Genomic DNA, 142,374 nt, shown 5'->3' on the forward strand with positions numbered 1-142,374 from the left:
GTGAGGCAATTGGGGTTAAATGACTTACAGCTAGTAAGTGTGTAAAGTGAGGCCAGATTTGAACTCAGCTCCTCCCGAATCCAGGGCCGGTACTCTATCCACTGTACCACCTAGCTGCCCCTAGATTCCCTGCTCTTGATGACCCGCACACTCCTTTCTCTGTCATCACAGATCTCTGGGTGGGTCCCCTGCAACTGTGTTTTGTTTTGTTTTGTTTTTGCGGGGCAATGACAGTTAAGTGACTTGCCCAGGGTCACACAGCTAGGAAGTGTCAAGTGTCTGAGGCCGGATTTGAACTCAGGTCCTCCTGAATCCAAGGATGGGGCTTTATCCACTGCACCACCTAGCTGCCCCCCAGTTCTCCATTAACACTACTTATAGAAGGGTTTGATGGAGAGAATTCCCCTTGTAGCCTCAATTTGAGAGAAATATCACAACTTTGGGGGTCGTTCTTTGTCAGGGGCCATGCCCTTTTTACCCTCCAGAACTTCTGCCCGGGGCTCCTGCACTACTCATCAGCCCATTCCTTTATTCCTCCTTCTCACCAAACACCCTTATAAGCTTAACCCCCTCCTCAATACCTTAGGACCTCCCTGCTTCCAGAGGTACTAGGGAACTCAGTCGGGGAAGGCAGTAGCAGCAGGTGAGTGTTTGAGGTGGGGCATAGGATAGAAAAGGATCAGGAAAAATCTTCTGCTGAAGGTGATGTTTGAGATGAGACTCAGCAAAGGTTGGGAAACATGAACTCCAGGCCTGGGGGAAAAACCAGTGCAAAAACCTGGGGATGGAAGATGAAAGGTCCTGTCTGAGAAACCCTAAGACAAGTTTGGGCTGTAGACTGTGTTGAGGGGACTAGTGTGTCGGTAGAAGGTCGTGAAGAGCTTCAAATCCAAACACAGAACCTCAGAGTTAGAAGAGACTCTGGATTTTGCTGAATAGGGGTGACATGGTCAGCCCTGGGCTTCAGGAAAATCACTTGGGCACTCGTGTGGAGGACAAATTAAAAAGAAGAGACACAGGGGGACCGATGACCATAACTAGTCCAAGTGAGAAGTGGTGTCTGTATGAATCAAGAGAAGAGATGGGAGAGATGCTTCTGGTTTTGTTTTTCAAAGATGGAAAGATTTGACAAGGGGTCGCATGTGTTTGGGTAAGGAAGAGTGAGGGGGTCAGGGATGATCCCCACAGTGCAAACTTTGGTGATTGGGAGCACACTCCCTTGGTGATTGGGTGACACACCCCGAAGGATTAGAGGAGTTGGGAAGGGTGGTGGGTTTGAGGGAGAAATAGAACAAATCCTGTCTTGAACATAATGAGTCTGAGGTACCAGCGGGCATCCAGGTTGAATGATCCATTAGGTGGCACAGTGGATAAAGTACCAGCCTTGGAATCAGGAGAACCTGAGTTCAAATCTGGCCTCAGACACTTGACACTTACTAGCTGTGTGACCCTGGACAAGCCACTTAACCTCTCTCTGTCCCAATTTCCTTATCTGTAAAATGAGGAAAATGATGGCACCTACTTCCAAGGGCTATGAGGATTAAATAAGGTAATATTTGTAAAGTGCTTTGTAAACCTTCAGGCACTTTGTGTGTGTGTGTGTGTGTGTGTGTGTGTGTGTGTGTGTGAGTGTGTGAGGCAATCGGGGTTAAATGACTTGCCCAGGGTCCCACAGCTAGTAAGTGTTAAGTGTCTGAGGCTGGATTTGAACTCAGGTACTCCTGACTCCAGGGCCGGTGCTCTATCCACTGCACCACCTAGCTGCCCCCGGGGACTTTTTTATTATTGTCTAGTCATGTCCAACTCTCCATGACCCCATTGGGGATTTTCTTGGCAAAGATACTGCAGTGGTTTGCCATTTCCTTTTTCAGCTCATTTTTAGATGAGGAAAGTAAGGCAAATAAGGTTAAGTGACTTGCTCAGGGTCACATAGCTAATAAATGCCTGAGGCCAGATTTGAACTCAGGAGAATGAGTCTTCCTGACTCTAGGCCCAGCACTCTATCCATTGCATCACCTAGGGGCCCTAACATCTAAATGCTATTTATCATTACTATCTTCCTCCTCCTCCTCTTCCTTCTTACAATAAAAAGCCCAGTCAAGATCAAATAACCTAAATCAATAAAACCCCTACTCCAAAGGAATCTCTGGTAATAGCATATCTACACAACAAGTGGTCTTCTAGTCTGTGCTCGAACCTTTCCAATGAGGGGGAAGCCACGGACTCTTGTGGCAGCCTCTTCCATTGATGGACAGCTCTGGTTGCTAGAAGAACTTTTCTGACATCAAACTTAAGTCGACATCTTTGCAACTTCCACCCGTTGTCTCCAGTTCTGTCTCATGGAGCCCAACAGAACAAGGGATTCCTCTTCCACAGGACGGTCCTTTGGATACATGAAGACAGACAGCAAGGCAAGAAGTATTTATTAAACGCCTACTGTTTGCTAGGGATCAGATACTGAGAAAGGCAAAAGACAATCCCTTTCCTTGAGGAGCTCACAGTCTAATGAAGGAAATAACATGCAAATAGCAACTTTGTACAAACATTTAGACAGGCTAAATGGGAGATGATCAAGAGAGGGGAGGCACTAACATTAGCTTCCTGCTGCCTCTAAATCAGTCCATCAATATACATTTATCAAGTTCCTGCTATGAAAGAAGTATATATTTTGCAGGGCAATGAGGGTTAAGTGACTTGCCCAGGGTCACACAGCTAGTAAGTGTCAAGTGTCTGAGGTCAAATTTGAACTCAGGTCCTCCTGAATCTAGGGCCGGTGCTTTATCCACTGTGCCACCTAGCTGCCCCCAAAACTATATTTATATTTTTGTTTTGTTTTGTTTTGTTTTTGTTTTTGATTTTGATTTTTGGTGAGGCAATTGGGGTTAAGTGACTTGCCTAGGATCACACAGCTAGTAAGTGTTAAGTGTCTGAGGCTGGATTTGAACTCAGGTCCTCCTGACTCCAGGGTCGGCGCTCTATCCACTGAGCCACCTAGCTGCCCCAGAACTATGTATTTTTAAGTGTGAGAATGCAAAACATATATAGAACACTTCACGAATCTGCATATCATCCTTGTACAGAAAAGAAAAAAGTACAATAAGGATAAAAATCCAGGATGAGAACTAGCTTTAACTTAGCCTATTCATAATATTTCACCCAAACCCATCGTTTAAAAGACGCAAAGCCATCCAGTCACATTGGCACCCTAAGCCTATCAATATTGCGATTCATCTAGTCATTTATATCAGGATTATGAAGCTCATATACCTAATAAACAGTCCAATAGTGCCTAAATCTGGAGCCAACCAGCAAAATCTGGAAAGGATTGGGATAACCCAGTCCTGCAAGATAACCCGTTTACTCCTGCAAGCCACCAGCCAAACGTCTCCCTGCCCCCTGAGTCTTCTCCTGCCCAAGGTAACACGCTCAATTCTTTTGGTCTCAAGGCTCTTCTCCATGTGCTCCCAGAACACCGTAGAGTCTCCTAAATGTGATTCACAATTACTCAGAAGAGTCCAGCCTGACAATACACGCAAGAAAAACTAAGCAGATGAAGAAGGCTTATCTATGATCTGAAACCAGACACAGTCCATCCTCCCCTGCCTGGATTCTCCCTTCAACCAGCTGCAATATTCACTTTGGCCATAAGAGGGTGGTCAAATCCTGCAAACTACTCTGGCCCATTAGCGACTCTTAGAGCAAAAATTAACCTCATGTTTTTCAAGGTCCCAATCTGAAAATATTAAGATGTGAATTATAAAATACAGATTATATTGTATTCTAAATCCTCCCCCACCCCCCCAAATGGCTCCTTCTCTCAGTATCTCCCCTGACTACCTGTGGATCCACACACTCGGGATGTGATAACCGTCATTCCCTTATTTACAAGGGCCTTTCCCTAGGCAGTGAGATACTTATCTAACATGGGTTGGTTGTGTGGGTTCAGTCCTGGTGCTGTGATTTTACTACCCTTGCAGCCTTCATCAAGTCACCTCATACCTCCACGACTCAGTTTCCTCATTTGTAAAATGCAAGGCGGGGTGGGGGGGGGTGGACTAGACAAGCTATAAGGAGTCTCCCAGCTTAAAATCTATGCTCCTGGGAGCCTATCCACTGTTTCTGTCCCATCATGTCTTCTTCCCTCCCAGTGGATGGGAGAAGGTCCCAAGCACATGCACCCAGTGACTCGTCAAGGAATAAGGGAAGGGTCCGACGGCAAAATACAGGGAGCAGCCAACCCAGTATCCCCAGTCCAGTGGCAAACAGGCTCCTGAATAGCTGGCAGTCCTTGCTGACTCTGGGTGGAGACAGTGTTCTCCCTGAAGCCCAGATTGGTCCCTCGGCCACTCCAGTCTCCGTAGCCTAGGATGACCACTCCTCCAGGCAGTTGCCTGAACCTTCAGGCCCACCCCCTGCCTGCTCAACCCTGACTCCGGAAGGGAGAATGAGAGGAAGAGAGATTGTAAACATAGCCTGGGTCCCTTTTTTTTCCTCCTCTCTGTTTCAGAAAGATTAATAAAACCCTAGGAAATATCTCATTAGCAGCAGAGGACCATAGAACCTCCTCTATTTATCAGCCTCTGAATCATTCTGGGCCCAGATTCCAAGAGGTTTGAAAAATCACCAAGTTGAGACTGTGGGAAAAAGGACTGTTAGGAGAAGCCCCCTCTTTGTGCCCATGAACAAGAGCTGAGATTGGCTCCTTTTTAGCTCTTCCCTCGCTGGAGAGATACAGAAAGGTAGCAGAGCTAAAAGCCCCCTGGGGGTGCTGGGAAGCATTCCTATGGGCCTTGGAGCATGAGCACTGGGCACCTCCATTTGCTCCCCCAAGGCCCAGGAGAAGAGTCCCTGGCTGCCTTTTCCCTTTCTCCCTTTCTGAGCATGGATGTTCCCAGTCCAAGAGAAGGCAACAACAGCCATGGCAGTGGCGGAGTGGAAAAAACAGAGACATGTCCTGCCTTGGCAAGAAGAGGGGATTTATCCCTTTCTTTGCACATGGACAGCATTTCATTTATTTATTTATTTATCTATTTATCTAACTATCTATCTATCTATCTATTCATTCATTTATTTGTTTGTTTGTTTAATTAATTATTCATTCATTTATTTGTCTATTTATTCATTCATTCATTTGTTTATTTATTTATTCATTCATTCATTCATTTATTTATTTATTTGCAGGGCAATGAGGGTTAAGTGACTTGCTCAGGGTCACACAGCTAGTTAAGTGTCAAGTGTCTATGGCTGGATTTGAACTCAGGTCCTCCTGAATCCAAGGCCAGTGCTTTATCCACTTCGCCACCTAGCTTCCCCCCCACAGTATAATTTTTAATCCCCTGTCTCCTAGTTGGTGGAGGAAGTCTATCCAAAGCTGGGTTATGCCTAGTCAGAAAAGGGAACTTCCTCAGATAGTGTTAGCTCTGGGGGAATTACCTTGTGAGTAACCCTAAATTTGAGTGTTTGGAAATCTGGCCTTTTATAGATCTTCTAGAGAGAAAAGGGGTATTCCTGAGCTGCCTCCCTCTTGGACAAAGAAGGGAATCACCCAAGGAGACAGCTAGAGGATTGGAGAGGGACCAAAGCCACGACATAGGGGAGCAGAAGACCTCCACTCTGCTCCCGGCTATTACAGTGAGAAGTTTCACTGGGACAGGTCTGATGTGAAAGGGTTACCTGGGCAGCAGCCCCAGAGTATGTTTTCCCATCTGGGGGAAGTCCAAACCACAAGGTAACTTGATGAGTCTGGAGAACACTGCGTATGACACTATGGGAGGGAATTTCACCTGGAATGTCAGGATCTGCAGATAACTGCGAGGTCAGTTCATTTTTTTTCTTTTTTAATTAGATCCCAAACCATAGAGTGTCAGGCAGAAAGACTTTGATAAGCCTGGTGGAAAAGGAGGACCCATGGGATAGGGAAGAGAATTGTGTTGTTTGTGGCCTAGAAGTCAAAGGAAGTCAATTAGGCAGCTAGGGGATGCGGTGGACAGAGCACTGGGTCCAGAGTCATGCAGTCCTGAGTTCAAATCCAGTGTCAGATACTTACAAGCTGTGACTCTGGGCAGGTCACTTAACTGCTGTGTGCCTCAGTGTCCTCAACTGTAAAATGAGAATAGTAAAAGTGCTTAGCCCAGTGCCTGGCATGTAGTGGGTACTCAACCTATCCCTTCCCTTGTTCCCCTATTAATTGCCTACTATGTGTCAGATAGATAGTGGGGATACAAAGAAAAGCAAAATCCTAGTCCCTGTGTTCAGGGAGCTTGCATTCCAGTGGGTGGGGGAGACGACATGGAAACAGCTAGGTAGAGACAAGATATATGCAGAAGGCATTCCTTCGGGAGGGACTAGAAAAGGCCGTCAGGGGCGCATGGGTTTGGAGCTGAGCCTTGAAGGCAAATTGAGAGGTAGAGGTAAGGAGATGGAGCAGCCAGAGAGTGGAGAACAGCCAGTGCAAAGGTGCAGGGACTAGAGATTAGTGTCACAGTTGAGGAACTTCAGGTGGGCCTATGTTGTTGCACCATGGAGAAGGAGAGTCAGGAGTGAGAGGAAAGGTGGGAAGGGTCCTCCCTCTTTCCTGTCTGCCTACTGTGTGGTGCTGGGACCTCAGGCCTTGTCTCCCCCAGGGCTACCAGGAAGCCAGTGGGAGCATGGCCTCCGAGGCTAGCCCGGACCTCTCCTAACTGTGTCTTCTTTCCTTTGGAATGAACCTGGTGAGAGAGCTCTCAAAAGCTCAAAGTCTATGCCAGAGTTTGCTGGCAGCTAAGTTGGGTGAGATGCCATGCTGGCCCCCCAAAAGAGACCTCTAGGAGCCAATCCATCAGCACCCAAGGCACCAACGAAGCGACTCAAGAAGCGTCTGGCCAGCGGCCATGCTGCATCAGAAATGACCCTGGTGGAGTACGGGGCCTCTGCTTTGGGGAGGGGTCCAGGCCCACTTTTCTTCATACCCCTTCTGGCTCTGATTCTGATTGTTCAGGCTTTATCTCTCCCTGAAACTTCCTTAAGCATGCAGGGCCTTATCATGCTAGAACATTGCTCTGTCGAGTTGGCCCACTTCTCCTATTGGTGAGACCTTCCCAGGGCCTCCGCTTGGGAGAGAGTCAAAAGCTGTCCTTTGTCCATTCCCCTCTCAGTTCTGCCCCAGAGTAGGTACCACCCCCAGCCCCCACCTCCAGCATCCCCAACTCTCTCTTTCAACTCCCTTTATGTGTTGTCTTCCCCCACTAGAGTATAGGCTCTCTGAGGGCAGGAAACAGCTTTCTTTTGCTTGTATTTGTAACCCCAAGAACTAAACACCATGCCCAGCAAACAGAAAGTGCTTAATAAATGCTTGTTGCCTTACTTTGCCTGGTGGAAATCTCTTTACCTCTGAGTCCATTCTCTCCAAGTACTGAGGTAGTGGCTAAAAAGAAGAGTGTGCCCCAATTCGGGGGCGGGGTTTACTTCTGTTCTTGCTTTATATTCTCAGTAATTTCCCTTCAAAGAAGCTAATTGCTGTGATTCAAAATGATACCGAGTTTCTAATGGCTGAGCCAATCGATGACATTGAAGCGATAACTGGAGAGTGATATTAGGGAGAGCCACACTGGAATGGGGGCCCGAGACCACAGCATTAGGGAAAACCCAGGGGTACCCCAAGAATCCTAAGGGGGAAAGGTGTCTAGATGCCTTCTTGGGGACTGACTCAGCAGGCCAGCTAGAGGGGATTGGAAAGTGAATTGATGGTGGGGCTTAATATGAAATCATTCTTCGTGGCAGGGTTTGGATTTTAGTGTGGAGGCAATAGGGAGCCACTAGAAGACCTTAGAGTTGGGGCAGCTAGGTGACAAAGTGGATAGAGCACTGGCCCTGGATTCAGGAGGACCTGAGTTTAAATCTGGCCTCAGACACTTGACACTTACTAGCTGTGTGACCCTGGGCAAGTCACTTAACCCTCATTGCCCCGCCCAAAAAAATAAATAAATAAAAATAAAAAAGACCTTGGAGTCATATTCTCACATTCGTTGCTCTAAATGGCATTAAAGGATCACACAGAAGGGTTGGTGCCTTGCCTAGATCACATAGCTAGTGTTTGAGGCAGGATTTGAACCCTGGGCTAAATCCAGCACTCTCTTCCCCATGCCATCCTTGTCTGCTCATTCTGTGCCACTCAAAACTAAAAATGGGGGAGTGTAGAAGACTTACCAGTCACTGCCCCAGAGCACAGAGCCCACCCTCCCAAAGGCTACTGCCATAGCCACAAGGTCAAGACTGAGGGGTGGATGGCCAGCTAGGTGGCACAGTGGATAAAGCATTGGCCCTGGATTCAGGAGGTCCTGAGTTCAAATCCAGCCTCAGACACTTGACACTTACTAGTTGTGTGACCTTGGGCAAATAACTTAACCCTCATTGCCCAGAGAGAGAGAGAGAGAGAGAGAGAGAGAGAGAGAGAGAGAGAGAGAGGTGGGCATGCCGAGGTGGGCGAGTGGGGTGGGTAGAATTCCCCCATGGTATCTGCACGGGTGCTGCTATAGGTACCCAGAAGTGGTCGGGTTATAACTGCCCTGAGGGGCCAGGCTCATATTGGGAGAGGGAGAATTGAGGGGAGGGGGGAATAAAGGTGGGGGTGGTTGTGTTGGAGACAAGCTTGCTGGCAATGGGAAGGGAGAGTGGGATGTGACCCATCTTCTCAGCCTCTGATTGGTCAACCACACTCTCCTTGGGGTCAAGCCATGGCCCTCCCAGTGGCCCTGGCCCCACATTAAAAACCACTGCCTTAAGAGTCTATGACCCTCTTAGGTTCAACTCAACAGGCTTTATTCAGGACAGCTGCCCAAGAGAAGGGCTCCCTTGGGGAGGGCCTCAAGTAGTCTGGAGAGAACAATGCCAACAAGTCCCTGGCACCATAGCTCAAACTCCAGAGGGATGGGCAGGCAGCCTCTCCCCACCTTGCCCTTCCAAGTCAAAGTGACTTCTACCTGACTCTGAGACCCTAGAACCGCCTTCTGTGATGGCCAATGGGTGCCTCTCATGGGGAGGACCCCCACCCCACCCCAGGCTTGGACCTGTACCAATTAGACACATGCTAAAGGAGAAATACAGAGTGAAGGTCACTTGGAAAAGCTGACAGGCACCACCCACCACTTACTTAACTCAAGGAGGGGAGAAGCACAGCCTGAGCCAGGATTTTGTGAAAAAGCCAGTGGAGCCTGTAGACACAAGGCCTATCTCTGCCAAGGAAGGCCAGAACTTGGCTGCAGGAGGCATCATTGCCCCACTGCTACCAGGCATCTCCCATGTGGGATCGCCACTCGAGATTAGCAAGTATTCTGCAACTTTTTGTCAGGAGAGTTGCCTGGGATGCTGAGAGGTTAAGGAATTTGTGCCGAGTCACACAGCTAGAATGTGTAAGGAGGGAAGATTTGAACGTATGTCTTTTTTGGGGGGGGCAATTGGGGTTCAGCGACTTGCCCAGGGTCACACAGCTAGTAAGTGTTAAGTGTCTGAGGCCGGATTTGAACTCAGGTACTCCTGACTCCAGGGCCGGTGCTCTATCCACTGCAGTGCCACCTAGCTGTCTTTTTGACTAGGCCAACATTCTAGCCACTATATTTACTGCTGACCATCCACCTTGAAGACATTATGGCTAGGAAGTACAGGGGTTAGACTTGGATTTCAGATCCGGCCTCTGAAACTCCTTAGACAGGGGCAGCTAGGTGGCGCTGCAGTGGATAGAGCGCCAGTTCTGGATTCAGGAGGACCTGAGTTCAAATCTGGCCTCGGACACTTGAAACTGTGTGACCCTGGGCAAGTCACTTAACCCTCATTGCCCTGCAAAAAAAAAAAAAAAGGAAAAGAAAAAGAAATAGAAAAAGAAAAGAAATGAAGGTGAAACTCCTTAGACTAACTGTGGGATCATAGGCAAATCGCTTAGCCTCAGTTTCCTCACCTGTAAAATGAGGGTAACAATAGCACCTACCTTACAGGATCAAATGAGCTAACGGATGAAAAGTACTTTGCCAACCATAAAGAGATATAGAAATATTTGCTGTAAGTTTTGTTATCATTATTACATCAGAATAAAGGAAATCACACTAATTACAAAGGTCAGGAAGATCAGGATACAAATCTCTAAATCTCTTAGTAGGGGCAGCTAGGTGGCGCAGTAGATAAAGCACCGGCCCTGGATTCAGGAGGACCTGAGTTCATATCCGGCCTCAGACACTTAACACTTACTAGCTGTGTGACCCTGGGCAAGTCACTTAACCCCAATTGCCTCACCAAAAAAAAACCAACCACCCCCCCATCATCATGTATGCAAGTGTTTATAGCTGCTCTTTTTGTGATGACAAAGAATTGGAAATTGAAGGGATACCCATCAATTGGGGAATGGCTGAACAAGTTGTGGTCTATGAATGTAATTGAATATCTTTGTGCTGTATGAAATGATGAGCAGGCAGATTTCAGAAAAAGCTGGAAAGACTTACACAAGCTGATGATGAGTGAAGTGAGCAGAACCAGGAAAACATTTTACACAGTAACAGCAACATTGTGTGATGATCAGCTGTGATAGACTTGGCTCTTCTCAGGAATACAATGATCCAAGACTCATGATGGAAAATGCTATGCATCTCCAGAGAAAGAACTGATGGAGTCTGAATGTAGACTGAAACATTCTATTTTCACTGTTTTTTTTACATGGTTTTTTTTCCTTTTGTTCTGTTTTTCTTTTATAACATGACTAATGTGGAAATATGTTTAACATGATTGCACAAGCATAATCTATATCGAATTGCTTGCGGTCTTGGGGAGGAGAAAGGGAAGGGAAAGAACTTGGAACTGAAAATCTTATTTAAAAAATAAATGTTGGGGCAGCTAGGTGGCATAGTGGATAGAGCACCGGCCCTGGAGTCAGGAGGACCTGAGTTCAAATCCGGCCTCAGACACTTAATACTTACTAGCTGTGTGACCCTGGGCAAGTCACTTAACCCCAATTGCCTCACTAAAAAACAAAACAAAACAAAACAAAAATAAATGTTGTGGGGCATCTAGGTGGTACAGTGGATAAAGCACCGGCCCTGGATTCAGGAAGACGAGTTCAAATCCGGCCTCAGACACTTGGCAGTAGCTATGTGACCCTGGGCAAGTCACTTAACCCTTATTGCCCTGCCCCCAAAAAATGAATGTTGAAAATTGTCTTTATATGGAATTGGAAAAAGTAAAATTCTCTTTACATTTTAAAAAGAGAAAAAAGACGACTAGATTTTAAGTTAGAGAACCTAGATTGGCTAGTTACTACCTATGTGGCTTTAGAAAAGTCACTCACCTCAAAAGGCTTCAGACCAATATCTTTAAAATGGCCAAATTGGAAAAGTCATTTCCAGCTCTAAATTACAATACTGTGACTTTTTTTTTTTCGGGGCATTGAGGGTTAAGTGACTTGCACAGGGTCACACAGCTAGTAAGTGTCAAGTGTCTGAGGCCACATTTGAACTCAGGTCTTTCTGAATCTAGGGCCAGTGCTTTACCCACTGCACCACCTAGCTGCCCCCAGATCCTGTGACTTTTGATGCATTTGTATGTTTTCAGTGACCTGGGAATTTTCCTGTTAGTTCATGTGCTAGACAATCCTCGTTTAATATCTATGTCAAATAAATTTATATATTTTATGGGGGGAAACCCCATCATCATTATTCATTAAGGCCATGCCGTCTTTGCAGGCAATTTAACACAGAATATAATACCCTAGAATCATGCAAATCAATTACTTTATATACATTTTTTACTTACCTATCCACATTTTGTTTTCTTCTAGATAGAATGTAAGCTGCTTGCAGACAAGGAATGGTTTTTTTTCTTCTATGTATGCCTAGAAAGTTGCACAGGGTTGCAGCAGGTAACACCTGCTTAATAAATTCTTGTGAATGAAGAAATGAGTGAACAGATAAATATGTGAGTAGAATTAATGAGTGAATGATGAAAGAATGAGTGAAGATGCAATGGATCAATTAGTGAATGGAATGAATGAGTTGATTTGTAAATAAATGAGTAAATGAATGATATACTTGATGATATAACAAGTGATCAATGGGTGAATGAATAAATGAACAAATGGGAGGAATGTGAGTGAATTATCCAGCAAACCAGCGAATCAATCAGTGAATAAATGAATGAATAGCACAGGGAACGTGAGGGGCTTTCGAGCCATTTTTTGTTTTTTGTTTTTGCTGTAGTCCTACTCTTTGTGACCCCATTTGGGCTAATCTTCTTCAGCTCATTTTACAGATGAGGAAACAGGGTGAAGTGACTTGCCCAGTGAGTGTCTGAGGCCACTTTTCAACTCACAAAGAGAAGCCTTTCCTCACTTCAGCCTGGCACTCTATCCATAATGCCACCTCACTAACCTCTGAACCATAGGTCCTGAGTCTGAGTCTTAGCTCTGACACTTACCAGCCAGATGACCTTAGGCCAGTCCCTTTACCACTCATCAAGGTGGTACAGTGAACAGAATGCTGGACCTGGAATCAGGAAGACCAGAGTTCAAATCCTTCCTTTCCCCGCAGGCTGCACCATCATACCTCCCATCCCTCTTTTGATGCATCATCTTCCCCGATTACCTTGTGAGCTCCTTGAGCACAGAGACTGCGTTTTGCCTTCCTTTATTATTTTTTTTTGAGTTTCCATCACTTTATTTTGTAAAAATAGAAAACTCAGCAATATGCGATACAGCCGGAGGGAAGGGGGTTGTAACCAAAGGGGGGGGGAGGGGACAGCACCCAGCCCCGACCCAGAGAAAAAGGGGGGCCAGTGGGAATTTTATTTGGCAGCTAAATACAAACCAGGAGTTGGGAATCAGAAGGGGCCCTGGGCTCCACCCCCAGGACCCCCAGGGGGCTGGGGGGTAATTCCAGGGTGTAAACAGAAGCTAATAAATAAGAGGCTTCCTCTGGGTAGGGTCGGGATCAGCTAAGCAGCCCTGCCCTCCCTGGGCTGAGCTGCTCTGGGGTATTGTGGGGGGAATTTTCCCTTCCTTTTTACCCCCAGGGCTTAGCACAGTGCCTGGCACATAGTAGGCATTTAATAAATTCTTATTGACTGACTGAAATCCTACCTCAAACACTTACTAGCTGGGTGACCCTGGGCAAGTCACTTAACCTCTGTCTGCCTCAGTTTCTTCAACTGCAAAATGGGGATAAAAACAGCACCTCCCTCCCAGGATCAAATGAGACAATATTTGCAAAGTGCTCGGCACGTGGCTTAACAAATTTTCATTTCCTTCCTTTTTTTTTTTTTTTTTTTTAGTGAGGCGATTGGGGTTAAGTGACTTGCCCAAGGTCACACAGCTAGTAAGTATTAAGTGTCTGAGGCCGGATTTGAACTCAGGTACTCCTGACTCCAGGGCCGGCCCCCCATTTCCTTCCTAATAGAAACGTTTCAGTTTCCTATTTCCCATACTTGGCTGCTAACCTTACAGGGCTGTTGATTAAGCTTCTATAGAAAGGGGAGACACCAATAATATGAAATTAACGTGAGTGGATGATAAGCTGTGGGCACTTTCGCCGTGTGACTTTGGGCTAATCTTTTGCGCACCCCGAGCCTCAGATTCCCCCTCTGCATGCAGAGTGGAAGGGACCACCATGGAGTCTCTAAGGACGCTCCTAATATTGAGTCTCTCTGGGATCCTCGGGGGGCAGAGGGGACCTGCTCTGGCATAGTTGAACGCCAGGGGGCTCCCGCCTCCAGGGAAGGGGGAACTCGGCTCTAAGTTGTGTGTCTCCAGGGAAGAATGGGGAGGGGATGCTGGCGTGGGTGGGGAAGGTAGCCTTGAAGGAGGGAGAACGAGAGGGCGGAGCTGGGGACCGGGGCTGTCGCGGGCCTTAGAGCCCCAACTCTTAACGTCTCTTTGAATTCTACAGTCTCGTGCTGGTGTTCCCCGGCGTCCTTAGGGGGCTCCGCTAAAGTCCCACCCCCTGCCGGAAGGCTTCCCCATCTTCCAGAATCTTAGCGTCTTTCCTCTGAGAGTACCCCCTATTGATCCTGCACGCTGCTGTTAGCAAGTTGTGTCCCCAATTAGACTGAGCTTCTAGGGACCGTCTTTGCCTCTCTTTACATCCCTAGCGCCTAGCACGGCAGCTGATACACAGTAGGCAAGGCTTAATCAATGCTTGTTGACTCGACCCCGTGAGCCATGATGTCCGAGAGGGTCCTCGTTTTTGTTTTTGGATTGTGGGTCTCCCAATGTGTGCTCCGTGCCCAGTGGGGTACGGGGGTGTGCTCCGGGTTGAGGCACAGCCCCAGTACTGGGTGCTCTTCTGAGCCTGGGTGTGCCCTCTGTCTGTCTTTGGTGAGTCCGTGGCCCTCGGCTGTCTCTGTTTCATCTACCTGGGAGGCAGACACGTCCTTGCCATCTCACCGAATGTCTCACATAGCACCCCCCTCCTCCCATGACAGCCTGATTCTGCTCTCCGCACCTGGTTTCCATGTGAGCTGAGTGTGTGTGCGCCCCAACTCCATCCACTGCATATTACACACATGTATGTTTTATGTGAAAAAGTAAGACCTCACCCAGATCCTGGCCAGGCTAGGACACATGTGTTCTTCCATACACACGTACACACACGTATGTACACAATCAGCTTTGCCCACTTACCCAAAGCTGGGCTGGTGCCAGTTGGCCCAAGACCCTGGTCCCCACCAGGCTCTGTTCCCAGGCCCAGGGAGGGGAAAGGGGCCGGCCTGGGGGGTGGAGCCAGAGGGTCCCACAGGAGGGTGGAGGGCGGGAAGAGAATGTTAACTTTTCTTTGGAAAATATGTCCCAGCTGGCCGCAAGCCCAGGCCTGAGTCATTAGGGCCAGGCGGCCCCTCTGAGTCACCAGCACCCTTGGCACCCCCTCCCCCCACACAGGGAGGGCCAAGCCCGCCAAACTGTGAGAAGCGTTTTTATTATTGAACATCACACTCTCCTATTACATGTCTCAGAGGCTAGGGAACTGCCTCTCTCCCCAGGAGGTCTCATGGCCAGAGGGGGAGGCCAGGGAGCCATCCTCTCTCCTAGGCCGATCTCAGGGCTGGGACTCCAGGCTGGAGAACTCCCCCTCTCTTCCTTGCTGGCCTCTGGGCCTGAGAACTATATCTTTTTCCCCAACTGTTCTGAGGACCAGCAAAGAAGCCAAGAAACTGCCCTTCCCTTCCCATAGCAGTCTTGGGCCAGCAATGAAGGCCAGAGCACTGCTCTCTCTTCCTCAGGATGGGTAGGGAGTCCATGGGGGTATATAAACCCCCTACCCCTCATCCACCCAACCCCCCATGGTGGGGCTAGGCTTCACTTCAGGGGTCAGCCTTGCCACACACACCATAGCAACCTAGAGAGGAAACAGAATGTCCTCTGGGGATCTCTAAGCATGGGTGTATGGGCGTGTGTGTGTGTGTTTGTGTGTGTGTGTGTGTAGGTATGAGGGTGGGGTGCCTCACCTAGGGCCCCATGGTGATCAAGTGGGAGTGGGCCCTGAGCAAGGGGGATTTTGGTAGAAGGAAGGCCTGCACATTCCCCTAACTTCCATCTCAGGGTCCCCCAGGAGAGGAGAGGGAGCTAGAGTTGGTCCCTGTCCTTCCCAGGGAACACAACAAGTGATTGATCTCTATGGACCCCGGGCCCTGCTCTAAGAGAGGCAGCAGACTGAAGAATATTAGACTTCAAGTCGAGAAGGCCTGAGTTCAAATCCTGCCTTACACAAACCCTGGGCACGTCATGTAACCTCTCAGCCTCAGTCTCCTCAACCATAAAATGAAGAAGTTGGATGTGATGACATCTGAGGTCCCTTCCAGCTCTCAATCTATGATCCCAAGTTCCTGGAAGAGTCGGGTCAGAGTTGGGGAGGGAGGGTAGAAGAATAGCTACTGTCAAATACAGACTCACTCACCCACCATAGAAGTCTGTATATCTTAAATATGAACTGATGAACTTGGTGATGGATCCCCCTAGTCCTTTATGGACAGAGGTCTGTACACAACAAAAATAAAGACTCCCTCCCCAAATTCCATATGACAATGGGCCAATGAGCTTGTTTGGGGTACTGGCTCTTCCTCATTAAAATCTATAAATAGACTGGTGAAATGGGTTAGGATAAAGGTAAAGTCTTTAAATAGAGAAGGGAAGCGGACAGAACCCTGGGTGCCTAACTCTGTGCAGCGGGGACCGGACCTGACCACCCCAACTCCAGCCAGTCCCTGTTCAATCTCCAGTCCAGCCACCTCAGAGGGGCTGGGACAAGGACCAGAACTCCATTCTCTTTCGTCTCTAAATCACTTTCATCTCTAAATCACTTTCATCTTTAAATCACTCTCCCCGGGCTTAGCTTTGGGGCAATTGAATCCTCCCCAGTCTGACCTTGCCCATGACCCTTAGATCAATGACCTGAGTGGTTCACCTAAGAGAAATGCATGGGGAGGAGGGAAGGGGTAGGATTAAATCTCTCAATCTGGGTTCTCCTCAGTTCCTTCATTGGTCCCTACACCTTCTATGTGGACCCATGGGGCAGTCAACAAGCTGGGGGCTAGAAGGATTCCTTCCATTCCTTCCGTACAGCCAAGGGAGCAATCACTTGTGTATACTTAATGTATACACAATGTAACATGCTTAACGGATATACAATGTAACAACGTATACTTAAAACCTGACTCATTTCCCTCACCTTGATCCTTATAATATATCTACCAATTAACCAGGGTGTGTGTGTGTGTGTGTGTGTGTGTGTGTGTGCAAGCATGCACACACATACACAAACACACATGGAGGGGAGGTATTTATCTGTGTGTTGGGGGTGGGATACATGGAAGGGGCTCTTCTCCTCTCCCTCCAACTTCTTATTAAGTCTGAGGATTTGGTGTAAAGGTGGAAGTGGCAGGGGGAGGATGTATTTTAGTCCGTAGAGCTAAAATACAAGTAGGTCCCTTGGGTCTTTATACTGTCTCTATGAAGGGACTTCCCCAGGCAGGGCCAGGCAGGAAGAAAAGTGTAAGGATTCACATTTGGGGTAGGTGTGAGCAAGGTAGAGTCTGTTTGTTGAGGGAGAGTGAGGGATATGATGAGCCAGGAGTGGTGTGAGGCTAGTGGGAGACTTCTGGGGGAGTAGGGAGAAAGACTGGGTCTCACAATAGGGAAGATCTGGGGGCTCAGAGAGGAAGAGGCTGCAGGGGTTCAGAGGACAGAGAATGGCAGTATAGGTCAGGGGACTGGACAGTGACAGAAATGGGAGATTCAGTAGAATAGACAGGGAGGCAGGTTAGGAGTCAAGAGGGAGATCCTAGGAGACCAAGAAAGGGCAGACGTTAACACAAGTCAGAAGCTTGGAGAAAAATAAATGGGGGCTCTGAGTGAGACAGAGTTGGGGGCTCAGAGAGATGAGAGTTGGGGGGTTCAGAGATGGCCAGGCCAGTCACAGCGATTCACAGAAGACAGAGATGGCTCAGAGAGGAAAACAAGGTGGGAACTTGAGAGATGATAAAGTTGGAGATTCAGAGAAGACAGAGGTGGGAGCTCAGAAATTTCCAGACACAGGGACACCGATTGGGGGTTCAGAGAAGAATGAAGCTGTGGGGAACACAAGCTAAAAGTGGGCTCTGAGAGGAACAGAGGTGGGGAAACAGACTGTCAGAGGGCAGAGTTGGTGCAGGGGAGCTGGAGCCAGAGGCAGGCCCTGCTCTAGGCCCTCACTCAGCAGAGCCCTTATGACGGCGTTTGGAGGGTGGCACCAGGTGCCGGGGCAGGTCGGCGGGCAGCCCGTGGCCCTCCAGTTTGGCCTCGATGAGGTGACTAGCCAGGGCAAACTCTTCGTCATCTAACATGCCATCACGGTCCACGTCGCTCAGCTTCCAGATGCGACCCAGAACCGAGTTGGGTAACTTGGTGCCCACCATCCATGTCTTGGCCTTGGAGCCACTGAGCTTGCCATCGGCCGGTGCCAGGTTATAGAAGATCTCGTCGTATTTGGATTTGTCCTTGGTCACTACCCATTCAGCTTCATCATCCCCATCTTCCCCCCCTTCACCCAGGGCCTCTCCGGGACCCACCTCCACAAAGGGACCCATGTGGGTGCCCTCAAAGGCCCCGCCCTGCACGCCCACCTCCGGGCTCTCCAGCTCTTCCTGACGAAGCAGGGGCATCAGCTTGGCGATGTCCTGGGTCAGCATCTCATCCAAGGCCTCCAGTAGTTTGGGTTTCAGAGAGTGGAACTTGGTGAAATCGTGAACCATGAGGAGCTCCTGCCCAGAGAGACCAGGAGGGTCAGAGAGAATCAGCGTCCCATGGGCAGGGGAGGGAGAGGTAGGGAATAAGGATGGAGATGGGTCAGAGGAAAGACAGGGGAGGCAAGAGCTGGACATGAGAAAGGCAGAGGAGGGAAGGGACAAGGGATGGGAAACTGTGGGTCGCAACCCCAAATGGGGTTCTGTAACTGAATGTGGGGGTCGTGAAAAATTTGGCAGTAGCTGTTCGATTTGTAGACCCATTTTATATACCTATATACCTGGGGTTGTGTAAAAATTTCTCAGGATAAAAGGGGTCATGAGTGGAAAAAGTTTTCAAAAGCCCTGGACTAGAGAAAAGCAGGGATGAGTGACAGCAGAGGACAAGGAAAGAATGGAAATGGAATGGGAGAGGAACAGGGTAGGGTGTGGGAGAGGCAAAAGGAAAGAGGAGAGAATTCACTGGGGAAAAATGGGATAGAGGAAGACCAAGAAAAGACGGAGGAGAAACAGGAGAAGGACGAGGAGAGGAAGAGACAGAGGAAGTACAAGGGACAAGGAGATGGGTAGAAGAACCACCTGGCTGGGCCCACCGAACTGTCTCCTGGTCTTGGACCCTGGGCTGTGTCCCCGTCTCCAGGGACTGTTCCCCTGGACTTTGGCCTCTGTGTCTCCCCACAAACCACATACAACCCCCTCTGATACAGACAGAGGCTGGTCCCCTGAGAAGCCTGAAGCCTGGAGAGGTTGTCATCACACCCATCCCAAATGGAGTCCCCTGTCCCCTAGGAAAAGTCCCATGGTTTGAACCCATGCTGAGTGAAGCGAACAGAATCAGGAGAACATTGTACACAGTGACAGCAGAATTGTGTGATGATTAACTGTGATAGACTTGGCTCTCCTCAGCAACACAGTGATCCAAGACAATTCCAAAGGACTCATGATGGCAAATGCCCTCCACATCCAGGAAAAAGAACTGTGGAATCTGAACTCAGTCCAGAGGCAGACTACTTTCACTTTTTTGTGGGTTTTTTGGTTTGTTTCTTTTTCTCCTGGTTTTCCCCTTTTGTTCTGATTCTGCTTTCTCAACATGACTAATGTGGAAATAGGTTTAACTTGATTATTTTTTTTAAAGATCATTTTATTCTAACAGGAGTGTGTGTGTGAGAGTTGTCATTTTTTTTTTTTGCAGGGCAATGGGGGTTAAGTGACTTGCCCAGGGTCACACAGCTAGTGTCAAGTGTCTGAGGTCGGATTTGAACTCAGGTCCTCCTGAATCCAGGGCTGGTGCTCTATCCGCTGCGCCACCTAGCTGCCCCGGTTTAACATGATTATATATAACCTATATCAGATTGCTTCCTGTCTTGGGGAGGCGGGGTGGAGAGAGGGAGGGAGAAAAATTTGGAACTCAAAAAAGAATGGGGGGAGGCAGCTAGGTGGCGCAGTGGATAGAGCACCGACCCTGGAGTCAGGAGGACCTGAGTTCAAATTTGACCTCAGACACCTGACACTTACTAGCTGTGTAACCCTGGGCAAGTCACTTAACCCCAATTGCCTCACCAAAAAAAAAAAAAAAAAAAGAATATGGGGGGGGGGGGGCCACGAGGTGACAGAGTGGATAAAGCACTGGCCCTGGATTCAGGAGGACCTGAGTTCAAATCCGGCCTCAGACACTTGACACTTTCTAGCTGAGTGATCCTGGGCAAGTCACTTAACCTTCCATTATCCCGCAAAAAAAAAAAAAGAATATTGGAAACCATCTTAACATGTAATTGGGGGAAACAAAAAAAGAAAATTCCCATAGTTGCCTTCCCTGACACCAGCACCTTCTCTCCCACCTCCTCCAGGCTTCCCTCACTGATCTTCAAATGAGAAAGGGTGGGGGAGGGAAAAGACTGCCTGTGGATATCCCCTCCACCACAGATACACTAGACACAGCTACAAAGAAGGAAGAAGAGCATCTCTGGTAGCGAGAAATCCTCTACCTACAAAATCCAAGAAAAGAGCCAGGAGTAAACCCAACAGATTCATGTGTCTATCCACATATGCCCATAGTTTAGGCAACAACACAGACAACCTAGAAGTCCCAACCCAATGGGGAACAAAATCAGACATCCGAAGTAGGTATTACTAAGACTGGTACAGTAGAACTCACAAGTGGCCCATGGGACTCTGTATGGGGATACCTCATTCCAAAGAAACAGGATACTTGAAAGGTGAAGTATAATTGTGCATTAAGTTCTGTGAGGGGATCCAGGAACCAGAGGACAGGTTGGAGAAACATAAAGGAAGGTATCTAGGTGAAGGTCAGAAGAGGCAGAAATAGCCATGATTTTGCCATTGGCTTAGACTACAGACCACAAGGACAGCAAGGGGAAATAGATGAAGAGTTGGGGACATAGACTGCTTCTTCCTCCCTTTCTCCACCAAGAGCTAAATTACTTATTGAATTGCCTTTAATGATAATTTCAGCTTTCAAAAGGCGGAGGAACCGACAAAGGGAAATTCTTTTCTGGATCTTATTCTCCCTAACAGGGAGGAATTGTTGCAGGGGTGGAAATGAAGGGACCCCTGGGGGGAAGTGACCACTCCCTCCTAGAGTTGGTGATATAGTGGAGGAAATAGTCTGACATGCCCCCTAGACTGAGGGGAAAGCAGATTCCAAAGCGTTCAAAGGAAAGGTGGGTGAGATTCCATGACCTAAAATACGTCAGGGGAAGACCACCCAAGAGAGATAGGACATGCTCAAGGATGGAATTCTGAAGCCATGATGGGAAAATAAATCCATCAAAGAGAAAAAAATGGAATTTGTCTGAAATGGCCAGTAGGGATGCTCAGGGAAGTTTCTAACTTAGATTTTGAAAGAAACATAAAGAAAATGGAAGCAAGGCCAAGGAACAGAAGAAAATATAGTGTCATGGCGTGATCCTGTGAAAATATGATTGGGCAGTGGGGGGGGGGGCAGCTAGGTGGCACAGCTAGGTGGATAAAGCACCAGCCCTGGATTCAGGAGGACATGAGTTCAAATCTGACCTCAGACACTTGACACTTACTAGCTGTGTGACCCTGGGCAAGTCACTTAACCCTCATTGCCCTGCCCCCCCCCAAAAAAGTGGAAAGATTTGCAAGATCCAATGGGATTTTGAAAAGGGCCAAATCTGGTAAGATGAAATTTAACAGGGAGATAAGTGTTGTACTTGGGTAATAGAAATCAACTTAACAAGCTTAAGATGGGGGAGGCATGAAAAGAAAGCGGTTGTCCTGAAAAGAACCTGAGGGTTATAGTGATCCACAAGCTCAGTATAAGTCAGTCGTGAGACACCGCAGCCAGGAAAATGAACTAAAATCCAGGCGGGAGTAAGAGGGTCAGAGCTTCCAGGAATAGGGAGGTGACAGTCCCCCGGGACTCTGCCCTGCTCAGATCTCACCTGGAATCCTGGGCACCACGTTCTAAGAGGGACATTGACAAGCTGGAAAGTGTCAAGGGATGGACAACCAAGAAGATGAGGGGCCTTATTCAGTAATAGAATCAGCTGGAGGAACTAAGGGTGTTTCGTTTGAAGACAAGAAGACTGAGTCTTTGAAGGGCTGTGGCTGTTCAGGGGAGGGATACGGCTTGTTTAGCTTGGCTCCAAAGGGCGGAACCAGGAACAATGGGTTGCAAAGAAGCCAACTGAGTCTCAATATCAGAAAAGGCTTTCTAACAACAAGAGTTGTCCCAAGGGGGATGGGTGTGGGGCCCCCTCCTTGGTGGTCTTCAAGTAGAGGCTAGGTGACCTCTCAGTGGGTATATTTTCCTGGGTGCTCTTTTGGTGTATGGGGGTTGGACTGGATGGCTGTGGAGGTCCTGTCCAACTCTCGAGTTTGCCGACTTCTTCTCCAGGAAGCCCCCCCCCCCCCGCCCCCGCCCTGGCCCCCTGGCCACTCTTCCTCCAAGCACTCCTCCTCCCCACTCCATCCTCCCTCCCAAGGGCAGGCCTTGATGTGCCTTCTTTGTCCCATCCTTTTGCCCCACTGACCTGCATCTTCTCACAGTCGGGGAAGTCTCCAGGGGAGATGTGATGCTCCAGCTGGATCTTGGCGAAGATGACAGGAAGGTTAGTAATGAGTTGCTTCTTCTTGTTCTCCTTTCCAAACACAGAAGGCATCTCCTTCTTCAGGTAGCTGATGATGTAGGCATGCACCTGGGGGTAAGCAGGCAATAGGCTCACTTACCCACCCGCCCCACCCCCACTCCAGTTGCCATGAGATCATATTTGAAAAGCACCTGGCACACAGTAGGCCCTTAATAAGTGAGTGCTGCGCTCTTCTAGAACCCACCCCCATGGAGGCGGGGCCAGAGCAGAGAGTGGGGTCATGGAGCAGGATGGAAAGGGAGCAACCTCCTTTCCATCTCTAGGAAAAAAGGGGGGCAGGGACAAGTGTCTCTGCCTCCATCTCTGTAAGATAATAATAATTGTACCAGGAATGCAGAGGCATAGTACACCTGAGAGCCTACTGTGGAATCAGGAAGACACTGTCTTTGTGACCCTGGCCAATCATTTCACCACTCAGGGCTCAAGGAAACTCTCTAGGACCATAAATTGCAGAGAAAGGGCCCACACCTGAATTGGTGTACAGACTTTTCTCACATGGGAGTTCCCCACACCAACAAAGTCATAGGTAGGCTCTTAAGTAATAAAAGCATAGAGACCAGACCTGTGATTTCAGTGATGGAAGGAACTCCCAGGTGAAGAAACTCCCTCTACCTGTGAAGGGCAGCACTTTTGGTGAAATTCATGGTCTTAGAGAGTTGAGTTCGGAGCCACCAGCCAGTGAGCGTCACAGGCAGAATTCCCACCCAGATGTTCCCAGCTCCTAGGCCAGGTCACACTGCTCCTCCCATCATATATAATGATAATATCATTATTGCTATAATCACAAATAGCAAATCTTTCCATAAATATCTCAAAGGGATATCCTTTGAGCTAATGTAGAAGACTAATAGTATGAGAATCGTTAAGATTTACAAAGAGCTTTTTTGTTGTTCTGTTGTTTCAGTCGAGTCAGACTCTTCATGACTTCATTTAGGGTTTTCTTGGCAGAGATAGTGGAGTGGCTTGCCACTTCCTTCTCCAGTTTATTTTAGAGATGAGGCAACGGAGGCAAACAGGGTGAAGTGACTTGCCCACGGTCATCCAGCTAGCAAATGTCAGAGGCTGGATTTGAACTTGGGTCTTCCTGACTCCTACCTATTTGCCCTCTGAAGAGCTGTACAGGATCTTATCTGATCACCATATTCAGAGCTAGATGGGATCTTACCCATCTCATCTGGTGAGGCATCTTCATTTCACAGGTAGAAAACCTGAGGCTTGAAAGAGGGGAAGGGACTGGGCAAAGGTAGAGCTGTTCCAAATCCAAGGCTCCTTCCGCCCTTTCTATCAGTCTCTGTCTTAATGCTTCCTCACCTAGTCAGGGAGATGAGCTTCCCGACTCCACCTCCTCCCCCGAGGATCCAGTAAGAATCCTTTAGAGTCCCTGCTGCAGGAGGCAGCGTGGGTTCACTCTGCAGCTTTGGGGTGGGGTAGGAGGGAGAGGGTGCCCGGGTGGGTCTGGAGAACTTCCTGAGGCAGAGGGGGAGGATTGGGGAGGGGGGGAACCGTGGCTGCAGGGTAGGGGCTTGGCTTGGAGGGCAGGGATGTGGGGAGACAGGATTTAGGGGGGACTGGGGAAGGAGGGGAAGGAGGTCAAGCAAGCTTTCTCCTGAGATGGGGAGAAGGCAGAGAAATCTGGCAGTGAGCTGATGGGTGGGGAGAGGGGGACTGATGGCTTTCACAGGCAGGAAGGAGGGAAAGGTGCCGGGAAGAGATAAGGGGGGAGGGGGAGCTGGCGCCCGGACTCCGGGGTTTCCGGAGCCGCCTCCTGAGAGGGGAGGAGACCCAGGTGTCCAGGACGCCCAGCTAAGAGGCAGAAACAGAGACTCAGCCAGAGAGGCACACAGAGGGTAGTCTGACCTAAGCCTGCACTATGCATCCATCTGGACAGAACGTGGTGGTGGAGGGAGCCCTCCAGCCCACTGAGGGAAGAAAACATCTGTTGATTCCTTTTGGTCTTTGATCTGACACTCCCTCTTCCAAGCAGCCCTCCAGGTTCTCCCCCTGGGCCCCACTGACTCCCCACCTCAGGTCGCTCCTCTTCCAGGCAGCCCTCCGGGCTCTCCTCTCTCTGCACCCACCCAACTCCCATCATGAGAATCCAGGGCTCACCCTGACGAGGCGGGCCCGCTTGACGAGGTCATTGAGCCGTCGCAGGGCAGCATGACGGGGCAGGGCCTGGATGTCCCTGAAGAGGTCCTGCTCTTCTAGCTCAAAGAGGCGCCGGTTATCGGGCACGAGCAGAGGCTGGGCCCAGAAGCTGCCGATGTAGACTCGCAGGACCTCGGGGGCACCCACCACGCGGCCCAGGGCCCACATGAGTGCCCCGTACACACGCATCAGCTGCTGCGTCTCCACCAGGTCCGCCTTGTTGAGGACCACCCGGATCTTGTCCTCGTGGCCACGCAGGGCCCCGATGGCCTCAGAGAACTCATCGGAGATCTCCAGCTTGTGGGCGTCAAATAGCAGGATGATCAGATCCACACGCTCGGCAAACCAGCGCAGGACAGCCGGAAAGTCATAGCCTGGGAGGAGACAAGGGTTCATGATGGTCTGGCTGCTCCGCTACTGCCACTGCCGCCTCCGGGCAGCCCTCCTGGATTGCAGAAGCATCTCTGCTCTGACCTCCTAGGCTGACCCCAGAAGGCCTAGTGGGATTGTGGGAATATCCACCATCCCCCTCTTTTAGGGCCTCCTGTCCCCTCCCCTCCAGAGCCTGCCGGAGTTTTAGGGCAGGAATATCCATTGTTCTCTCTGGTAGCTATTAATGTTTCCTTCTGTGGTGAGTCTACAGTTTGGAAGGCTCCATCAGACCCCACCCCCTTCTCTGCACTCATTCTTATACAATCCCTGGACCGGTGTCCTGAAGGCAAACTTCAGGAGGGTCTCTCCTGATGCACAGAAGATGCCTGGATGGGTCCTGCCCATCGGCGCCCAGCCTAGCTGGCCCCCTCCTCCAGGGAGGCCCCCCTCCCCCAGATCTAGGGTGGGAGTATGGGAAGGGGCAGTATCTGGAAACCATTGTTCTGGGGAGGAGGAAGGGATCAAGTCATCAGGGACCCACCCCCCCATCTTTTCCCTGCCTTTCCTCCTCTAAGCACACATACACACACACACACACACACACACACACACACACACCTCCCGGCATAGTAACACAGTCTTGGAAAATGTGCCTCACAGGGTAAGGTAGGAGGGAACATTGAGGACTGAGTCAGGTCACACCAGTGACTGACCAAGGAACCAGGGAGACAGACACTGCCCAGGAAACGGAGCGAGTCAGACACGTAGACACACCCCGGGACACAAGAGCTGCCCTGAGCCCAGACACACGCACTCGGGTGGCCCTGGTAGCCACTTGCCCTTTCCCCATCTCTCTTATCTTCCCCTTTCTCTGGGCCCACCTGATCCCAAGCCCTGGTGGGCGTGGGGGGAGGATATAACAGGAATTCTCTCCCCCCACCCCACCTGGCAAGATCATCCCGATTTCTTCTCCAGATGCCTCCAGCCTTTGCCTCCCTCCCTCTCGGGACAGCCCGGGCTCAGGGCCAGGGACACATTAACCCTCCCTTGCCCTCCGCACCCCCCTCCCATCTTTAGGCCAACGGCCAGAAAATATGCGTCCCTCCTTCTCTCTGTTCCCTCTGCCCCAGACACCAACGCTCCCCCTTTCCCTCTAAGCAGCCCCGGCCAGGCCCAGGATCCCAGAAGGCCCAGAGGAGCAGGGCCAGGGAAACGGGACCTAGAGCAGCCTGCACTCCAGCCGTGGTGGGGCTGCCCACCCTGCTTCTCCCCAAGGTTCAGCTATAGTCTGATAATGTCTGCTAGAACCTCAGGAGAACGTGGAAATCGGGAGACCTGATGAAGAAATCAGAGCACTGGGGGAGACCCGGCTGGGCCAGCCCGGGTGAAGGAAAGAGGGGCTGGCCCATGGATGTTCCCACATTCCAGGCCCGCCTGCCCTGGCTCAGCCCAGGGCCTGGCTCCTCTTATGGTCTGAGAGGCCTTTGCAGGAATTCACCCCCCCCTCCAGCTGTTTATAAATTCCACCAAGGGCCTGGCCCCCACCCAGGACCCAAGTCAGCCCCGCCCAGCCAAAGGAGAGGGGAGCCCCACCCCCCACATCTGGGCCCCAGAGGGAACCAACCTCACCTCCCCCCCTTCCCCACCCCAACCTCCCACCAGCCTCTGCTCAGCTCTGGCTCCCCCCTTTCCCCTCCTCTCTCTCTCTCCCCCCCTCTCCTTCCCCCCTACCCTCTCCCTCCCCTTCTCCCTCCCTCTCCCTCTCTCTCTCTCTTTTTCTTTTTCCCTGTGTCTCTTTCTATCCCTCTGCCTCTGTCTCTCTCAGCTCTCCCCTAGTCTCCTTCACTCTTTCCATAGCTCTCTGTCTCGATGTCTCCCATTCTTTTCTCTCTCTGGGTTGGTCTATGGTCTTTTACCCACTCGCTGTCTCTGTTCTAGTGTCCTCTCTGTCTCCCTTCTTTCTGTCTCTATCTCTCCCTCTTCTACGTGTCTGTCTGTTTGTCCTCGTCTCCCCACCCCCACCCCCACAGGCTCTTTCTCTCACTCTCTCTGCCTAGGCCTGGACATGCTGTCTGGGCCCTGACTCTTCACACGTGTTCAGTCCCACCCCCCACCCCCCAGCTCTCCAGCAAGCAACATGCCCCAACACGGCATCCCATATTCCCTTGCGCTGCTCCCAGTTCCTGCCCTCCCTCCTCCGACTCACTCTGCCCTGGGCTGCTGAGAGACCAGGCTTGGACCCCTAATGTGCCCCAGGGCCACAGCAACTCCTTGAGAACCTGGGGGGGCCTCTTAGCATGGCCCCACTTGGAGAACATTGACATCCGGGGCTCAGCCCTCCCCCAGGAGGTACATCCGTGTCTGGGCCTGGGCCCTTCCCCTTTCCCTGCTCCCCAGACCCAGGTCTCTGGGCTCCCAGCTCTGCCCTCACCAGCCCTAGTCTTCACCTCATCTCCACCCCCACTTCCTTACCTCGGCTCACTCTCTGCTTCGCCCCCGAAAGGATGCCTGGGGTATCAATGATGCTGATGCTCTCCAGGACTTGGTTGGGGAGATGAGCGCACATGAACCTGGGACAAGGGAGAACACGAGCAGGACCAGGGTCAGGGGAAGGGAGGCAGACAGAAAAGGAAGGGTCTGGCAAGAAAGGGGACTCTGTGGAAGGAAGCATAGGGAAGAACTGAAAGGGAGAAGAGAGGAAGTCAGAGAAAGAAGGGGGAGGATGGAGGGGAAGGAACGAAAGTAGAGAAAGAACAGAATCAGGGTGGGGGAAAGAATTTGGGGAGAGGGAGAGAGAAGGGAGAGAAGATCTGTGGGAGAAACTGAGGAACAAAGGGCAAGTTGGGGAGAACTTGGGGACAGAAGAGGGGGTAAGAGTGGACTTGGGGGAAAAGCAGGAAAATCAATAATATGGGGGAGAAGTGGGGTGAGGAGCTGGGGGGAGAAGGGGAGCACCTGTTGAGGAAGGTATTCCCGAAGGGGTTGAGTTTGCGGAAAGGCTTGTCCGGGTCAACGACGAGGGCATTGCCAGGCACGGTGCCCTCGGTCTCACCATGCATGACAGCCACGAAGCAGTCAGTGGTGGGCTCAGGCCCCACTCGGGAGCCCGGAACCTCCTGCTCCAGCAGGTACTGAATGAAACTGGTCTTGCCCGTGCTATACTGGCCGGCCACAAGCACCATGGGTTTGCCCTCAAAATCAGCATCCTCCAGGGCTGGCGAGTGGAAGGACCCGAAGCGGTAATGTTCCTCCAGTGGCAGCAGCTTGGCCCGGTACAACTCCTTGAGCGCTGTGGTCACCGTGCGGATGGCCTCGGCCCGCTGGCCCCGGGCCACCCCACCTCCCCCGCGCTTCAGCCAGCTAAACATGGCTTCAGCTCCCACTGGAGGGTTGACCGTTGGAACCACAGACCCAAGAGTAGGCCCACAGATGGACGGATGGAAGACTCCCTGTAGGTGGACGGAAACAAGGATGAATGTGCTTCCCAGCTGTGTGATCTGAGCAAATCGCTCACCCTCTCCTAACGTCAGAAAAATGGGGTTACCTCCACACCTACCTCCCAGGGTTGTTGTCAGGATCAAATGAGATAATATTTGTAAAGGGCTTGGCAAAAATTAAGGCTCTATATAAATAATAATAAATATTGTAATAATTAATAATATGCTATAATTAATATAATTATAATTATTCATTGAGAAGTAGAATTGATGAATGGAAGATTCAGATCCCTCCACTCTGAATCAAAAAGTCAAGGGGCATTAAGAAGGGAGGGAGGGGATGGAGGCCATGTCCCCCACCTTGGCCAGATTACATCAGAAACACTGTGAGTGCCACGACTAAGGAGAGGGTTATCAGGATGGCAAAGGACCTGGAACTCATGCATCCCTCATGTAAACTGACTGAAAGCACTTGGAATGGTTAGAAGAGAACACTTAGGGGAAATGGGTGGAAGCTATGAGGAGGCTGATACAGGATATCAGGAAAAACTCACTAGTGATTAGAGCCCAGGGAAGTGGAAGTGTAATGTGGATAAGACTAAAGTCATTTCTCTTCTCCCAAGGTCATCAGTTTCCTCATCAGAAAAATGGGGATGATCATATTGACCCTGCTTGCCTCACAGGGTTCTCATGAACCCTAAAGCACTAGATAGGTTTGCATTATTATTATTACTTTTGTTATCTTGTTATATTTTTGGATGAGGTTCAGGAAGAAATGACTCGAGGACAAGTCAATGTCCTGCCATTATTCATCTTTGGTACTGAATGCTCTCCAGTCTTGCATGAGTGTAACTAAACAAGAGTCTTTAGGATGGCTGGTTATGACTCTCCTGGGTCTGAGATGCTGAAAAATCTATGATTATGACCAGGGGAGCACAGGAGAGTCAGGGGAAAATTGATGGAGGGATACATAGAGGAGTGAGGGGGAAGAGGAGGAGGAAGAGGAGAGAGACAGAGACAGAGAGACAGAGATAGAGAAGAGAGACAGAGAGAGGAGAGGAGAGACAGAGGAGAGAGAGAGAATGAGAGGAGAGAGAAGAGAAGAGAGAGAGGAGAGAGGGGAGACAGAGAGACAGAGAAGAGAAAGAGACAGAAGAGAAGAGAGGAGACAGAGAGACAGAGAGAGAGGGGGGGGGGGAGGGAGAGAGAGAGAGAGAGAGAGAGAGAGAGAGAGAGAGAGAGAGAGAGAGAGAGAGAGAGAGAGAGAGAGAGAGAGAGAGAGGATGGATAAGGTTTAAGGTTGCTGGGGGACAGGAAGAAGATGGATGGATGGATGGATGGCCAAAGGAAGAGGAAGGGGACAAGGAGAAGATGCATGAGTGATGGAGAGTGGTCTGGAGGAAGAGAAGGCGTACAGGGAACAGACAGCTGGAGGGCTACCGAGAGGATGGGTAGGTCAGGAAGAGAGTGGATGAAAGGCAGAGCTATAGCTAGCATAGAGTGAAGAGGCTTTTGCTTCAGTGTACCAGTCAGTCAACAAGCTATTAAGTGCCTACTATGTGCCAGACACTGTGCTAAGTGCAAGGGATTCAAAGAAAGGCCAAAAAAATAGTCCCTTGTCTCAAGGAGTGTGTGGGTCACACCTCCTCCAGGGGCTCTGCTTCTGATTTCTTCCCACCAGAGGGATTACCCATGCTCAGACCATCACCCACAGCACCCCTTTTCTTGGTCCTGCTTCCACTTCCTTTGAGAGTGAGGTGAAAGGGCTGCCTCTCTCTCTGGATGCTATTGCATCTCCCATTGAACTGTCCCCTGGACCCCACCCCATTCTTTGTTTTTGTCCCAGGTGCAAGAATTCCTTTGCTGGACAAGGAAGTGAACACACTGTACAGCAAAGATCCTCCTCTCACTCTAATCAGGAAGAGGAGCTGGGATGGGGATCGAACCTGAGATCTCATTGGTAGAAGGAGTAACCAGGCAAAGCAATGCCTTCATCCAATGTAAAATGTAGAATCTTTGCTTCTCCCCCAAGCCTCCCTTCTTGCCACCGGGCTCTGCCTGAGTCCCCCCTTCCCCCCTCCCTCCCCAGCATTTCTCATAGCCCCTCTCTTCATCTCACCCGCTTCTCTCCCAGATTTTTTTCTTCTCTGTCAGACTCTCACCCTACGGCTCCCCCAATTTCCCCTTCCCTCTTCCCTCTCCCCTCCTCACCGGCCTTCAGTTTTCTCATTTGTTCAGTGAAGGGACAGGGGGTGGATCTTATTCTCTCTAAGTTCTAGTCTGGTTTTAAATCCTAGAAGGGGTTGGGGAAAGCCCGTGGGGCTGGGGGAAAAAAGAGAGGACATAAGGGAGATAGAGGATATCGTGGTCAGAGAGGAGGCAGGGACAGAAGGAGAAGAAATAAGGGCAGAAGGCTATTTGGAGGGAAGGGTACGGGGAAACAACGGACTATACCGCTAAGATCCTCCTCTGACTAGACTCAGTCAGAGGAGTCGGCATGGGGGTTGGACCAGGAAGGAGCAGGCAAGGCGGAGAGGTGGGAGCTGATGGGGAAGGGGGGATTACCTGAGGAGGAGGAGGAAGGCAGAAGAAAGGAGAGGACGTACAAGGGCTGTCTGGACAAGGAGGGGGAAAGCAGGGAGAGAAGGGAGGATGGAGAGCGGGCCCCAAGGGCTGCCCGGAGGAGGAGAGAGAGGGCCAGGCGGAAGGGGGAGCGGGAGCTGGAAGCGATGTCAAGGGGCCGTGTGGTCCAACCCTCTCAATTTAACAGGTAGTAAAGTAACTGTCAGAAACAGGGTTTCAATCAGGTCCTCTAACTCCGGAGTTCCGGCTCTTTCCACAAGGAGTAGGAATGGGCCTAGGAGGAGGAAGAGGAGGCAAAGGAGGAGATGGTGAAGGGGGTACTTGGAAGTCGTGAAGACTTGGATTCAAATCCTGTGGCAGTCAGTCCCTAGCTGCGTTAACCACATCCAATGACTTAACTGTGCCACAGTTTTACATCTGTAAAAGGAAAGGGTTGAGCCCAGGCACTTCTAAGATCCCTTCCGGCTCTACCTGTGCGATCCTATGAAGATGGGGGCTCAGAGCAGAGTCCTGGGTCCTAGGAGCGGGGTTAAGGCCCGGCAGGGGCGTGTGGGGAGCCTGGGGGGAGGCAGAGAGGACTCGGGGAGCCTGGGGCGGGGGCTGAAGCCCTGGCAGGGACCAGGAGGGATGGGGGAGGTGGAGGGAAGATGGCATTGGGGGAAAGGGGAGAGTGAGAAATGCTGAGAGGAAAGTGGGGAGATTGAGGAATTGGGGGTGGGATGGAGAGGGCGGAGGAGGTACCCACCGAGCCGGGCGGCGCAGGCGGGAAGCCGAAAAGACCTGTCCTGTTCTGTCCTGTTCTGTCCTGTTCTGCCTTGTCCTGTCTTGTCTTATGAGGGTCCCCGCTGGACGAGGCTGGGCAGGGGGGCACTGGGCGCGGCTGCTGTTCGCTGTCCTGTCTCCGTCTGAGCCCGGGCAGGCGGGGCAGAGGGAAAGAGGGAAGGAGGGAGGGGCTGGGAGGGTCACCGCACCCTCCCCTCCCTATCCCGTCCTCCCCTCCCCAGCAGGCCCCCACCCCAGGCTCTGCCGCCCCCTGGTGGGCAGCTCAGTCTCTTTCCCGACTTTGCTACTTTGTGTCTGTCTCTGTTTCTATCCCTCTCTCTCCCTCCCTTCCTCGTGTTTCTCCCGTTGTCTTTCTCTGTCTTCTGAGGCAGCGTCGGAGAGTGGAGGGAGTACTTGAGAGCTGGGTGTGAAGCCCACCTTTCACACAGACCCGCGGTGTAACTCCTCGGCAAGTCAGATGATCTCTCTGAGCCTTAGTTTGCTCATCTGGAAAGTGGGGCTAGCAGGAGATGACAGTTTGGCCCAGGGGCTAGAGAGCAAGCCTTGTAGTCAGGAACACCAAGGTTCCAATCCTTCCTCTGACTCATGCACTGCCTAGGTGACCTTGGGCAAATCTCTTGACCTCTGATCTGGTATGGAAGGAAGGAAGGAAGCAAGGAAGGAAGGAAGGAAGGATGGAAAGATGGATGGATGGATGGATTTTTTCAGAGTTTATTATGTGTCAGGCTCTGTGCTAAGCTCACGGGATGCAAATGCTAGCCAAAAAAAAAAAAAGTGGTAGAGGTAGTTTCTTCACTGGGAGTTCTCTATGCCAATTAAATCATAGGTCTGGTTCAAAAAAAGTGGGGAAGTTACCTGTAACATAATTAGTATCTGTTACTGTGTGAATATAATGACCCAAAGCAAAAGGAGCCCAGAGATTCATGCAGCAATTCTCTATAGACGAAACTACCACCTCACTTCTAGGATTAAAGGGAGATAAAATTGTTTATGCCCAGCTGAAAGGGTGAGAGGCTCTTATCTCCCATTTATATTTTTATTCTGCAAATGGTGATATCATATTCTCTCTCTCCTCTTCTCTTTCTCCCTTCCTCTTTCCTCCTCTCCCATTTTCTCCCTCTCCCCTCTATGTACATATATATGCATATACATGTGTGTACACACGTACATATTTGTGTGTGTATAACCTTGCTCTATCATCCCTGTGTATCTTACAAGGCTAGATGAGGAGCAGGTGAGATCACACACATGTATGGATAGATATACTTATCTAGCTATAGATATACACAGAGAGCTTTTGGTAGCATTCTTATTATTCACATAAATAAAGTACTTTGTAAACCTCAAAGAAGTCCCACCCTTGGGTGAATTCAAGGTCCCCATTATCATGTGAGCTCTTCAAAGGCCCGGGGTTTCTCCCTGTCTCGGGGTCTCCAGAGCTCAGCACCAAGCTCCATCCATGCTGGATTTCTAATACTGTTTTTTGTTCTTGTTTGTGTGTGTGTGTGTGTGTGTGTGTGTGTGTGAGGCAATTGGGGTTAAGTGACTTACCCAGGGTCACGCAGCTAGTAAGTGTTAAGTGTCTGAGGCCAGATTTGAACTCAGGTTCTCCTGACTCCAGGGCCAGTGCTCTATCCACTGTGCCACCTAGCTGCCCCTCTATCCCTATCATTGTATTACCAATGGTCCATTAGGAATTTCAGAACAGATAAAGTACCACATTCAGAATCAGGAAGATCTGGGTTTAAATCCCACTTTATTACCTGTAGAAGTCATTTAATGAGTCCTAAGTTTCCCCAACTGTAAAACCAATGGGGTTGGACTCAGTGGTTTCTGAGTCCCTTCCAAGCTCAAAACCTGAGTCCTACATTCCTACATCTGATGGCCTAGAGCCGTAAGAGGTGGATGGGGCCTTTAGAAGTCATCTAGGACAGCTAGGTGGCGCAGTGGAGAAAGCACCGGCCCTGGATTCAGGAAGACCTGAGTTCAAATCCAGCCTCAGACACTTGACACTTACTAGCTGTGTGACCCTGGGTAAGTCACTTAACCTCCACTGCCCCACAAAACAAAACACACACAAAAAAGAAGTCATTTGGCCCAACCCCTTTATTTTACAGATGAAGAAACTGAGGCCTGTAGTGCCAAAATGACTCATCCCAGGTCAAACAGGTGATAAGTGGTACTGCTCAAATTTGAACCCAGATCATCCCTATGGCCGCTCAATTATCCAAGCCTCCCAAGGGGACAGGGGCGGGGCGCTCTTTGTGTGTGTGTCAAAGGGCAGCAGAGCATGAATCTCCTTCCTGCATACTCAGGGATCTATGCCTTCTAAGACTATCTTCAGGAAAAGCCAAGCGGGACAAGTGTGATCTCAGAGATGATCCTTCCCCGTTCTCTCTTCCCTGGGCCACTCTTGCCCAAAGAGAACACCACGGAATTTCTTAACTGTTCTGTAGCCATACTAACTCTTAAAATTCCTTAACGCCGGTGGTGGGAACCTTCCATTCCACCACGAATAACAACGGGCATTTTTTCTTGTGTTGTGATTACATTTTACAGACATTATTACCTTGAAAATTTTCAACCACCCTAGGAGGTATGACCCCCATTTTAGGGATGAGAATTCTGAACCCCCATCCGCAACCTCTCCTGGTGTTTTTCCTAAAGGATCTGTTCTCTTGTTTTCATCTTCCCCTGCCCTGCCCCTTCTCTTTATCACCCATAACTTTTTGAAAACCCAAACTAGTTGGGGAACTCCCTACACATACTCATCAACCTCTTTTTTTTTGGTGAAGCAATTGGGGTTGTGACTTGCCCAGGGTCACACAGCTAGTAAGTGTCAAGGGTCTGAGGCCAGATTTGAACTCAGGTCTTCTTGACTCCAGGACCAGTGCTCTATCCACTGCACCACTTAGCTGCCCTTCATCAACCTCTTCCAACGAACTCGATTTCTTCCTAATTGAGGTTGTCTAATTTCATATTCTATCTAAGAGAGCTTCCTGTCAAATTGCCCAAGAGAACTTTTAGACAGGGAATCCTTAGCCTTTCACCAAACTCCTTGCTGTCAGTCAGTCACATAGACTTGGAGTCGGAAGGGACCTTAATGGCCAGACCTCATTTTTTTCTTTTTTAGTGAGGCAATTGGGGTTAAGTGACTTGCCCAGGGTCACACAGCTAGTAAGTGTTAAGTGTCTGAGGCCGGATTTGAACTCAGGTACTCCTGACTCCAGGGCCGGTGCTCTATCCACTGCGACACCTAGCCGCCCCCCAGACCTCATTTTATATGAGAAAAGTGAGGTCCAAAGACACTTGCCCAGGCAGGGTTTGACCCCCCGCCCCCATCATCTGTCCACTCCATCCATGCTCCCAAAATCAAGAGCCTGGATTTCCCTACTTTCTCTGCCTCTCATTTCGAGGTCAGACGGCCACTTCCCCTTCTAAGGTTCCTCTCCATTTCTTTGATCCCACTTTTAGAGACTGCATTTTCCTATCTTGGCCAGGCTAGCAGTGCCTGGTCAAACTGCTGATTGGCGTGGGGGCTTTGACCTTCCTGAGGCAACCTGCTGACTACCACACCTGATTGGCCATCAGAACTGTAGGCCAGAACCCCTAAAGTCCAGGGGTCCAGCAGCCTCCCCCAGAAGCAGGGTGTATGATCACACCCACGATCCTGCTGCTGCAATGCACCCCTCCCTAATAGCTGGAATCAAGCACCTTCACCATTTTTATTTTCCAAAAGCAGTCAAGCTAACTGGTTAGCTCTTGGAGAGCAGCAGCTTCAGTTTTCAGGGTAACAAATCTCCCTCAATCTGCACCACCTCATATTTTTGATGTAAGCTTGGGATCTTCTCCCCCACCCAAAAACCCCCCTTTCTCTCTCTTTTTTTATTGGGCAATGAGGGTTAAGTGACTTGCCCAGGGTCACATAGCTAGTAAGTGTCAAGTGTCCGAGACTGGCTTTGAACTCAGGTCCTCCTGAATCCAGGGCCATTGCTTTATGCACTGCACCACTGAGAAGCCTCCCATCTCTCTCTTTCCAGGGAAAGAAGAGGGAATGATGGCTACCATGGCAGCTGGACACTGCATAGTTGTTTGCCCGGGTCAAGTGTATCTTCGGCTTTTGTTGAATTGCTCTGTGACTCTGGGCAAGTCATCCTAATCTCTAAACCCATTTCCTCCCCTGTAAAGCAGAGATATGAGATCATGTACAGATTAGGGCTCCTCTGATGGGGAGTGGGGCTCGGAATGCCACGGAAACATTCATAGCTTGCAATGCGATGGAAATGTCAGCCATGAGAATGATTTCCTGATCTTTCTCTGTTACCTCAAGTTTCCATCTCTTCGGGTCTGTCAGTCATCGATGCAAAGGAGAGGCCCTCCCCCTGCCCCCAACCATCCCTACCCCAACGTGGAAAGACCAGAAAGAAGGGAGTGGAGACAGGGCAGGGCACGGATCCCGGTTTAAAAAGAGGACTGGCTTTAATTTACAGGGGAATACTAAATGTACAGGATTCCTTAAAAAATCGTTATACACAATAAATACAGTACAAAATATGTTACAGTACTAGTTTGTCTCCGAGATCTGAAAGCCCGGCAATGGGGTGGGCAGAAGGGGTGGGGAGATAAAGAGTGGTCGGCTTCGACTTTGGGAGACTCTCTGATTTGGGGTGGGGGGGTGGGGTGGGGGCAGCACGCGCGCACACACACGCATAGACACGCATACACACAGGCAAGCACACACGCATGGACACACACATATAAGCACACACACACACACACACACACACACACGGAGCTCCTCTGAGGGCTATAAAAGACAGCCCCCTTCACGAAGAGACACAGTGGGAGGCACAGTGGTGCAAGTAATCTGGCAAGCTGGGGGACAGTTCTACTCCAAGGCTACACCTGACGTGCCGCTGTGTGACCTTGGACAAGTCCCTTCCCTATGATGGGGCACTGAAATAGATGGCTTCGAAGGTCCCTCGCAGCTCTAAATCCACTAATATGTGTAGAGCACTTTGCACAGTGCCTGGCACGTAGTAGGCTCTTGATAAATCCTTTTTCCTCTCTCTGGACTCCATGGTCCCCAAGGTCCCTCTCCCAACTCTTGACTTTCCCTGCTCTCTCACACACAGACACACGGACGTACACACAGTGGCAGTAATCAGCGTCCCCTCCTTTCCCCTCCCCCGGAGCTGGAGCAGAACCCGAACCCAAGGACCTACTAGGATCAAAAGTTGTGGGTGCTGGGGGCCCCCGAGGGCCTCCCAGAGCCCTTGCTTGCTCGCTCCACGGCCCCCCCACCTCCTTTCTTAGTGTTTTGGGGCTGGAGCCAGGTTGGGGGGGGCGGGGTATTGATAAATCGAATAACTTAGGAAAGAAATAGCAAGTTGTTTGGGGGAAGGAAGGGGGGGGTGAGCCCGGAGCTGACCCTCCCTGGGGGCAGCGGGCTAGTGATCTCCCCCAGTGTCCTCAGGGTTGTCTGCAGGGGGCCGCGGGCTGGGGTTGGGGGAGAAGGGAAGGGCAGGGGGAGGTGCTCTGCTGTTATCTATTCAACGTCCTGGCTCCCAGGCCCCCGTTGTGGCTGGGGCCCAGGTAGCCGTCGGGCCGGTGCAGGGGTGGGGAGGCAGCGGAGGAGGCAGGGTGGGGGTATGTGGGGCCACCCGCAGTCCGGCCCGAGGGCTGAGGGGCTGCCTGCTGGAGGTTGAGAATGCTGTCGATAGCACTCTGCAGGTGCTCCGTCAGAGAGTCATCCTGGGGGCTGTCGCTCGAGAAGCTGGCATTGTCCACATCCGGGGATTCTGACTTGCGCCTCTTGGCCGGTGGCAAGGGAGGCGCCTCCCAGGTGGGCTCCCCTCCCGGCCCGGTTCCGGCCCCGCCCCCAGGGGCCACCACCTCCAGCGGGGCAGCCTTCATTACCCTCTGGTACAGCTCATCCTCCACCTCGGACAGCTCCCGGATGAGGCCACTGGTGGTGTCGTCCGATTTTAGGAGGGGGGCCGGGGCTGGGCTCCCTGACGTGGCTGCCCGCGGGGCCCCGGCCCGGCAGCTGCTGAAGGCATCCACGTTCTCCCGGTAGGTCTTGCGGAGGGGCAGCCGGGGGCACTGAGACGCCGGTGGGGCTGGCTTCCGATCCGTGGGCGCAGGGGGGTGCTCCACCGTCCCGTTCATCTGACCTGAAGAGGCTGGGGCCTGAGGTGGCGGTGGGGCCGAGGGCTCGGTCCCCTTGGGTCCTGGGGAGGGGTGGTGGATGGGGTCCAAGGCCGTGTTGTGGACCACCTTGCTGAGTCCAGCCTCCTGCTTGATCTTCAGCTTGAGGCCTATTCGACTCCGGGCCTCATAGGTTTTGATGGGCGGGCGGCTCCGGGATGGCAGGGGTGTATCCTCATCTGCATCCAGTGAAGAAGCCGCAGAGGAGGAGGAGGAGGAAGAGGAGGAGGAGGAAGCCCGGGCCCAGGTCACGGAAGGAGAGCCGCCTGCCCCGCCATGCCGAATTACCAGCTTGGTGGGCGGGTGCGGGGGCAGCTGGGTCTGGGCCCCCGAGGAGGAAGAAGAGTGTGTGGGGTGGGCTGGGGTGCAGGAGAGCCGGTGGCCGCTGTGGGTCTCTGATCCCAAGACAGGAAGGCCATGGGGCCTGGAGGAAGACACGTACTCATCTGCAAGAGAGACAAATGGGGGTCATAGGGGGAGAAGCCTCTTCCCCAGCTCCAGGAGGAGGCTCTGCCTCCCCACCCCCTTTCTGAGTACCCCTCTCCCCGAGTTTCAGGGCAGCACGGGAATCCATCCCTGGGACAGTTTTTTTTTTGGTGAGGCAATTGGGGTTGTGACTTGCCCAGGGTCACACAGCTAGTAAGTGTTAAGTGTCTGAGATCAGATTTGAACTCAGGTCCTCCTGACTCTAGGGCTGGTGCTCTATCCACTGCGCCACCTAGCTGCCTCCCTGGGACTTTTTGAAAAGAGAAATAGGTCAACAGTCCCCAGGAACTACCCCAATGCTATCAGGTGTGCTCAGCATCTAACCTAGATCCCCTTCCTGGACCGTGAGCTACCTGAGGGCAGGTACTGTCTAGTCTAAGCCTCATGCCTCCTCCAGCATCAAGGCTTATTAACTGAAGAAGAACCTGCGGCCTGCGGTGGTTTTCTGGCCACCTGCCCCCCATCCCTTTGGATTGCAGGGAGGAAGAAAGAACAAGGAGGGTGGTGGAGGTGAGTGGGTGGCAGGAAGAGCAGGAGAGCCCTTCCTTTTCTCCAGAGGAGGTCATTTCCCACATGTTCTAGTGGGAAGTTGGGGAACAGATGGGCCTGTCAGGGAGCCCAGGTGGAGGCCCCCGGACAAGGAGCCATCCTCACCAGGTTTCTCCTTGGCCAGCTGCTTGTCCAGGGCTAGCGTGGTCTTCTCCTCTTGGATGAACATACGATCGATCATTACCATCTCTGCAGAAGGACTCACCCTCTAGGGGAGATAAGGGGGAGGGCGTCAGAGCCGGCCAAGGCTGAACTTACTGCCAAATGCCACTTCCCAGCAAAGCTGGGTCTCCCACCCCCAACCTGGTCTAGCTCTTAGGGATTCCTCCCTCTCCCCCCTCCCTGACAGGTAAGCAGCCAGATCCACTGTCAAGCCAACTGTCTGCCCCGCGCTGGCATGCGCAGGGTCAGCGCCGAGGTGGCCGAACTCTGGGCAAGACGAGAAGGGCTTATGGAACAGCGGAATCAAGGGATCCTCCATCCAGGGCTGCAAGGGCCCTCAGAGGCCAGCCAGGAGGAAGCTGAGGCCCCCGAGATTAATCAATTTGTCCACTGCCACAGAGGCAGGAAGCATCAGACTTGGGATTTGAACCCAGGTTCACTGGGACATGCGTCATTCTGAGTGTGGGGATTTCCTTGGGAAAATTTTCGCCTCTCAGGAGACTCGAATGCCAATGCCCACTCCAGTCCTGGTGGTTGTGGGGCTGGCGGGGAGAAGCTGGGGCAGGAGGGGGGGGGGGCGGGAAGCCTACCCGGGACTCCTCCAGGAGAAGCAGCCGGTACTTATTCAGCATGGCCTGAGTGCGTCGCAGCAGCTGCGTGGAAACAGTCTCGAACTCTTCATCCACTGCCGGAGAGAGGGGATGGGCATAGAAACAAGCTCGCTCTCTCCCTTTCACCTCATGTACAAGGTGAGGGAGAGATACTTGGGGTGGTCTCTTATGGGGGAGGGTCTGAAAAAGTGCCTTCAATCTCTTAGGATTCAGACCACTCCTCCCACCCCACTCCCAAGACCTCAGTAACACCACAGACACAGAGCACCAGGGACGAGGACCCTCAGAAGGGTCAGGAGAAGGAGCGCCGAGTCACAACCTCAGAAACCAACCAACCACCATTTAACAGATTAGGAAAAGTGAGGCCAAGAGAATTCAAGTGACTTACTTAAGGTCATGCAGGTAAGAAAGTGGTATAACAAGCCAAATTCACTCCTCTTTCCACCCCACCCTCAGCAGAACCCCAGAGTTCTTCCTCTTTTGGGAACCCACCCTAAGCTGTCTCCATTCCCATACAGTGAGAGGGCATGAGGCAGGGTTGCGGGCCTCTTGGGGCTCAGGTTCTCAAGCCTAAGACCAACTGGGGTGCTTCCATCACCCCTCTCTTGTGGGCTTCCCTACAGTGTTTCCAGAGGCCCCATTCCACCCAGCCCTCCCAAGCCTCATCTTTTTGTTTTGTTTTGTTTTTGTTTTTTTGCAGGGCAATGGGGGTTAAGTGACTTGCCCAGGGTCACACAGCTAGTAAGTGTCAAGTGTCTGAGGCCAGATTTAAACTCAGGTCCTCCTGAATCCAGGGCCAGTGCTTTATCCACTGTGCCACCTAGCCGCCCCTAGCCTCATCTTTTTGTGTCTGGGGCTGGGAGTGTCACTACCGAGGGGCTTTCATTCTTGTGAGTGGGCTGGGAGGCACGAGGGTCCTCACATCTATGGTGGACCCAGATCTCAAGTCAGAGGGATCACCAGAACCCAGCTCCTGAGCCACAAGGGGCCTCCCTCAACCTACAGACGAGGAAACAGAGGCCCAGGGAGACTAAGCGACTTAGGGACCCAGAGCTACAGCTGAAAGGGGTCCCAGAGCAAAATGCCTCTTTGACCCGTGGGAATCAGAGGTCCCGGACATGATGGTCCTGGCAGGCCCTTCCCCCGAGAGGGGTGGGAGGGAAGGGGCTGGGAGGGGGTGGCCCCAGCAGGTCCTCACCTCTCCGGTGGTCGTGAGGAGAGGGCAGGGCCCCCTGGTAGACGTGATAGGGCAGCAGGCGGCGCAGGGCATCCTCGAAGGAGGGGAAGGCTGTTTTGTAGTCAGGATGCAACACAGAGCCCTGATGTCTATGAAGATGCTCCAGAAAGCTGGAGACGAGAGGGTCAGGCCCGTGAGACAGGGAGAGAGGCACCCTCCACACCCCCCCAAAGGAGTCAGCTGTGCAAGTACAGAACGGGAGACAAAGGAGCTGCCCATCCACTGGGGAGCGAGGGAGTGAGCAGCTGGGCACAGGGCAATCCAACTGTCACCTCGTCAGCAGTAACCAAGGGAAAGAATTCTGAGAAGCTTGGGAAAGCTCGGATGAACAGAGACAAGGTGAAGCTGGCAGAACCAGCAGGACAAAACAGAGCCCTCTCCTCCATTAGAGGGCACTGACCCTCTCTTCCTTTCTTTTAGAGCCCCCCGTGCTTAGCCCAATGCCTGGTAATGACTGATAATCCCTCCCTACTTTGCAAAGGTGGGAGATCAGGGTGCGTGATACTGCATACACCATCAGCCATGGCAGCTATGCTGGTCAGTTTTGCTGCACTGGTTCCTTCTCTTTCATTTTAACATCCGTTAGAAGGAAGATTTACTGGGGAGGGGAGGACGAGGGATATATTTGGAAATGACAATAATAGCACGAGGCATTGACAAAAATAATTTGAAAAATAAAATGCTAGTGGGAACGTGTTCTAAAAGATGAGAAAGCGGGAGAGATGGTGGCCCGGAGGAGCTGAGGGCAGGCCTTCCACGTGCATCACCCGCCCCTGGGCCCCAGCCCCGGCCCCACTCACCAGGCCTCCTTGCTGGGTTGCACTGTAGCAGATTTCTTCAGGTTGCTTACTTTGCTCTCATACTTGGAGGGAAGGGGAGGGGAAAGAGAGGATGAGAGTCTATCCAGGGCAGCTCTGAGAGCTTCCCTGCTTCTTCCCCCTGACACTTCATCACTGCCCGTCACACCCCACTGGCTCGGTTTGGAACCCCAAGAGAAAGGCAGAGATGTGCTCCTGGCTTGGCAAGAGAGGGCAAAGGTCAGAAGGGACCACTGGGCTTTGAGATTCAGGCACCCAAGGAGAAGAAGGGAGTGGGGGTAGAGATGATCTCACCTGGGCAGGGGGGCTAGGCCCCAGCTGGGGGAGCCCCTTCCCCACCACTTGGATCTGCGGGGGCCCCTTGGGAAGGCCTGGGCTGGGCCCTGGGCTCGTGGCAACAACCTTAGGCTGGGAAGAATTGGGGGGTGGGGGGAATGGCAATGAGGGAGGCCCAGCTGGGCCAGGTGGGGCTCACCCCGTGTTGGTATCTCTACTTCTGCATCTATCTGTATAGCTGGGCCCACATCAATCTCCCTTGGTCTCTGCTTCTAGATGTGTCTCCGTGTGCCTGACCATCCATCTACTTTGCCTGTTTCTGAGGGGTGGGGGGGGGCTCATCTCTTGGGGACTCTAACAGAACCTGTAATCCAAGCTGCGCCTAAGCAGACACCTCGATAACGTCCACAATGGATCAATGTGCGAAGGCCTCCAACTGTGAAGGGGTTTCTCCATTCCTCAGAGTGGATACCCATTTTACTTTGGGGTCGCTCAACATGCTGAGAAATCTCCCCCTCAGACCAAGCATAACTGTTCTTCTTTGCAGTTTCTGACAAAACTCAGCTAACTCAATGGCAATTCTGTCCTCCCTCACTAAGAAATCTCTTCTCCAGGCTAAACACGCCTCGTTCCTCCATCAGAAAGGGATTTGGTGAGGTCTGTAGGCCTCACGACATTGTAGGGCATGGCTGGCCATGCCCTTAAAACTCCGGATGAGGTCTGGCTGGGGCAAAGGTCCAGGGATGATCGAACACCTCCTTATTAAGGCCTGAGACCCGGGCTTTTCCAGAAGCCCTTCTGGGCTCCATTCAAACCTTTCCTAGGGGGCCTGTGGCTGGCTGGGCCTCCTCCATCCTGGACCAGGCCCAAGGACTCTACCCATTAGGCCTCCTCCAGACTCCTATCCAATGTGTCAGGGGCCGATCTATCTCAGATTACTTCATGAGAAAGGTAAGCAGCCGTCGCAGCCTTCCTTGATCAATAAACACATCCTGCCCATCTCCTCTGACTCTACCAGGGCCTGTCTCCTTCATGTCCACTTGACTCTACGCCCGGGACTGTGGTCTCAAGCCATTGGCCAATGAGCCGATCCCTCAGCAGCTCTTACCTGCCCCGGAGATGGGCCAGACGTCTTTCCCTGCCCTGTGACCACTTTGGCCCCGCCCAAAGCAGGGACGCTGCTGCCGAACACTTTGCTGTCTGCAGAGATCAACGAAGGGACAGCTGAGGACCCAGGGACGGGCAGATGGACGCATGGGGACAGTCCCCAGCTGAGGCCTCCCTCCCTCCCTCCCTCTGCTCCCAGCATCGCCTCCGCTTCTGGCGAGAGACGCCACGGGTCTCCAAAGGGCAGGGGCACCCCCCAAGTCCCCCACCCCACCCCACCCTGGTCCAGACTTGAGGCTCCCTATGTGCTGGGTCATGTCTCTCCCCTCAGACCGAGGCTCCTGATAAGGGGAGGGGCCACATCGCCCCTTAGAGCAGGGCCTCCTTTTTTCTAACTTCTCTCCCCTGGCATCTGAGTGACACCAGACAGTTTCACCTCTTCCCCACTCTCCCCCCACCATGTACCTGTGCTGGCCGCCGGGGCAGGAGGGTGACTGGAAGTGGCCTGGGTTCCGGGTGGGGCCTGCCCACTGACCAGGATGGAGGAGGCCGGGCTGGCAAGGGGACCCAGGCTTGGGGGGGTCTGCTGGGTGGCCGGAGCGCCTGCAGCTTTACCCTGGAGAATGAGCCCAGATGGCACCTGGGGCACAAAGGGGAAGGGGTATAAGGACACAGAGAAGCGAGCAGGTCGGCCTTGGCACCGCATGAGAACAGGCTCTGGATCCTTGCATGGGAGGCTGGGGGGGGGGCACCTCCCAGGCTTCAGTTTTCTCCTTAGTGAAAGGAGGGGGCTGGCCCAAACGGCTTCTGATCCCGCAGTCACATGAGGAGGTGGGGGCAGGGTCCCTCCCTCGCCCCCCCCCACCCCCTGCCAATGCCCCCACCATCACCTGGTGGAATCTCTCCAGGAGGGGCTTGGCTTGGGCCGATGGGGTGGCCAGGGCCTGGAATGGGTTGGGCACCATTTGGAAGGTCCTCGGTGGTGGGGGAGCTGGAGGCTGAGGAGGGGGCTCTGGAGCAAGGTGGACTGCTGGGGTGGGGGTGGGGGGCTTGAGGGGCACTTGACTTGGCGCAAACTGAAGCTGGAAGTGGGGTGAATTTGAGTGAGGGGTATCAGGGGGTGCCGAGGCAGGCAGCCTGGAGGTGGTATCGGGGGTGGTGGTGGCTAACTGTGCCTGCAGGTGTGGAGGCGGGGGTGCAGGGCCCTCAGGTGGCTGAGAGGGGGGCCGCAGAGGGGGAGTAGGGGCTGTGGCAGGGGCTGGAGGAGGGGCACCGTGGGAGGAAGGGCCCAGGGGGTTCTGGATGACAAAGAGGCCTGGCAGGGGCTGAGGTGGTGGGCAGGGGTGCAGGGGGGGCTCTGAGGGCGGCCGGGACACACTCTGGGGCTGTGAGGGTGGGCGGGAGTGGGGCCGGGACGGGGGTCTGGAGGGGGGCCGGGCAGGGTGCGGGGAAGGCAGGTGAGGGCTATCGCCCAGTGGTGGTGGGTGAGGTAGCGATGGGGATGAAGAAGCCCCTGGGACCTTCTGCTGAGCGGCTGAGATCTGAACAAAGAAGGGGAAAAGCCAAGTCAGTCCTGGACTCCTCCTCTGCCCCATCCACCCAACAAAAAAATCTGGATTCCCTCCACAACAGGCAGAAATCACCCTTCTCTGTGTACACCCCCCAAAAGAGCCCACACCTGGGCCTTCCCTTGTCCCCTCCCAGCATCATCCCCAGAGCCCCACCCCTGCACCTCTAGCCAGACTGGGCCCCTCTCTTGCCTCCACCTCAGGCCAGCCCCTCCCCCACTTTCCTTCCCCTGTGCCCCTCTTATGCCCCCCCCCAACAGAAAGAACCCTGAAGCAGGGGTGGGTAGGGGGAGGAGAGGGGGCAGCAGCAACAGTAGAGGCCACAGGAGAAGGTGACAGCAGGGGGAAACAGATAGCAGCAGAGGGGTGGGGGTTAAGCTCCAGTAAGATCTTGGCCCCCTCCCCCTGCCATCCTAGCCAGGTCAAGGGGAGACATGGGACAGAGTAGCGGGTCTGAAAGTCTGATCAACATATGCTTCAGTGCCTGGAGATGGATGTGCACACCTGGAGGGTGTGATCTAGGAGATGGAGCTCATCCGCCTTGGCCAGTGTGTCTGTACCAAGGGGCTGCCCATTCACGTGTGTTTGTGTGTGTTCTGTCTTCAACCTCTCCTATGCCCATGTGCCTGACCCCTATACTTTGCCAACCCAAATGTGGCCACCAAGCACCATCCCCCAGCCTTATGGGACCATCGGATACACAACCAGAAGGTAGAATCTCCCCTCCCTAGTTTGCAGGTGAAGACATTAAGCCCCAGAGTCAGGGAGTGATTTGTCCAGTATCACATGAGGCATAGGCAGGATTTAAACCCGGGTCCAGAGCTCAAGTCTTCCCACTCCACCATCCTAACTTGGTTCCTGGGGAATTCTGGGTTTTATCTATCCAAGAAGGGCCCTTCCCTCTCAAGGAATGCACAGAGATCTGCCACCCAAGAGTGTAAGACAGGGACCCAGGTGGCCACTCAGAGCTGTGGCCTCAGGATGTGTCCCTAGAGGGGTTGCTGGGTTAGACTCACTGGGCTTTTAAAAAACCAAACCAAACAAAGCTGGCGATTCCCCTTGTAGCCACAAGGTGTGCGTGACTGGGTCTGGTAAGGGCGCATGCCCAGGCAGCAGGGGCTGTGCTCCTGGCCCATCACCATCCTGGGTGACCTCCTCAGGACATCCTCCCACTTACAAATCCTCCCTAAACTGTGGCACCCACAACAGAACCTAATTCCCCTGGTGTGTTGTGGCCTGCACAGGGCAGAGGCCAGAGAAGTCAATACCTGCTCCTGGCCGCTGGGGCTGCCCCACCACACCGCCCAACCCTCATTAGACCAAAATTCCCTCATCTCCTTCAGACAAACCAGCCCCTGACTGTACCCCTCTGGTCTTGTGCCTGTGAGTATGACTTTGGAACCCAGGAACTGGATTTGACATTGATCCCAATTAAATTTAATCTTATTAGAGTTAACACTTCCTAGCTGAGTCTCAGTGTTCTAATCTATAAACTGGGGAGAGGGCTAACACCCACCCTCAAGGAGTTGTAGTGAGGACCAAATGAGAAAATAGATGGGAAGCACTCTGAGGATGTCAGATATTATTATTAGTAGTAGTAGTAGTAATTGAATGGGTCAATGTACGGGTGTGAATCTATAGATCTGTTTTTATGGTCATGTATCCAAACACACTCATCTACACATGACTTTCTCTCTCTCTTTTTTTTTTGGTGAGACAATTGGGGTTAAGTGACTTGCCCAGGGTCACACAGCTAGTAAGTGTTAAGTGTCAAGTGTCTGAGGCCAGCTTTGAACTCAGGTCCTCCTGAATCCAGGGCCGATGCTTTATCCACTGCACCACCTAGCTGCCCCTACACATGACTTTCAACACACATTTATTGGCGAGTACCTGCTCACTATGTGCTCAGCACCGGGCAAGCTTGTGCGCCTGTGTAAACATGCACACTTGTGGCTGGGCATCTGTGTGGTTCCATTCACAAGGGTCACCAACAACTTCCTTTTAGACAAATTCAATGGACCTCTGCTGATTTTCTCCCATTTATACTGGATCTAGCTTGGCTGTCCATGGCTATTTGCATGTTGTCTCCCATTAGACTGGGAGCCCCTTGAGAGCAGGGACTGTTTTTTGACTGTCTTTGTACCCCTGGCACTTAGCACAGTGTCTGACATACTTCTTAATAAATGCTGGGTGACGGACTGACTTTTCTGGACACCCCATCTCTCCGCGCAGCAGCCTCTGTTTTGAGGGCTGCCACTGTACACTGTAGCTGCATAGTTAGCTTGTGGTCCACTAAGGTCTCCAGATCCCTGGGTCATGAGACTTGGACTAAGTCACTTCTCCCTTTGGGGCATCAGACTGAACATGTCTCAAACTGAAATCATCACCCCCCCCCCAAAACCTGCTGCCCCTTTTGATGCATCTGACCCTGCCCATGGAGACATTATTTCTCATGTATACATCATCTCCCCCATGTAGGCTCCCTGAGGGCAGGGGTGGGTCTTTTGGCCTTGCTTTACACCCTCAGAGCTTAGCACAGTACCTTGCACATAGCCGACACTTAATTAATTCTTGATACTGTAGAAGGCATTTTGTCTAGAACCCACAGTAACGGTCAAGGTGGAGGCTGAGCAGGGGAGTCCAACATTCCTCACAGCTGGAGGCCACAACTCTTGATGTGGCCTTGAGAAGGCTGCCGATTCTCACTAAACACCCCAAATCTTTTTCAAACAAATTGCTGTCTGGCTCTCTGTCTCCAAATATGAAAAGCCTATCGGCCACACCTCTGTTCACAAAATGACTTGAGGGGAAAAGGTCAGACTCCTTCACCTGGCCTTCTCCCATTCCTCTTCACATTGATTTTTTTGTGTGTGAGTGAGGCAATCGGGGTTAAGTGACTTGCCCAGGGTCACACAGCTAATAAGTGTCAAGTGTCTGAGGCCGGATTTGAACTCAGGTCCTCCTGACTCCAGGGCCGGTGCTCTATCTACTGCGCCACCTAGCTGCCCTCCTCCCATTCCTCTTCAACATCCCCTTAGAAAGCAAGCTTCCTGAGAGTAGGGACTGCTCCCTTCAATGTATATGCAGACAGTTCCTGACACACAGTAGGTGCTTAACAGAATCATGGGTAGATTCAACAAGCAATCTTACACCCAGCCAAGACAAGACATTCTATGGCCCTCTCAATCTGGCCTCTGCATACAGCAAGTGCTTCATAAATGCAGCCAGCACTGAACCCTTGGGCCTGTGCCTTAATTTTATGGCTGTTGGGTCAATCTCCTCCCAGCCAAACTGGGCTCCCCTGCACAGGTAGTATCCCCTCTGTCCCCATGCCCCCTGGCCTTCACGCCTACATTTCAGCCTCCTCTGGGCAGTCTTTCCTAACCCTTCCAGCTGAGAGCTCATTCCCTGCCTGCTCAAGGACACCATGTGACCTTCATTTTACTTATGAGGAAACTGAGGCACAGAGAGGTTAAAGTGGCTTGCCCAAATTCCCACAACTATTAAGTGGCAGGGCTAAGATTCGAACCCAGGCCATCTGACTCCCTATCCAGCAGCAGCAGTACCTGTATCATGCCTCTCTCCACATAGATTTCAGTATCGCCCTCACCCTGGTCTTTCTATCCCTTAAATGCCTTTCACGAATGTGAACTGAATTCAGTGAGTCTCCTCCTCCCCATATACCAAAGGTCTAACACAGAGCTGAGCACACAGTAGGTCCTCAGGAAATATGTGCTGAATGAGTGAACCAGTGCTTCTTCTCCCTTCCAAGCAAGCAACAGAGAGGTAGGTATGAGCAGCAAGAGAGCAGAGGGTCAAGCAGAAGGGAAAGGAGCGAGCAACCCCCCCAAACCCAACCAACCAACCAAGCAAAGCAAAGCCCACAAGAGAATGCACCTGCAGATGGGGGAGGGAGAGCTGAAGGGGGACTGGGGTCTACCTGGGGGGTCAGGGCCGGGGGAGTCTGGCTGGTGGGGAACTGAGGTATGAGGCCGGCTCCTTTGGTGTCGGGGGTGCCCGGAGCGGGGTCACGGGCCTGCGGCTGGCCCGCGCCACTGCTGACTATGACAGAGGCAGGAGCGCTGCTCGAGGTGCCGGGGGCCGAGACAGCGACGCTGTAGGCGGGCAGAGGCAGGGAGAGGTGGGCGCCCTCCATGGGCAGCGGGAGGTACGGGGGCTGCTGGCTCCTCTCCTTCTGAAACAGCCCCCAAAGGGTCAGAAATTCCTGCCTACAGCCAGGCTTCCCCAACCCCGGAGGCCCAGAGAGTGGGCAGAGAGCTGCCCAAGGGCTGTCCCACAGCATGTCCCCACCGAGAGTCGGCCCTCAGGTACCCCTCTCCGCCTGCCCGGGGTGGGGGTGGGAGGTGACCATGACCCACTTATTCTCCTTTCTGCTGCCACATTATCCAGACTCTGCTCACCCGTCCCTTCTCTCGCTCATCTCCCCAGGATCTTTACCAACCCCCTCCTCCCCTCTCCCCACCACATTCCCCCCCCCAACCCTTTTGGTTACCTGGGGCAGGAACATCTGCATCGACTCCTGAGTGATGACGGCTGTGGTGGTAGCCGGCTGTCCCAGGACAATCTTCTCAGGGCTGGATGCTAAGCTGGGGCTCGGCTGGGGAGTCGTGGGCTGTGTGGGGGCCGGAGCCTGGGGGGCTGGGGGTGGTGGCTGCTGTGGGAGGCCCAGTGGCAGCGGGGCTGCAGGAGGCACTGCGGCGGCAGCAGGAGGGACCTGGGGGGCCGCCTGCACGGTAAGGACGGGAGCTGCCTCGCTGCCAGCCGGGGCCGTTGCAGGCTGGACCAGGCCCTCAGCCGCGTTGAGCATGGCCACGGCACTTGGGGGCAGCGTCACCCCCTGGAGGACGGTGGCGGTGGCGGTTGGTCCGGCAGGAGCTGGCTGGCTCTGGGTGGGCAGGCTGCTGGCAGCCAGAGACACAGGCATCTGGAAGAGGGTGGGCTGGCCCACCTGGATAGGCGCAGCTGAGAGGATGTGGGCACCATGGCCGCCCGCATGGGGGGCTAACACGGAGCCCAGGCTGAGAGGCCCCGCCAGGTTCTGGTTGGTGAGGATCGGATTGGCAATGAGTTGGCCCCCAGTGTGGGGGGCAGCAGCCGCGGCAGCCAAAATCTGCCCTCCCACGTTGGCAGGTAAGGCCGAGATGGGCTGAGGGAGCTGGACGGTGGGGGCTCCGGGCAAAAGGAACTGGTTCTGGCCCTGGAGCATGTGCTGGGCAGGAATCACGATGCTGCTGCCCTGGTTGAGGAGGTGGACGCTCATGGGCTTGCTGAGGGTGCCAGGTGGGGGAGCTGCCGAGGTGCCTGGCGTGCTGCCCACTGTGGCTGGAGGGGGCTTGAAGACATTAGCCGGCAGTGTGGGTGGGAAGCCAGACAGCACCACATTCTGGCCCGCCTTGCCCGCAGCCATGAAGGTCAGGTTAGAGGGAGCCTTCGGGGGCTGGGGCAGACTGCCTGCCTCGCCCTGGATGGTGAGCGTAGCGCCAGCAGTGCCGAAAGGCTTGGGTGTGAGCTGGTAGAGCTTCGGGGGCAGGACGCCCGCCGGCTTGGGCTGGATGGGCGTTGGGGTACGGTGCAGGATCACGTTGGGTGCTGGCACCAGGGAAGAGGCTCCGAGGCCCGAGGCCACCGCCAGCGGCTGGCCCCCCGGGCCTGTGGCCCCGCCCGCAGCTGCTGTCCCAGGCACCCCACCTCCAGCAAACACTGAGTTCCCATTCAGGGTGGTGGCGACGGCGGCTGAAAGGTTCTTCTGAATGACCAGGCCGGCCCCCTGTGGGGAGACCCCAGCGGAGGCCAGTGTCACGGGGCCAGGTTCGGTCGGTGCTGCCGGGGCCAGATAACCTCCCACGGGCACTTGCTTGGCAAGGAGCTGGGGGGCCGGCGGGTTGAGGGCCATGACAGACTGCCCCACCACCTGGATGGGCGCCAGGCCCAGGGCAGCAGCTGCGGCGCCCCCGGGACTGCCGTTGGGCAAGCCCTGAAGGCCAGGAATGGGCTGCAGGGTCACGTTGCCCAGGCCGACGGGCTGCAGGAAGGGCTGGACGCTGAGGGCCTTGTTCACGTTCACCACATCGGGCGGCTGCACCAGGGCTTGATGCGTCAAGACTGCCGGCGGCTGGAGGCCAAGGAGGTCAGCGCCACCCGGGAACAGAGCCTGGGCGCCAGCGGCCGCACCCCCAGCCCCACCTGCCCCACCACCATCCGCCGGCTGCAGAGTGGGCAGCTGGAAGGGGCCCAGGTCCAGCTCGGCCTCGGCTTCCAGCGTCTGCTCTGTGATATTGGCCTCCTGGAGGCTCTGCTGAAGGATGTCGCACGGCTGCTCGGCGCCCCCCGAGCCCCCGCCTCCGCCGCCACCCCCGGCGGACGGAGAGCCCAGGATGTCATCCTCCAGGAAGTCCAGGTCCACGCTGGTTGCAGGCTGGCTGGGCTCTGGGTTCAAGTGGTTGCCTGGAGCTTCTTGAACATGGAGCTGAAGACAGAGCAGAGGCGACAGAGATGGGGAGGAAGAAAGAGTCGGGTTAGAACTCAAGTGCACCCCAGGGGCCATATCCACCAACTTTTTGGCTTAGGTCAGGAAGGACTGACCACCAGCATCACTGACATCCCAGGTCGCAGGCCACTCCTCAGCTCAAAATCCACTGATGGCTCCCTACTGCCCGCAGGCGCCTCCCTCCACCACCCACAAGCTCCTTCACACCCGGCATCAGGCCAGAGCCGGCCTCACCGCTGCTGTCATTTCTGCGCTGCGTCACTGCTCTGTGGAAATGCTGCTGATGTAGGGGGTAATTTTGTATCCTATTACTTAATCCCTGTCTCAAGCTTGTAAGAAAAAGTGAACAGGAAGCATTAAAAGACAAATGAACGTACCCTTGGGTGGCTTCTAAGTAAAACATGATGCCACCAGCAAAAAAAGCCTACGAAGCAGACCCCGGACTGGCTCCCCAGCCCTGGCCCAGCCTTGCACCCTCCAGGGCTTCTGTACAGTGGCTGAATTCCCACTCAGCTTATAAAGGAGGGCTCCAGGTTTGGGGAGATGGTAGGAAGTGGGGGGGGGGCAGTGATCAAACACCACCTCCCCCTTGAAGCCTCCCCTGATTTCCACAGTTGGTGTTGGTTTTTCCCCACACTGCATTTTGGGGGGAGGCACTCTAATAATGCACTTTTTTTTCTGGGGCAATGAGGGTTAAGTGACTTGCCCAGGTTCACACAGCTAGTAAGTGTCAGGTGTCTGAGGCCACCTTCGAACTCAGGTCCTCCTGAATCCAGGGCTGGTGCTTTATCCACTGTGCCACCTAGCTGCTCTAATAATGCACTTTGGGGGGGGGCAATGAGGGTTAGGTGACTTGCCCAGGGTCACTCAGCTAGTTAAGTATCAAGTGTCTAAGGCTAGATTTGAACTCGGGTCCTCCTGACTCTAGGGTGGGTGCTCTATCCACTGCACCAGTAATGCACTTCTTGGGTTTTATTTTTATTTTTTTTTGCAGGGCAATGGGGTTTAAGTGACTTGCCCAGGGTCACACAGCTAGTAAGTGTCTGAGGCTGGGTTAGAACTCAGGTCCTCCTGAATCCAAGGCTAGTGCCTTATCCATTGCGCCACCTAGCTGCCCCCCCCATAATGCACTTCTTTTTTTTGTTTGTTTTTGGTTTTTTTTGCAGGGCAATGGGGGTTAAGTGACTTGCCCAGGGTCACACAGCTAGTAAGTGTCAAGTGTCTGAGGCCGGATTTGAACTCAGGTCCTCCTGAATCCAGGGCCAGTGCTTTATCCACTGCGCCACCTAGCCGCCCCCAATAATGCACTGCTAATGTAATAAATGTTATGTACTAGAGTCAGCCAGGCTGATGCCTCATCCCTCACAGACATAAGAGCCCCAAGAACCAGCACTGAGCTTTGTAGCCCAACAGGTAGACAGGGAGCCGTCTATTTGCCCTTGGCAGGAGCTCAGGGAATAGATGGTATGATAGCTGGAGGATCACCAGGCACATGCTTAGAGCTCTATCCCACCCACCCACCCCTCATTTGATGGACTGTGGCCCTGGGAACTGCCCCAAATCACCCAAGGAGTGAGATTCAAATCCAGGTCCCTTGATTCAAAATCTGGTTCCCTCCCTTCTCGGTACCACATGGCCACCTAGGGATCAAAGATCCACAGAGTTGGAAGGGACCACAGAGAACCCTATTTTACAACTGAAGAAAATGAGGCCCAGAGAGTGACTTGTCCTGGGTCAGTTACACAAATCTCAAAGACCACTGAGCCTAACCCACATCTGAAGGTCCCCCCTAGCTGTCACCCAAAGTCCTCAGGCCCTAGTCTAGGGCAGCCCCCTTTGGCCAGCGCTAATCCTTGATGAAGCTTTTCTTTTTTTTTCTTGGGCAGGGCAATGAGAGTTAAGTGACTTGCCCAGGGCCACACAGCTAATAAGTGTCAAATGTCCTCCTGAATCCAGGGCTGGTGCTTTATCCACTGCACCACCTGGCTGCCCCTCTTAATGAAGGTTTTCAAGAAGAATTGCCCCAAACCTCTCGGGGGCCAGGCAGAACAATTCCGATTCTCTTGAGCTCACCCTCAGAAGGTCAGCTGCTGGATTGCTGATTTTAGGCCCCAGTGACCCAGGAAAGAGATGAAAAGCAACCTAAGGACAACTCTTAGCTATGGGTGGCCTCCGGTTGTTTCCACAGAAGACAAGAGCAGCATCAAAGGGGAAAGATGGGAGACACTCAGGCCCTTCTTTGTACACCGAGCAATTAGAACAGCCTGGTACACAGTAAGAGCTTAATAACTGCCTACTGATAGAGGGCTGCCTTCAGTGACGAGACGGCAGGAGGAGGGAAGAGACAGTCTAGACTGGGAGATAGAACTGACTGAGGATGAAGCTAGCAAGCACTTCCAGGTGGCTGCAGGGATGACGGACGTCTCCTCATTTGTGCTCACCCAGCACGTCACAAAGGATGCTACGCCCCATGTCAGGAGCAAACGATGCCTCGGGCTCCCTCCAACAGTCACTGGCCTTACTGGGAGATCTGTAGGCGTTCTATGCCGCTGTCCTCAAGGACCCACAATTCAGCCTGGGTTCGAGGGTGGTTGGCTCATCGCCCCTTTCACTGCGCAGCCCCAAACCTGGCCGGCTGCTCAGCCACGGGCTTCCCTGATCCACCCCAGGATCATAAATACCCAGGGCCAGAGAGCAAGGAGGGGCTTCCAGTGGAAAGAAAGCTGAAAGCAAAATGCTTTAAAAAAAGGGTCTGATGGCAGTGAAACATCTACTGCCTCTGAGTCAGATAGCCCACCGCTGGGTGTCTATTCCAAGAAAGTCAGTGAGTGACTAGAAACAAAGGAGACGCCCATAGACTGGGAAATGGCTAAACTAACTGGGGTGCGTAACTGTGATGAGAAAGGACTGACTATGTTCTAAGAAAGGACTATGGAGAAGAATGAGGAAAACTCCTACGACGTAATGTTCAGTGAAGTAAGGCAAAGGGTATGTAGAGACTATGGTGAGAACACAAGGGAATTCTGGGTAATTATAATGACCAAGATTGGACCCACAGAAGAAATGCGAAAATGTACCAGCCTTCCTTCTCTGCAGAAGTGGATGCCTATGGATGCAGAATAGTGAGTGCCTTTACCAGCTGCCCCAGATGATGTGCCCCCTATTCCCTGTTTTTTTTTTTCCCATTCACTGCTACGAGGGATAACTCAATGTGTAGGACAGAGGCAAAGGGTAGCTAAGTGGTACAGGGGATAAAATGCTGGGCATGGAATCAGGAAGACTCACCTTCCCAAGTTCAAATCCAGCTGCAGACCCTGACTAGCTGTGTGACCCTGGGCAAGTCACTTTACCCTGTTTACCTTAGTTTCCTCATCTATAAAATGAGCTGGAGAAGGAAATTACAAACCGCTCCAGTATCTCTGCCAAGATAACCCCAAATGGAGTCACAAAGAGTCAGACACGATTGAAAAAAGACACAACAATAATAAAGGAAAGTGATGAAGAAACAAAAAACATGATTTTTTTGTGGGGGGGCAGGGCAATGAGGGTTAAGTGACTTGCCCAAGGTCACACAGCTAGTAAATGTCAAGTATCTGAGGCCGGATTAGAAAAAAATTTTCCTTTTACAGATGGGCAACCTGAGGCTCAGAGGGGTTAAGGGATTCATCCAGGGTCCCATGGTTAGGAAGCGTCAGAAACCAAATTTGAACCCAAATCTTTCTGGCTCCAAGCCCAGCATTCAATGCCCTTCACCTCATGGGGTCTGATTGGTGCAATACGGCAATGGGAGCTGTGATTGACATCGAAGCCTCCCAGGATGCTCTGATTACAGAGGGAGAGAGGCGAATGCTCTTCTGGGGTCAGGAGACAAGAAGAAGCCAAAGGCTCTGTTTGCTTGCCTGGGAGCTTTGCGTTCCTCTATCACAACTTCCAGGAGTTTGGAAGGGGCTGGATATGGTGACCTCCATATACAATACTGTGCAAGCCTGGCCACCAGGGAATAACCTCCAAACCAGCCGCCACATTGTATCATCAGAGTAGAACAAAGGCACAAAGCAGAGCCGAATGAGAAAAGGTATAAAGAAAAAGGAGATGGGGGCAGCTAGGTGGTGCAGTGGATAGAACACCGGCCCTGGAGTCAGGAGGACCTGAGTTCAAATCTAGCCTCTGACACTTGACACTTACTAGCTGTGTGACCCTGGGCAAGTCACTTAACCCTCATTGCCCCGCAAAAAAAAAAAGAGAAGATGCTATGAGGGAGTGAAGCCTCTCCAACCTCACCTACTGGACCAAATCATGGACACTGGAAACTGGGAAAGGGATATTAACTCTGTGACCATCAGCAGCTTAGGAGTCACCCAACAGGCACCACCGTAAGGATTGAAGGAGCTCAGAAACCTCAACTTTTGGCTGCGCCCCGCTGGGGTACAAGCTCAGCAGCCAAACATGAGTGAAGTCAGCTGGAGCCCATGACCATCACATCACGTAGAGAACACCAGGAGATGACACTCTGAGGGCAATGAGGAAGTCGAACAGATGCTGCCCAGAGTTTCTGTGGCTATCTCCTCTCATTAGGAATAATAACAGAACCTCGACATTTGGGGTGCCATACGAGGAAGTACAGTTGGCATTTCAGAAGATGGGAAAAATGATTAGAGGGAGGGAGGGAGGGAGGGAGGAAAGAAGGAAGGAAGGGAGGCAGGAAGAAAGGAAGGATAGAAGGGAGGCAGGAAGGAAGGAAGGAAGGAAGGAAGGGACACTAAAGAGATGACACAGATTTAAAGGCACTCAGGGAATCACTTTTCAAGATATTTTTTTCCTTTGAGTCTCTCTGGCCTCTAATTGATCCAACATACAGCAATCAAAGTAATCTTCCTAAAAGCAGTCACTCCCCTGCTCAATAAACTACAGTGGCTCCCTATTACCTCGAGGATCAAAAGCAAACTCCTCTATTTGATGGTTAAAGTCCTTCACAACCTGGCTCCAACCTACTTTTCCAAACTTATTATACATGACTGCATTCCTGCACTCTAAATTCCAGCCAAACTCTCCTCTCTGCTGTTCCTCATTTATACTCTATTTCCTATCACCATGCCTTCACACTGGTCATTTTTTGTGCCTGGAAAATGTCCACCCTCTTCACTTCCACCTCTTAGAACCCTTGGCTTCCTAAGACTCAGCTCTAACTTGCGTTATTTTTCTATAAGAAGCTTTTCTCGGTCCCCCAATTGCTAGTGGGCACCTCGGTTTTTACTTCATACTTATATTCATATTGATTATAGTCATTTATGTACATATCAAGCACAATCAAATGAAATCTCTTTGAGAACTCATTTTCTCCTTATGTGCTAAGAGCCTTGCACAATGCCTGGAATATAGCAAGCGCTTAATAAATGCTGACTGCTACGCCTCCTTTCTCATCCACGTAAAGTCTGATGGGCATGATATCCATCCATTGACGGTGTCCTTGTTGAACATACAGAAAGGACACAGGTGGGCTCATTCCAGACAATTTGCTACAGGCTGTGTCGTCACAGGGCCACAAATGAATAGGATCAGAAGACCGCGCATTTAGGGCTGGGAGGGGCTTCAGAAGCCATGGAATCCAAAGGCCTCATCTTGTAGATAAGGAAACTAAAGCCTGGAGAGATTGCCCAGGGTCTCATAGTAAGCGTCTGTGAGGCAGGATTTGAACTCAGGCCTTCCTGCTGCTGAGTCTGGCGTCTGTACCCTCTGCATCCCGTAAGACTCTGGTTTGCGGATGAAAGAAGGTTCTTCTTAAAACCAGGCCTCTCCTCATGGACTCAATTTGTCATAATAACAAGAGCCAGCAACTCTACAGCAGGTTATGGATACCAGACGCTGTCCATGGACGAGCTCCTTCGATCCTTTCCTTTGGTGGTGGGCACGTCCTCCACGCTCACCCTTGCCTCTGGTCCACTTCTCGCTGCCCTTGCTCCTCTTTCCATTGCCCCTTCCTTTCTCCCCAGGGCTCCCCACCCCCCACTCCCCATTCTTCCACCCTCCCCCCAGGCCACTCACCCCAGCCCCTTCAAAGAAGGCACTTGTGGCTTCCCCCGTGTTATCCAAAAGGTCATCGCTGTCAATCTGTAAAGACACCCGCCCGAGCCAGGCCAAAGGTCAAAGGTCAAGTGAGGAGGCTGCTCCCCTGAGTTACATGGGTCTGTCCTAGCAAGGATTCCCATTGTTCCCATCAGCCACTCATGAGTCATCTTCTAGGGAAAGGGCAGCATTAATTCAGGGGAGGGAGGATAGTGAGCTCCTCGCCACGCCATTCAGAAAGATGTCACCGAGAAGGGGAGACGACAAGCCTGCTGGTCTAGCTGGTCCTCTGCCCCCTCCCCACCAGCCCCATGAGATTCCCCAACCCTAGGACTTACTTTCTCTGATCCATGTAAAAAATCATTGAGGGCCTGAGGGTCACTGTAAGGAAAAAAGGGGCACATGGTGAGTGGAAATCAGGGAAAGGAGGGAATGGGGCCACCCACCCAATGAGTACAGGAGGGGATGTGGATAACTTACCAAATCACATCTAGCAAGCATCGCCCATCCTCATCATCCATCTCCACTGGACAGGGAAAGGGAGAGAGAGCAAGGGGAAGGGGGGAGGGAAAGGAGGGAGGGAGGGAGGGAGAGAGAGAGAGAGAGAGAGAGAGAGAGAGAGAGAGAGAGAGAGAGAGAGAGAGAGAGAGAGAGGTTTAGTGGTGGACCTTTCATGTCCCAGGCATCCCATCACCTCCAGAACATCTCAATTCCCTGCCAGGGGAGCTCAGGTGGGTGTTTTTTAGCCACTTGATGGCTGAGTGGATCAATTGCTGAACTTGTTGTCAGAACTGACTTCATATCCCACCTCAGACACCCGAGGTTATTTAACATCTCAGCCTCAGTTTTCTTTTCTCTACAATGGGGATAACAGCAGCACCTGCCTTGTGGAGTTGTGAGGATCCAAGGAGAGAATGTTTGCAAAGTGCCCTGCCAACTTTGCAGCATTATCTAGGCACTGGCGATCATCACCAGCTCTTCTCTCTGCCAGCTCTGTAAGGCACCTTAGAGGTTATCAAGTCCAACCAACTCATTTTACAAAGGAGAAAACGCTAAGGCTCAGACACAGATGTGACTTGTCCAAGGTCACACAGCCAGTAAATGGCTCTCCCTGACACTGAGCTGTAGCTCTCTTCTCTAAAGCACTGTGAGGTCTGGGGTACAGGGATGATCACCCCCAATTTAACAAAGAGGGACTTGAGCAAAATAATCTTGCTCATCGCCTGGACCCCCAGGCTTCTCTGCAGGCTGTGGCTTTACCCCCTCATCCCCAGAAGGAGAAGGAGACTGAGGCAGACACACACAAACCCACACACACACCCTGAAGACATACTAACAGAACCCAGGAAAGGCAAGATATATACACTGGGAAAGAGCACTGGATTTGAACCTGAAGATGTGAGTTTAAATCCTACCAAAGGCACTGTGACTCAGGGCAAGTCACTTTAATTTCTCTGGGCCTCAGCGTCCTCCTGTGTAAAATGAGGGAGTTGAGACCAGTGACCTCTGGGGTCCCTTGCAGCTTTAAATATATCTGAAGACACACAGATAAATTCAGCGCACACACACACACACACACACACACACACACGCACGCATGTATACACACCAGCCTTAGCTAATCTGTCCTGCTCCCCTGGAGTCTGGTTCCCCCCTCTCTTCCCCTCCCCCCAAGCCCAATGACCCCCAACTCCAGCCCTGGCTGAGCACCCCTCCGTTTCTGGGAAGGCCCCAAGCTCGCCAGCCTCTTTCTCAGCTCAGGATCCCTGAGTACTGCCAGGGCCAGGATGGGGACAAAGGGACAAGCGGGCAGAGGCTGTCCATGGATGAGCTCACTCAATCCTTTTCTTTGGTGGGCAGGGATAGGGGTCTTTTGGGAGTCGGGGGAGGGGGCAGAACATCCCCAGACACTGCGCAGTTCAGTCTCGAGGGGACTCTGAAGATCCCTGAGCTCAAGGACCCTGGGTGTGGAACTGGAAGCAGGAGGACCCAGAGGATGTCTGGTCCAACCCTCTCATTTTACAGATGGGTAAACTGAGGACCACAGGGGCCAAGTGACTCGCCTAAGGTCACACAGGCAGGACCCATACCCAGATCCCCTGACCCACAGCCACTTGAACAACACTGCCTCAAACCCTCCAAGCTCAGTACAGGGCACCATCTCTTGGCCCAGAAGTGCCTCCCTCAGCCTGCCCTCCCCCTCCACCCACCCTCTGACCATTGCAGCTGGTCAAAAGTCGGGCCAGAGGAAGAGACCAGGCTGCACCCACTTGGTGAACGTCTCCAAGCTCCTCATGAGCCTGAGCAGCCCAGGCTGAGGAAAGCCCGCCTGGAGAAGCGTGAATACCCCTAGTGATGCTTCTGCCCCTATCACCACAGAGCTCCACAGGGAGGCATCACAGCCAAGGATGCCCCAGAGCCCCCCACCCAAAGCAGCAGGGGAATGCCACAGACATGCAGTCCACAAGAAGTGCTGCTTTTCACCAGGCACGGGTGATCATAACAAAGGAAGGCACGGCCCAAAGGGTTGCAATCTGTAACAGTGGAGAGACCGCCAATATGAGGAGAGCATAGGGTGACTTGTCCTTGGTCCCCTCCCACCCTCCGGTTGCCCCAGTTACCTGAGCTACTATCGAATCATGAAGGGAAGGAGAGGGGTCTCCACTCCAGGCCTACGCTGAGCCCCCAGCTGGGGACTTGGGGAGTATCCTTGGAGGGGCCAGCTACAGGGAAAGAGAGAGAGACAGTGAAAAAAGGGAAGTGAGAGGTGGGTCCGGCCAGCCTGGCCTCTCTTCCCCCACTCCCGCAGCATAAACCAGGCCCAGCTCTGTTCTCTCAACTACTGCTCCAGCCCCCCCCCCCCCAAGAGGCCCTTCTTTTTCTCCTCCTGTTAATTCAATAAACAATTAAGTGCATAGCAGAGCTAGAAGACCTGCTTAGAAAACAATGTCAGAGCTGGGAAGGACTTTAAAACAGGGAATGTCAGAGGTGGGAGGGCCTTAGAACAGGGAATGTCAGAGGTGGGAAGGCCCTTAGAACAGGGAATGTCAACGGGGGGAGGGCCCTTAGAACAGGGAATGTCAACGGGGGGGAGGGCTCTTAGAACAGGGAATGTCAACGGGGGGAGGAGTCTTAGAACAGGGAATGTCAGGGCTGAGAAGGTCCTTAGAACAGGGAATGTCAGAGCCGGAAGGGCCCTTAAAACAGGGAATGTCAAAGTTGGAAGGAGTCTTAGAACAGGGAATGTCAGAGCTGAACGGCCTTGAGACCATTAAGTGAAAAAGTTATCTAGTCCAACCTTTTCATTTAACAGATGAAGAAAACGAGGCCTGTGTCCAGGAAGACCCCATTCCCTTGACTCCTGGCTCTGGGCTCTTCCCACTCGACTAAGCTGGGAGGGCTGGGAAAACAGACCTGATCACAGGCGGACCAAATGTCTGTCACCCAGAGAACACCAGCCTCCCCACCTGAGGAGGCCCATCAGAGGTTGAATTTTCCAGGCACATCAACTCAAAGATGCTCTACCTCAGCACAAAGGGGCCACAACCTGCACTGGTGAAGAGTCCACTTTTGCGGACAAACCACAGACAGTTGGAGTATTGAGAATGAATCATACACAAAGCAGAACTGTTGGCCAAGGTGCCATGTTGTAAAAAATGCTCCGTTTGCCTACAGAATGCTGACGTTCGGTACAGCGGTAAGGACTAGACCTGTGTTTGTACTGGCTTAAGTAGGGAACTCCCCGGCGAGGGCATGCCCTCTGTCCATGCAGGTCAGAACCTCCACAGCAACTTAAAAGAGTCAGTCAATGAATAAACTACACATCAGGCACTGTGCTAAGCACTGGGGAGACAAAAACAGGCAAAAGACGGTTCTTTCCCTCAAGACATTTTCCATCTAAGGTTGCCTAGAGCACCAAGAGGAAGAATGACTTATCCAGGGTCACAAACACCAGGATGTGTCAGAAGCAAGGACTTGAACCCAGGTCCTTCTGTCTTTAAGGCTAACTAACCACTACCCCACATGGCCTCTTATGTCTGGAATAGTAAATCTAAAATCTGACTTTTGTTTCAATCTTGTTAACACTCTTAATAGCATCAATAACATTCTACATTGATATAGGAACTTTATAACCTGGCCAAGAACAATTCTTTTACTACTTCTTTTTTCCACTCTTTTGAAAAAGTATTTTATTAATCTGTTACTTTTTTTTTACATTGCTATTACTTCCCAATGACTATACTTCCTACTCCCACCCCTGAATCTCATGTTGTAAAACAGTATATTTATGTAAAACAAGCTAACACACTGGCCTTGCGGGACAGAATATGCCCCATTCTGCTCCAGTAGTCTACCACGTCTCTACCAAGAGGAAAGAGACACATTTCACTGCTAGTGCTACTACTGCTCAGATGGTCTCTGATGTCCCTGGTCATTCTAAGTCAATGATCCTGGTAGGAGCCAGGAAGGTATGAAACCTACCATAGCCACTTCTGTGCCCTGAGAAAATTAATTTAGCTTAAACGTGCCTAAGACAGCTTTCTCAGATCACAGATTTAGGGGCAGAAAGGATCTCAGAGACCACTGAGTCCAACCCATCATTTTATAGATGGAGACAAAATGACTTAGGATCATAGATTCAGGGGCTGGAAGGGACTTGAGGTCTTTGAGCAGAACCCTTCCTTTTGTTAAGTCACTGGTGGGGCAGTTTTCCAATACAAGCACGTCCTCTGACTCAAATCCCAGGCTCTCTACTGTACCATCCTACCTCTAGGACTTAATTTTCAAGTCAAAGACGGGTGTTCACTTGCACTGCTAGAAAGAGTGCCTCCATACCGGGAGTCCCCAAAACTGACATTTTTGAGGGGCACAGCTACCAAGGCAAGGACATCACAGGCTGCAAAGTGTTAGAGGACAGAGGAGAGGATGCAGGGTGAGCAGGAGGCAGCTGTCGTATGTTAGCAACAAAGGAAGAAGCACCATAGAGGACATGAAGAAAGGGAGGCTGGCAGCAACTAAGGTGAGGAATTGACGACACTGATCCTGCTCTCAGGAAGCTCACAGTCTAAGAGGGGAAGTGACGAGTTAGGCAAAGATAAACAGAAGGAGAAGAGGAAGGCACTCTCAGGCACTGTACCCCTCCTGGCTGATCTGGGGGATGTCCGGGTTTCAGCCACAACCAGAAGAGACTGGCTCCCTGGGGCACCAGAAGTCATGGGTTCTAAAGGAAGAAACAGGTTTTTAATCAGATACCTCTTGATTTTCCATCTCTGGTGTCACAGGCAGAGAAATACTAAGTACTGGCCAGGGGAGAGCCCCTAGAGACCAAAAAACAAATGGGGAATGCAAGCATGGGATATGGAAGATTCCAGAAAAGGGCAGGAAGAAGGGGTGTGTCCACAGCAGGGGCAGCCTGCCACGAGAAAAATTTAAGAGGCCCATACCCCTTGGGCCACTAGGTGGCGCCCCAGATAGCGGGTCAGCCTTAAGACATCCATTTGAATCTCACACTTACTAGTGTCCCTGGCAAATCGCTGCTTAACCTCTCTTGGGTTCCATTTCCTCAACTGCAAAATGGGGAAAATAACAGCACCTCTCCCCACCCTCAGTGGACTGTTGTGAAGATGAAAACAAATGACATGATATACAGAAAGAGGACTGATAAAGTGGGAGGGGGACGGGTTAGAGGCTGGACCAGTGAGTTACAGGTAGGAGGAAGCTCTCTCTGTCATCTCAGGTCAACACCTTCCCAGAAGGTTCCCAGGCTTTCAGATGGTTGCCCAGGGCAGACGAATCAGGGTCACTAAACAGAACAGAGGATCCCTGCCAGCCCACATGCACATTCCCATGATCTGTGTTCTACTGGGCATTTATTTGTTTTGTTAAATATTCCCCAATCACATTTTATTTATTTACTTTTATTAATTTTTTTTTTTGCAGGGCAATGAGGGTTAAGTGACTTGCCCAGGGTCACATAGCTAGTAAGTGTCAAGTGTCTGAGGCCAGATTTGAACTCAGATCCTCCTGAATCCAGGGCTGGTGCTTTATCCACTGTGCCACCTAGCTGCCCCCCCCATCACATTTTAATCTTCACTGGGAGTGTTGGGGGCCAAGCCCCTGGACTAGAACACTGAAATGAAATGACTCGTCCAGGGTCACAGAGTCACATACATGTCAGAGCTGGGGCATAAACCCAGGTCTTCCTGGCAAGCTCTCTCTCCACGGCAATCAGCTTCTCAAACTCAAAGTACTACATAATGTTAGCTAATATTATTTGTGGGTTGATTATAATAATTATAGTTAGCATTTAAAGAGATTTATATCCATTATCTTCCTGGGGGGAAGGAGGAGAGCTATGATTTCAAATTAAGAAACTAAGGCTGGGGGCAGCTAGGTGGCGCAGTGGTTAAAGCACCAGCCCTGGATTCAGGAGGACCTGAGTTCACATCCAACCTCAGACACTTGACACTTACTAGCTGTGTGACCCTGGGCAAGTCACTTAACCCCCACTATCCCGAGAAAGAAAGAAAGAAAGAAAGAAAGGAAGGAAGGAAGGAAGGAAGGAAGGAAGGAAGGAAGGAAGAAAGAAAGAAGGAAAGGCTGAGAGAGGTTGAGCAGCCACCAGTAAAGGCAGGATTTGAAACCGAGGTTCCTGACTTAAATTCAGTGCTTTATGCACCAAGATAGGCTGCTCCATCATCTATCAATGGAGGATAATACAAAGTGTATCTCTGAACAAGGGTCACCATTTCAACAAAGCATCCAAAAAGAAATCTTAGAGGTCCTCAAGTCCAATCTTTTCATTTGACAGATTTGGAAACTGAGGCTGGGAGGGAAGAACTGACTTCCCCAGAGTCATTTACTTGGATAGGAGAGAGAAGGGGGGAAGGAGAGGGGGAAGGAAAAGGGGACAGAGAAGGAGGGGCAAGAGGGAGAAGAAGAGGATAGATGGTGGAACAGAAAGACTCAAGATAGATGACAGATAATAATAGCTACATTTATAAAGCACCTAATATGTGCCAGGCATTGTGCTAAGTGCTTTACAATTATCTTATTTGATCCTACAACAACCCCACAAGGTAGGTGCTGTTGTTATCCCCATTTTACAGATGAGGAAACTGAGGCAAACAGACATTAAATGACTGGCCCCAGGTCACACAGCTAATAGGTACCTGAGGTCAAATATGCTTGCTATAGAATACACACACACACACACACACACACACACACACACACACACTTTTTTTTGGGGGGGGGTGCTGGACAATGAAGGTTAAATGACTTGCCCAGGGTCACACAACTTTTAAGTATCATGTGTCTAAGGCCGGATTTGAACTCAAGTTCTCCTGAATCCAGGGTCAGTGCTTTATCCACTGTGCCACCTAGCTGCCCCCTAGATAGAATACTGATTGAGCATTTACTATATGATGCCAGGTACTATGCTAAAAGCTTGGGCCACAAATCCAATAAGACAGTGTCTGCAAGCTTACGTTTCAAACGGGAGTAGACAAGGCATAAATGGACGCTGGCACTTGGGGGAGGTGGGGTAGGAAAAGGCTTGGGTCACAGTTTGGAGATGGACCTGATGCACCAAGTCAGAATTTGAATCCGGATCCAGACTCTCAACCCATCCCCTTCTCCTACCTCAAACACCAGGCCACCTGCCAACAGGAATCACAACCCTCTTACACTCGAATTGTTGTGGTAATTGTGGGGCAAGGGTTCTGCAAGTCAGGCAGCCTAAGAGGTTTATTCATTTCGATCCTGGGATATGCCTAGGGCTCTCCTTGGCCCTGTTACAGGGGAGGGAGGAGACTGAGAAGCAAAAATAAAAAATAATGCAGTCTCTCCAAATGTTTATGCATTCTTCGCCAAAGCCACTGGAGGGAGCTCCTTTAACTACCGCTGTTGCCCATTTTAATGATAACTTGACCTCTCTTGACCAGCCTCATAAATTGTAAAGGACTGACTACATCAATCAGTGAGTCAATAAGAATTTTATTAAGTGCCTACTATGTCCCAAGCACCGTGCAAAGCACTTCAGATATAAAGAAAGGGCAAAAACCAACCCCAGCCTTCCCTCCCAGGAGCCCCAAGTCTAACCGAAGAGATGACATACCAACCACAAACACCAGATGGGATACAATGGAGAGCATCAGCAGAAGGAATGGGGGCTGGGCCTGGGATTTCACTGACACAGGGACCTCCCAGGTGAGGAAACTCTATCCACCAATGCTGGTCTATCTTCCTAGCAACCAATAGGTTCCCTACCAGAGTCCTAAGAGGCTTAGTTAAACCTGGGATCGCCACTGCAGCCTGAGTCAGAGGCAGCACTCGAACCCAGGTCCTGCCTGGTTCTGGTTCCAAGGCATCAATCCTAACACTGCGGACAGAGTTATTATTCTGATTCTGATGACTGACAACGGGGAAGCCTGTCTGGTAGGGAGATGATCACTATACCAGTTTTATAGGTGAGGAAATGGAGGGTCAGGAAGATCAAGCATGGGACTGAGAGCTTAGAAATCACCTAATCTAACCCCTTTATTTGGCAATTAAGGAAACTCAGAGAAGGGGGGAGGGAGAGGGACACAGGTAGCAGAACTGCAGGGCTGCAGGGGACTCAGAAACTTGCCTGGGGGCCTTCCCTCCCAGAAAAATGCAGACACAAGATGTCTGAAGAAGGGCGAGGCCTGGGAAGGGTGCTGGGGAGTGGATGACAAAATCAGTGGCCCAGGGTACTCAGACTGGGATGGAGTGAGTTTACTGAATGCCCTTGGCTCCCAGTCCTGGCTTCGCTACTTCTCAGCTGAATGAGCACCCTGTGCCTCAGTTTCCTCATCTGTAAAATGGGGGAGAGGGAGAAAAGGGGAATGACTCCATGGCCCAGTCCCCGTACAGACAGACAGCCTCTCTGTCTGGACAGATGGGTGGGATATGGTGGACTTGAGTCAGTTCAGACTCTGAAGCTTATTACCAGATCATTTTGTCCATGTTTCGTCCCATTGCTCATAACAGAATATTGTAGTAATCATGTATCTTGCTTTGCTGAATTTGGTATACACAGGTACCAGCCCCTCCCTCCCTGCTTGCATTCCAAAGCCCCCAGTCCCTGTTATTGTTAGATCATTCTGTCCATATTCTATCCTGATACTAGGACATACCTCTCCCAGCCTTGCTCTGTGGTCAAGCAGGAGAGCTGTCTCCTGTTGGTGCAGACCCACCCTGATACTACCTCTCTCTTCTTGCATTCCTAAGCCCTAACTCCTGATACCAGCTCCTGGTACCATCTCTCCCTTCTTCCTCCTTGCCCCCTACTTACACGGGTAGAGTGGTTTCACCTTTTCCCCCTCCCTTTCCCCCCAGCTCTTGGATGTAGCCATGCATGCATCCATACCATGATCATGTGCTGAACACGCATACTGGGTGAGACAGGATTGGATGTTAGATGGTGCACTCACCCTGTGCACGAGGGGACTGCCCCCTCAAACTTCCATAAAAACCCAACTCATGAGCTCATCAGCGTGCTCCTCATCTCTTGCATGGGGTCGCCCATTCTCATTAGAATGAAATAAATCTGTCTCTGCTTGACTTGGTGGTCTCCTTGAATTATCTGGGTAAACTAAGGCAATTTTCCCATACGACAGACTTCCTGAATTTACCTGAAGATGTCTTTTACCTGGGGGAGAGAGGGGCAGGCCCAGGAGCTGTGCATTCAGTTATCTCCTGGCGCAGCCGAGTGGGGGGAAAGCAGAAAAAGAAAGAAATAAAACCATCTCCAAAGACAGGAATATATCAAAGTTGCTACATTATCAGGACCTTGAGACCTTCTGGGTTTGATCAAATCCAGAAGAAAAAGGAACCTCTCTATTCTGGTCCAGGGAGGAGGAAGATGGAAGAGCAAGGAATGTCAAAGCTGGGAAGGCCTTAGGACAGGGAATATCTGGTCTGGGAAGGATCCTAGAACAGGGAATGTCAGAGCTAAGAGAGGCCTTGGAACAGAGAAGGTCAGGGCTGGGAGGGCCCTTAGAACATGGAATGTCAGAGCTGGGAAGGCCTTAGGACAGGGAATATCTGGTCTGGGAAGGATCCTAGAACAGGGAAGGTCAGGGCTGGGAGGGGCCTTGGAACAAGAGTTATCAATACCTGGGGATGGAAGTCTATAGAGATTACCTCATCTCACTTCCTCATTTCACAGATGGGAAACTGAGTCCCAAAGAGGGAATGGTCACACAGGGAGTGACTCCAGGGCAGGATCAGAAATAGCAGACCCAGGGCAGCTAGGTGGCACAGTGGAAAGAGCACTGGCCTTGGATTCAGGAGGACCTGAGTTCAAATCCAGCCTCAGACACTTAACACTTACTAGCTGTGACCCTGGGCAAGTCACTTAACCTCAACTGCCTCACCAAAAAAAAAAAGAAAAAAAAGAAATAGCAGACCGGTTTTCTGAGTGTCAGCCCAGGCTTCCTTCTACCCCAAAGCTGACTGTCTATAACTTTAGTGGCACCACATTCAGTCACGTTATTAGCCGAGAAGGACCTCTGAGGCCATTGGCTCCAACCTCCCCTCCCCCCACAGGTAGTGCAGGCCACAGCCCAAACTCAAACATCCCTGGGCAGGGAGGGGGAGGAGGGAAGGAGGAGAACACGATGCTATCTTCAACTATCTGAGGAACTTTCTGTCACGTGGAAGACATGGAAGAAGAGCTGGCTTGTTTGGCGCCCAAGGGGCAAAATTAGGAACAGTGTGTGAAGCTTCAAGGAAGCCGATGTAGGCCTGCTGTCAAGGCAGCCAATAAACACCTATTAAGGTCCTACTATGCGCCAGGAACGTGCTAAGTACAGGGGACACAAAGAGAGGCAAAGGCCAGACTCTGCCCCCTGGAAGCTCATAGCCCAGTGGGAGAGACAACATACAAAGCAGCCAGATAAGCGCTGAGGGAGGGCCCTGGATTAGGGGTTCAGGAGGAAATGAGGAGGGAGAGCAAAGCTTCCGGATCACTGCCCGACCCCTAAGTGGGCTGAGCTGCCTCCAGGGGTAGAGGGTTTCCCCTGATCTAGGGCTTCAAACAGAGGCTGGGGTCTCTCCATAGCACAGCCCTGGGCTGAGCTGGAGGGTCCCTGTTACCTTCTACAACTGCAAACTTCAGTTCATTTGTTTTTTATCCTCTTTGTGGACTGGTAGGGGTGGAGAGAACCCCAGACCAAGAGCAAAGAGACCAAGGTTCTAGGCTGAGCCGTGCCCCTGGCCGTAGGCTGCTAACCCCCACCCCCAGATGTCAATTTCTCTACCTGTACAATGAGGCACCAGAGCAGGTGAGACTGACCAACGCTGTCAGCTTGGATGTCTGTTCTCCACCTGAAGGGCCCTCCCAGATCTGATGTTCAATGATCTAAGAGCCTTTCTCACTCTGACATTCTGGGCTTTGTTCTAAGGGAACTCCCAGCTCTGACACTGCCTGTTCTAAGGGCCCTCCCAGCCCTGACATCCCCTGTTCTAAGGGCCCTCCCAGCCCTGACATCCCCTGTTCTAAGGGCCCTCCCAGCCCTGACATCCCCTGTCCTAAGGCCCTTCCCATCTCTGGCCTTCCATGTTCTGAAGCCCCTCCCAGCTCTGACATTCCCTGTTCTAAGGACTCCAGAACATGAGCAATCTGAGGCAGGTAAGAGGTATATCTGGGAACTAGTCCTTCCTGTGTGGAACTGTACTGAGCTAAACCATGGCCCCTGTCCCCAACACCTGGAGATGCAACTGGAAGACCCCACGCAGCTCGAGCTCCAGCATCGTGAGCTCACCCCAGGAGGGTCCTTGGGGCCACTGGGACCACACCTCCCTTTACCAATGAGCAAACTGTGTCCCACAGGACTCAGGTCACCTGGCCCAGACAGGAAGCCGGGCCTGACCACTCTACCTCACTGCCTCCCAGAAAGCAGGTGTCAGAGGCAATGACCTCAAGATTTTCCTACTGTAGATACCTAGGAAATCAGTCTGAGGCAATAAGCTGGCCACGAATCCCACATCTTAAACATATAATTAATCCTGCTAAAAAAAGAAATGATCATCTAAACCTTCTCCATTTTTCAGGGGGTGGGGGTGGAGACCCTGGCTTTCTATGTATCTCATCTAGGGGTGTGCCTTGCATCATGGCTCTCAGGTCAGAGGTATCTGCAGCCCAGTTACCTTCTGAGAAAGCCCAGTGCTTTCCCAACTGACACCAGGGAGTCCTCAAGGGACCAGAAAATCTTGAGTGTGGTTAAACAACCCCACCCAGGTCTGGCCTCCCCAACAACCATCCAGCATTCAGAGAGCTACAAACAGGCCTGGCTTCCAGAGATGGGGAATGGGACTTGGCCAAGGTCACACGGCTAAGCTAGTAAGGGTCTGAAGGATCTGAACCCAAGTCCTCCTAACTCCAGGTTTAGTACTGTACTGCTTCTCCCCAAGGACCACACCTGAGCTCCCCAAAGGCCACAGGGGAAGTTCGGAGGGTCTTTCACTTACTCCCACTGGGGAGGCACTAGGGCTTAAAATGCAAAAAGGGCAGACCCACAGGAAACAATGAACCCAGGCCACCACCCCCCTGCCCCTGCCCGCACCAAACACAGAGATGAGCTTTATTTACCCATCTTGACAATAAGGTCTCACATCCCCTCTGGCCCCAATGTTCTAAGTTCTAGGTTCTAAGGTCTCCTACCTCTGCCATCCTCTGGACCTATGGTTGTTCTCCAGAAGAATCTCAGACTATCAAAAACCACAGGAAAGATTGTTCCAAATCAGTAATAACAAGAGAAATGCAAATCAGGGTAACTCTGAGGTTGCCCAGCACACCTGGCCTACAGTAAAAGATAACATCAAAGACAGCGCTGGAGGGATGGCTCTGTGGGTTGGTCCGGCCATTCTGGAAGCAATCTGGAAGGATGTGGGCAATTTCACAAAACTGTGTGTGGCCTCTGACCCAGAGATCACACTGCTGGGCACAGCCCCCCAAAGGCGAGCAAAGACAGGAAGAGGGGTCCCACCCTGGGCACAACAATCAGAATTATTTTTATTTCTGGATGATAGCAACAGAGGAAGTGCCCATTGACTGGGGAATGTCTGTACAAACTAGAGTAAATGAGTGCAATAGAAATGACCAACATGAGAAACAGGAATTTGTTGGGGCAGCTAGGTGGCGCAGTGGATAGAACACCAGCCCTGGAGTCAGGAGGACCTGAGTTCAAATCCGGCCCCAGATACTTAACACTGTGTGACCCTGGGCAAGTCACCTAACCCCAACTGCCTCACCAAAAAAAAAAAGAGAGAAAAACAGGAACTTGGTGTAGTTGGGTCAAACAATATTCAGAATCACTACAATAATGAAGGCAGCTAGGTGGTATCATAGTGGATGGAGAGCTAGGCCTAGAATCGCAAAGATTCAGAGTTCAAATCCCACCTCAGACACTTACCAGCTATATGACCTAGGGCGAGTCATTTAACCCCTATTTGCTTCAGTTTCTCATCTGTAAAACATGGACACACTAGAGATGAAAATGGCCAACCACTCCAGTATCGCTGCCAAGAAAACCCCAAATGGGGACACGAAGAGTCGGACACGACTGAGCAACAAGAACAACAGTAACATAAACCAAAAGAATACTGAAATTAACCTGAGCTGCTGCATCATTAGTCTTGGGCTGTGGAGAAGAAATACTGACCTATTTTGCTTGGAGAGGTGAGAGACTATGGGTACAAAATATTGTATACATCATCACGTCACTGCCATGATTCTGGACTGTTTTCTTAGGTTTGGTGGAAAAAGACAACTGGCTCAGGGCCAGTCATTCATTCACCCAGTCAGATGTTTATAAAGCACCTACTATGTTCCAAGCACTGGAGTTACAAATACAAGAAAAAAAAAACACAAACCACCACCAAAAAACCCCCAATCCCTGCCCTCAAGAAGCTCATAATCTAATGGAGGAAGAAGGTACCTGGAGAAATCAAAGAAGAGAACCAAGGACTTAAGTTCCAATCTTTCCACATACTAGCCTGGGTAACTCTGGCTCTGTAAGACCTCTGAGGTCCCTTCTGGCTCTGTGACCTCATAAATTTGCTCTGCTACCTTGGGAACCTTCGAAAACTCTCTAACTCTCTGGGTCACAGCTCCTTTTTCTGTAAAACCAAGTGGTTAGACTAGACAGCCTATGAGGTTCTTTCCACCTCTAGAACCATGGCCCCTGACCTCTGTCTTCCAAGGACAGGCTCACTCCATGTGATGGTGGGGTCTACTGGGGGTGGGGTCTACTGGGAGTGGCATCTCCAGAAGGCTTCAATGAGCAATCGACTCTAAAGGATGACTATGCCAAAAGTATATTCTCACCCTTGTTTCCCAGGGGAGCAGCAATGGGAGAGAAAGTTGGGGAGGAGGGTGATTTTGAGGGAAGGGAGTGACTCCAAATCCAGGGACCCAGGAAGGAATAAATGGCTTTACCGGGGTTAGTCTGGAGTTCACAGAGGGACAAACCTCGAGGTCATAGATTTGAAACCTGACAGTGCCAGGGGGCAGCTAGGTGGTACAGTGGATAGAGCACCAGCCCTGGAGTCAGGAGGACCTGAGTTCAAATCCAGCCTCACACTTACTAGCTGTGTGACCCTGGGAAAGTCACTTAACCACAATTGCCTCATCAAAAAAAAAAAACACACCAAAAAACAAAACCTGACAGTGCCTTTAAGGCCTGTCAATCAACCAAGAGGTATTTATTTATCACCTTCTACATATCAGGCACCAGACTAAGTGCTGGGGCCACACAACAAGAATGTGTGAAAATATGGCCAGTCTCAGGAGGTGAGGCACAGGGCTTGGAACATAGCAGGTGCTTTATAAATGTTTACTGAGTGACTGAATGAAGATGGTCCCTGAACTACCGCCTAAAGGAAGAAGGACACTCTTAGGGGTTACCAAGACAGTAAGAGTAGAGAGGGAGAAGAGGAGAGGAGAAGGCCAAGGACAGAACCTTGGGGCATATGCACAGTGGGGGAGGGGGGTCTGAGGTGGCCAGCAAGCAGCAAAGGGGACTGGGAAGTAGTTAGACAGGTAGGAGGAAAACCAGGAGACAGCATTAAAACCCAGAAAGGAGAGAAGATCCGGGAGGAAGAGGGGTATGAACGGATAGGCTGAGGATTATTGTATTCAGTCGTGTATGACACTCTGTGACCCCATTTGAGGTTTATTTGGCACAGATCCTGGATGGTTTGCCATTTACTCCTCCAGCTCATTTTACAGGTAATGAAACTGAGGCAAACAGGGTGAAGTGGGGGTGGCTAGGTGGTGTAGTGGATTAAGCACCGGCCCTGGATTCAGGAGGACCTGAGTTCAAATCCAGCCTCAGACACTTGACACTAGTTGTGTGACCCTGGACAAGTCACTCAACCCCAACTGCCTCAAAAAAACCCAAACAAACAAACAACAACAAAAAAAGGGGGCAGCTAGGTGGCGCAGTGGATAGAGCACTGGCCTTGGATTCAGGAGGGCCTGAGTTCAAATCTGCCTTCAGACCCTTGACACTTACTGGCTGTGTGACCCTGAGCAATTCACTTAACCCCAACTGTCTCACCAAAAAACAAAAACAAACAAACAAATCCAGCCTCAGACACTTGACACTTACTAGCTATGTGACCCTGGGCAAGTCACTTAAGCCTCACTGCCTGGCAAAACAAAACAAAACAAATGAGGGGAGAAGGAAGCGGCAAAGTACTCCAGTATCACTGCCAAGAAAACCCCAAGTGGGGTCACGAATGGTCAGGTGTGACTGAAATGACTGAACAACACCACCATCACAGGATGGACTGGAGATAAGTCACAAGAAATACCCAGCATGCCCATGGTGCTCTAAGGTCTGCAGAACACTTTATAATTATTCTCTCATTTGATCTTCACAAAAACCCTGGAAGGGAGGTGCTACTCCCCTCCCTACCTCCATTTTACAGATGAGAAAACTGAGGCAGACAGAGGTGAAGTGACCTGCTCAGGGTCACACGGCTAGTGAGCACCTGGGACCAAATTTGAACTCAGATCTTCCCAGTGCTCTGTGCTAAGAGGAAGGGAAGGAAGAAGTGACAGAGAAGTTAGAGCTGGAAAGGCTCTGAAGACACTGAGGGAGGCAGAGGGAGATCAAGTGGCATGCCAAGGTCACACAGGTGTCAGAGGCAGGATCTGAACCCAGGTCCTCAGACACTGTGGCGAAGGGAAGGCATGAGAAGTGAGACAGAGAAAGGGGGAGGAGAGGAGTGTGCTCGTGGGTGCCGACAGACAAAAGGCGGCCCCCATTCCCTAAGCCTGGGCCCCCTCCAAGCGTTGGGCCTGCCTGCGTGCCCCTTCTGCCTCTGCCTCTGCCTCTGCCTCTGAGGTGCAAACAGACCTGCCCCTCCCCCCTCCAAGGCAGGGAAGTCTTCCCCCAACATGCACCAGGCCCGGGGGCTCCCCCTCCCCACTTTCCCCTTGGCCCTTATTGGGCCATGTCTCAAGGAGTTTCATGGAAATCATTTCCAGACATTCCCTGAGCCTGAGCTGGAAGTAGGAGAGCAAAGGGGGAGGGGGCTGTGAGGGATGGAGGGCAGAAACCAGATTGGGAGGAGAGAAAGATTAGGAGAGGGAGGGAGGGTGGAGGGGCAGACTGCTGGGGAGGGAAGGAGGGAGGAAGGGAGGGGGAGAAAGGGGGGGAAGAGCAGATTGTAGGGAGGGGGATGAGAAAGAAGGGAAAAAGATGGGGGGGATGGGGGAAAAGGAGGGAGGGGGGAGAAGGAAGGGGGGAAGGAAAGGAGAAGCAGAGGAGAATTAAACAGAGAAAGTCAATGGCTCAAGGGGTGTGTGTGTGTGTGTGTGTGTGTGTGTGTGTGTGTGTGTGTGTGTGTGTGAGAGAGAGACTGAGCAACCACTCTGACTCAGTTTCCTTATTTGTAAAATGAAGGGGTTGGACCAAAAAAATCCAGGCAATGCCTACAATCATTTAAATAAGAAAGATCACTCCCTCTGAATAACTAAAAAACTAACAGTGACTTTGGTGAACAGATAATGAAACACAGAATGGGGGATACACAGTCAGCTTGGCTTCACAATAAGGGGTGCTTTTATTGTTTTTCCTTGTTATAACAGCAGGCTTGGGGTTCAATGCAGCCTGAGGGAAGGGAGGTGGACTGGGGAAGGATGGGCATTTCCATCAGCATCCAGAAAAGTCCTCAATTTTTTCAAAGAATGAGAAGGTTGGATTAGCTCGCTGAGGAGGCCCCTCCCTCGGGTCCTGCGAGGGGCCCAACTGGAAGCCAAATATTTAGGAGGAAAAAAAAAAAGACGGAGAGAGGGAGAAACAAGACTGCAAAGGCCATTTCCTCCGTCGTTAGGGAAATGGCCACCCCAGGTCCCACTCGAGCCTCTCGATTCCTGCCTGTGAGGCAGCACTTGGATCCAAGGAAGCCCTGCTGGGTGAGCTGGGCACATTCTGGGAGAATCCCAGAGCCCTTCCTCTCTAGGAAACTGGCACTCTCCATTACCGCCTACTCGGTACCAGGTGGGGGCAGCGAGGTGGCCCAGTGGATAGAACCCTGGGCTTGGAACTGGATGACTCACCTTCCTGAGTCAAAATCCACCCTCAGACTCTTACTAGCTGTGTGACCCTGGGTAAGTCACTTAACTCCGTTGGCCTCTGTTTCCTCCTCTGTAAAATGAAGGAAATGGCCAAGCACTCTATTATCTTTGCCAAGAAAACCCCCGAATGGTCACAAAGAGTCGGACACAACTGAAAAACTGCCCAAACAAAAATGCGCCAGGCACCATGCTGAATGCTGAGGATGCCGAGAAAAAACCCGGCAGCGGCGGCAAGACAGTCCCTACCTCCACCAAGCTTCCAGTCTAATTTAACACAAGCACACAGGACCGGGACAGTACAAATGGGAATCTCAGGAGGAGGGTTTGGGGAAGCCGGGACCCGGAAAGTCTTCTTGTAGAGGGAAGGTTCGGAGATGAGACTTGGAGCACCCAAGGGGGTGGAGGTGAAGGGCCAGGCCAGGCCAGGCGTGGGGGGACAGCCCCACAGAGAGGCGGTGACACGAAGGCTGGAGGTCAAGCCATGCTGAATCACTGGCATGAGTCCCCTCCTCCTTTTTTTTTTTTTTTTGCGGGGCAATGGGGGGTTAAGTGACTTGCCCAAGGTCACACAGCTAGTAAGTGTCAAGTGTCTGAGGCCGGATTTGAACTCAGGTACTCCTGAATCCAGGGCCAGTGCTTTATCCACTGCACCACCTAGCCGCCCCAAGTCCCCTCCTCCTGAGCCTTCCACACCAGCTGGGTTCCCAATGCGTGTTTGGGGGGCTCAAAGACAGGCCTGCCCTTCTGTATCGGACACCTCCAAGTTAACGGACTGGCTGACTCCCAGGCATCTGGGGAAGGAGGGGCCAGTTGGTCAACTAGCATTTACTTCCCCCATGTTTGCTAAGTGCTGCCCACCCTCAAGGAGCTCACAGTCTAACGAGGAGACCTTCAGCAGGTGGATGACAAGCTAAAGGAGCAGGAGGGGGGAAGATTGGTAAATGGTAACAGCATCAATAAAAATACTCTAAAAGAAAAAAGGAGGCAGGGGGATCTACCTGCGTTAATGAGCAGGCTTGGAGTTTTAAGGGACCATTGTTTAAGTTCAGCTGATCCATCAGTCCAAGGATCTCTAGGGAAGGCAGAATTTTCAGGGAAAGCTCTAGCCAAACAGCTATTTTACAGATAAGGAAACTGAGGCCTAAAGGGTAAAGTGACTTGCCCAGGGTCACACAGCTAAATCAGTTTCTGAGGCCAGATTTGAACTCAGGTCTTCCCGACTCCAGTTCTGGTGCCCTATCCATCATGCCTCCTAGCTTTCTAATTTTGTTTTATGCTCCCGTGCAAATCACTTAGCTGCCTGGTGCCTCAGGTTCCTCTTCTATAAAATCAGGAGGCTGGACATAATATAAATAAACAAACAAATAAATAAATAAATAATAACAACGAAGAAGAAAAAAGTATATTTTAAGGTTTGCAAAGCATGATACATCAATCAAATAAGATAACATGTAAAGAAAATACTTTGCAAACTTCGTATTGTATTATTGTTGTTGTTATTGTTGTTGTTGTTATTATTATTATTATTATTATATCTCATTTGATGGCCCGAAGGTCTCTTCTCTAAATCTATGATCTTTGAATCCCATGGGCATGGGGTAGTGAGTACAAGGGTGATTACCCCATTTCACAGAGAAGTAAACTGAGGTGGAGGGGCTGGCCTGGCCTCGAACAACAGGGAGGCATCTGGGCCAGATTCCAAGCCAGGTCGACTTTTCCATTAAAATGAGGACAGGCAGTTGAAGGGGGGGGGGGGAGGAGTCTGGGGGGGGGGGGCAAAGAGTGGGTGGGAGAGAATCTCTGTATTTTCTAAACAACAGGAACCAACTTTTCGAGCTGGGCTCCAGCAAGGTGGTTTTCTGGTCTTGGGGAGGGCACTGTTTGGGATGCTATGGCTTGGAGATGATCCTTTGCTGGGCCTTTGGGTATGTTTTCTTTTCAGATGGTTCCCAACAAGCCGTGCCCAACCTCCTGCTGGATTTCTGGCCAAGTCTCGGGGATTCAGTGCCAGGGTCAATTCTGATGTGCTGCAACGGATGGAGAGAGCGAGGTAGCACACAGGCTTCCAGCCATCAGCCCTTGGGAACACACTGATGCTAATAAAACTTGGGGGCTATGGGCAAACCTCGGCAGCGACAGCCGTTGGCTGGCAAGGTTTGAAACAGTCAGCCGGCTGCGGCGAGTGGGCGGAAGGGAGCCGCCAGAGGAGTCAAGGCCTTTTCCAGGAAGGCCTCCCCAAAGGGCTGTAGCCCCATTCATCTTCGGGCTGGCAAAATCACAGAACAAAAGGGACCAAAGGGGCCTCCTCGGGGAGCATTCGGTCTGAATGGAAATCCTCCTGACCGTATCCCAGCCACACTGATGAAGCTGGTGGAAGTGGATTCAAATCCTCCCTGACACTGCCTGGGTGACCTTGGACAATTCACTTAACCTCCTCCTTTGCAAAACACTAGAGAGCTCCCTTCCGGCTCTGAACCAATGGGCCTGGGACCATCCAGCCTCCAACAGGCAAACCGGAAGGAGGAAAAGCCCGCGGCCTCCTACTACGTCACTGCTTCTTATTCACTCTTGTACGGTCAAGTTTGGCTGATGCCTTGTTTTCTATCACAGCAGTCACTAGTCAGACTCCACTAACCAGGTACCCACACCCAGAGCCATCCCCTGGTAACAAAACAACAAAAACCCCCAAGCAAACTGGCAGGTGCCCTGAGGTTCTGCCCTCTGGGGCCAAAGACAACAAGTCCGAACCCTCTCCCACTGGAAAGGGAAGCCCCTCCCGCTGTATGAAGCCCCCACTCTTGTCTCTCAGCATCTGAGGGTCTCTGGCTTCTCAGGCACCTCACCACTCCCCATCATCTGCTACCTCATTCTCAAACTGTTTACAGCCAGGGTTGGTTACTTGCTGGTCCCCCTTCTCCCACTGCTCAGCCTTTGCACGGGTCATTCTTTGCCCTCACTCCTCCTCTTAGCATCCTGCAAAGCCACCTCTTTTCCTGATTCCTCTCTTACCTCCCTGCAAAACTGCGTTTTAAATCTACTTTGTATGTATAAGGTGTCCCCAAAATCTTAGTGAGGGGGAGTGAGTGTGAGTGTGAGAGTGTGTGAGAGAGAGAGATAGTGTGTGTGTGTGTGTGTGTGTGTGTGTGTGTGTGTCCAAAACAGAATTTTGTTTTATTTCTCAGGCACTCATAGTTCTTCCAAACTGAAAGCAACTTTCTCGGGGCAGACATCATTTTACTTACAGTCTTCAGATGCCAAGGGCCTAACCCAGAGCCAGACACACATGAGTAGGGGCTTAATAAATGTTCAGGAGAGAGGACCGTTTCACATGGGTAGAGGTAGTTCACCCCCCCCCCCACCAATGGTTTAATTATGTCTTCCCCAGGGGGCCTAAGACAGGGCAGCCCAGGCCTAAGGAAGATCCTGGAAGAAGCAAGGCTAAATTGACTAACAATAACGCCCATTCACATATTGCTAAAAAGTTTGCAAAGAGTTTTACATGTATAATCTCACTGGCAGCTCACAGAGAGAGAGAGAGAGAGAGAGAGATGCTCATTATTACTCCCATTTCACAAAGGACGAAACTGAGGCTCTCAACCCAAACTTTCACACTCAAAGAAACAGAAGCCCAAAAAGGGCTTGTCCTAGAGTTCATGTGGCTTCCAAGTGCCAGAACTGAGATTTAATTTGGGTCAGTCCCACCATTAAATTCAACCAGCATTTATTAAATGCCTGCTGTTTGCCAGGCCCCATGCTAAATGTTGGAGGTACAAAAACTGTAAAAAATGAACAGTCTCGGCCCTCAAGAAACTAACATTTCCCCCGTGACAGTGTAGATAGAGAAGGAAAAAGAAAGTACTTTCCCAGCCTCTGGATAGCTGCATGGGCTAGGGATTCCAAGAGAAGGAGGTGAAGAGGGAGGGCATGACAAGCATGGGCACAGGCCATGAAAAAGCACAGAGGTGGTAGATGTGAAATCAGGCCTTTTGCCTTCCAGTTCAGTATTGAGCTTTATAAAAATAATAAATCACATCTCTAGAGTGCTTTAAGGTTTTAAAAAACCCAGTAGGGGCCTCTAGGTGGCGCAGTGGATAAAGCACCTGCCCTGGATTCAGGAAGACCCAGTTCAAATCTAGCCTCAGACACTTTACACTTACTAGCTGTGTGACCCTAGGCAAGTCACTTAACCCCAATTACCTCATTAAAAAAATAAAGAAAGGGGCAGCTAGATGGTGCAGTGGTTAAAGCACTGGCCCTGGATTCAGGAGTACTTGAGTTCAAATCCGGCCTCAGACACTTGACACTAGCTGTGTGACTGTGGGCAAGTCACTTAACCCCCACTGCCTAAAAAAAAAAAAGACAGAAAGAAAGAAAAAAAAAACCCAGTGAGTTAAACTGTGACTAACCAATGATGAATAAGAGTCTCAGAAAGCCTGAGATGCCCTGCCTGTGGTCAAACAGCTAATAAGTAAGTAGCAGAGGCAGGACCTGAATCTAGTTTCCATCTAGCTTCTGCTTTCCGTTTAAAAGATATAAGCCTTCAGTTTCTGCCAGATCCAGCCTATTCTGCACAGGCCACCAAATTCATCTTTCAGTCACATTACTCCTTGGCTCGAGAAACATCTATGGCTCCCTATTGCTTTAAGGAACTTGACAATCTGGCCCCACCAGACAGATCCAACTTTTATGCCCCATTTCTTGTCCTTTCACTCTGGCCAAGCTGGTCTAGCCTCTCCTCCAGGCCAAGCTGATCTCTCCCCACCATGTTTTTGCACACCTGGAATGTCCTCTACTCCTCTATTTAAACCCCACTTCCACCTGCTCAGCTCCTAACTCTTGACCTCCCAAACAGGAGAGCAGGCCATCTCTGCTCTGCCCAGAGTTATCAGGTCCTGCTTCAAACCACCCCCTTTTCTCCCCCAGGTGGGCCAGGAGCTTCTGGAAGGCAGGGGCTGCCTCCTTTATTTCCTTTGGCTCCCCAGAGAAGGTTGATTTTTTTTTTTTAAGAGGAAGGAAAATGATTGCGCCATAAGAAACAATGAATATGAACAATTCAAAGAAACATGACGAGACTTGTCCGAACGGACCCAGGGCTAAGAAAGTAAAACCAGAAAAAGAATGTGCCCAAAAACAACACTAAAAGTAGCCCAACTGGTGATGAAATACCATCTGCCTCCTCTCAGGAGAAAGGCAAGGCGGGGGACCACGGGTACAAAATACTGCATGCATTGACAGAAGAGATAGTTTAGTAATCGGTTTTCATAAACTGTTTCCATATTAATGAGATTAATAATTAATAAGTTCATAAGATTAAGGATGGGGGCATGTGAGGAAATAACTGTGGTTTAGAATACAAAGGACATCGTTAAGACTTTAATCATCTCTGGTACTTCTACAATTCACTAGGGTTTGCAAAGTGCCTAACTACCATATATTAACTCACTGGAGCCTCATGACCACTCTGGGAGGTAGGTGATGTTATTATATCCATTTTATAGAGGAGGAAACTAAGGGCCAAAGAGGTGAAATTACTTGCCCAAAGGATCCCAGAGCTGGTAAGGGTCCAAGATGAGATTCGAGCTCAGGTCTGACCAGATGACTCTATCCATAGTGCCAAATGAGCAGGCAAAAGTCAGAGAGGTATGAAGGGTTAGTATTGGATGCAAAGGCTGTCCATCACCCCTCCAGGGGCAGCTAGGTGGCGCAGTGGATAAAGCACCGGCCCTGGATGCAGGAGGACCTGAATTCAAACCCAACCTCAGACACTTGACACTAACTGTGTGACTCTGGACAAGTCACTTAACCCTCATTGCCTCACAAAACAAAACAAAATCATTCCTCCAGCAGATGCATAGCAAGGACAGAGACCATGGAGGGTAGTGAGCAATGAACAAAGATGGCTTCATCTGGAAGCAGGGAGCCTTGCCCAGCTGTATGACTCTGGGTAAGTCCCTTTTCCCCTCTGAACCTATGGTATTCCTCTATCCCAAGGGTCGTCCCACTTGATCAAATGAGACTAGCATAGTGTTAGATCTAGTTCAATTAACCACCCCCCCAAGTTCCCCCCCAAACCCCTCAGAAGACATCGGAGCCACGTGGGAATGAGGTGAAAAACGTGTCATTCCCCATCACCCTGTCTGTCTGCCTGCTCCTTCCCCAGGATGCTGTCAGTGAGCCTCCAGACAGACGATGAGCTCGCATCCCAACATTTTTTATTCAATTACAAAAGGCAATCACCCGATCCACCTGCGCGACTGTCTGCTGTGAAGCATCAAACATCAAAGAATGAAAGCAGTAGAGATGCTGGCTTCATCCAGGATGGTTCCTGTCAGAATTCTCCTGAATCCAAAATGAGAACTAGAACAATAGCAGTAATAATAATGATGCAGAGCCCTGGACTTGGGGGGGGCGGGGCAGAAGAGCTGGGTTCAGATCCAGATGCTGTTACTCACTATATGACTTTGAAGGCTCCTGGCCTCAGTTTCTCCATTTGTACAATGAAATGACTAGATGGACTCTAGGGGTCCCTTCCACCTCTAAATCGATGCTCCTCACCTAGCTCCCACTGGCAGTAAACAACTAAGCCAGGTGGGAACTACCATCCTCGGATGCCAGAGCCTGGACTATGACCACTGGAAGCTACTATCCTCTCTGCTTCTATTATAGGGATGAAAATGGAACCTGCCACTTCATTCAGGATGATGCTATTCTGAACATGAAGCTCAGAGAGTTAAGTCTCCCCCTCTTCCGCAGGAGAGTTCCCAGGGAAGAAAATTTTCTCTGCCAAGGTAGATGGGTCCCTGCTTTGCAACCTGGGAGTGCTGGATTTACCTGGAACACCGAGGAGTTGCATGACTTGCCTAAGCCCACACACAGCCAACAGGGTCAGAGTTGGGACTAGGCTCTGCTGGGTCCAGGTCCAACCCTCTCTACTCACTGGGCCACACTGCCTCGCATGCCACAGTTATTAACTTGCCCCTCCTCTCTAGCCAAGCTGATCTCTCCCCACCAGGCTTTTTGCACACCTGGAATGCTTTCTTGTCTCCTCTATTCCTCCATTCAAAGCTCCCCTCCAACTGCTTAGCTCCTGACTCTGACCTCCCAAATAGGGGGGGTGGCCATCTCTGCTCTGCCCAGACTTAGGTCCTGCAGAATTATCTCATGTTGTTTTCCAGCTACTTCAAAGCACCACCTTCTCTCCCCAAGGTAGACTGGAATTATCTAATCCACAACTCCCAAATATCCCCAAGAGTGCATGAATGACCTGTTAGAAATCTGTCACCTAGGAGGCCACCGACAGAATTCAGTCAGTCACTTAACATTTATTAAACACCTACTGTGCCAAGTGCTGGAGATACAAAAAAAGACCAAAAACTTCGATCGATATTTCCTGACCATTTATGCTGAGATAGGCTATGTGCCCGGCACTACAAGGGGCTCTACCCGGGCCTTGGTCTTGGCCTTTGGGAAGGTCAGGACACAACCACAAGGCCAGCATAAGCTGGTGGTAAAGAAAGTATACAATTCCTAGGATCAAAAACCCGAACAGGGGCGGCTAGGTGGCGCAGTGGAAAGAGTACAGGCCCTGGATTCAGGAGGACCTGAGTTCAAATCTGACCTCAGACACTTAACATTTACTAGCTGTGTGACCCTGGGCAAGTCACTTAACCCCAATTGCCTCACTTAAATTAAAAAAAAAACAAAAAACAGAACAAACAATACAGATATCCAGACTTTCCTCTTCATTTTACAGAGAGAGGAAATGATTTACCTAAGATCACACACAGCCAGTAGGTAGCAGAAAGAAGACCTGTTTTAATGCTAGCTAGATAGTACAGTGGATAGAGCATGCTCGGCCTGGTGTCATTGAAGACCCAAGTTCAAATCCAGCCTCAAACACTGACTGGTTGTGTGACCTTGGGCAAGTCACTTAACAATGAGGCTAATAATAACACCTACTTCACAGGGTTGTTGTCAGGATGAAATGAGATATTTGTAAAGTGCTATTACTATCAATTTATTATTATTATTGTTTTTAATGATCCTTCAGAGATTCAATTAGTCAAAAAAACATTTATTACATGGCTTCAAAGAGCCAGCCACAAAGTCAAGGGGAACAAGCAGAAATGCCTACTATGTGCCAAGCACTTTACAAAACAGCAACCCATTTGGAAGTCACTCACTCTCTTGGTATTCTGGGTAACTAACACTCTAAGTCACAGAAAAGGTGCTAACCTGCATTGGTGGGGGAGTTTCCTTACCTGGGACTTACTTCCCCATACCAATGATATCAAAAGTCCAGCCCTTCTCCCTGTCCTATTCTATGCAATGCACTGTGGGAGGGCCTGAGGGAGCCCCAAAATAAATAACACCTGCTTGAGACCAGAGGGTTACCTTTAACCTGGCAGGAGCACATTTACAGTTACTGGGCAGGTAGTCCAGGGAGGTCAGAGACAGAAAGTCTCCAGAGACATGATAGGGAAGAACAGGAAGCAGTCAATGATGCCCATCCATCCACTGTGGAAGGGCTGAACTAACTGTGGCCCATGAATGTAATAGGATTATTAGTGTACCAAAAGAAACATCTCAACTTTCAGGATTCCGAGAAATCTGGCAAGATTTGTATGAACTGATGCAGAGAGAAGTCAGCAGAACCAGAAGACAAGATGCAGGGCGATGACCATAGTGTCAAGGAGAAGCAACCCACCAAGGCAGGCGAGCTGACATTAGCTGTAAGGTGCAGCTTTGGTTTCAGAGGTCAGAAGAAGAAACACACCTCCCTCTACTTCTTTACATAGCAATGGGAGATGCAGAGTAGGGAATCTGGGTGTAGAATGCTGGGCAAATCCAGGAAGAGACTGCACATTAAGAAAACTTTATTTTAAAGGGGGTTGAAAAGGACTGATCCAGGGAAGGCAGCTGGGTGGCACAGTGGATAGAGCACCAGCCTTGGAGTCAGGAGGACCCGAGTTCAAATCCAGACCCAGACACTTGGCCAAGTCACAACCCCGACTGCCTCACACATGACTGGTACCCAGCTAGACGGGACGTGAGAGATAGCTGGGTCCATTTGTAGAAGAAAAGCCTTGTCCACCATGGTCATTCACATGGTCCTTACATCTCTGTGAGCTCCCGGGAGGCAGAGGCAATGCCTCTGACAACACCCTAGCCTGTATCCAAGTGCCTAGAACAGAGGCCCCCCCCCAACAGAGGCATCCTGACCAACACTCCAGGGGTGGGCCGGCCCAGGCTCTGCCATCAGAATTTGAGGGTGCTTGGAGCTTCAGAGAGAGCTCGGGATGATACAGTTTGCCCCTTCCCTCCCCGCAGACAAGAGCATGGGGCACTGGGAATTCGCTTCCCTCTGCTCCCCAGCTGCAGGTGAAAACATGACTACGAAGGCCCCAATACCATCATCCGCCTTCCAGCTGCAGCTGGATCTGTCTAAAGCACCCTCATATCTGGCAGCTGATTTGATAACTTCTATTTCTCCAGCACTTGACAGTTTACAAAGCATTTCCCACAGAATCCTGGGAGATAAGGAATATGTGTATTATCATGCCCATTTTGCAGAAGAGGAAACTGGAGGGGGAGGGCAGAGGAGGGCCATGGCTCACCCACTGGGCCTACTCAAGCCCTGGGGATCACAGAAGGCCCAAGTACAGAGACTTGGTAGAAAGATTGATGGCTTGGGAGTGCCAACATCACAGAAGAGCAGGGACCAACCTGGTGGGTGGGAAGGGGAGGGGAGCATCTTGTCTAAACCCCTTATTTTAGAGATGTGGAATTGGAGGCCTCTGGAGGTGAGCTGACTTGTCCAGGGTCACGCTGGTGAAATTTGAACCCAGGTCCTCAGACTCCAGAACCAGTGCTCTCCCCAGTTTGTTAAGCCTTGGTTTCTTTCTAATTCCAGTAAAAGGCTTTTGCCTCAGAAGAGTAACCTGAACAGAGGGTAGGGCTAAGGGCCCTTCCAAGCTTCACACCAAATGATCATAACCGCCCCCCCCCCAGTTTTTGTTGTTGTTCAGTCTTATCCAACTCTCCACGACCCCATTTGGGGTTTTCTTGGCAGAGATCCTAGAGTGGTTTGCCATTTCTTTCTCCAGCTCATTTGACAGAAGAGGAAACTGAGGCAAACAGGGTGGAAGTGACTTGCCCAGGGCCACACAGCTAGGAAGAATTTGAGAATTTGAACTTGGGTCTTCCTGACACAAGGCCCAGCCTACCCAAACTGCCCAGGTATAAGGACGAAGAGAGGGAGAGAGAGACTAGAACCACTGGTACGTGGGATGGGGTTCAGAGAGTCTGGCAAAGCAATGACTCTACTCTGATGGGTCAACAAATCTTTATTAAGCTCCTACTGTATGTCAGACAGGAGAGAGAGGCGACACACTCTAAGCACCCCCATGCCTGCTAACGTGGTTGGTGTTTCCTTTTAGGATGTGCTAGGGTGTCCTAATGAGCAGGGCCACCATCCGTTAAATAAACGAGCTAAAAAAATCAAATCAAATCAAATCTCTGCCTAGTCTAACATAAAGGAATCCTGAATCTGCTTGTTATGGAAATGGCACACTGGGCAACTTTGAGGCACTGCAGCCTGCAGAAATGTGGCACCTCTAGATCAGGAGAGGCCAGGGCTGCAGGAACAATCTGGGAGGGAGGCGATGCAGAAGCACTGGGTTCAAATCCTACATCCAACACTACCTACCCCAGCCCAGCCCAGCCAAGTCATTACTCCCCTAGGCCTCAGTTTCCTCACTTTTTAATTTTAATTTTTTTTTCCTTTGGTGAGGCAATTGGGGTTAAGTGACTTGCCCAAGGTCACACAGCTAGTAAGTGTCAAGTGTCTGAGGCTGGATTTGAACTCAGGTCCTCCTGACTCCAGGGCCGGTGCTCTATCCACTGCAGCGCCACCTAGCTGCCCCATTCCTCACTTTTAAAGTGAAGATTAGATGCTCTTTAACCCTTTGGATTCATCATCCTACGGTGGCCTATAATCCCCTGGGTCTGCTGCTGACCTGAGGAATGCCCTGGGGTAGCTTCCCATCGCCAACAGGATGGAGATTGATTGCTGGCCTGGCATTCAAGGCCTTCTGTAACACCCTGCCCACCTATCTGAACTCCTGACACTCCCTTCCATGTCTGATTCTGGGCCCATGCGGGCCAGTTTTCTCCATGAAAGAAGTCTGAATCCTGACTTGGATCCTCAGGAATTGTGTGATCCTGGCTCAGTCACTCTACCTCTCTGGGCCTCAGCTTCTAAAGTCTCTTCTGGACTTAAATCTCTGATCCTCTCATCTAGGAACCCTTGACCTCAGGCCCTCCACAGTCAGGCTCCTTCCTTCCCAGTGACCTTTAGTCCACCAGCTCTGCCTCTCCTGGCCTTCCCCATCCTTCCGGTACTTGGAAGTCTACACTACAGGGTCTACAGAGTCTGTGCGCCGGTCATTTCTAGGGTCAGCTGGGCAGGGCAGCAGTGGGAGTGGTGGACCTGGATTCAGGAAGTCTTGGACTAGCCACTCAATTTCCCAGGGCCTCAGTTTCCTTATCTGTAAAATGAAGAGGGTTGAATTAGATGGTTAACTCTAGAACTGAGATCTCAAGTCACTCAGCCATGGGCCCCGGTTTCTTTAGTGGTAATGGCAGTAGTGGTGGTGGTGGAGGAAGAGAAAGGGAAGAAGAGGAGAAATGGCTAACCATTACATAGACCAACTCCTTCAATCCTCACAACAACCCTGGGAGGTTGGGGCTGTAACTATCCCCATGTTATAGGTGAGGATGCTGAGGCTGAGTGAGGTCTAGAGACTTAGGAGTGCCCAGTATACAGTAGGCATTTAATAAATGCTTGCAGAGGGGCAGCTAGGTGGTACAGTGGATAAAGCACCGGCCCTGGATTCAGGAGGACCTGAGTTCAAATCTGACCTCAGACACTTGACACTTAGTAGCTGTGAAACCCTGGGCAAGTAACTTAACCCCCAATGCCCTGCAAAAAATTAAAAAAAAATGCTTGCAGACCGACTGCCAAGGATGCACTCCTTCCTTATTTCTGCCTCGTGGCATCCTTCAAGTCCTGGCTAAAATCCCACCTTCTACAGAAAGCTTTTCCCACCCCCAGTTAATTCCAATGCCCTCCCTAGGCAAATCTCCAATTTATCACAGTGGTTTGCATGTTGTCTCCCACAGTAGACTGTCAGCGCCTGGAAGGCAGGGACTGTCTGGCCTTTCTTTGTACTTTTCCTATTCCCAGTACTTAGCACAGCACCTGGAACAATAGGTGCTTAATAAATGTTTATTGGCTGAATGATTAGTAAGTGGGATTTGAACGTGGGTCTTCAGGATTCCAGAGTCCAACACTCTCTATCCACAATGCTAAGGCTTCATGCACTTTCAGATCTATCTAGACTGTGACTCGGCTGTGGTGAGTACCAGGTTGGGAAGTCAAAGTAGGGAAGGTCCTTGCTTCCGTTAGGCCCCCTCTGCCCTGAAGAGCAGCCTTCCAGAGCCCCATCCCCATCCTCCTTCACCTTCCCCATCTCCATCTTCATCCCCATCCCCTATCCTCACTCCCAGCTCCAGCCCCTCTCCCATACCAAACCCAGGGCGAGCACCCAGGGCTCTCTCAGCTCCCTCCAGTTATTAAAGAAAAGAGACCCCAGCCCCAAAGTCTGATTCGGGCTCCTCAAGTGCTCAGCCGCTGGTCAGCTCTGAGACTCCAGACAAGTTACCCGGAGTCTGTCATTTCCTCCAGCATAAAACAAAGGGCACCAGCCTCTAAGCCCTTTGCAAACCTTTAAACACCGAAGAAGTGGGAGCAGATATCCCGCCCGGTCAGTACTTGTAACTCCCCCCAAAAGTCCTTTCCTGACAAGAGAAAAGATGGGGACGCCCCTGAGAGCCTTCAGCAGGGGGAGGAGGGGAGGAGGGCGGCAGGTGGGCAAGGGCAGTCCCAGGCACTGACTTCTGGGTAGACTTGAGCTGAACTCTCTCAGGGTCGGGAGGAAACTATGGGGGAAGGGGAGGGGGAGATAGCCGGAAATAGCTGTGATGTCAAAGACAAAAGGCCTCAATAATTGTGGACTCCAAGGAGATAAACTATCCAAGGGCCACCAAGACACCAAAACATTTATAGCAGGTGCTTAATAAATGCTAACTGACTAATAAAGGGGTAGAAACAAAGCGGCTGCCCCATCAATAGGATAGAGGTGAAGCTAAACAGCGGTACCTGAATGATGCAATGAAAAGAGAGAAGGGAGGCACCTACTATGTGCAGGGCATCATGCTAAGCGCTTTACAGATTTTATTTCATTTGATCCTCATTTTAAAGCTGAGGAAACTAAGGCTGAGGTTAAGTGACTCCCCCAGGGTCACACGGCTATGGGCTAGATTTGAACTCTGAAGTTCCAGACACTCCACAGCTTTCTCTACATGCCTCTTGGCTATCCCCCAGGCCTCTCCTTCCATTACTAACCTCCCTGGCTTCTTTTAAATCCCAATTAAAATCTCTTACTGGAAGCCTTCCCCAAGCTGTTTTCATTCTAATGCTTTCCGGCTGTGTCATTCCCCACCCCACCCCCCCACCTTAGACTGCAGGCTCCCTGAGACCAGGAAGCTGTCTTTTGCCTCCTTTTGTAACCCACTCTAGAATCTTTGCCAAGAAAACCCCCAATCAGGTCATAAAGAGTCAAACACAGGTCATGAAGAGTCAAACACAGCTGAACAATAATTGTATCCAGGCGATTAATAAACGTTTACTGATCAATTGGCTGTCCCTTACTGCCCACACGACCTCTGGAGAACTCAGGGTCTCCGTTTTCCCTGTCTACAAAATGAGGGAGCCCTTTGTGGTCACCAAATCCAAGCCCCTCGGGTTTACAGACAACACAATGGAGACCCAGGGAGAAGAAGGGACCTTTGTGCATTGTTATACAGGGAGTACATCCAGGCCAAAGTTCAAAACACAATGGGATTCAAACCCAAGTTCTCAGACTCAATCCAATGTTGCAATGGAGGGTATCCCAATGACCTTGTGTTAAAGTGGCTGTCTGGGGAAGGAAGTCCTGGGTAGAAGCCCACTTGTGTTCTATTCATACCCCAGGGGAGGGATGAGACACAAGGCATCCCGGCTGTTTAGTGACTGAGAAGGGAGCAGTGAGCCCACAGGGGTGACGCATCCAGGTCCTAGAATTGGGGGTCGAGGCTGATGCATCGGGCAGAGGCTGGGTAGACAGAGAACCCTAGCATGAGGGCACTGGGAAGCTAGCTGAACCATGAAAAGAGAGGTGCGGAACCAGCCAGTGGACTTAAGATGGAGGGAGAGCACCAGGGGGCTCAAGACCAAGTAATTCCAAGCGAATCTGGGTTTAGGGGCTCAGCCATATACTCCTCTCATCTCAGCCCTACCTTCCTGACCCTTCCAATGCTTCTCTTGGGAAAAGCAGGCCCATTGGCCCCTACCTGGGAGACGGGCCAGCTTCAACCCTGCGGCACCATCCTTGGGGCCTCCCCAGAGTGGGGAGAGTGAAGCAAAGAGAACTGATTTCAAGTAGGAAGAGTTGGCTTTAAACCCCAGCTGTGACGTTTATTGTACCTATAGGACAAGTCACATTCCTCTTCATGTGTAAAATGGGACCACTCATACACACTACATTGTGAAGAATGAACTTTGTAACCGGAGGTCCTTCATGGGGACCAGAACCTCTCTGGGCCTCCATCATTCCCGCATGTGAAAAAAACGAGTGGGTGATCTCTAAAGATGCTTCCAACCCTCAATCCTAGTGGGGCCACCCATGTGCAACTGCAGGAGCCAGAGAACCCGGGAACAAGTCCCAGCCTCAGTTTCCTCCTCCATAAAAAGATGGATTGGATGCTTTTTTTTTTAATTTAAATTTTTTTTTTTTTTTTGCGGGGCAACAGGGGTTAAATGACTTGCCCAGGGTTACACAGCTAGTAAGTGTCAAGTGTCTGAGGCTGGATTTGAACTCAGGTACTCCTGAATCCAGGGTTGGTGCTTTATCCACTGTGCCACCTAGCTGCCCCTGGATGCTTTTATGAAACCCTGAGTGAGTTCCTACTGAGTGAGGCAAGGAGAACACAAAGGCTTTGTCCCAGTGCTCAAGCTGTGTCACAGTTTACCTGGGGAGGAAGGCCAAGTACAAGACAGTGCAGCTCAGTGGTCAGCGATACAGGTAAGAGGGTGGAGCCCGGCACGTGGCGGGCATTTAATACCAAGTGCAGGGTGTCCCTTTGTAACCTTGAAAGATATAACATAGCACAAAGACATGTGGGATGCCCTACAAACATAGGGGGAGGAGAGGAGGGAGGTAAGAAGATGCTTTTAGCTACACACAATCCCTATCTTTCAAACTAGACTAAGGAGAAAAGTCCAGGATCATGGAAAGAGCATTCAGAAGGCCTGGGTTCAAATCCTGCCTCCAATATTTACAATATACAACCCCTTGGGCGATTAATCAATTACTCAGTTTCCCTAGGCCTCAGTTTCCCCCATCTGTAAAATGAAGGGGTTGAACTAGATGGGGCCTCAGAAGCCTCTTCCAGGTCTAGAGCTATGAGCTTTAAGAGGAGGAGAGCCCGTCTCAAGCCTCTGTAATCCAGTGCCTGGCCCAGGCAGGCTCCAAGGTGATGCCAAAACTTCCTTTCAGGATCTACTCAGATGGTACCTCCCCAAGCCAAGCCAAGGAGCTCTGACCAGTCTCTGTATCTGTCTACCTGGTCTCCCCACCTAGACTCCAAAGCCCTTGAGGTCTGGGGCCACAACACGAACACGTGTCACTGGACAACAATTTGTGTGGGGAAAGAGGTAGGGTCTTGGTCAAGTGCAATTCCCCCCTCCCCCTAGTCAGTGGTGGGAGTTAACAGACCAGAACAGTTGGCATCATTATTACAGGCACAGAAAGCAGAAAGGGAAAGGGAGATGAGTCTAATGTTCCCTGATCAGCATCATGCAGGATCTTCCACTCAGTTTTGGGCACCACCAAGAAGGTCATTAACACTTTGGCAAGAGAGAGTCCAGGGCAGGGAGACAGGAACAACAAAGCATCTCTGGATCTCCCCATATGAGGAAGAGCTGAAGGAACCAGGCCATTTAGTCTGGGGAAGAGCAGGAGTAACTAAGATGTGTTCCAAGAATTTAAAAGGTTCCCACATGGAGGAAGAATTAGGTTTGTCTTGCATAGCCTAGAAGAACATAACCAGGAACAACTTGGGCTTGGAGTGGAGAAGGAGTTATAGGGAGGTCGATTTCAGAGGGCTGCCCAAAAGTGTCATTTAATGGGCACTTGAGGAGATGGGGGGCGGGGTTACCTATCACAGAAGGTTTTTCCAGCAAAGGCTGTGTAGACAACTGTGGGCCAGTAGAGATTTCTGTTCAGCCAAGGAGGCTTTGCTTTGGGACCTTGCTGGTGGTGACAAGCCTCCTATAAGGACCTGTCCACCAGTGATGGGGGCTCACAATCCTTCACCTTGCAGATGCTCTGGGGCAAAAGAAGCACAGCTAATGTTTTTCATATATACATATATGACGTGCAAATTTAGGAAGTGTCCTGGCTTGTCAGGGACCCCTCTCCATTATTTTGTATTTATTTTGGAACGATTTGTCAGTTATTCTGTGGACCTGCTGCTTCCACCCAACAAAACATAAGCTCCCTGAGGGCAGGAATTATTTCATTTTTGCCTCCCTCAATAGAAAGCATTTCACAAATGCCTGTTGAACTGACTATATCCCTTATAATGTAACTAGAACTTCTACCAGAGGGGGACAGGAGAGAAGACAGTGTATCTGCCCTCAGGAAGCTCCCCGCCTGGGTAGGGATACAAGACACAGTGAGGTTGTTATTATCAGGAACAAGACAGAACATGACAGGTCAAATGCTAAACTGGATACAGATCCTAAAAGCCCCAGGACAGGACCTCACCCTTTCTTGTTGTCACAGACCCCACCTGCTTGGGAGCCTAGAGAACCCTTCTCAGAAGGATTTGCAAAGGATGGCAATGGAAACCAATTATAGTGAAAGAAAGATGCTGTTTTTCCCCCAACTGAGTTTAAGGACACCCTGAAATCTATCCAGCTAGGTACACTGTACATACGGTCAGGAAAAGCAGAATTCAAATCTGGCCTCAGACATTTATGAGCTGTGTGACCCTGGGCAAGTCACATAACCTCTGTCTGCCTCAGTTTCTTCATCTATGATAATATGAATATTATCATAACATATATATTATCATTGTTATTATGATAACAGCATCTACCTCCTAGGGTTGCTATGAAGAGCCAATGAAGTAACATTTACAAACCTTAAAGCACTATATAAATGCTAGTTTTTATTGTTGTTGTTGTCCAAGGATTTAAGGAGTCCTGTAGGGGGGAAAGGGAAAGAGAGGAAATAATCAGTGTGGCCTGGGGCAAATCACAACCTCTCTGGACCTGTTTCCTCATCTGTGAAACGGGGGTGATTTCTCTAAGGTCTATTGCAACTTCCAAGTCCAAAGGGAGGAGTATCAAATAAGATAGTGAGCTCCCCATCACTGGCAGCAACCAAGCAGAGGTCAGATGAGCCTTTGTTGGGAGGGGGTGTCACCGAGGGGATTCCTACTATCCCCTCTGACAGGTTCGACCAAAAGTCTCTTCCAGCTCCCACAGAATCATGAAAGGCCTGAACTTCACCCTGAACCCTTCCAAGATAGGAATCATTCAGTCCTCTAGGCCGCCTCCCATACCAACAACCACACTTATCTTCTCCGGATTCTCTCTCAACTAGGAGGCAGCTAGGTATTAAATACAGCACTGGACCTTGAGTCAGGAAGACCTGAGTTCAAATCCAGCCTCGGGCATTTCCCAGCTGTGTAACCCTGAGCAAGTGACTTTCTCTCTGTGTACCTCAGTTTCCTCATCCATAGGATGGGGTTAATAATAACTTTTTTAGGGATAGTGAGATAATATTTGTAAAACAGGGTCCCTTGTCCATGAATCCTATAGCTGGGAAGGTCCACTAGGGCTCACCTAATTTATTACCCTTTGGGGGTAGGGGGTGGGGAGAAGTCTATCAGCTGCATTATTAAACCACAGCATTGACTCCTCCCTACGGGCAGCTTGCCCACCAGGCTTCCAGAGCCAGGCTGGAGAATCTTCTTTCTGAAACTTTTTTTTTTTTAAAGTGAGGCAATTGGGGTTAAGTGACTTGCTCAGGGTCACACAGCTAGTAAGTGTCAAGTGTCTGAGGCCAGATTTGAACTCAGGTCCTCCTGAATCCAGGGCCGGTGCTCTATTCACTGCGCCACCTAGCTGCCCCCTTTCTGAAACTTTTTAAGGCTTACAAAGAACTTTCCTCGCAGCAAGACCACGAGGAAGGAAGGATGAGTTTTGTTTCCCACCCTGACCCCCATTTTACAGATGAGGAAGTTGAGACCTAGGGAGAGGAAGTGCTTCATCCCATGTTCACACAAGCTAGTCAGGGTTGGAGGAGAAAAGCCCTCAGATGAAACCCCACCCCCCACCCCCAGCAGAGAGGTTTCTCCCTAAAGATGAAGGGAGAGCAAGAGAGAAAATCCTGAGACCAAAATCAAAGCTCCTCCAGGCTCATCACCAGGAAGAAAGGATGTGACCAATGATTAAAAAAAAAAAAAATCCAGGTGATTGCCCACAGCTGAGTAACTGAAAAAAGAAAACAAAAAAGCACCTCCCCTCCCCTCCCCTGGAAGTGACTGGGAATGGGGTCAAGGGTGTTGGTGCTGGAAGGGCACCGAGTGACCATTTCACAGATGAGGAAGACTGAGGCCTGCAGGAATGTGACTTTGCTTACGGTCACAGAGCTAGGACCTAGCAGGGCTGGGAGGGGAACCTGGACCCACACCCCGCCCCCAACTTCCCTGGAAGATAATGGCCAACGGCAATTCACAGTGTGCTTTGGGAGATGGGAGTTAATTAGCAACCGAGTAGGGCACCAGGACTGCCTAGGACAGGGGCCTGTGAACGTGGATGGGATAAAAGGGGGGCTTGATGTTCCCTCTCCTCCGACTGAGGGTTCAGCTATTTAAGAGACAGGGCCCCAGGCTTCTGCCAAAGAGGGTCAGGGAAGCAAAAAGGCAAAGACACCCAGATCCCAGGGAAAATGCGACTGGCCAGGAACAAGTCTGGGTCCTTGATCTCTATCTCTCTCTGTCTCTCTCTCTCTATCTCTCTGTCTGTCTGTCTGTCTGTCTGTCTGTCTGTCTGTCTGTCTCTCTCTCTCTCTGGCTCAGTTTGCTAGGTGTTAGGCAGTGGGGAACCAGGATCGTGGGGACCTGAGGCCATGAGGTCACAGATATGACCATTTAGTCCACCCTGCTCCTTCATTGGGGGAGGGGGGGAATAGCCCAGCTACGGTAGGTGACTTACCCAGGGTCACCCTGCTGGCTGGCCGGTGTCAGAGCCTGAACAGAGTCCAAGTCAGGGGCTGGCCTCCTTGAGTTCTGAGGCGTCTTTCAGCTTTAAAAGTCTAGTGTCTCTGTTATCTGTGATCTAAGTGTCCAGCGAAAAGTACAGACAGTACTAAGCCACGGGGAGTTCAAGGGAGGGAGAGAGGGGGAGAGGGGAGGGGGAAAGGGAGAGGAGAGAAGGGGGAGGGGGGAGAGTGAGAGAAGAAGAGAGTGGAGGGGGAAGGGGGGGAAAGAAGAGGAGAGAGTGAGAGAGGAAGAGAGTGAAAGAAAGTGAGAGAGTGACCGAAAGAGAGGAGAGAGAAGAAAGAGAAGAGGAAGGGAGAGAGGGAAGGAGAGGAAAGCCAAGGGAAAGAGAGAGAGGGGAGGGAGGAGAGAAAGAGAGGAGAGAGGGCGAGGGAGGGAACACTGCACCGCCCAATAGGGAAGCACACCCCAAGAACAGCTGTAGGGGCAAACCCCGCAGTCAGGAAAGGTCCCAATGAGACAAAAGGCATCAGGCACAGGCTCTGCCGCTAGGAGGAAGTCCCAGAATGTCTCTGAAACTCAATTTTGCTATCTGTAAAATGGGATGGTAGATGGAAGGGACCTCAGGCATCATCTCATCCAACCTCTTGGTTTTTACAGATGAGGAAAATGAGGCCTGGCAGCCTTTATCAGCAACAGGCAGGATTTGAACCTAGGTCCTGGGATTCTAGGGCCAGGGTTCTTTTCATTGTTACCACCCCTCCTCCTAAGGGTAAAGGCCTAGATAGGATAACCCACCCCACAGGGTGGCTATAAGGAAATAAATCCTCTGATTATAAGGCACAGCAGAGAGGCCAGGTCTGGAGTCAGGAGGACCTGAGTTCAAATCCAGCCTCAGACACGTAAGCTGACACGTAAGCTGTGTGACCCCGGGCAAGTCATTTAGCCCTGTTTGCCTCAGTTTCCTCATCTGTCAAATGAGCCAGAGGAGGAAATGGCAAATCCCTCCAGTATCTCTACCGAGAAAACCCCTGATGGGGCCATGAAGAATCAGCCTCGACTGAACGACAACAGCACAGAACACCATCAAAATACGAGCGATGAATGATTACAGACATGACTTCCTCCACCTCAGCGATCCCTAAGAGCCTGCAGGAGACAGCCTTGAGGAGCTGGCCAGCCACAGTCACAATGGACTATATTTATTGCAAACTCTTTGCCCAGATGTATGTATTAACTCATCTGAGCGTCAGTACAACTCGGAGAGGCGGGCGCTGTACCGTTATCCCCATTTTGACAGATGAGGATATCAAGGTTGAGAAGGGAAGTGACCGGGGGCAGCCAGGTGGCGCAGTGGATAAAGCACTGGCCTTGGATTCAGGAGGACCTGAGATCAAATCCGGCCTCAGACACTTGACACTTACTAACTGTGTGACCCTGGGCAAGTCACTTAACCCCCAGTGCCCCACCAAAAAAAAAAAAAATACCATTGAGAAGGGAAGTGACCTGCCTGGACTCCTGGAGTTAGTTAAGTATCAGGGACACAATTAGAACCCAGGTCCCCTTGAATCCAGGTCCAGGCCTGAGTTAAGTTCTGAGGGGCTCATTGCCAAAGGATCGGTCACCAACACATGAACATTCCTTCTGTCACAAATAATCATAAAGATCAGGGGTGGGGTGTGGTGAATGGGATGCTGAACTTGAGAGTCAGAAAGACCTGAGTTCAAATCCCCTCTGAGGCACTTAGCTACAGGACCACGGAAAAGTCACGTCACCCGTTTTTGGTGCCTCAGTTTCCTCATCTGTAAAAGGTGAGGTTTGAATTTAATAGCCTGTAAGGTGCCTTCTGGGGCAGCCGGGTGGCCCAGTGGATAGAGCACCAAGCCTGGAGTTGGGAAGACCTGAGTTCAAATCCAGTCTTAGATACTTCCTAATTGTATGACCCCGGGCAAGTCATTTAGCCCTGTTTGCCTCAGTTTCCTTATCTGTCAAATGAGCCAGAGAAGGAAATGGCCAACCCCTCCTGTATCTCTGCCAAGAAAGCCCCAAGAGGGCTCGAAGAGTGTGGGACACCACTAAAATGACCGAACAACAAAGGTCCTTTTCAGTTTTCAATCTAAGATGCTCTGATCTACAGCCCATGGAATGAAGTGCGGAAAGGAAATCACAGACCCTTAAAGTACCAGTTCATTAGACTTAACAGCGATCCCATCTCAGGGGTACTTGCATTGTAAGGAGGGACAAAGAACACCACTCTTGGCTGTGGAATTTCAGGCATCAGATGGATTTTTAGGGCCTGGGACAAAGGAGGGTCATGGCCAGGTGTGACCTCTGCTACCCTGTGGGTCAGCCACTGATTCAGTGGCTGAGGAGCCAGGGCCAGGGAAGATGCCATCAGGGAAGGCCCAATCCGTCCCTCCCCCCAAGGGCCTAAAGCACTAACAACTGCCAGGAAAGAAAATGCCAAGTTTTCATGTTTCCAATTAAGTCCCGGCTCGGGGCTGTCCTCTGCAGTCTGAGGACCCGCAGCCAAAGTGGCTCCCCCTCGGAACTGAGACACGTGGACCCAAGAGGAGGCTTTGGCTGCCCCTAGCTGCCCTGACTAGGAGCCGCCGAGCCCTCCTCGGAGTGTCACAGAAGCTCCGAAGGGGGGGTGGTGGTGAAAGGAAGAGTGTACCCATTTTCCAGATCAGGAAACTGGTTACCCACAACAGCAGGGCAATTCCTTGGAGGGGAAGATGAAGAAGGCGCTGCTTTTTCTACCACCTGGGCTTTCCCCAACCCTGCCAGACCGCTATCACTTACAGTTCATTAGCAAAGGGGCCCAGCAGGCCCCTTCTAAGTCTGTGATCTCACAGCAGAAGGCAAGGCTCTGTCTCCCCGAAAAAGGAGGATATTAAGGCTTGAACAAGCCTGTGGGGGAGGTGTTTGGGTGGGGGGTCAAGCCCGTTGCAATCTGGCTTAGACTGATGGTGCATTCCTCCCCCTCACAAATGCCACATTCCAGTCACATTCGCCTACAAATCTCTTCCATCGGGTGCCCCTCCCCCATACACACACACACACACACAGAGTCTGAACTGGTGGGCCCACTTTCCATTTCCAACCTCCATGCCTTTGCACAGGTTGCTGCTTCTCATGCCTGCAAGGTTCTCTTTACCTCCAACTCTTGGGGATCATAGGTTTCCATCCCCGAGGGGCCTCAGAACTCATCGAATCTAACTTCCTCATTTTACAGGTGAGGAAATCAAGGCCCGGACAGAAGCTGAATAACTTGGAATCCCCAGATCTACCATCCCCCCACACTAGTGCTAGCTTCTACTGAAGGCCTTGCTGACTGCCCCCCCCTCCCCCTGTAGTCTGTGCTTCTTCCAACTTAAGAGGCAACACCCAATGAAAAAGAGAATCCTGGTCTCCGTGTCAGAAGACCCCAACTCAAATCCTGTCTCTGACATCTGGCCAAGTCATTAAAAAAAAAAAGCCTCAGTTTCCCCATCTGTAAAATGAGAGGGTTGGACTCCATGCCCTCCAAACTCCTTACCAGTTTGAAATTTATGACCATTATAAAGCCCTCCCAAAGACTTTGTACGTTCTGCATTTACTTAATATGTGTTTGCCCCTCCCCCTCCAGTAGTGTCTGTTTCCTTCTCCCCTCTGCACCCCCCCCCCCAGCTCTTAGGGGGAAAACTATTTCCCTTGTATCCTTGCAGGATGGTGCTAGGTATTCAGAAGGCAATTAATAAATGCTTGTTGAAACAAATTCAACTGAACTGAACTGGTGTCTTGCTGGGACCCTTACAATTGCTCTCCCTGAGGTCAGTCCAGCTGGGAGACTGTAAGCTATGTGAAGGCAGGAGCTTCTTATATGTTTCCTTTCGATTCATGGCCTAACTCGGGGCACTGCCCAGAGCAGGCATCACGGACACTCTGCCTCCGCTAATCACAGTACGGCCACAGCCTCTTATTTCCAGGGCGCCCTTCCCTTTGCTCTGTCCCATTTGCTTCGGAGGTGGCTGCTTTCACCTCCATTTCACATGCCAAGAAACTGAGGCTCAGGAAGGGTTAGTCCCTTGGCCCTGGGCACACAAGATCAAGCCAGTGGCCAAGGCAGCATTCCAAGCCCTGCCAGCCCTCTATCCGACCAGAGGACGCCTTCGGACATCAGAAAGAGCCCAGAGCCCGGGATCTGAAGGCAGAGAGCCAAGGACTCCAGCGGTAAGACCTTGGCCAAATCACTTCACCTCTCCAGATTTCAATTTCCTCTCCTGTAATCTGAGGTGGGAAGGGGCAGGGTTTGGTCTCAACTGTTCCCTTGAGAAGCTGTTTCCAGCTCTAAGCACCATGACCCCCAGAAAGGCCCCTTCGGTGTTACCCAGGCCCCTCATCAGACAGACGGGGTCAGCTGTACCTTCAGGTGGCACAGTCAGGGATGGATCTGGGTATCCGAGTCCTAACCAAGGGTCCTCCCCACCCTGCACCACACAGGCAGTCAGTCACCCAACACCCTTCCCAAGCCTGAGGGGCTCGCAGGGGGAAGCTAGGACCTTGGGGGTTACAAATGACCAGCACTTACTAGTATATACTACTGGGGGTAGGGAGCAATATCCAGGTGGTAAGTGGGGGAGCCCTCCTCATCTGCCCAGAGAACTGGGGGAGGCCGACAAAACACTCCCCCATGCTGCCAGCCTCCAAGCCAGCTCTCACCTGCCTGGTCACAGGTACAGACGTTCTGCCAACCTTTGCCCCCTCCCCACCCTGCCCACGGAATCACAGGGGACCTCAGAGCTGAAAGGGAATTCAGAGAACCCTATCCAACCCCTTCGTTTTATAGAGGGGGAGTGGAGGCCCAGGGAGGGGAACAAATCTGGCCAAAGTCACGCAGCGGCATCATGGCGATGCAAGCATTTGAACTCGGTTCTCTGCACTCACAGTCCAGAGATCTTTCTGTATGTGCCCAGTGCCATCTTCCTTCTGATGCCTCTGCACCGCCCCCCCCCAGCAGCCTCATTAAGGGGAAGGAGGATACCCTGTCTTCCAGGTCCCCTACTAAGTCTCCCAGGTGCCCCCAGCACTCTAGGGAGGCCTTGGTTAAACTCATTCTCCAAAGGGTTGAAAATCCAGACAACTTTCAATCTTGTTCTTCCCGGGCCCACCTCCATTTTAATAAATGACAAAACAGCTGCCCCAGACTCCAGTGAAGGGAATGAAATGTTTCAGGCACAATCGGGGAACAAGAAAACCAGGCAGGAGAAGGAGGAGGGGGAGGGGGAAGAAGGGGTCCCTGTGTGCCTAAGGCCAGCCTGGGTTGGGGAAGCGTCCTGGGCATTCCCCATCCACTGCAGGACCCAGGGAACCGGCCTCCAAGCCTCTCCCACTCTAGGTGAATCCAAGAAAGTGAGGGTGTGCATTCAGAGCTGGGGGGTGGACTAGGGAAGAGGCAGGGGAGTCACAGGTGTCCTGAGACTTGGCTGAGAAATCCCCCTCGAGCAAAAAACCAAACAAAAATGTTCCCGGAGAAGCCATGGAGAGGGTAAAGACAAACCCACTAACCCTGACCCCCAAAGCAGCCGGTAAAGTTATGTGGCTAAAGGCATAAATCACAGAGCTGGGGCCCGGGGCTTAGGGGCTGGGTTGGGCTGGCCAGCCCGGTGGTCCGGCCTCTGGACCCACAGGGGGACACTCAGACACCTGTCCTCCTCCACTCTAGGGGAGTGCCCTCGTCCCAGCCTGCCAGGCCTGGGGGACCCACCCCAGCTTCAGCCTGCCCCCCCCAACTGATGGGGACTGGAGCTGTGGAAACCACAAAGAAGAAAAACAAAGGCCTAAGGGCTCGGGGATGCTGGGCCCCCGGGGAGGAGTCCCTCCCCCCCACCCCAGGTCAAGCTAGTTCCTCCATGCAGTGCCCCCAGGCCAACAGCAGCAGAGATTTCTCAGCCAGTCCTTCCTTTCCCTCTCCCCCAAAGTGGGGCCATACTCCAGCCCCACTGGGAGGGAGGCTCCGACTCCGGCCACCACCGGCGGCTCTGATTCCCCTCCAGTCAAAAAAGGGGGCTTGGGAACGGGGTTGGGAGAGCCAGCGAGGACCAAAAAAGGAATCCGGCCACTGGCTGAGCAGGAGTAGGGGACCGAGGCCGCCACTGCTGGCTTCCAGGCCCAGACCCCAGGAAGGAGTTGTCAAACAAAGGTCACCCACCAGAGGCTCGAAGATCTGGCCCAACGAGCCTCTGACATCTCCCCTCACTCATCTCCCCCGCTCCCGGAGCCCAAGGCCGTGACAGGGAGGCCCGGGGACAAACAAAAACACTAGACGCTGGTTTCTCTCAAGTCCCCCCCTCCCCCCACTAGAAAAAACCCTCAGGGGGTGACAAAGCTGAAGCTGGGGAAGGCAGGGGGGAGGGGATCCAGGCTGGCCTCCCTTCCGATACACTTGGTACTTAGGTCCCTCAAGATTTCTCCCTCCCCTGGCAAGGCAGATCGGAGATGGGGTGGGAAGGAGAAAGTCAACTCATCTTATTGTTTGGGGGTGGGAGGAGGAGTTTATCCCTCCGGAGGGATCCCTCCTCACCCTTCCACCTCCCCCAAAATGTTCACGAGGGGCCCCACGTTCTACCGAGCATTCTCGGTTTGGGGGCAGGGGGGAGGGGGGGGAGGGGAGAAGGAGAGCGGGAGAGGTGAGGACGGCTTACCACCTCCAACCGGGGAATCACTTCCCCGGTCCGGCCATCTAAAGACTCACACTCCCAGCTTCCCCGCGCCCCCCTCCCCCCCCATTTCTTTCTCTTCCGCCCCCAATTCGGGGGTGGGGGTGTCGGTGGGGAGATAAGGGAAGGCCCGGGGGGTGGCTCGGGAGGGCACGGAGAGGGGAGTCCCTTTTCCCGCGCCCCCCTCCGCTCTCTTCCCTCCCCCTGGGCCGCCCGCCCGCCCGCCGCCCGATGGAACGTTATGTATCATTTTTCGGAAGCTCCATTGTGTGCCCGCCGCCGGGGCCGCCGCCGCCGCAGAGGGGGGCGGGCGGGAGGGCGCTGGGTTTGGGGGGGCCCCCCTGGCTCGGGGGAGGGGGGAGGCTGTGAAAAGGCAGCAGCGCCGCTCCCGGCGGGGGGGGGCGGGGGGGCTCCCCCCGGCCCCCCCCTGGCTCGGGCGCCCTGTCACAGCCCCGACTCGCAGGTAGGGAGAGTTAAGAGATTTAAAGAGAAATTGCTACATTGTAACAAACTCACCGTGATGTTTGAGCAGCCGTCGGCGCGGGGTCTCCGAGACGTCCCCGCACGGGCTGCACAGGGAGGACCCAGAGCAGGCCGAGCCGCCGGGCCGGTCAGCGCAGTGCCTGATCGCATGGCCGCCCGCCCGCCCCGGGCCGCCCCCCTCGCCGCCCCGCGGCCGCCGCCCGGGCCCCGCGCGCGCGCCGGGGACGCCCCCCGCCCGCCCGGGGAAAATTAAAGAAAAATTAAAATGCCGAGAAAAAAATCGTGCATGCTGCCCGTCCTCCTCCCCCCCCTCCCCTCCCCTCCCTCCCCGCCCCACGCCCCCGCCTCCCTCCGCCTCCCTCCGCCCTCGCGGGGGGCCGGGCTCCGAGCTGGCTCCGCCCCGCACGGCCCCCGAGCCCGCCCGGGCTGCGGCTGGGACCGGGGTGTCCCGCACCCCTTCTGCCTCCATCCCCCGCCTCCGTGCCTTTGCACGAGCCGGCCCCCGTGCCTGAAATTCCCTCCCCGACAAGCTCCTGCCGCCGGGCTCGGCTTGAGCCCCCTTCCCCGCTAGTAAGCTCTTAATAAATGTTTGTATCCATTTAGCCTTTCTGAGTCCTCTTCCGCCCCCGAAGTAACAACTAACAAGGAGAGTCCTCCCTTCATGCCTACTAAATTACTTTGTATTTTCTGGGTGAGGCGAGTGAGCTCGAAAGTAGGGACTGGTTTTCTTTGTATCTCCTGCGAGCGCTCAGCACCTCAGCGCTTAATAAAGACTAATTGACTGACTAACCGACCTGCCAGTTCGCCCTAGTTCGTTAAAGGCAGGATTCCTTGGGGGGGGTTAAGGGGTGTATCCCACTCAGAGCCCATTTAAAAATGCTTTTCTAATTGGAAACTGGCAATGAAGTCTGAAAACCCTACTATGAGCTAAGCTCTGGATGTATTAAGAGGGGAAAAAAAGAAGTGGGAAAGGGAGAAGCTTCCGTTCTAGATGTGAATTATTGACAAAATAAATACGAGGTACTTTTAGGAATAGAGAACAAGGGCGGAGTGAAAGATACGTTGCTGTTCATTCGTGTCTGCCTCTTCATGACCCCATGTGGGGTTTTCTGGGAGAGATACTGGAAAGTGTGAAAACATAGGGAAAAAGAATGAAAGATACATTGAGTGGTAGATACAGTGGCAGAAGTACAGACTGGGATTGAGATCCACCTTTGATGATTAATTACCACCTGTGTGACCTTGAAAGTCATCTCATTTTTCTGAGCCTGTTCCCCCCCTCTACAAAATAAAGGTTTGGGACTAGAAGGACTCTGGGGTCCCTCCTAGCTGGGGGTGGGGGGCTGAGATCTTAAATCACTTCCTCGAGAAGCCTCAGTTTCCTGCTCTGCAAAAAATGAGGGAGTTGGAGCAGATGACCTTGGAGGTTCAGTGCAGTTATGGACCTCAGACCCTATAAATCTCAAGGCCCAGATTAGTGGTACACAGACTGGAAGGGCTGAGAACCCCTCATAAATTCTTCACTAGCTCCCTCACAGACCACATCTAGCTTTAATTTATAATCCCGATCATCCATCCCTTCTCCCCCTTTGCAGAATCAACCAATCTGGTGGCTGGGAGATCTGGCCTAGCCTTTCCTCATCTATAAGAAGAGGGGGTGGCTAAGTGACCACTCTGTCTCAGGACTCGGAGCCTCAGGCTCTCACAAGCCTCCCTGTCCTTGTTCCCTATGGGTCCCTAAGTCTAGAATGTCCATCGTCCCAAATCTTGGCCAAACTCCATCTATTACTACCTGTCCTCTGGAAGAAATTTCCCCCATCTCAGACCTCCAATGGTGCCTTGTCCCTCTTGTCCCTGCCTGTCTTTGACTTCATCCAGTTAGGATACCAAAGATTCTTCCAGTCACCCAGGTTTGCAAAACCAGATTTTGGCCAGGGAACCCAGAACTAGAATGCTCCAGGGAAGGCTGAGGTCAGTGGCTAGAGCAATGAGGAAGACCCGGCTTCAAATTCACTTACTAGTTCTGTTATTCTGGGCAATTCACTTAACCCCAACCTCAATTTCCTCAACTGTAAATTATAATAGCATAGGATAATAATAGCACTTTGTTCTGAGGATCAAATGAGATATTTGTAAGTTCGTAGCACAATGCCTGGCACACAGAAGGTGTTTAATAAATGCTTATTCTCTTCCCTTTCCCTTCATTGCCTATGGTCTTGGTTGAAGAAATTTCTTTCTTTCTCTGGATCTCTTTCCTCAACTGTGAAAAGAACTCGATGTCTAGGGGCAGCACTTCCCAAACTACTTTGGTTATAGACTACTTTGGGTTAGGGTTTGTTATTGATCAGTAGTGTCTTACTCTTTGTGACCCCCATTTTCTTGGCAGAGATACTGGAGTGGTTTGCCATTTCCCTCTCCAGTTCACTTTACAGATAAGAAAACTGAGGCAAATTGTGTTAAGGGTCACACAGCTAGGAAGCCTCTGAGGCTACATTTGAACTTGGGTCTTCCTGACTCCAGGCCCATCGCTCTATCCACTGAGCTACCTAGATGGCCTGGGTTCAGGTCTTCTGATGGAATCCGTGAATCCCCTTCTGTGGGACCAGAAGAAGAAAAAACCACCTGGGATGAAGAGAGGGGAGGGACATCATTTCACATTTATTACTTTAAGAGGAGGGGGCAGCTGGTGGCTCTAAAGTGGATAAAGCACCGGCCCTGGATTCAGGAGGACCTGAGTTCAAATCTGAACTCAGACACTTGACACTGACTAGCTGTGTGACCCTGGACAAGTCACTTAACCCTCATTGCCCCACAAACAAACAAACACATATACATACATACATACATACATACATACATACATATATACATATATATATATATATATATATATATATATATATATACTTTAAGAGGAAAATGTCACAAGCATCAGAATTTTCTCCTGAAATCCCAATTCACATCACATAGAACTTGAGGACTCCATGGAACAACGTGAGAAACACAGGCCTTACTCAGGGTAGTGTGGTGTAGATAACACTAGGTTTGAAACCAGAAGATGTAGGTTCAAATTCTGGCTTTGACAGGCACTACCTATGGAGATGTGGGCAAATCACTTCCCCTGCCTGGACCTCAGCTTCCTCTGTAAAATCAGGTGATAGAATTAGAAAAGCCTTAGAGACGGTAGGATCCTGAGTTAGAGGGGCCCTCTCCAAGGCCTCTGCTAGCCTGGAGCGCCTTCCAGCCTCCCCATTCTCAGGGCCAGCCTCGGAAGATGTTGGTCCTGCTTGCTAGGACCTTCCTCTCTGAAAGGCAGAGCAATGATCTGCTTTTGGCCAAACATCCCACATGCACTTATGGCCACCCCGGGCCATCACCTGTTCACAGGAGCCACTCCCAAAGGGAGAATTTAGGTCTAGCACGATGTAGTGGAAAGAGCTCCTGGACTAGGGCCTTAGGAAACCCAGTTTCTGGTCCCTGTTCTGATTTGACTTGTGGCCTTGGGTAAGTCCTTCTCTGCGCCTCAGGTGCCTCTTCTGCAAAATGGACAACATAAAACCTTATCCTGCCTATTTACAGGATTTCCAAGTGGAAGCTTGTGGAAGATTCTCAGGAAATATTTCCACATAGTGTAGGCATTTTTTTTTCCTTTGGTGAGGCAATTGGGGTTAAGTGACTTGCCCAGGGTCACACAGCTAGTAAGTGTCAAGTGTCTGAGGCTGGATTTGAACTCAGGTCCTCCTGAATCCAGGGCCGGTGCTCTATCCACTACGCCACCTAACTGCCCCTAGTGTAGGCATTTTAATGATTACTCACAATAGTTATTTTTATTATTTTTTATAGTTTTGTATATTTTATTATGGTTTTATGTAGTTTATTATAGTTTTTATTATTATATATTAATATACTATATATTACATCATTTATTATAGTTGCTCTCCAATTAGACTCTAAGCTCAAAAAAAAAGACTCTAAGCTCTTGGTGGGGGAGGGGGGCTGTACTTTGCTTCTCACTGTCTGCTGGATGGTCCACAAACTCACTTTGTCCCACTCAGTGTCAGCCACACACTCAATTTTGTGGAGTGGATTAGAAACCCCTCTACTGTGAGGCAGGCAAAGAGGTCAGCCCCGGCCCTTGCGGACTTTTAGATCTCATCCAGGCTTTGTCTCAGAAGCCAGTCCCCAGATTGGTAGAAGCCCTCTGCTCCCAGCAGCATAGCTTGTATTTCAGAGTCTATGTCACAGCTTTAATGAATTGTTTTCATTACAACCTCAAAGTCAAAGGGCCCAAAGCTTGGCCTGTATTACAGGGTAGGAAGAGACTTTGAGAAGCCAGATGTGATGAGGTGAAGCTGGGACAGACAGTGACAGGGTGACTATTGAGGTCTTCATCTGAAATGCCTTACCACCCTGCTGAATTGGAACTCAAAGTCAAGTTCCACCTCCTCCCAGAAGCCTCTAGACCTTGCTGATCTCTCCTCAATTATAGTACTCACTGGGGGGACCAGACCCCTAATTTAGCACACTGTTCTTTGATATTGGCCCACCTGAGAGTCCCTTGTTTTCTTATCTGAACTGTGGGCTCCCACATCTCTGGAAGCAAAACTGTGGGCAAAACCCACATCTGATACCCTGTCGCTTCTTTTATGGTGCCCAGAGCACACAGTAAGATCTAGATAAATGCTTCTAGACAATCTAGTTCAATCTGACTATGGGCCCCCTCACCCGGATTCAAACCCAGGCTTTCAGAGACCAACTCCTTTTTACATATGAGATAGCAAGCATAGAATCCCAGACTTGGTACAGACCTCACAGGAAACTTAACCCAACCCTTTCCTCAAAGCATGAACTGTGCTTGCAACATCAGGTTAGAGTCAGAAGACCTGGATTCAAATCCCATGTCCATACGGGTCTAGGTTTCCCGCTCTATAAAATGACTAAATTACCTCTAGAATCCCAGCTAGCTCTAAATTCTGTTGTCCCTGACCTCTGGTCTTCCAGTCTCTGCTTGAAGACCTCCAGTGATAGGAACCTTGTTACTTCACAAAGAGGTGAATTCCATTTTTGGATAGCTCTGCTTGTTTAAAAGCTCCTCCCAGGAACCCCCACCCCCAGACCCACCTCACCGGGCCCTCTAGGGCCCAATAGAACAAACTTTCTGTGCAAAATGAAAAAGGGGAAAGAGTTTTCGCTGGTGGCCAGAGGAAAAGCATGTAACAGACAGGATCTTTGGCACTCCCACTGAAAGGAACCCCCCCTTTTCCCCCCCAAATTACGGACTGTCACAAACCTCCCGATAAGCAAAAATCATCCTTCCCCGGATTCACTTGAGGTTGAGGTCAGAACAGAGCGACCCCAGGGGAAGAGTCTATTATTATTAGGCTCTTTTCTTTTTAAAGAAGTTTTATTTTTATACATTAGTTTTATATCAAATTCGTTTCGGAACAGACTCCTTCAGCCCGCTAAATATGTATGTATAGTATGAATGTACAGACACTAAACAGACACACCTTCATGTATGATGCACACATTTTAATAGCCAAGTCTAACGGCGTAACCCGCCCCCCTGTCGCCGACTCGGAGCCCCCTGTTTACCGCAGGGAGAGAGCTGCATTTTCTGCCGCCTTCCCGGGCTCGCGGCGTGGTCCTTAGGAATGCTCGGCGTTGTTGTCATCGTGAGAGGGAGGCATGCTGGTTCCCCCGCTCGGCTCACTCTCCCCCTCGCCCCCTCACGCGCCCCCCTCCCCCCGCTTCCCTGCGAGCCTACCCAAATTGGTCTTCGTGCTTCATACTCCCTGTTCCCTTTAGGGTACGTTGGACCTCTCCCGCCCCATCTAAGCCTCCTGGCTCCCTTCAAACCCCAGCTCACGTTCCCCAAGAAACCCTTCCCGATCCCTCTTAGCGCCTTCCCGATGTTGATTTCCCCCCAATTTATCCTGTATTTAGCTTGCTTTTACTTAGTTGTTGGAATGTCATCTCCCCCTTTAGACTGAGATCCGGGGGTGGGGGGAAGGGACTTTTTTTTTTTTGCCTTTCTTTGTACCTCCCAGCGCTTAGCTACTGCGCCTGGTACACAGCAGGCGCTTAATCGCTGCTTACTGATCATAGGTTCCCGAGCCCCGATTTGTTTAACCGTTCCCCAATCCAAGGGCAGCCAGTTTGGGGCTATCTTGCCAAGTGCAGCTAATGCGCGGATCTTGTGTGTGCCTAATCGGGGAGGGAAGGAAGGAGGGCTTTCCTCCGGTCTTTGAACTTCTGGGGTGGACGCCTAGCCGTGGGATAGCAGGGTGCAAGGGGGTGGGTATCTTGTTTGATCGTCCGCAGCGTAATTCACTACGCTCCTTTCTGAGGCTTGTCAAACAAAACAAGCTCCGCAGTTCATCAGGGCTGGGTTCTCGTGACTTCCCTCCCTCCTGGTTTCCTTGGCTCCTCCTCCCTCCCCCTGCCCCCTCCCTGGGCTCCTCCTTCCCTCCCTCCCCTTCCCCCAGCCCCGGCAGGATCGCAGCTGCAGTCAGGCAGCGGAGCGCACAGCTCAGAGCCGGGTCCTCAGCTCGGCAATTAAGAACGGGTTGGGGCAAGAGACTCGAGAGCCTCGCTCCCCATTGGCCAGGGGCCTCACCGGGAAGGGGGCGTGGCCGAGGGCCCCGCCCCGCCCCTTCCCTCGACTCCCACCCTCCCCCACCCCCCTCCCGGCCCTGATTACCCGGGTTAAATAGGATGGAGCCGGCCCTCGGAATTTTTAATCAAGAGGCAGGGCTTGGCGGTTTGTTTATACCCCTCCATTGGCTAGATTTGAATTGGCCGTGCTGCTGGGGGTGGGGACTGCGGGACAGCCCGCGCTGGTGGCTGGGCCCGGGCTTCCTTCCTGACAGCCCGGTGGGCACGGGCGCGGGCGCGGTCGGGGAGCGGAAGGCTGGGGGTGTTAGACCGAGAAAGAAAGCATGGAGTCCAAACCCTTCCATTTACCAAGGGGGAAAACTGAGGCCTGGGACGGGCGGGGCAGGGGGCGGGGGAGGGCGGGGGCAGCATTTGCCCAAGGTCGCTGGACGGGACAGGCAAGAGTTTCCAACTCCCAAGTTAAGTGGCCCTTACAGGACCCCCACAGACAGCCCTCTCCCCTTCTCCCCTGGGGCTAGAAATAGGAGATGCAGTTCGAGAGCAGGAATCCTTAGGGTTTGGGAGCGTTTTGTTTTGGTGTCATGGAGGAGTCTGGTGAAGGCTATTCTCCCACAAGGGACAGCAGACCTTTTAAAGAGCCCTGGAGATGCAGTGCTTTAGAATGCGCAAGATACGGTCCTCGGGATCACAAAGGAAACACACACAGTCATCAAAGTCTTCAAAAACGAACTGCGGGAGCCGGGTTTAGAACCTCGGGCTCCGAGGCCGGTAGCCAGCTTTGCAGACGGGGCGGGGGATGTTGCACGTACTGTCCGACATGGCGTACGTGTTGGGCGGTTTTTTGCTGGACGGCTTTGGTTTTCGGTTTTTCCTGAGGTTCGGGGAGAAGAGGAATATATTTGAAAGTGAAGGTTCCATCAAAAAGGACATGAGCCTGTCAGTCACTTAATAAATATTGATTACGCTTCTACTATGAACCAGACACTGTGATGAGCCCCTGGGATAACAAGAAAGGGAAAAGGCCGTCCTAGAGTGGTAGCAACATGCAAACCTCTAGCTATGAGTACAAGATGTGGACGGGATAAATCGGAGGGGATCCACAGAGGGAAGGGGCTACAATTAAGGGGGCTCAGGAAAGGCTTCCTGTAGAAGGCGGGATATTAGCAGAGATGTGAAGGAAGTCGAGAGCCAGAGATGAGGAGGCAGGGTGTTCCAGGTATTGGGGGGGACAGCCAGTGGAAATGCCTGGAGTCTGACCATAGTGTCTTTTGCTGAGGAACAGCGAGGAAGTGAAAGTCTCTGGATCTTAGTACTTTGGGGTGGGAGGTGGGGTGTAAGGCCCAAGAATAGTGGAGAGAATAACTAAAGGCTGATTATTGAAGGACTTTGAGCACCAACTGGTATTTTATATTTCATCCTAGAGATGATAGGGAGCCACTGGAGTTTATAGAGGGGGGCAGGTGGTCAGACCGGATGCTTTAGGAAATTACCTTTGGGTGGCTGAAGAGAGGATGTGCTGGAGCAGGGAGAGACCTCAGGCAGGAAGACAACCCCCCCTCCCCCAAACCCCCATCCCACTCCACCCCCAGCAGCTATTGCAGTAATCCAGGAAGAAAGTGATGAGGATCTGCACCAAGGGGGTGGGGCGGTGTTAGAGGCAAGAATGAGGATTATGAGGGGCTGCTAGGTGGCACAGTGGATAAAGCACCAGCCCTGGATTGAGGAGGACCTGAGTTCAAATCCAGCCTCAAACACTTGACACTTAGTAGCTGTGTGACCCTGGGCAAGTCACTTAACCCTCATTGCCCCGCAAAAGAAAAAAAAAAAGAAGGAGGATTTTGTAGAGAGGCGGCAGAGGTGAAATTGACGGGCCTTGTCACCATATTGGATAAGGGGGGAGGGGGTGGGATGAGAGAGAGTGAGGAGTCCAGGGTGACTCCTGGGTTGTGAGCCTGGGGGACTGGGGAGATGCTGTTTCCCTCTCCAGTAAAAGGGAAAGGGAGGATTGTGGGAAGGGGGAGATAAGGAGTTCTGTTTTGGACATGTTGAGTTTAAGATGCCTATGGGAAAATCCAGATATTCACAAAGCATTTGGAGATTCAAGACTGGAGGTTGGGAGAAAGGTTAGGGGTGAATAAATACATCTGAGAACCATCAGCCTAGAGCCTGTGTCTGAACATGTGGTTTCATTGGCATAGGATGAGGATGAGCAACTTCCTCTATCAAGTGATGTGAAACCTCAGCAACTTAGAGGCTTCAAGAGATACCAAGAAACCCCCAGTCCCAGTGCAAGGGAAGCCCAGAGTTACACAGGTATATGTGGGAGAGACTGGCCTCGACCTGACTCCCTGGCTTGCAGGCTGGCTCTCTGGCCGATACAACACACTTATTGTCATTGTTCCATCGTTTCAGTTGTGTCCGACTCTCCGTGACCCCATCTGGGGTTTTCTTGGCAGAGATACTACAGTGGTTTGCCATTTCCTTCTTCAGCTCATTTTATATATGAGGAAACTGAGGCCCGGGATCATGAAGCTACTAAGTGCCTGAGACTGGATTTGAACTCAGAAACATGAGTCTTCCTGACTCCAGGCCTGGCATTCTTGTTTTCAAAAAGAGGATATCCCTATAAATAAGATAAAAAGATACTTAGAGCTAGGAGGGGCCTCAGTAAACATCTGGCCCAACCTGATCATTCACAGATGGGCAAACTGAGGCCCAGAGAGTTAAATGATTTACCCAAGGTTCTACACTAAAGTAAAAGGGGCACCTGGGTGGTACAGTGCATAGAATGCCAGGTCTGACATCAGGAAGACTTCAAAAATGGCCCCACTTACTAGCTGCGTGACCTTGGATAAGTCACTTCACCCTGTGTCCCTCAGTTTCCTCATTCATAAAAGGAGCTGGAGAAGGAAATGGCAAACCATTCCAGTATCTTGGCCAAGAAAAACCCCAAATGGGGTCACAAAGAGTTCAACCCGACTAGAGAACACTAACATACACTAAGTGGCAGAGCCAGAGGGTCAGAGTGAGTCCCTCTCCCAGAAATGCAGGGGTCTTCCCCCCCACTATAGGCTGCATTCATTAAATAGTCCATCGTAAACTGTGCCCTGCCCTCAAGTAAGTTGGGAACCTTTTATTAAATTGGAATGGATGGAGAATGGAGTTTGGGGGTTCTCCCCCCCACACCTCCATTTTACTATTGGCCAATGTTCTCAGAAAAGCAGCCTTGGCTCGGGTTTGAGCCAGAAACCAGACTTTTCCAAAGCACTGGTTTGGAAAGCTTACCCCCTACCCCCACCCCCAGCCCTGCTTCCTCGCAGATGCTAGTTTGAGAATGGGGTCTCCCAGAGGTCTGCAAGGCCCCTGGAAGCAGGGATGCTTCTTATCAGTCCCCACAGCAATCTCGCAGACTTCCTGCCAGACAGATTGGTAGATGCTACAAATCCTCTCTTCTGAGGGCCTGTTTCTGTTCTCCCTGTTTCAATGATGTCACCGGAGTGATCTTCCCTGGCATTTATCTAAAGCTTTAGGGTTTTGCAATGCGTTTGAGATATGTTATTTCCTTTGATCCTAACTCAATCAGGTACCCCTGGGTAGCAGTGGGCCCTTAGCTGGGCTGGCCTTTGGCAAAATTACAAAGCAGACATGGTTCTGTCTTTGGGAACTTGACCCTTCTCCTCCATTTCTCCTTTCTTCTGGCATGTGACCTTTGAATGCCCAGTCCCTTCATCCTGGCTGCCCCAAAGAGCTCCCTGATACAAGTGTCAAGTGCTATGCCTGATGCTATACTTGCAGCAAATGCTTGTGGGTGTCACATAAGCCTATCAAACTCAACAAATAGAGTTGGATAACAAATTGAGCCCCAAATAGAACTCCATTATCTCCCCAGAACTTCCACTCTTTTGGACTTCTCTATCACTGCCAAAGGGACCACTATGCTCCCAGTCATCTGTGATTACCCTCCTGATGTCATCCTTCTTCAACTCTTCTTACTTCACCTGGCTAACCAATCACCAAATATTGTTTCTTTCTCCACACTATCTGTCACGTTTCCCTCTTCTTTCTTTCTTTCTTTCTTTTTTTTTTTTTTGGCAGGGCAATGAGGGTTAAGTGACTTGCCCAGGGTCACATAGCTAGTACGTGTCAAGTGACTGAGGCCAGATTTGAACTCAGGTCCTCCTGAATCCAGGGCCAGTGCTTTATCCATTGTGACATCTAGCTATCCCCTATCTCTCACATTTCATCCCCTTCTTTCACCCACACTGATATCCTCCCCGGCGCCCCCCCCCAGGCCCTCAGCACCTCTCCCCTAGACCGTTGCCACACTCCCTCCACTCCATTTTTCACTTCATCGCCAGTGATTTTCCTAGTGTCAAGTCAAGGCAACAAGCATTCATTAAATGCCAACTCTATGCCAGGCACCATACTAAGAAAAGTAAAAGACAGCCCCTTCCCTCAGGGAGCTCACAATTTAATGGGGGAGGGGCAGCTAAGTGGCACTAGCTAGAATTTTAGCCCCTTACAGCACAAAGGATAAAGCCCCAGCCCTGGAGTCTGGAGGACCTAAGTTCAAATCCAGCCTCAGACACTTGACACTTACTAGCTGTGTGGCCCTGGGCAAGTCACTTAACTCTCATTGCACCGCCAAAAAAAAAAAATGTAGAAACAAGATATAGAATGTATAAAATGAAATAATCCCAGAAGTATCCTTCTGACCACGTCTTCCTCCTAGTCCATAAACTCCAATGGCTCCAGATTAGTTCTAGGATCAAATGTAAATCCCTCAGGGATTTAAGTCTCTTTACAACCTGGCTGACTCCTGGCCTTCTTGCACATTAGTTCCCTCCCTGACACATGCTACAAAACAACCGCACATGGGGCTTCTCACATACACCACTCTAGCTTTTCATTAGTGGCTTCCCATCCCTGGAGTGCTCTCCCTTCTTAGCTCTTAAAATTCCTGGTTTCCTTCAAGGCTCAGCTCAAGCCAGAGGACTTCCCAAAGCTAGACAGCTGTCTTCCATCTACACAGCATAGGTAGATAGATTGATAAATATATAGAAATAGATGTAGATGGCAGCTAGGTGGCCCAGTGTACAGAACACCTGGGCTGGAGTCAGGAAGACTCATGTTCCTGAATTAAAATCTGGCCTTAGACACTTCCTAGCTATATGACCCTAGGCAGGTCACGTCATCCTGTTTGCCTCAGTTTCCTCATCTGTAAAATGAGCTGGAGAAGGGAATGGCAAACCACTCCAGTATCTTTGTCAAGAAAGTCCCAAATGGGGGCAGCTAGGTGGTACAGTGGATAGAGCACCAGCCCTGGATTCAGGAGGACCTGAGTTCAAATCTGACCTTAGACACTTAATACTTACTAGTTGTGTGACCCTGGGCAAGTCACTTAACCCCAATTGCCTCACTAAAAAAAAAAATTAATTAAAAAAAAAGAAAGCCCCAAATGGGGTCATGAAAAGGCAGATGCAACCAAAAAAATGACTAAACAACAACACAGATGTAGATAGATATCTATTTATCTATATATTTTATGTATTAGATAGTACCCATTAGATATCTATCTATATCTATACCTAGCTGTCATCTCTATCTCTCGTATGTATCAAGTTAGGTACGTGTTGTCTCCCCACAATGGCTATGTATATATCAATAGATAAATCTGTCTGTCTACCTATCCACCTATCTATAAATCTATCTATCTATTGATAAATTTGTCTATCTATAAATCTGTCTATCAATAAATCTATCTATTGATAAATCTATTTATCTATCGATAAATCAGTCTATCTATCTATCTATCTATCTATCTATCTATCTATCTATCTATCTATCTATCTATCTATCATCTATCTATCATCGATGGTATATACCGAGTTGTATACATGTTTTCTTCCCCTGTTGGAAGATAAGCTTGTTGAGGGCAGGGACTATTTTCACTTTTTCTTTGTGTCTCTGGAGCTGTACCCGACATACAGTCAGCATTTAATAAATGCTTGTGGATTGATTGGTTGAATGACTATGTTTGAGGCCTTGTCCTAGAGGTTTGTTTGGGGGGGAGGGTGTACAAAGGTGGGATGTCACTTGTACTTTTCCCTGCTCAGATCATACCGGGATAACCTCGTCTCCCCAGTAGTTCTGGGTGATGAATTTTAGCAAGCTAGAACTTGTCCAAAGCTAGGTGAGTAGGCCAGTGAAGAGCCTCAAAATCCTACCTTTGGGGAACTGATGGAAAGATCCAGGAATATTCAGCTTCAAAAGGAAAAGATTTCAAGAGGACCACTGGGCAGCTGCTGCTGTCCTTAAGTGAGTGTGACTCTGAGAAGGTGCCAAGGGTGACCTTTCAAAAGGAGAAGCCCTGTTTAACAAATAACATGGTGGAAGAAACTGACTCTTTTGCATGACCCCAAAGGGCAAAATCAAGTTTGACAGGTAGAGCCAGGCAGCATGTTGAGATAGACAGCAAGCTAGGCCTGGAATCAAAATGACTTGGGAGATACTCATTGACCCTGGTTAAGTCACTTCACTGTCCCGTGCCTCAGTTTCCCCATCTGTCAAATGACAGGGTTGGACTCTGTGGCCTCCAATGACCCTTTTGGCTCTAACTCTAGGCTCTTATGATATTATTGGGACACTTAACTTTCACTCAGTACAATGAAGACTTTCCCACCAGTTAGAACTGTCCAAAAACAGAACCTCCCACCTGTCTTGTGAGATTGATTTTTCATCCCCCCCACCCCACCCCCGCCTGCACTCAGAGTGCCAGCCAAAGTGGACCACTGGCTGTTCCCTAGATACAACATTCCACCTTCTGAGTCTTCCTGGGCCTTAGTGCTGCCCCCTCCACCCCCGCCTAAAATGCTTTCCCTCCCCAGCCTCCACCACTTGGAATGCCCATCTCTGAGCCACCTGGTCCTGCGGGCAGCCCAGCCAGCCTCCAACCCACCCCTGAAAATCCCTGTGCATTGTGTCTGTGTGGACTTTGTCTTTACTCTGCAGCATACCTGCTGTTGTCTCCAGGACAATGTAAACTCAGGGATGGCTTCCTTTTTCTTGGTATCCCTGCCCCCTCCTACCCTGGTCCACCACGGATTGATACTCCAGCCCTCCAGCCTTGGACCCCAGGGCATTTTCTCTGGCTGTGTCCCTAGGCTGGGAACTCTCTCCCTCCTCTGCTTAGGCTTCCTTTGAGTCCCAACTAACATGTCACCTTCTCCAGGAAGCCTTTCCCAACCCCTCTTAATTCTAGTGTCTTCCCACTCTTAATTATTTCCTAATTATCCCACACATGGCTTCTCTGTACATATTTGTTTGCATATTGTCTCCCCATAAGATTGTAAACTCCTTGAGGCCAAGGACTGTCTTTTGCCTCTTTTTGTATCCCCAGCATTAAGCACGGTGCCTGATGTGTAGTAGGTGCTTAATAAATGTTTATTGACTGATAGTAGGTGCATCATAAATGGATGTTGAATGAATGAATGTCTTATGGCTAAAGATATCTGAGTAGAGGCTGGGTAACCACTTGTTAGGTATGTGTTAGATCAGTAATTCTCTCTCTGTCTCTCTCTCTGTCTCTCTCTGTCTCTCTCTCTGTCTCTCTCTGTCTCTCTCTCTGTCTCTCTCTCTCTCTCTCTCTGTCTCTCTCTCTCTCTCTCGCTCGCTCTCGCTCTCTCTTTTTGGTGCGGCAATGGGGGTTAAGTGGCTTGCCCAGGGTCACACAGCTAGTAAGTGTCAACTGTGTGAGGTTGGATTTGAACTCAGGTCCTCCTGAATCCACAGCTGGTGCTCTATCCACTGTGTCACCTAGCTGCCCTTAGATCAGTAATTCTCAAGCTTTTGTGTCATGGACCCCTTTGGCAGCCTGGTGAAGCTTATGGACCCTTTCACAGAACAATGTTTTTAAATGCATTAAATAAATTTCATAGGATAACAAGGGAAATTGATTATATTGAAATGGCAGGTGGTACAATGCATAGAGCACTGGGCCTGGAGTCAGACTGACTCATCTTCATGAATTCAAATCGGGCTTCAGACACTTATTAGCTGTGTGGCCCTGGGCAAGTCACCTATCCCTGTTTACCTGTTTCCTTATCTGTAAAATGAGCTGGAGGAGGAAATGGCAAACCAGTCCAGTAGCTCTGCTGAGAAAATCCCAAATGGGGTCAAGAAGAGTCTGACACAAATGAAATGACTGAACAACAACAACAAAGCAGTTCTCCAAATATTTAAAAATCAATAAGTTCATAGGCTCCAGGTTGACTACCCCGTTTGAAAGGATAGGGCAGGGGGCGGCTAGGTGGTGCAGTGGATAAAGCACCAGCCCTGGATTCAGGAGTTCCTGAGTTCAAATCTGGCCTCAGACACTTGACACTTACTAGCTGTGTGACCCTGGGCAAGTCACTTAACCCTCATTGCCCCACCAAAAAAAAAATTGTGTGAAAGGATAGGGCTTGGTTTGGCCATCCAGTGGATCAAGGTAGTTACCTGATCACTTTGGTGAAGACATAGGGTGGTAAGCCTTTGTTTGGAACTGATTTACATCTTGTGGGTACGTCTGCAGAGGACTTCATGGAGAGGACGGGGGCGGGGGGGGGGGGGGGACATTTACTGAGGTATGCTCAATAACACGGGGGGGGGGTGGTGGAGGATAAGGAGGACTAGAAGGATGACGAGGGGGATTTCTCCAGGGACAATCTCCATATTAAGTTATATAGGCCAGGCTGTATTGGAACCAGCTAGTAAAGACTCCAGAGAACTGATAGTTAAGTTTTCAGTGTGAGTATTTACATCAGAAATGAGCAACCTCTGCAAATAAGGACCGATTCATTGTTTTGTTAATTGTCTAGAGTATAGATTTAAGAACGTTATGGGGGCAGCTAGGTGGTGCAGTGGATGGAACACCAGCCCTGGAGTCAGGAGGACCTGAGTTCAAATCCGACCTCAGACACTTAACACTTACTAGCTGTGTGACCCTGGGCCAGTCACTTAAACCCAATTGTCTCACTAAAAAAAATTAAAAAAAAAAAGAACGTTATGGAGAAAATGTCAATAAAGCAGATTCAATTTAAAAGCGTGTCCTCTCCCTGCAAAGATTAAAAAAAAATTTACCAGAACACTCTGGAGCCGGAAGGGAATCTCAGAGACCTTCATTTTACAGATGAAGAAACTGAGGTCCAGGAGATTAGATAACTGGGCCAAAGTTACACAAGCAGTAAGTGGAAGAGTCAGGAAATGAACTCAGGTCCCTAGACTGCAAGTCCAGTCAGAAAATCCAGCCCTCTTTCCACTGCACCAAGCTGTCTCCCCCATTACTGAACTATCCCCAGTTATTGAACAGTTAGTTGGCTTGGATGACTTGAAAAGACGGATGACTTTGTGCTGGGTCTATTAAAAAACAACTCTTGGGGGCAGCTAGGTGGTGCAGTGGATAGAGCACCGGCCCTGGAGTCAAGAGTACCTGGGTTCAAATCCAGCCTCAGACACTTAACACTTACTAGCTGTGTGACCCTGGGCAAGTCATTAACCCCAATTGCCTCACTAAAAAAACCAACCAAACAAGCAAAAAAACAACTGTCAATCTCAAGATTGGGCTTTTTGTCCTTTTGACCATCTCCCCTTGTGTTTGAGATCCCGGAAGAGAAGAACGTGAACCAAAGAGCAGCAGAGCTAAGAGTGTACTTGGATGGGTGAGTCTTCCCCTGGGAACAATAAGTGGTTACCTTGGAGTTTGGAGCACAGTGACAGGGGCTGATGCACGTTTCTTCCCACTGGATAGAGAGTTGAGCTCTTGGACTCTGAAGCTGGCCCCAGCTTTAGAGAGGCCATGGCAGAAGAAGAGATGGTGTAGACGGTGGCATTGCCAGCACTCCATGTTCCTAGAGGAGTTTCAAAAACTCCTGAAGCCTACAGATTAGATTAAGGATTGAGGTGGATTAAAATGGGGGGGGGGGACAAGAATCTTGGGAAGCAGTGCGTTAGTCAGTAGTCAAAACAGTATTTGTTAAGGGCTTACTGTGTGCCAGACATAGGTGACACAAAAATAAATAAGTCCCTGCCTCGAAGGAGCTCACATTTCAATGTGTACATACAGGGTCTATTCAGGGTAAATTGTTATTGTTTTTGTTGGTCCTTAGTTCTTGAAGAGGACTGTGACATCGGGGTGATATCATGACTTGCAGTGAATTGGATTTAAGTGAAGAAGGGCTGTGCAAGGTCACCAGCCTCACTCTCTCGTCCAGAGCCATCTGGGTCCAGTGGCAAGATAGACATCAGGACAACGGGAGATGGCCCTGGATGTGTCAGGAAATTAGGGTTAAGTGACTTGTCCAGGGCCACATAGCTAGTGTCTGGGGTGAGATTTATTTTTCTGTTTTTATTTTTATTTTTTTAATTTTTCTCAATTACATGTAAAGATATTTTTTGAGGTCCAAATTTTTCTCCCACCCTCCCTTCCCTCCCCTCCTCAGTCCCCACTCCCCCCTCCCCAAGCCAGTAAGCAAATTGATATAGATTATACATTCTGGGGTGAGATTTGAACTCGGGTCCTATCCACTGTGCCACTTAGCTACCCCTTCAGAGTAAACTGGAGGTAATCTCAAAGGTAAGGCACTAGCATGAAGGCAGACCTAGAAAGGCTTCTTGTCAAAGGTAGGTTTTGAGGGAAGATTTGAAGGAAGCCAGGGAGGACAGGAGACAAGAGATGAGCAGGGAGAGCATTTCCATCATGGAGCAAACACCCAATCAGCAGATGGAGTTCTTGCTTGTGGGAGGAACATTAAAGAACATTATTTGGGGGCGGCTAGGTGGCGCAGTGGATAAAACACCGGCCCTGGATTCAGAAGGACATGAGTTCAAATCTGATCTCAGACACTTGACGCTTACTAGCTGTGCGAGTGACCCTGGGCAAGTCACTTAACCCTCATTGCCCCGCAAAAAAGAAGGAGAAGATTAAAATACATGAAAGTTATAAGAAGCCCGGAAAAGTAGGAGGTGAAGGGCTTAAAAACCAAGCAGAGTATTGAATATTTAGTCCTAGAGGGGACTGGGAGCTACTGGAGTTTATTTAGTAGGTGGTAGGGGCAGTGACACAGTCAGACCTGCCCTTTGGGAAAATCACCTTGGTAACTGAGCAGAGGGTGGCTGGAATGGGAAAAGACTTGAGGTTGGCAGGACCCCCCCCTCCTCCCCCCATTCCCAGAAGCTATTGCCACAGGGAGGAGATGAAGGCCTGAACCAGGCGGGTAGCAATGTCAGAGGAGAGAAGGGAGATGGGAATGAGGGAGAGGACAGTGGGAGACAGGGATGATTTTTGTATAGTGACAGCTGGGAGTTCAGAATCATTGGGATGGAGGGGGACCAGTGGTGTGCTGCTGGGAAGAAGGCAGATATACACCCAGGCTGCACTTCTAAGTTTAATCTTCATTACGAATATTTTGTCCAATCTATAGAATCAACAACACAGTAAATCGAACCCTGATTTGTTGCCTTTGCCGATTTCTGATGTGTAAATGCTAATGGTGAACATTTAACAATGGGCTGGGGGCAGTGGATAAAGCACTAGCCCTGGATTCAGGAGGAACTGAGTTCAAATCCAGCCTCAGACACTTGACACTTACTAGCTGTGTGACCCTGGGCAAGTCTCTTAACCCTCATTGCCCCACCCAAAACAAACAAAAAACCAATGGGCAGTCCGAGTCAGTTTGAGCTGGCACGCTCCTGATTGGAGGTATTTTAACCATGGAGGGATGAGTTCAGGCAGAGTGCCAATGATCAGAAAGAGGTGATTAGTCTGTTCTCGGTCCCTTCCCTCCTCCATGTCCAGCCTTGTGGCAGCTGGGATGTTGAATCCCGCCAGGTACAGGAAGCACACATCATGCCAGGCCTAGGGACTCCTGAAAGAGGCAGGAGCTGGACATTTGAGGTGGGTCTGGTCTGGGGATGGCAGAAGCTGGAGGCCTTAGGTCTTGTTTGGGGCAACACAATTCCCAATCCACAGCAAGAGAATAGTGGGATTTTTCTTTTTCTTTTCTTTTTTCTTTTTTTGCAGAGCAATGAGGGTTAAGTGACTTGCCCAAGGTCACAAAGCTAATAAGTGTCAAGAGTCTGAGGCTGGATTTGAACTCAGGTCCTCCTGAATCCAAGGCCGGTTCTTTATCCACTGTGCCACCTAGTTGCCCCTGAGATTTTTCTTGATAGCACAAGCCGCCCCCCAATATCTCATAGGCAATACCAAATTCCAAGGGTCTGAGGCTCAGCCCTCTAGAGAGAGTTGGGAAGTTTCTGGGCAGTTTCTGGACCTCTTGAAGGGAGAAAAGAATGGATCATGTTTTGGAAGCTTGAGGAATAGTAAAGAAGTCTAAGCCTCAACATAAGAATAGAGACAGAACTTGTATTTCATTGGTACTGTGAGCTCCCAGATGTGCAAAAGCTACCAGTAGAAATCAACAACTCGGGGGCAGCTAGGTGGCGCAGTGCATAAAGCACTGGCCCTGGATTCAGGAGGACCTGAGTTCAAATCTGGCCTCAAACACTTACTAGCTGTGTGACCCTGGGCAAGTCACTTAACCCCCGTTGCCCTGCAAAAAAAAATTAAAAAAAAAAAAAGAAAGAAATCAACAACTCCCTCAAGTCACTCAATTGTGCTCTCTCTTTGACCTAGCAATATAACTGCTATGCCTATGTCCCAAAGACATCAAAAAAAGGACCCGTATGTTCAAATATATTTATAGAAGCTCTCTGTTTCTCTGTCTCTCTGTCTTTTACTCTTTTTTTTTTAAGTGAGGCAATTGGGGTTAAGTGACTTGCCCAGGGTCACACAGCTAGTAAGTGTTAAGTGTCTGAGGTCAGATTTGAACTCAGGTCCTCCTGACTCCAGGGCTGGTGCTCTATCCACTGTGCCACCTAGCTGCCCCTTGTCTTTTACTCTTTTTAAACAGCAAAGATTTGGAAGCCTGGGAAGTACCCATCAATGGGGAATGGCCAAACAAATTATGATCAATGAATATAATGGAATATTATTACACCATAAGAAATGACACAATGATGATTTCAGAGAAACTTCGTATTAACTGATGAAGAGTGAAGTAAGCAGAACCAGGAAAACAATTTCTACAAAACAACAACATTCTAAAGGAAAACAACTTGGGAAGACTTTGGAGCAGTGATCAATGCAATGGCCCACCACAATTCCAGAGGACTTATGATGAAACAGGCTACCCATCTACTTGGAGAGGGGGAATGGGCCCAAGGTATAAAGTAAGACATGCATTTTCTGACATGGCCAGTGTTGGAATTTGTTTTGCTCTTCTACACCTGTTTGTGCTGGGCTGGGGGTGGGGATCCTCTAGATCTGTACTTCCTGTCCTCCCTCCACCCCAGGAGACAGAGGCTGGAAGACTGTTTGAGCACTAGAGTTCTGAGCTATAGGGGCTTGTGGCTGATTAGGTGTCCTCACCAAGTATGGTGCCCCCCTGGGATGGGATGGGGCTAGGCTGGAGAAACCACCTGGGAGACCAAAGGACACTTAGTTTTTAAAAAAGGGGTGGGGCAGCTAGGTAGCGCAGTGGATAGAGCACCGGCCCTGGAGTCAGGAGGACCTGAGTTCAAATCCGACCTCAGACACTTAACACTTACTAGCTGTGTGACCCTGGGCAAGTCACTTAACCCCAATTGCCTCACTAAAAAAAAAAAAGAAAAGAAAAAAAAGAGATACTCACATGGTTGAGGGTCCAGATGACAGGGTATTTGAGGGGCAGCTAGATGGCACAGTGGATAAAGCACAGGCTCTGGATTCAGGAGGACCTGAGTTCAAATCCGGCTTGAGACACTTGACACTTACTAGCTGTGTGACCCTGGGCAAGTCACTTAACTCATTGCCCCACCCAAAAATGAATGAATGAATAAGTGAATATATGAATAAATAAGTAAATGAATGAATGAATAAATAAAATGAAACATGGGAGGTAGATAAATTATCTGCAGTGAGGAAAAAAAAAGGGGGATATGCATATTTTTCTAAAAGGCTTTTCTTCTCTACCTCTGCCATGGGGGGCTGGGAAATAGAGACAGAGACAGAGAGGCAGAAAGAGACAGAGAGGCAGAGAGAAAGAAAGAAAGGAAGGAAGGAAGAACAAAAGAAAGAGAGAAAAAGAAAGAAAGAGAGAAGGAAACGGGGCAGCTAGGTGGTGCAGTGAATAAAGCACCGGCCCTGGATTCAGGAGGACCTGAGTTCAAATTCAACCTCAGACACTTGACACTTACTAGCTGGGTGACCCTGGGCAAGTCACTTAACCCTCATTGCCCTGCAAAAAAAAAAAGAAAAAGAAAGAGAGAGAAAGGTGGAGAGACAGAGAAAGAGAAACAGAGGCAAAGACATAGAGAGGCAGAAAGATGGAGAGAGGAGGAGAGGGGAGAGGAAAGAGTACAAGAGAAAGAGATGGGGTTTGTTAGAGTCTTTTTTTTTTTTTTTTAGTGAGGCAATTGGAGTTAAGTGACTTGCCCAGGGTCACACAGCTAGTAAGTGTTAAGTGTCTGAGGCCGGATTTGAACTCAGGTCCTCCTGACTCCAGGGCCAGCGCTCTTTCCACTGTGCCACCTAGCTGCACCACCTTGTTAGCGTGTCTTTTAACGCACAAGAGAAAACAGGCTTCCAAAGCAGGACAACTTTGAAAGTTACACGCTGATTTTATTAGAGATTCAAAAGAAAAGCAAGCTATGCACTATAGAACTGTGCAGTTTCACACACAATCCTCCTCTTCTGTGATACATTGATGGCAATGTCCATTTTATTTGGAGTTTGTTCGTTCAGATGAATTTTGCTAAAAACCAGAGAGTTACTTAGAAAGCCCAGGGAGGTCCCACAGGTGGTGTACAGCAGACACAGGGCTGGAACCCAGCTCATTGCGGCCCCAGGGCCTACGCCAATAGGCCCTAGACTAACTACTACGGGCCCTGCAATGGTGAGGGAGATGAAAGAACTGGACTTTACCCCCCACTATTCCTGCTAATTGTTTGGACAGGACATATCTAATGAGAAAAGGGATTACCACTCTAGCAACCCCAAGTTAGTGCTTCCCAGGCAGTGTCCCGCTAGGGAGGTACCATATGGCTAGCAATGTGCAAGATTCCCCAGGTTCAGGTGGGACTCACAGGAAGGCTGGAGGGTTGCCTGTCTAGTAACCTCAAGGGTGTTTTCCTCTGGGAGAATCCAGACTAGGCAGCACCATAAGGCTGGGCACCTGTTCAGGTCTCTGAGGTGAATGAGGGACTCACCTGAATGTTGCCCCACGCTGTAGTCTTAGCTCTGCTGATCTTCAGTCTGTGTTCAGCTCCCTTAGATCTCACGAATAGGGGGTAGCTAGGTGGCACAGTGGATAAAGCACCAGCCTTGGATTCAGGACGACCTGAGTTCAAATGCAGCCTCAGACACTTGACACATACTAGCTGTGTGACCCTGGGCAAGTCACTTAACCCTCATTGCCCGGCCAAAAAAAAAAGGACCCCAAAAGGGTGTAACAGAGGTTGAAATGTGTGCCCAGGGTGGGGAACTCCAGGGGAACAGCAACTTGATGCCTGGCCCTGTGGGGAGCAATGAATTTCATGGCTGCTTCTGGCCATGTGGAGGTGCAACACTGAAAGTATTCATCACTTTGGTCATAATAGTAATAATCCTAACAACAACTCACATTTATCTAGCTCTTACTATGTGTCAGGCACTGTGCTAAGCACTTTACAATTATTATTTCGATTGATCTTCACAACAACCCTGGGAAGTAGTATTATCCCCATCTTACAAATGAGGAAACTGAGGCAAACAGAGTTTAAGGGACTTGTCCAGGGCCACAAGGATAGTAAGTATCTGAGGCTGAATTTGAACTCAGATCTTCCTGACTCCAGGCCCAGTGGCCTATCTGTATGATGCAAGAAATTTCATCGTGGTCCTTTGATCCTCTCTCACCTTAGGACAGCAGTAGCAAGGTGGGGTACTTCTTTGACAGTTAAAAAGAGGCACAGCTTCTAGCTGCATCTCTCTTCCTTTGATCCTTCCTCTGAGACTTCTGGTAAGCGTCAGGGATCTGGGTGGGGGTAGACTGACCCTTCCCCACCCCAGAATCATGACAACACCTTGCACATGGAGGCTAGAATGGGTAAGCTTGGGCCTGGGGCCCCTTGCTGCCTTCTCTACTACTGTGTTGCCTTTTCTGAGCAGATGGCTGAGCATCATCCAGCTCAGAAGTGAACTTGTGAATTTGAGAAATCCAGAGGTCCTGGACCCACTAAGCCAAGCTGAGGGGCAGAAAGGAATGCTTCTTTATCAAAGAAGATGGCCTCTGTCATGAAGAGCCCCTGACCTGAACTGTTAGGTGGGTGAAGCTTCTGAGGGAGACAGTGCAGAACTGAGGTGAAACCCATAGGTGAAACTGACATATGCTTAAGGTTCATTAGTCTCCAGGCAGATTTTAACATTAGGTATAAGTTATTGAATCCTATTTTTTTGTTTGTTTGTTTTTCATGGGGCAATGAGGGTTAAGTGACTTGCCCAGAGTCACACAGCTAGTAAGTGTCAAGTGTCTGAGGCCCAACTTGAACTCAGGTTCTCCTGAATCCAGGGCTGGTGCTTTACCGACTGCGCCATGTAGCTGCCCCTACTGAATCCTATTTTTAAGTCAATCTGTCAATGAAAGATGGGAGTCTTTTCTGTTTAATATTTCTTTTACTTAATTTTTAAGAAATTTGTCCTTAGAGTACCAACCAGCAAAGATGAGAAAAGGGAGCTTAACCTCCTTCTCATCAGAGGATTGAACTTTACTCTGAGTCTACAATTGAGAAGGGCCCCTTTGGGTCCAACAGGGGCTCCTTAATGTTAGACCCAAGTCTGAGACTGATCCCTCCTTTTGTTAAAGACTCAGGACAGGGGCAGCTAGGTGGTACAGTGGATAGAGCACTGGCCCTGGATTCAGAAGGACCTGAGTTCAAATTTGGTCTTAGACACTTGACACTTACTAGCTGTGTGACCTTGGGCAAGTCACTTAACCCTCATTGCCCCATGAAAAACAAACAAACAAAAAAATAGGATTCAATAACTTATACCTAATGTTAAAATCTGCCTGGAGACTAATGAACCTTAAGCATATGTCAGTTTCACCTATGGGTTTCACCTCAGTTCTGCACTGTCTCCCTCAGAAGCTTCACCCACCTGAGTTCAAATTTGGTCTTAGACACTTGACACTTACTAGCTGTGTGACCTTGGGCAAGTCACTTAACCCCAATTGCCTCACCAAAAACAAAACCAAACCTCAAGTTAAAGACTCAGGACAGGGGCAGCTGAGTGGCGCAGTGGATAAAGCAGTGGTCTTGGATTCAGGAGGACCTGAGTTCAAATCCGGCCTCAGACACTTGACACTTACTAGCTGTGTGACCCTGGGCAAGTCACTTAATCCTCATTGCCCTGGAAAAAAAAAAAAGACTCAGGACAATTCAAACCCCCATTCAAAGCTGAGACCAGCCCTGGAAACACTTTCCTTCCCAAGGTCCTGAGTATGTCCCAGTAGATGTTCCCCGATCACCTTGGTGAGGGTATCAGGGGACCTGGGAACCTGAAGCCAGGGCCCAGCCAGGCTCTCCACTCTATCATCTCATCCTATTGATGATGGAATGCCCCAAACAATTTCCTGGAAAAACAGCCTGTATCTTATCCTGGTACTCACCACCTAAGTGAAGGTGGGCAAGGCTCTTTCTCTGGATTCAGCTTCCTTTGTCAATGAGAGGGCTAGCCCACATGGCTGGAAGGTTTCTTTCTGTTCTAAAAGGCCAGGCTTCTCTGGGGCTTCCTTGTGGCTCTGGAATCACACCGGGAGTGACCAGCTACTCCGGCCACATGCAAGGCCAGCTCTGGTCAACAGCAAACAATCAGAGTCCCACTACTTCTTTCCTGTTTTTCTTTTCTCCTAAGTACAAGGAAACTTTGTGGGCTTGGGTAAGGAAGGGAGGTTTTCTGGGAGGCCTTTCTTGCTTACTTGAGCGATTCCTTTGATAGGGAACTAAGTACTGCCTGCTTCCTTGAGCACACAGCAGTGGAATTTCTACCTTGTCTTAAAAAGAAACTTCTTCCTGAACTGCTAGAACAGGTCCCGTTGGTGGGTGCTGAACTAGGGATATTTACTTAAGACACCCATTTTCCAGGAATCACATAAATAAGATAATATGTAGAAGGCAAGCAAAACAGGGGGTGGTAGTGCAGTGGAAAGAGCACTGAATGTAGAGTCGGGAAACCCCTGCCTCTATCTATGTCACCTCAGGCAACCTTCTCTGAGTCTCAGTTTCCTGATCTATAAAATAGGGATAATAACACCTGTAGTGTCTCTGTCAGGAGATTGTTGTGAGGATCAAATTATATAGGGCCCCTCCAGGAGTTACCTGCCCAACTAGGCACTCATATTTGTGGGTTGGGCCCCTAAGAGGATGGTAATTACTTCAAGTTCAAAGGGCACTCTTTAGGTTTCCAATCCAAGACTATAGCTTATGAGTTCCCACTAGTGGCCTCATCTTTAACAATCTGCCAATAGACACAGTTCATTCAAAACTAAGGCATTTACTAGAATGACATAGTAAGCACAACAGTAACAAAATATAGCCTTGTTACTTACCCCCAATTGCTCTAAGAAAAGACAGTTTAGGGGGGCAGCTAGGTGGCGCAGTGGATAAGGCACTGACCCTGGATTCAGGAGGACCTGAATTCAAATCTGACCTCAGACACTTGCCACTTACTAGCTGTGTGACCCTGGGCAAGTCACTTAACCCTCATGGCCCTGCAAAAAAAAAAGAAAGAAAGAAAGAAAGAAAGAAAGAAAGAAAGAAAGAAAGAAAGAAAGAAAGAAAGAAGGAAAGAAAGAAAGAAAGAAAGAAGGAAAGAAAGAAACGACAGTTTACAAAAACAATGCACTCCCATTTTAAAGACAGAAAATCAGGAAAAAAATTTAAAAATAAAATAAAATTAATTTAAAAATTAAAAAATATTTTTAAAAGAGAAAAAATTAGGAAAATAAAAATACCCATTTTAGCTGAAATTCAGATTATTTCTTATGAATGGCAAAACTGACAAATTAAATAAGTGATAAATACATATCTGTATTATAGTGATAAAGGATAATCAATGACTGCTTTCTGTCCGTAAGTATCATTCATGTTTTGGAGCCAAATGAACTTTAATACATCAATACCCGGTTGTCTCGGTTGTCTCTCTTCACTGCCCCTGCCGGGATCCTGGAATGCTGTCAGCTGGTCTGGAGGTGGTTGGGTGTCCTCCCCTTCCCCTGCACACCTTTATGATGTATATAAAATACTGGAACCAGCAAGGGTTATCACTTAGGAGAGTAAATGGCCTCCAGAATTTGAGAGGCAACCATTTGCATCCAAACTTAAAGGAGAACTCATCAGTTTTCCAAATCTTTTCATTTTTTTCCTTCTAATTTCTTTTGCATTTGGCCCCTCTTCTCTACTCAGGACACAACCATCCTCATGACTTCCTGATTATCATATTACAGTGGACTCCTAACTGCTCTTTCTGCCTCCTTGCAGTCCCTTCTCCAGCCCATCCACCCCTTGGGGTCCGACTCATATAGACTGAGGGCTGTATTTTGATTTAGAAAGCCATGTACTGGGGGCAGCTAGGTGGCACAGTGGATAAAGCACCGGCCCTGAATTCAGGAGGACCCGAGTTCAAATCTAGCCTCAGATGCTTGACATGTACTAGCTTAACCCTCATTGCCCTTCAAAACAAAACAAAACAAAATTTTTAAAAGCCATGTACTAACATCTTTGTTCTATTGTATTTTCATTTCTTTTGTTAAATATTTCCCAATTCAATCTTAACCCGGTACAGTGCTTCTGGAGGTGTGTGTATGTGGGGGAGTGATATTTGCTGAGGAGAGTTGCAGCCCAAAGTGTTTGATACCTCAGCTCAATACGACCCCCTGAGTCACCTTTCCTTTCAACCAAGACCAGGTCACTCCCTCACCCCAAAACTTTCAGTTGCTCCCCATTGCCTCCTAGATTAAGTACAGTTATCCCTTCCACATCATGGGGGTTAGGGGTACACCACCCTCACTGTCAGGGAAATCCTCCCTTTGTAGTAGAGAAGTCTGAATTTATCCTTTTTCTTTTACAGGACCTTATTGTAAAATTTGGGTTAAATATTTAGTCATAGGCTCTGTGTCTGTTGCTGGCCCTCGCGTGTTGTCTGTGGCTTCCCCAAAACTCCCATGGGATTTCTTATTCTGACCCTCAACAGAAGGAAACCAATCTGGGGAAAGTGGTGATGTGGAAGGGATAACTGCTTAAATGCCTGATCCTGGCATTCAGGGCAGTCCACAATCTTTCACCTTCCTGTAGTCTCTTTTATCCTTATTTCCTGTCCCCTATTCTCACAGTATAATCACAGTATAGCCTCTCTTGTTAATTGGATTCAATAAGCATTTATTAAGTGCCCAGGGAGGCAGTTAGATAGCTCAGAAAATAGAGCACTGGACCTGGATTCAGGAGTACCTGAGTTCAAATCCGGCCTCAGACACTTGACACTTACTAGCTGTGTGACCCTGGGTAAGTCACTTAATCCCCATTGCCCTGCAAAAAAACCCCCAAAAAACAAAAAACAAAAAAACAAATCTGTCCTTAGATCCTCACTAGCCATGTGACCTCGGGCAAGTCATTTTATACTGTTTGCCTCAGTTTCCTCATCTGTAAAATGAGCCAGAGAAGGAAATGGCAAACCACTTCAGCAAGAAAACCCCAAATGGGGTCACTGAGAGTCAGACACAACTGAAATGACTCAAGGACAAATGCGTTAGCCTTTCCTGATAAAGGAGCAGCTTCGTAGTCTCGGTATATCAGCAGATAGTAGCAGAGACTAGCCCATAGTCAAGCACATTTGGAAACCATCAGAGGAGGGATGCCATGCCCCTAGTCACATATGTACCCGTATTTGCGCCCCCTTGACATGTACCCTGGCCACACATGTTTCCTGCATGTCTGACTCTTCATGTGATCACACACATTTTCTCTGCCATCCACTGTGGGAAAACAGAATCTAAGAAAATCTTTTCTTTCCTTTTTGTAAGTTTGGGGGGGTTATTTTCTTGTCACTTGATTGGCTTCCTCTTCTTTGTTCTTAAAAATGGCTCTCTGGGTGGTAGAGAAGAAGGGAAGTGAAGGTGATGTCAAAATCAAGGGTATATAAAAGGTGAGAAGAAAATGAGTGGATGCATTTGTTGATATTCCTCTGTTCTCTCAGGTCATAAAGAAAGAAGAAAAGATGATCTGCCTGCTCCTTCAGAATCCCTCTAAAACATCCATGTTGAAGACCCTGCCTGTTCCTCTCTGACCATGGGCTGCAGGACCATGCTCCCTCTGCTTCCCCCCAGCATTGTCCGCCTCGCCTCTATTCCAGTTGCACCTGTAGGCAGAGTAGCTCAGTTCAGTGTTTACCCCTCCACTCATTTCCTGTTTTATCTACCGAGGCAGGCTCTCAGCCTCTTGAGAGTAGGACCTCATCTTATCTTTCTTTTGTCTCTCCTCTGTCAACGTGAGAAACCTCATTGGATTCAACTCAAACATTCATTAACTACTGTATGCAAGGGACTGTTCTCAGTGTTAGGGAGACCAAGACAAAACAGAATAGGCCTCAAGATTCTTACATTCTATAGTTGAGGGAGACGCATGAACAGAGACAAGTAAATAAAAGTTACTTTGAGGAGACAGGAATAATCAAAAGGTTCAGAGAAGGTTTTATGGAGGTATTACCCAAGCTAAGCCTGGAGGAAAGATAAGGGTTTAAAAAGTGGAAGTGGGAGTCCAGTGCAGGTATCACATGGGGTCCCCAAGACTATAGGCTCACATGGGCCAGGTGTGACCCAGGGGACTGATGATCCAAGGGGTCAATTTCTCTTATTGACTTATTATATCTCTACCTGAAATTAACTCTAGGAAATCATCAAGGTATTTTAGCTGTACCCAATATCTATTTGTAATGCAAAATTTTATTCTATTTTCACAATTTTTTACCTTCTCTTTCACTCTTTCCCTACTACCTCCCACACACATGTTAAGAAGGCAAGAAAAACAAAATTTTTGTTACAAATATGTTTGGTCAAGCAAAATACATCTCCATCACCCTCCTCTCTCTGCCAAGAGTGGGGCAGCAGGTGTCATCATGAGTTCCCTAGAATCATGGTCAATCATTACCTTGAGCAGCATTCCTAAGGTTTTTTTTTTGTTTGTTTGTTTGGTGAGGGAACTGGGGTTAAGTGACTTGCCCAGGGTCACACAGCTAGTAAGTGTCAAGTGTCTGAGGCTAGATTTGAACTCAGGGTCTCCGGAATCCAGGGCCAGTACTCTATCCATTGTTCCACCTAGCTGCCCCCTGCTCCTCATTTTTTATCAAAGTAGTTTTCTTTACATTTTTGTTATTATAGAAATTATTCTCCTGATTCTGCTCACTTCACTTTGCATCAGTTCATATGAGTCTGAAACCATCCCCTTTGTCATTTCTTATAGCAAAATAGTGTTCCATAACATTCATAGACTATAACTTGTTCAGCCATTCTCCACTTGACAGGCTTTTCCTCAGTTTCCAATTCTTTGCCACCACAAAAAAAAGAGCTACTATAAATATTTTTGTATATCTGGGTCCTTTTTCTCTTTCTTTGATCTCTTTGGGGTAAAGAACTAGTAGTGGTACAGATAGGCCAAAAGGAATACACAGCTCCTGTTTAATAATAATAGTAGCTAGTGGGGCAGCTAGGTGGCACAGTGGATAGAGCACCGGCCCTGGATTCAGGAGGACCTGAATTCAAATCCAGCCTCAGACACTTAACACTTCCTAGTTGTGTGACCCTGGACAAGTCATTTAACCCCAATTGCCTCACCCCCCAAAATAAAATAAAAAAATAATAGTATCTAGCGCTTCTATAGTGCTTTAAGATTTCTAAGTGTTTTAAATATTTCATTCAATCTTCACAATAATGCTGGGAGGGAGGTGCTGTCATTATTCCCATTTTGCAGATGAAGAACTTGAGGCCAAGAGAGGTGAAGTGCCTTGTCCAGGGGCACACAGCTAGGAAATGTTGGAGGCAGGATTTCAGCCAGGTTTTCTGGATTCCAGATCCAGTGCTCTATCCATTTTACCCACTAGCTAGTTCTGAGAAACCCCTCTAGGTTTTGATAAGTGTGGCTAATTAATCAATCAATCGATATTTCTAAAGTGCTTCCCTGTCATTAGTGGCTACCTTCTATGTATATGTGTGGCCACTGCACATGAGCTGTGGCTGAGAGTTGGGTGGTTGAGGGGGACACCCAAGGTGTATGAGCAGCCCTGGAAAGAACTCGGCAGTCCTCCTGAACTTCCCATGGACAGGCTAAACCAGGCTGAGGGTAACTGACAGGTCTCAAACCTCTTGGTGAATTAGGGAATGTCTACCCCAAGCACGTGAAGGCCTTCCCCAGCAGAAGGGAGGGATGATTTGTTTCAATGAGCACGAAAGCATCTGCAGCAGGTGCTGTGGAATGCTTAGAGCTTGGTCAGTCACCAAGACACCAAGATCATCCACTCTGCTAGTCATCCTGACTTCCACTGGACTTCCATGAAGAGAAGAGAGAGTGAGGCTGACAACTTTGCACAACTCTGCCTCTCTTAAATCCAATCCACTCACAAGTCATCACCCATGGGGCAGCTAGGTGGTGTAGTAGATAGAGAACCCACCCTGGATTCAGGAAGACCTGACTTCAAATCTGGCCTCAGACACTTGACACTCACTAGCTGTGTGACCCTGGGCAAGTCACTTAACCCTCGTTGCCCTGCCACCCCCCCAAAACCAAAAACAAACCCCAAAACAAGTCATCACCCATGATGTCATTGGTCCCCTTTGTTTGTTTGGGTTTTTTTGCAGGGCAGTGAGGGTTAAGTGAGTGGAGTGCCATGTTCTTCCCAGGAGCAATTCTCATATTGATTGATTTTTGTTACTTACTTGAAGAAGGGATGTACCCTGACAGAGAAGATGGTAGGATGCCCATGCTGGCTAGGACCTGGTACTCCAGTAGGTGACTGAATGGGAGTAAGCATGGTCTGAGGCCAACTGTATGAGTTAAGTAGTTCACTCACCCTTTAATTTGGGGGCAGCCCTAAAACTAAGTGGATTAATTCCCCTGGGGTAGAAGGCTGGGGTCTCTAGAGATCCCAAGCTAGAGAGTTGCTATTGCTGGTGGGGAAAGATGGGTAATAGCAAGGAATATGGCAATCAACCAGTCAATCAACAAGCATTTTATCGAGCACCTGCCCTGTCTGTGTCAGGCACTGTGCCAGATGTTGGTATACACATACAAAGATGCTGTGCTGACCAGACCCTGGTGGTTGGCTGAATAGTTTATAGGGTCCCCAGTTCCTATACAAGAATTCAGGGCAATAAAAGCAAACTGGGCACACAGGGTAGCCTATTAATTTCACCCCACAGAAAATGCAGACAATGTAAACTGATACAGAGTGAAATGTACTGTATACAAAATAACAGCAATGGTGTAAAAGATGATCGGCTACGAATGACTTGGTTATTTTCAGCAATGCAATGATCCAATATAACTCTGAAGGACTTATGAAAATTGCAATCCATCTACAGAGAAAAAGCTGATGGTATCTGAAAACAGAATGAAGCATAATTTTTTGATAGTTCCTTAATCTGAAGTTTTGTTTTTGTCTGTTTCATTTTGCAACCTGGCCAATGTGGAGATTTTTTGCATGACTACTCATGTATAATTTATATTGAATTGCTTGAGTTCTTGTGGGGGGGGGGAAGGAGAGAGGGAGGAAGAAAACTTGGAACACAAAGTTTTAAAAAGATTGAGGTCGAAATTTGCTTTTACATGTAATTTGGAAAAATAAAATTCCAAATAAATCAAAAAGCAAACTGGGCACACAGGGTAGCCTATTCATTTTACCCCACAGAAAATGCAGACAATGTAAGGACTTGACCCATGAACAGCAGAAAACACAAGAGGTACCCAAAGTTCCACAGGAACTCAGAACCACACAGGTAGCCCATCACCTCGCATCTGTAAGGCAATCACATTCTGGGGCTGATGAACAAGCAGCAGACCTTCCCACTGGGCTGATGCAAAGTGGAATCACTTGATTTCCAAAGTCCCTGAATTCCTGGGGGCAGCTAGGTGGTACAGTGTATAAAGCATCGGCCCTGGATTCAGGAGGACCTGAGTTCAAATCCGACCTCAGACACTTAACACTTACTAGCTGTGTGACCCTGGGCAAGTCACTTAACCCCCACTGCCTTGCAAAAACAAAAACAAAAACAAAGTCCCTGGGTTCCTTCCTGGATCCCCCAGCTATGGGTGAGCCTCCTCTTTCTCCAAGAAAGTCTCTTCTCTGTCCTAATGCTGAGCTTTCTAACCTAATTTGGGGCTACTGGAGTTATCTCCCTGTTCTGACACCGGCATCCGGCTGCTTAGGAAATAGAAATCTTCCTTCCTCTACAAAGGATTTGGAGGATTGGGAACAGTGTCCACAAGCTACCCTCTCTGGCAAGCACGGGTCCGCTTTTGCCATGTGCTTCTGCAGGAATTCTGTCAGTGACCTGCCTGCTCCAGTCTCTGATCTATGCTCAGAAAACAATGGTCAACAGTAATGGGTGAAAGCCTGAACAAATTGTGACAATATGAATGTGGGACGCTATAAGACGTTACGAGCATGAAGAACGCTGAGATGCATGGGAAGATGCATAGACATATTATAATACTTCTCTGAAGCAAAGGAAAACCATTTCTTTATTGACTATAACAATGTAAATGAGAACTAGCACCACAACAAATCAAAAGTGAATGCTATGTCATTATAATGGCCAAGGGTGCCCTTGAAGAAAGAACAAGAATGCATCTGCAGGGGCAGCTAGGTGGCACAGAGGCCCTGGATTCAGGAGGACCTGAGTTCAAATCTGGCCTCAGATACTTGACACTTACTAGCTGTGTGACCCTGAGCAAGTCACTTAACCCTCATTGTCCTGAAAAATAAAATAAATAAATAAATAAATAATGCACCTGCCTTCCTTTAGAGGTGGGAGACTATGGGTGTGCAACACTGTATATCCTGTTATGCTTGAGTGGTTTGTTGCTTAGTTCTGCTGAACTACTTCCTCTGCGGCCCCCCACCCCCTCCCTTTTTATCGTTCTTCTTTATTCTAAGTGCTGGCTCTCTGGATGGGGAATGAAGGAAGGATGTTTGGGGAAGTGAAAGTGATGTAAAAATCAAAAGTTATCCCAAAAGTTAATAATTTTTTCAACTTTAGCTGAGTGCATGCAATTCCAGGCTTCTCTTGCCCAAGGCAGCCACACGTTTTCTGCTATCACCTTCAACATCCCTCTTCCCACCATCATTCCTGGACAACACGAGTCTAATCGGCTGCATTCTGCCCTGTTCTCTGAAGAGGACAAAGAAGCAAAGGAATCCTAAAAAGGGCCAAGGGTAGTCTGTCACCGCTTCCTCTCCCCCCCTCTCCACAGCTGTGACAAGACTCCTTCCTCCTGAGCCCCAGCCAGCCAATAGCTTTAATGCAGCCCAGCCATTGGAACCGATCAGGAGCCCAGGCATATGTCCACCCTCTATGGGGGAGAACACCCACCCTCTTTACAGAGACCCTGGCAGAGTGGCTTAAACAGGGGTCTCACACAACACTTTCCCTAAGTGGTAACAGCCTTCAGCTCTTCAGGGGTTAGCTATTTAAAGCCCCAAGAGACAGGGCTAATTCTCAGTCAATCTTGTTGTTCCCTTCTTCACTCAATCAGAGAGGTGTTAACACCTGATAAAGGGATCAGGGAATAGGGCATCTCTAGAGTCTGTTTGACACTTCATTAATACCTTGTGATTGATTACATTTTAGGCCTTCTTCACTATATCAAAGGGGGGGGAGTAAACCCCCTCCCTTATACCGACCAAGAGATTATAGCAATCCTCCCCCCAATAATTATGACCAAGTTAGATTCATGCCAGGAATCCACAGATAGTTCAAGTTAGGAAAACCATTTGAATTTTGAAATATTAGTATGTGCCTCTCAGGGTTATTGGGAAGATCAAATGAGACGGTGTTTGTCAAGCACTTAGCACAAGCCTTGCCTAACACACAGTAGTAGGTGCTTCTGTGGAGCTTTGGAATTATTTTCATCATCACATATAGATATTCTGGGCTTCACTGATGGGGGCTATGGCTGACATGTGTTAACATCAAGGCTTGTAGACTACTTGACATATGTTATTTCATTTGATCCTCGAAATAATGAGGTGGGTGCTATTCATGGAGATAAGGGGGCCAAGAGAGGTCTAATTACTTGTCCAGGGTGGACACAGCTCCGAAGTATCTGAGGCAGGATTCAAAGTCCTGTCTTGCAGGTCTCTGCACTGCCACCTATCAGCAACTAGTCTCTTAAAAGTTCCTCATTGAGGACTCAGGCCTGTGACTTTATTTCCTAGTACAGCCAGTGGGAAAGGGAGTGTCCTCACCTCAGACAACAGAGCAGTGTTCATCCACAGGGCCCTCGAGGAGTTATTCTTCAATGCTGTTCCTGAGCTCCAGCCTCCTAGTTGATGAAAAATGGGGGGGATTCCTGGGCGATGCAAGCTTTAGGCATAGCCTTCTGCAATCCCCAAGCATCATGGTGGAGTGGAGCCTGGATTCAGATCCTACCTCAGATGCTTGCTGGCTGAGGGTAGCCAGGGGGAGTCTCTCTGGGTCTCTTTTTCCTGATCTGTAAAACAAGGCAGTTATTGGTCCCTCAGTCTCTCCCAGCTCTCTGTGTCTGCATTCAGAGATCTACCCTACTCCCTAAATGCAATGGGGAGGTTTGGCCAGAGGGGCCTAGTCCTTGAGGGGTGTGCCGATATTCTCAGCCTGCTTCCAATTGAGCATCATGGAAAGGGCCCTGAGTCCACTCCCAGCCCTGAGGGTCTGCTCCTGGGAGATGGCAGTCTTCTACGTAATTGGCTGTAGGGTCACCAGACCTGATCACTTAGACTGTGGCTGACTCAGACCTGAGTGTGCACAGAGAAGGGGGAAGCTCCTGATCTCTCAGATTCCAGCTTCCTGCAGCGGGTGAGGGGCTGCTATGCTTTCTGCTGGCCACATCCTCCCACTTGGCCACCATGTGTCCACGGGCACACACGGAATCTGTTAAGTTGGTGTCTCTTCCTTCCTATGCTTAGATGGCTGAGTATTCTATAGTGGGAGAACCCAAGTGACCTGGTAACTTCAGGAGATGCAAGGTGATGGAGTCAGCCCAGGAGTCAGTGTAGCAGCCAGGGAACAGTCGGCATCTTTTCCTTCCCCAGCATATGAGCAGAAGTGGGGGAGAGTTCCACCTGCGGCAGAGTGGTCTGGCCAGGCACAGGAGTACCCTGCCTAGCAACAGATGACCCTCCTAGCAGAGAGCTATATTTGAGGACCCCATGGAGGGAGAAAAGGACTTTCAGAGGAGGCCTTAGGAATTCCCTTGATCCCTCAGCCCAGAGGGCTTGTTACACTCCTTTTCCCCTCAGGGGTCTAGGGGTAACATGAGCAATTGTGGCTTCTAATACTATATTCATGAGTCCCCCACTTGTGTGCTCCCCATTATCAACCAACCACTTGGAAGCCATTAGCTTTTCTAAAGTCTGTGTGGTTGGGGGACCCTGTGCCTCCTGGCCCCAAAGTCCTTTTCTCCCTTGTTGCTGGGCCAGGCCGGGTTTTTTCTCAATCCACTGGGCTTGAAGGACACAAGATTTTCACTGGAAGGGTGGCTGCCACCCTGAAATCTCTCCAGACTTTGCAGCTCCCACAAAGTCACTGCTTGGGCACAACCCTCTCCAAGTTCCTGCTCAGTCCCTTCCCAGTCCTGAGTGACTACTGCCAGCTCTGGTGGCCTCTGCTACTGCCACTGGCCCCTGGTGGGAAGTCACCCCCCAGGTAGTCTGGGCCCACCCCTCTCGGAATATTCATTCACCTAAAATCAGGAAAGAGTAAACACAAAAGAAGTAGCAGCTTCTGGGGCAGCCCTGGATTCAGGAGTACTTGAGTTCAAATCCGGCCTCAGACACTTAACACTTACTAGCTGTGTGACCCTGGGCAAGTCACTTAACCCCAATTGCCTCACTAAAAAAAAAATAAATTAAAAAAAAAAAAGAAGTAGCAGTTTCCTCTGTCAGGCAGGCATGCCTGCCTCCCTTTTTAGGCACCTCAGAAAGTTGGGCCAGGCCCTGCTTCCCTTCCAATGCACCAATGCAGCTGTACCCCCCTCTCCCATCTTGCCAAATGCTTTGTCAATGCTCCTAACTGGTTGCTTCCCACCCTTTGCACAAGACCCCCCAACCCCATGCCCTCAGTCTCCAAGGGAGTTCATCTGCTCAGCTGTGCAGCTCTCAGCAGGGCCCAAACCTTGCTGAGTGAATGCAGGCCACTTTGACATCTGCCCACTTACTCCCACCCCTTTCCACTCTTGCTTTGGGTACACTAACCAATTCAACAATCCCACAGCTTTTGGAAAATGGAATATCAAGTGATTGGAACTCCCCATCCCTGTGATTCTTCAGACCAGTCTCCAAATGTTGTTGCCCCCAGTTAGATTGTAATCTCCTTGAAGACAGTGTCACTTTTGGTATTCATATCCTAATTACTTAGCTGAGAGTCTTTCATATGACAAATGTTCACTCATTCATTCTTTTACTCACTCATTCATTCAGTCTTACCTGCTCGGCAGTTTAGAATATTTGAGACTTTTCTGAGGCTCTGAATCTTGACTAGGGTCCCACAGCCAGAGTGTGTTAGAAGCAGAATCTGAACCCAGGTGTTCTTGACTCTGAAGCCAACTCTGTGTCCATAATATCAGGCTGACTCTGTTATTACAGAGAAGTCCTAAATTAATTGATTTTACAAGCTTTAATCTCTCCCTCTCCCTGCCCCACCCCAAGTGAAGCATTAAAAAAATGAAAACCAGACCTTTAAATCAGATGTGCCACATTCAACAAAGCCAATACCCACATTGGCCACATCCAAGAGCTTGGATCTCGTTCTGCATTCTAAGCTTATCCCCTAGCTGGCAAGAGGTGAGTGCCCTGTTTCCTCTTCAGTCCTCTGGACCCAGGGTTTGCCTGCGTTGATTAGAGTTCTCAAGGTGTCCCAAATTGGTTTTCGCTATAATACTGTCATTGTACTAATTGTTCTAATTATGTGTGATTCACTCTGCATTCTTTCACAGAGAGCTTCCTACTTTCCTTTGAAACAGTCTGTTTCATTATTTCTTGTGGCACAATAATAGTCTAGCACTTATTAAACTCTTGTGCACCTTATATTCATATACCATAACTTGTTTGGCCATTCCCATAGGGGTAGGCACCCCTTCAGCTTCGAGTTTGGGGCTACTATGAAAAGAGATGCTATAACTATTTTTGTACTTAGGGGTCCTTTTCTATGTCTTTGATCTCTGTGAGGTATATTCCTTGTAGGGGGATTGCTGGGTCACAAATAGTTCCAAATTGCCTTCCAGAATGGCTAGGCCATTTCACAGCTCCACCAAGGGGGCTCTAGGGTGCCTCCAACATTATTACAGTGAGTTATTTGGGTGGTAAGGGTCCAGTGGGAAGGAGGTGCTATCTGTCTGGCAGACCCAAGTTTCTTTTTCTTTTTTCTTTTTTTTTTGCGGGGCAATGGGGGTTAAGTGACTTGCCCAGGGTCACAAAGCTAGTAAGTGTCAAGTGTCTGAGGCCGGATTTGAACTCAGGTCCTCCTGAATCCAGGGCCGGTGCTTTATCCACTGCGCCACCTAGCTGCCCCATAAGTTTATTTTTCTTGAGGGAGTTTAAATCAAGGGTAGTAAAAATTGGGAGGATGTTAGGACCCTGTGGAAAATCTTTACCAATATCTGCAGAGACCTGGACATGAATTATACTCTTCTGAATAATCTGGGGCGGGGGCAGCTAGAGAGCTAAAGAGATTGTGGCCTTTTTAGTGTGGTTCCCAAGATTGGACCCAGTCTATGTAAGTCCAGGGCATGAGGTGCTGGATACACGGGCTACAAACAAAAACCATGTGATTATAGAAATATATGTGGGACCCACAACATTTGATAAAATAGAATACCCGTTTATACTAAAAAGCACAGGAAGGAAAGGCTATTTCCTTAATGCTCAAATAGGTCTATGACGTTACCCATTTAAATGAGATGCTCACTTCACTGATGCTGATTGCAACCCCTCTGCGCCTGCCCATCCTGTGCCACTACCATCCATGTCCTCCCATGAACTCATCAGGGAGGTGTGGAGGGCTATCCAATGTGCTGAAGACCTTCCTTGATTTCTCTTGACCTGGCAAGGATAAGAGAGCAGTCGGACCATTTGCTTGTCATCTTCGCTCTTGCCTTTGATAACACCACCTTCTTTTTCTAGCCTATCTTTCCTTGATGACATCCTTTGTTCCTCCTCTTTGACCTTCCTCATTGACTTTGGTTGACAGCCTGCTCATGGTGGTTGACCTTTGTGATATCACTGCGTTGGGGTCAAGGTATGGTGTGTCGGATGACTGTAGCTGATCAGACCATTACGAGCTTGGAAGGTTCTACCACAAATCAAGCACAAATAGTCCATATGAACACGTGGAGTGGAGATGGCTCTAAATTTGGACATCTCACGTTTCTTTTGAGCTGCTGCAATTCTGCTTTGCTCAGAGTATAGTGCCTTCTTTGATGTGGGCAATGCCCACCATGTAGCCCTTCATTGTCCTCTGTGGGATATCCATTAAAAAAAATTCTTTGGGGACTTTCGTGTTCCATCATCCAACTCATGATGAATTTTGGCATTAAAGAGTTGGGTCTCTATTTCTGGGAGAAATCCAGGGTCATAAAAGGAGTTTTGTTGTGTCTTAAAGGCAAACTGGCCCTCTCACCTCCTGTTTAATTCTAGGCTCAATTAATTGTCCATTTGTACTATCTGTCCCAGATGATTTATTTATGTACGTGTGGATGTGTATATTCATGTATGTGTGTACATGTTTAGGGATCGATATATATGCATATACACACAAACATATACATACATATAACTATATATCCCATATCTATCTATCTCAATCTCTCTATTCTATACAAGCTTTAAAGGTTGTTCATACAATTACATGTGCTCCTCATCCCATTCCTGCCCATCTTCTCCAACAGACTATAGCCAGAACTATTATCTCTCACTTTCTAATATTTAATTTCTTCCTACCTATTGGTTTTTTTTCCTTCTTCCTACAAAAACACTTAAATCCCTCTTATTCTTATGAGACCAAAGATTGGAGAGGGCAGTTTCTTGCCAGCCATGTACATGACTCAGGGCTGAAGGGGTCTGGAATATGTGAAATGATGAGATAGTCCCCTTATTAGCTGCCGAGTGGAAAGTGCCAGTGACTTTTAAGAAAAAGAATGATTCCACTCTCAACGACACTGTGTGATGATCAACTGTCATAGACTTAACTCTTCTCAGCAATACCATGGTCCATGATAATTCCAAAGAACTCATGATGGAAAATACTTTCTAAATCCAGAAAAAAAAAAAAAGAACTGTGGAATCTGGGTACAGATTGAATCATACTGTTTCTACTTTTTTGTTTTTTGAGGTTTTTCCCTTTTGTTCTGATTCTTCTTTCACAGCATGACTAATATAGAAATATGTTTAATGTGATAATACATATATAACCTAAATCAGATTGCTTGCTGTCTTGGGGAGGGGGGAGAGAAGGGAGGGAGAAAAATTTGGAACGAGAAATCTTATAAAAACTAATATTGAAAACTAAAAAAAAAAAAAAAGAATGATTCTGTCTTTAGGTCTCTTCCTGCAACCTTTGAGAGGGGCATCATGTAATTTGTTGACTTCCTGAGAAGGATGGGAAGGGGTGGTAGCCAGAATGGGGGAAGGGGAGGGTGTTCGGCTAGGTGAGTTTGAGCCTGGGCCTATGGCCACCTCCTCTTCTTTGTGTATATCTTTGTCTGATCCTGGGTGACTAAATACTAATCTTGACACAGACAAGTCCAGGCTTGTAGGTAACCTTGTGAATTGGAGAGGTTCAGAGATCTTAGCACCTCTATCAGTGCTGGTTGCATTTTGGAAGGAGTCTCTAGCACCGACTGCTCTACTCTTGGAGACAACGATCAGAAGCCTGAGGAGAAGCCCAATCCCTGGCCTAGTCTGCTAGAAGACATTTACTATGAGGGAGACAGTGCCATGCCAAGGTGAAATGTGGAATGAATGATTAATTATTTAGGAGTCTCACAAACTATTTTATGTTCTGATAAAGTTTAAGAATCAACCTCTTGAGACAATATAGGGGAGGCTATGTGATGCAGTGGATGGAGCACCAGCCCTGGAGTCAGGAGGACCTGAGTTCAAATCCAACCTCAAATACTTAACACTTACTAGCTGTGTGACACTGGGCAAGTCACTTAACCTCAACTGCCTCACCAAAAAATAAAAAAAATAAAGTAAAATCCTCTGGAGACAATATAAATGGGGCAGCTAGGTGGTGCAGTGGATAGAGCACCGGCCCTGGAGTCAGGAGGACCTGAGTTCAAATCCAACCTCAGACACTTAACACTTACTAGCTGTGTGACCCTGGGCAAGTCATTTAACCCCAATTGCCTCACCAAAAAAAAAGAGAGACAATATAAACGTAGTTATAAGTTAAGTTGCTGAATCCTGTTTCCTATCAATGTATATTTCTGAGTATATTTAACATTTCATTTGTATACAGAAAATACCTGTCCCATATCTGATTTGTGTTATATAGTAAATACTTTTTTACTTCTCTCTTTAGGGAGACACTAGACACGGGCTACAGCCCAAGTTAATTTTCCCAGGTCAACAAAGTGAGATAAATGATGAACCAAAGAGTACAAGAAAAAAATCTGATCTTCCCTCCTCAAGAGTCAGACTTAGACTCCTCCAGGACTGAAACAATGAAAAGGCCACTTTAGTGAAGAACAGAGAAGGGGAAGTGCCCTAGCCCCTTGGGCTTAGCAGCAGTATCTATTGTCAGACTTGAAAACAAAAACCCCAACAAATGTCTTATCATATCCTACCACCCCTGCTGGCTATCCTTGTATATTTTTGCTTAGTCAATTTCTTGAAAAAGCTGTTTACACTCAGTGTAACAGTATACACTTCTTCCACTCTCTTCTTCTTCTTTTTTTTTTTTTTTTGTGAGGCAATTGGGGTTAAGTGACTTG

General features: G+C 49.9%; 2 protein-coding genes across 5 annotated transcripts; both read right to left on the bottom strand.

Moving 5' to 3' along the window:
• Positions 1 to 14,902: 14,902 nt before the first annotated feature.
• On the bottom strand, positions 14,903 to 31,795 carry EHD2 (EH domain containing 2). Its single transcript, XM_043998541.1, has 6 exons — positions 31,644 to 31,795; positions 27,834 to 28,327; positions 27,351 to 27,448; positions 24,468 to 24,880; positions 22,242 to 22,406; positions 14,903 to 18,240 (listed from the first exon to the last, which is right to left on the bottom strand). The coding sequence occupies exons 2-6, from the start codon at positions 28,244 to 28,246 to the stop codon at positions 17,689 to 17,691; spliced, it is 1,641 nt and encodes a 546-aa protein (XP_043854476.1). The 5' UTR covers positions 28,247 to 28,327; positions 31,644 to 31,795; the 3' UTR covers positions 14,903 to 17,688.
• Positions 31,796 to 36,142: 4,347 nt separating this feature from the next.
• On the bottom strand, positions 36,143 to 101,631 carry BICRA (BRD4 interacting chromatin remodeling complex associated protein). Of its 4 annotated transcripts, none has more exons than XM_043997488.1 (15): positions 101,506 to 101,631; positions 59,898 to 59,999; positions 57,757 to 57,802; positions 57,615 to 57,657; positions 57,256 to 57,321; positions 49,219 to 51,192; positions 48,646 to 48,897; positions 44,028 to 44,678; positions 43,603 to 43,777; positions 43,139 to 43,230; positions 41,737 to 41,798; positions 40,898 to 41,046; positions 39,679 to 39,773; positions 39,032 to 39,134; positions 36,143 to 38,337 (listed from the first exon to the last, which is right to left on the bottom strand). In XM_043997488.1, the coding sequence occupies exons 3-15, from the start codon at positions 57,795 to 57,797 to the stop codon at positions 37,226 to 37,228; spliced, it is 4,815 nt and encodes a 1,604-aa protein (XP_043853423.1). In that variant the 5' UTR covers positions 57,798 to 57,802; positions 59,898 to 59,999; positions 101,506 to 101,631; the 3' UTR covers positions 36,143 to 37,225. The 4 variants fall into 4 exon arrangements, with proteins under 4 accessions (XP_043853423.1, XP_043853422.1, XP_043853424.1 ...); XM_043997487.1 differs by having other exon boundaries at positions 48,646 to 48,900; XM_043997489.1 differs by lacking the exon at positions 57,256 to 57,321 and having other exon boundaries at positions 48,646 to 48,900.
• Between the last annotated feature and the right edge of the window lie 40,743 nt (positions 101,632 to 142,374).

Source organism: Dromiciops gliroides, chromosome 3 (assembly GCF_019393635.1).
Source record: "Dromiciops gliroides isolate mDroGli1 chromosome 3, mDroGli1.pri, whole genome shotgun sequence".
NCBI classification, from domain to species: Eukaryota; Metazoa; Chordata; class Mammalia; order Microbiotheria; family Microbiotheriidae; genus Dromiciops; species Dromiciops gliroides.

Excerpts from the sequence above, each read along its gene's own strand:
- EHD2 (XM_043998541.1), bottom strand. The coding sequence starts at position 28,246 with ATGTTTAGCTGGCTGAAGCGCGGGGGAGGTGGGGTGGCCCGGGGCCAG. Across the intron at positions 24,881-27,350 it reads GAAGCAGAGAGTGAGCCGAG|GCTATGACTTTCCGGCTGTC; the intron begins GTAAGGAAGTGG and ends GTCTCCTCCCAG. Across the intron at positions 18,241-22,241 it reads CCGACTGTGAGAAGATGCAG|GAGCTCCTCATGGTTCACGA; the intron begins GTCAGTGGGGCA and ends CTCTCTGGGCAG.
- BICRA (XM_043997487.1), bottom strand. The coding sequence starts at position 57,797 with ATGGATGATGAGGATGGGCGATGCTTGCTAGATGTGATTTG. Across the intron at positions 51,193-57,255 it reads CCTTCTTTGAAGGGGCTGGG|CTCCATGTTCAAGAAGCTCC; the intron begins GTGAGTGGCCTG and ends CTCTGTCTTCAG. Across the intron at positions 39,774-40,897 it reads TCCTCACGACCACCGGAGAG|TGGATGAAGAGTTCGAGACT; the intron begins GTGAGGACCTGC and ends TCTCTCCGGCAG.